The 144,179-nt window shown below is 46.3% G+C and overlaps 1 protein-coding gene and 1 long non-coding RNA gene across 4 annotated transcripts; both read left to right on the forward strand.

Moving 5' to 3' along the window:
• The first annotated feature begins 31,119 nt into the window (after nucleotides 1-31,119).
• On the forward strand, nucleotides 31,120-89,029 carry PRRT4 (proline rich transmembrane protein 4). 3 transcript variants are annotated; one of them, XM_063926693.1, is made up of 3 exons: nucleotides 31,120-31,195; nucleotides 39,603-40,549; nucleotides 86,861-89,029. In XM_063926693.1, the coding sequence occupies exons 2-3, from the start codon at nucleotides 39,664-39,666 to the stop codon at nucleotides 88,777-88,779; spliced, it is 2,805 nt and encodes a 934-aa protein (XP_063782763.1). In that variant the 5' UTR covers nucleotides 31,120-31,195; nucleotides 39,603-39,663; the 3' UTR covers nucleotides 88,780-89,029. The 3 variants fall into 3 exon arrangements, with proteins under 3 accessions (XP_063782763.1, XP_063782762.1, XP_063782764.1); XM_063926692.1 differs by lacking the exon at nucleotides 31,120-31,195 and adding an exon at nucleotides 31,242-31,577; XM_063926694.1 differs by lacking the exon at nucleotides 31,120-31,195 and adding an exon at nucleotides 31,242-31,384.
• LOC134935292 (uncharacterized) lies at nucleotides 44,317-44,800 on the forward strand. The gene is made up of 2 exons (XR_010180035.1): nucleotides 44,317-44,408; nucleotides 44,518-44,800. It is a non-coding gene; the product is annotated as an uncharacterized LOC134935292 (long non-coding RNA).
• Nucleotides 89,030-144,179: the final 55,150 nt, after the last annotated feature.

Consider the following 144,179-nt stretch of genomic DNA (forward strand, 5'->3'; position numbering starts at 1 on the left):
CGTGGTTTTTTTTTCTTTCTTTATACATACATACTAGTTACGAGTATACTATCTCTTTATCAACCAGTCTATATATTAGCAGCAGACACAGTACAGTGCGGTAGTTCACGGCTGTGGCTACCTCTGTGTCGGCACTCGGCAGCCCGTCCATAATTGTATATACCACCTAACCGTGGTTTTTTTTTCTTTCTTTATACATACATACTAGTTACGAGTATACTATCTCTTTATCAACCAGTCTATATTAGCAGCAGACACAGTACAGTGCGGTAGTTCACACCTGTGGCTACCTCTGTGTCGGCACTCGGCAGCCCGTCCATAATTGTATATACCACCTAACCGTGGTTTTTTTTTCTTTCTTTATACATACATACTAGTTACGAGTATACTATCTCTTTATCAACCAGTCTATATATTAGCAGCAGACACAGTACAGTGCGGTAGTTCACGGCTGTGGCTACCTCTGTGTCGGCACTCGGCAGCCCGTCCATAATTGTATATACCACCTAACCGTGGTTTTTTTTTCTTTCTTTATACATACATACTAGTTACGAGTATACTATCTCTTTATCAACCAGTCTATATATTAGCAGCAGACACAGTACAGTGCGGTAGTTCACGGCTGTGGCTACCTCTGTGTCGGCACTCGGCAGCCCGTCCATAATTGTATATACCACCTAACCGTGGTTTTTTTTTCTTTCTTTATACATACATACTAGTTACGAGTATACTATCTCTTTATCAACCAGTCTATATATTAGCAGCAGACACAGTACAGTGCGGTAGTTCACGGCTGTGGCTACCTCTGTGTCGGCACTCGGCAGCCCGTCCATAATTGTATATACCACCTAACCGTGGTTTTTTTTTCTTTCTTTATACATACATACTAGTTACGAGTATACTATCTCTTTATCAACCAGTCTATATATTAGCAGCAGACAGAGTGTTTAGTGCCGCCGCTCACCTTGTCAGCAATCGGCGTACGAGGTTACATCCAGAAAATGTGGAGAAGATGATGTTCATTAAAATGAATTATAATCAATTCCTCCGCGGAGACACTGACCAGCAGCAATTGCCTCCACAAAGTACACAGGGAGCTGAGATGGTGGATTCCAGTGGGGACGAATTGATAATCTGTGAGGAGGGGGATGTACACGGTGATATATCGGAGGGTGAAGATGAGGTGGACATCTTGCCTCTGTAGAGCCAGTTTGTGCAAGGAGAGATTAATTGCTTCTTTTTTGGGGGGGGTCCAAACCAACCCGTCATATCAGTCACAGTCGTGTGGCAGACCCTGTCACTGAAATGATGGGTTGGTTAAAGTGTGCATGTCCTGTTTTGTTTATACAACATAAGGGTGGGTGGGAGGGCCCAAGGACAATTCCATCTTGCACCTCTTTTTTCTTTTCTTTTTCTTTGCATCATGTGCTGATTGGGGAGGGTTTTTTGGAAGGGACATCCTGCGTGACACTGCAGTGCCACTCCTAGATGGGCCCGGTGTTTGTGTCGGCCACTAGGGTCGCTAATCTTACTCACACAGTCAGCTACCTCATTGCGCCTCTTTTTTTCTTTGCGTCATGTGCTGTTTGGGGAGGGTTTTTTGGAAGGGACATCCTGCGTGACACTGCAGTGCCACTCCTAGATGGGCCCGGTGTTTGTGTCGGCCACTAGGGTCGCTAATCTTACTCACACAGTCAGCTACCTCATTGCGCCTCTTTTTTTCTTTGCGTCATGTGCTGTTTGGGGAGGGTTTTTTGGAAGGGCCATCCTGCGTGACACTGCAGTGCCACTCCTAGATGGGCCCGGTGTTTGTGTCGGCCACTAGGGTCGCTAATCTTACTCACACAGCTACCTCATTGCGCCTCTTTTTTTCTTTGCGTCATGTGCTGTTTGGGGAGGGTTTTTTGGAAGGGCCATCCTGCGTGACACTGCAGTGCCACTCCTAGATGGGCCCGGTGTTTGTGTCGGCCACTAGGGTCGCTAATCTTACTCACACAGCTACCTCATTGCGCCTCTTTTTTTCTTTGCGTCATGTGCTGTTTGGGGAGGGTTTTTTGGAAGGGACATCCTGCGTGACACTGCAGTGCCACTCCTAGATGGGCCCGGTGTTTGTGTCGGCCACTAGGGTCGCTTATCTTACTCACACAGCGACCTCGGTGCAAATTTTAGGACTAAAAATAATATTGTGAGGTGTGAGGTATTCAGAATAGACTGAAAATGAGTGTAAATTATGGTTTTTGAGGTTAATAATACTTTGGGATCAAAATGACCCCCAAATTCTATGATTTAAGCTGTTTTTTAGTGTTTTTGGAAAAAAACACCCGAATCCAAAACACACCCGAATCCGACAAAAAAAATTCGGTGAGGTTTTGCCAAAACGCGTTCGAACCCAAAACACGGCCGCGGAACCGAACCCAAAACCAAAACACAAAACCCGAAAAATTTCAGGCGCTCATCTCTAGTATACAATACACGGCTGCTCCAGCTCCCTACACTGTCAGGCGGCTGGCTGCCTGTAGGGGGAGCTGCAGCGATAACGAGCAGCTCCTCACAGGCAGTACACGAACGTGCCTGACTCCTGAGTCGTCTTTGAAACAGAGCCGTCCGGGTGAGAGCAGGTAGCGGCTGCTGCTGTCTTTCAGTCTCCACTGACTCTGCAAGCAGCCAGGTGAAGAAAGGGCCAGTAGGCCATGTGGCATGCTGTCCCATATACTGCAGCAGTGTGTGTGGTGAGTAGCATGTGATTGAATGGGTGGCATGCTTTCTCTTAATGGTGTGTGTCATCACAGTGTGTGTATATATGTATATATGCTGTGTGCATGTAATATAAGTATGTATATATGCTATGTGCATGTAATATAAGTATGTATGTATGTATGTATGCATGCTGTGTGCATGTGTACTATGTGTATGTATCATGCTGTGTGCATGTATAGTGTGTGTGTGTTCATGTACAGTATACTGTGTGTATGTATGCATGTATACTTCCTGTATGTATGTTTACTGTGTGTGCAAGTATACTCTGTGTATGTATGTATGTATGTATGTATGTATGTTTGTATGTATGTATGTATGTATGTATGTATGCTGTGTGTGCTGCGTGTGTTTGTTTAAGTATGATAATGTATGTGCATGTGTTTGTGTGTGTGTACAGTGGTCTGACACTCAGGTGCTTCTGTATTTAATTGTAATCCGGTTAAAAAAGTCAGGAGCCCGTAGCCTCGACACATTGGTATACCGTGACTTTGTACATAGTTTTTTTTTTTAAATAAAATCTGATTGCCCCTGCCTTTTTTTACCAGGGGGAAAAAAATAAAATCTATCTATCATATAGTGGGGGCGGCACTCAACGGACTTCATAAGGCAAATACTAACGTATCAGAACTTTATTCCTTCATCAGAGTTCACTGATGAAGGCTTAATGTTCCGAAACGTTAGTGCTGTACATGTGGTTGGTACAGTGATTTTTGTTTGCCTTATGATGTCCGTTGAGTGCCGCCTCCACTATGTCTGCTATTAAATCCTTATGGGCCATTGTGAATATTGCTGAGAGTGCCGGGCACTGCTACATCTGTATATGTATGTAACCTTATATTTATATATATATATATATATATATATATATATATATATATATGTGTATATATATATATATATATATATATATATATATATATATATATAAAAGCATACAGTACATACATGTACGGAAACCCCCCAACGAAAATCCTGCGTTTGCCACTGCCCCAGCTAGAGCTGTTCTGCCTCTGACACAACCGCACCCTGCTGTCTTGCACACTGAAGTCACGCTGCGTCGCTGAGTGGCAGCACGAAGGGTTATGCAGCTACTGTACAGTGTACAGCAGTAGCAGACCACACCTCCTCCCAGCGTCTCTCTGAGGAGAGACAGACCAAGCGGATTGAAGCAGAGAATGAACAGACCTCTGACTGCAGCTGATAAAAAGTGGCAGAGGTCAAACAAGTAAAGAAATCTGGATTTTGAAAAGGCGAGTGCCAATCCCACACAGTGATACCAGTAGCATGTGTTTCAGTGTGCACTGTGCAGCAGTGGGCTGGGGGGGGAGGACATATCATGAAGGCTATGTCATCTTCTGTGTGAATGTATGCCATGAAGTGTGTATGTCAGTAAGTGTGTTTGTGTCAGTGTGTGCATTTGTGTCAGTAAGTGTGTTTGTGTTAGTGTGTGCATGTCAGTAGGTTTGTGTGTCAGTAAGAGGTATCAGTCAATAAGTGGTGTCTATGTCGGACAGTCAGTCAGTCAGTCAGTCGTATCTGTGTGAATAAGTGTGTTATGTGTGTCAGTAAGGGGTATCTGTGTTAGTAAGTTTTCTCTGTGTCAGTAAGGTGTGCCTGTAAATATGTATGATAATGTGTCAGTAAATAGTGTCAGTAGGGGATATCTGTCAGTAAGTGGACTCTGTGTCAATAAGTGTGTGTTTCAGTAAGTGTTTGTGTCAGTAAGAGGTGTCAGTAAATGTTTGTATCAGTAACTTGTATCTGTATCACTAAGGGGTGGCTCTCAGTATGCATATGCCAGTAAGTGGTGTGTAAGTAAGGTGTGTTTGTCTGTGTCAGTAAGGGTGTCTGTCACTAAGTGTTGCCTGTGTCAGTAAGGGTGTCTGTCAGTAAGTGTGTTTGTATCAGTAAGCGGTGTCTGTGTCAGTAAGTGTATGTGTGTCAGTGTTTGTATCAGTAAGATGTGTCTGTGACATGTCAGTAAGTGGTATCTGTCAGTAAGAGGTGTCCATGTCAGTAAGGCAGTGTGTGTGCAGCTATGGGGGCAGTATGTATGTGTGCAGCTATGGGGGCAGTATGTATGTGTGCAGCTATGGTGGCAGTGTGTGTGTGTGTGTGTGTGTGTGTGTGTGTGTGTGTGTGTGTGTGTGTGTGTGAAACTGCATGCAGTTGAGGGAGGGGGGACCTACACTGATGGTCTAAATCTGGCTCTGGATGTGGGTACAGCGAATTGCTGTAGTGGGAGGAGCAGGCACACACATAATGGACATAACCAGGGGGGTAGTTCTGATAAGAGGGGCCCCCTATCTAAAGTACCCCAGGCCCCCTGAAGGCTTAATCCGGCCCTGGACAGGCTCTTACTGGAGAGTGACAAACCAGAAAAAAGGCGCTAGTGGAAACAATACACCCCTATATTGTAAGGGGGAATTAAATTGGGTGCAAGGTTTAGCCCATAAAAAAACCTTGCGGACATCATACCCAATTTTGGTTTACCAGTTGTATTGAATAAAAAAAAAAAATACATGCAGGGTTTTCCAGTGGTCTCCGTTGATCTCCACACTCCCGGTGGTCTCCCCTCCATCTCCTACTGGGGAGAGGGCTGTTGGGAGGCAAGGGCACTTACTGGGAGGGGAGGTGGCTGCTGGGAGATGTAGTTCTCCCTGCTGCTGCCTCCCAGGGGAGGGAAGCGCGATCACACACATGCACACTCGCACATACTTACACACGCCGCTGCTGCAGGAGACTGGCTCCCAATGCTGGAGGAAGAAGACACCGCTTCAGAAGGTGAGTAATTACTGACTAATTAAGCTAATTGGAAACTTCCAAATGCTTAATTAGTTCTTGGAGGGGGTGGGGGGTGCCAAAGCAAGTCCCGAGTAATGATTTTAGGAAAAATCAGACTTGCACTTGAGGTGCGTGAAAAAAAATGCAGAAAATACTGTGTCTCATTTTCTCTTCTGCAATTGAATAGCAAAACCCTGCAGCTGCAGAGAAAACCCAGCATCACAGGGTTTTTTTTAAATCTCCCACACTTAATTTAATTCCCCTATATGTGGACTTGTCCCTTACTGGAGACTTGTCATGTCAAGAAAATCTTGGAAAAAATGCCCTGGAAAAATTATTTAGTGTTGCAGCAATATGCATGATAAGAAATGATAGTTACTAGGGACCAGAAGGAAATGTATGGGAGTGGGTTTGATAAATAGGCCCCTTACTAGGGATTAACATCGGAAGCCTCTCATTGAATCAGAGCTTAGTGTATGTGCACATCAGCTGTGCTGCAGACACCACTTCTGGCATGAGATGTGCATGGGAAAGCTGCATCCAATGGCTGGCAAAAATTAAAAACCTGAAATTTGATGGAAAAAGTACTTTAATCGGATCAGAAGCATCAATGGTTGCTAATCATCGGCTTCAGTTGTCCATCTTTACCCCTTTAGCAAGGCACATCCTTATTCTGTTCACCTCATCCCCTTAACCTGTGAAAGTTTCTTCCCTTTAAAAGTCAAAATCTTGTTCTATATGCTTTAGGCCATACCCAGGGCTGCCATCAGGGGGGGGCTGGGACTGTGCAAGCAGACAGCAACAGGGATTAATTATAAAATGTGCATTATTTAGCCCAGAGACTACAATGTCTAATAACCCGGACAGGGCTTAAAGTGGTCCTGGAGAGGTGGTAAAACTCATTTACCCCGCCACCTACCCCCATCCTCACATTAAGTGGAGCCAGGGCCAGTGCTAGTGTTTTTGGCACCCCCCCTCCCCCTGCAAACTATAAATTAGTGCCCTACTTTCCATAGTTTATAAAGGGAGATTGATCACAAAGAAGCAGCATGGTCACATAATAGTACCCTCAAATCAAATTATACAACACAGTAGCACAATCTTATTCATATAACACCGCATGCGGCACCCATGATTCACATTACACCACATAGTAATGCCCCTTATTCAGTTTACGTCACTCAGTAGTGCCCTTTATTCACATTGCACTACACAGTGGTACCCTCTGTACATGTTATGCCACACAGTAGTGCCCATTATATACAATGCTCACAGTAGTGCCCCTTATACACAAATTCCACATTGGTAGTGCCCCTTAAGGTGCATACACACGGAGCGATATAACTGAGCGATTTTGATTATATAGTCAAAATCGCTCAGAAAGTTAATGCATATCTCTCAATGTGTACACAGCCAGCGATAGTGATGCGCGTCAGCGCCAGGTCGCTATCGCTGCTAAAAATAGACTGTGCAGGCAAGTCAATTTTGGCTAGGTCGCTGGAAAAGAAAAAGCATCCCCTTGCTTAAATGAGTTAGCCAAAATCGCTCATAGTCAAAATCGCTGGAAAAGTTAGTCAAAATCTCTGGTAAAGTTAGTCAAAATCTCCTACTGCCAGTTCAAGGGAAATCTCTCAGTCAAAATCTCTCATAGTCAAAATCTCTCCGTGTGTATGCACCTTAACACATGATGCCCACAGTTGTAGTGCCCCTTACACATAATGACCACAGTAGTGCCACTTATACAGATTATGCCCACAGAAGTGCTGCTTATACACAAAATGCCCACAGTAGCATACCTCCCAACTTTGGCCGCCTTGAAAGAGGGACACACGCGCGGCGAAGCCGCGCGCGTTCCCGAAAAAGGGGCGTGACCTGTGACAAGGGGGCGTGGCTTCGCTGGAAGACCCGCACTCGCGAGCCACGCCCCCGATTTCGTCACTGAGGGGGCATGCCCAGCGCTCCGTGAGCAGCTGGCATGCCCCCTCTCCCTCTGTCTACAATGAATAGACGCTGTGCGCATGCGCACAGCGTCTATTCACCGCTGCTCTGCGAAGCAGGGCAGCGAGAGACTGAGCCTCCCAACTGCCCCCCCTACCGCGGGACACTACGGCCCGCGGGTGGGACAGCGGGACAGACCCCAAAAAACGGGACTGTCCCGCGAAAATCGGGACAGTTGGGAGGTATGCAGTAGTAGTGCCACTTATATACAGAATGTCCACAGTAGTAGGGCACCTTAAACATAATGGTACAAAATGTAATATGAGGATATGGCACAATTATGGGCGCTAACCACTTAGAGCATATATATCATAAGTGAAATAAATGATGTGAACAAGAAAACGAGTTTTATGGTAAGAACTTACCCTTGTTAAAACTCTTTCTGCGAAGTACACTGGGCTCCACAAGTCTGGACAATGGGGTGTAGAATAGGATCTTGATCCGAGGCACCAACAGGCTCAAAGCTTTGACTGTTCCCAGAATGCACAGCGCCGCCTCCTATATCACCCCGCCTCCCAGCACAGGAGCTCAGTTTAGTTAACCAGCCCAATGCAGTAGCAGGAAATGAGACGACAACGGTTAGTAGCCACATACACCACACTCTCACGACAAGAGAAGTGTCAGCGGCTAATGCCATATCAACCCAAAGAAGCTAAGTGCGTCAGGGTGGGTGCCTTGTGGAGCCCAGTGTACCTCGCAGAAAGAGTTTTAACAAGGGTAAGTTTTCTGCTGCGGGGTACACTGGGCTCCACAAGTCTGGACAATGGGGATGTCCTAAAGCAGTTCCTTATGGGAGGGGACGCACTGTAGCGGGCACAAGAACCCGGCGTCCAAAGGAAGCATTCTGGGAAGCGGCAGTATCGAAGGCATAGAACCTTATGAATGTGTTCCCGGAGGACCACGTAGCCGCCTTGCACAATTGATCAAGGGTCGCACCACGTTGGGCCGCCCAAGAAGGTCCAACAGACCGAGTAGAATGGGCCGTAATGTGAACAGGAGCTGACAGACCAGCCTTCACATAAGCATGCGCAATCACCATTCTAATCCACCTGGCCAGGGTCTGCTTGTGAGAAGGCCAGCCACGTTTGTGAAATCCAAACAAAACAAAGAGAGAATCAGACTTTCGAATAGAAGCAGTTCTCTTCACATAGATACGGAGAGCCCGTACCACATCCAAAGACCGCTCTTTGGGAGACAAATCAGGAGAGACAAAAGCTGGAACCACAATCTCCTGATTAAGGTGGAACGAAGAAACCACCTTAGGTAAATATCCGGGACGAGTCCTAAGAACCGCCCGGTCACGGTGAAAAATCAGATATAGGGAACTACAAGACAAGGCACCCAAATCCGACACTCTTCTAGCAGAGGCAATAGCCAGCAAGAACACCACCTTAAGGGAAAGTCACTTAAGGTCAGCTGAACCAAGAGGTTCAAATGGAGGCTCCTGCAACGCCTCCAAAACCACAGACAAGTCCCAAGGAGCCACAGGCGGGACATAGGGAGGCTGGATACACAACACACCCTGAGTGAAAGTATGAACATCAGGTAAAGTCGCAATTTTTCTCTGAAACCACACCGACAAGGCAGAAATATGAACCTTGAGGGAGGCCAGACGCAGGCCTAAATCTAGGCCCTGCTGTAGAAAAGCCAAAAGTTTGGCTGTACTAAACTTGGAAGCGTCATAATGGTTAGATGCGCACCAAACAAAGTAGGAATGCCAGACCCGATGGTAAATCCGAGCAAAGGCCGGTTTCCGGGCCCGCAACATAGTTTTAATGACCTCTTCAGAAAAACCCTTAGCTCTTAAGACGGAAGCTTCAAGAGCCACACCATCAAAGACAGCCGGGCTAGGTCCTGGTAGACACAGGGGCCCTGAACGAGGAGGTCTGGGCGTTGTGGAAGTAGAAGTGGACGCTCTGACAATAGGCCTTGCAGGTCTGAGAACCAGTGCCGTCTGGGCCACGCCGGAGCTATGAGAAGCAGATTTCCTTTTTCTTGCTTGAACTTCCGAATTACCCTGGGCAGGAGTGACACCGGAGGGAACACGTACAGCAGCCGAAACCTCCACGGCACTGCCAGCGCATCCACGAATGCTGCTTGAGGATCCCTTGTCCTTGCTCCGAAGACTGGAACCTTGTAATTGTGTCGAGACGCCATCAGATCCACATCTGGAAGACCCCACCTTTCCACGAGGAGTTGAAACACTTCTGGATGGAGGCCCCACTCGCCGGCATGCACGTCCTGACGACTGAGAAAGTCCGCTTCCCAATTCAGGACTCCCAGAATGAATATTGCCGATATTGCCGGTAGATGGCGTTCTGCCCAACGTAGAATACGTGAGGCTTCCTTCATTGCCAAACGGCTTCGAGTGCCGCCTTGATGATTTATGTAAGCCACTGTGGTGGCGTTGTCTGACTGTACTTGAACAGGACGGTTCTGAATCAAATGCTGGGCTATGTTCAACGCATTGAAGACCGCCCGCAATTCCAGAATGTTGATCGAGAGGAGAGATTCCTCCTTGGTCCACCGACCCTGCAAGGAGTGCTGCTCCAGCACCGCACCCCAACCTCTTAGACTGGCATCTGTCGTCAACAGGACCCAGTTGGATATCCAGAAGGGACGGCGTCTGCACAGTTGTCGGTCCTGGAGCCATCAGAGCAGCGACAGACGGACCTCCGGAGTCAAAGAGATAATTTGAGACCTGATCCGGTGAGGCAGGCCGTCCCACTTGGCTAGAATCAGCTTCTGGAGGGAGCGAGAATGGAATTGAGCATACTCCACCATGTCGAATGCTGATACCATGAGGACCAGCACCTGCATTGCCGAATGTATCGACACTTGCGTACGAGAAAGGAAGCAATGAATCCTGTCCTTAAGTTTCAGGACTTTCTCCTGAGACAAGAACAACCTCTGGTTGTGAGTGTCCAACAGCGCTCCCAGGTGCACCATGCTCTGAGCAGGGACCAGGGAGGATTTCTTCCAGTTGATGAGCCACCTGTGGGCTTGTAGAAACCGGACCGTCATATCCAGATGACGCAAGAGAAGATCTGGGGAATTTGCCAGGATTAACAAGTCGTCCAGATACGGCAGTATCCTGACCCCTTGACGGCGGAGTACCACCGTCATCACCGCCATAACTTTGGTGAAGACTCGCGAAGCCGTTGTTAAACCAAAAGATAACGCCCGAAACTGGTAATGGAGGTTGCCAATAGCGAACCTCAGGTATTGTTGATGTGACACTGCTATAGGAATATGGGGGTAAGCATCCTGTATGTCCGGGGAGACCATGTAGTCCCCAGGTTCCAAGGCCAGAACTATAGAGCGAAGGGTTTCCATACGGAACTTGGAAACCTTCACAAACTTGTTCAGTGCCTTGAGGTTGAGAATGGGCCGGGAGGACCCATTCGGTTTCGGGACTAGAAACAGCGGAGAATAGTACCCCCGGCCCCTCTGAGCAAGAGGCATCTGTACTACTACTCCTGTATCCAGGTGGGTCTGTACCACCGAATGTAGAGTGTTTGCCTTTGTCTGGTCCGACGGGACATCTGTCTGGCAAAATCGATGAGGGGGTCGGTTTTTGAAGGCTATGGCGTACCCTCGAGTGACGACTTCCCGTACCCAGGCATCTGAAGTGGTCTTCAACCATTCCTGGGTATACCCTAGAAGCCGTCCCCCCACCCTGGGATCCCCCAGAGGGAGGCCCGCCCTGTCATGCGGCAGGCTTATCGGTCTTGGCTGCTGGCTGACGGGCAGCCCAGGCTCTTTTGGGCTTCGGCTTACCAGGTTTGGAAGTGCGGGCCTGCTTATGGTACGCCTGACCTTTTGCTTTACCTGAAGGACGAAAGGGGCGAAAGGACGTGCCTTTGGCCTTCGACACAGAAGGAGCTGTATTAGGCAGACAGGCAGTTTTGGCAGTAGCCAAGTCAGCCACTATCTTATTTAAGTCCTCCCCAAACAGAACATCCCCCTTGAAAGGGAGTACCTCCAGGTGGCTTAACTACTGAGCTGAGCAGACGTGCAATACTGGAGCTCCTGCACACTAACTCCTTAAACCCACCTATATGTCCCCTATTGTCCTACATTCCCACCCTATATATACTCTCAATACTCTCCAGCTTGATTAGGGTCCATTGGGAAGGAGCTGCGGAATCGGGGAGTGACTTTATGCACTCCTGCCGGTTGCGGCCCTATCCCTGGACTGAAGCCGGGGACTAAAGTAGACGCTGGGCTCCCGGAGCCGCGCCGGACTGACCACAACACCCTGAACCACCCTATACTGCTTCTGGGGCCCTGCGGAGATACTCCTGGACTCTTACCTCCGCCTGCTCATACTCGGGGACGCACGAGACCTCTAGCGCTGGCACCCAGAGCTCCGTGAACCGGAGACCCGTGAGAGTGCGGCCGCCATCCTGGAGGTACGTGGCTTGCCGCGGCTTCCCCTGGGGCCTGAGCCGAGCGGAACAGTGCGTCTGTTCGCGGCTCCCTGCATCTGGAGCCGGCTCTCTCCCCCGTAGCTGCGGTGTACGGCTGACGGGGTCTCTACAGCGCATCCTCAAGTGAGGGGACGCAGGAGCTGGCCTTTGGTCCTTGACCTGTGGGGGTAACCCTGTCTTATTACACAACATCACGGCCCACTGACTGCCCTGCGGCTCCCATCTATGTTAAAGCACTTTCCTCACAGCCTCTGTGGCCCTTACTGACCCCAGTAATAGTGGTACAGAAACCCTGGGACATTCTCAGTGACCCCCCCTCCAGGGGATAAGGGTGATTGCTCCGGCCCCCAGCCTGATACCTCACGGAAGGGGCGCAGGAGAAAAGGAGGACTCTCCTCTCCCCCCCTGCTTGCTCTATTACTGCCGCACGGGCACCCGGGTGGGACGCGGACTGTCAGTGCTTGGGGCCTGCCGACGCTGCTGTGAGCCGCTGGCTGGCCCGTGGTGGCCCCTGCTGAAGACCCCCTGCGGCCATTTTGTAACTATCGCATGCTCTCGGACCGCCTGTGCCCCGAATTACCGAGACACCCCACTACGTTTCACTGTGATTCTCTACTAATGATTGCCCGTGCTTTAGAAGGCGCTTTGCGGCGCTCCCGATGCCTGTTTTAGACTAGCCTATCCTGCGGTCACCTGGTGCTAGGGGCTCAGCTGCCGCCCTGGCCGAGGCCTCGCTTGAGATTTCCTACGTGAAGCCGATACTCTTGATCCTTACGTCTTTGCTTTTCCTGCTCTATTATGTCGCAAAAAAAACGCAAATCGAACGCTGCTAATAAACCCAGCATCCTCCGTGCGTGGGAGAAAGCAGGATCTACGTCTCGTAACTCATCAACGGCTGAGCGGATGTCTGACTCGGAGGATGCTCCATCACCAAGAGCTCACCTTACCACCCAAGACGTTGTCTCTATTGTCACCAAAACTATCCAGACCGAGATGAGATCAGCGCTAGCGGAATTCAGAAAAGATCTGACCGACGTGGGCACACGTACTGATTCGTTGGAACGTAAGGTGGATGAGGTTTGCCAGTACCAGGCTGTGCTTGAACAGGAATTACTTGACCTTCGCACTGATGTCGACGTGCACGAGGACCACCTGGAGGATTTGGACAACCGGAATAGGAGAAATAATGTCAGGATCCGCAATATCCCTGAGAGTGTAACCTTAGAAGCCCTCCCAGGTTTCCTAGAGTGCCTGTTTCTGAACTTACTCCCTGATACTCCGAAAGACCTGTTCTTGCTCGATAGAGCACATAGAGCACTCCGTCCTCGACCTCCTCCGTCTCAACCACCCTGATATGTCATTCTCCGATTCCACTATTACAAGTCTAAGGAGAAACTCATGTCGGCCGCGCGGGAACTCCAATCTGTGGATTACTCTGGCATCCAACTTCAAATTTTTCAAGACCTGGCTCCCTCTACACTTAGAAAACGTCGAGACCTTGCTGTAATTACCAGAGTTCTCCGTACTAATTCTATCAAGTATAAATGGGGATTCCCTTTCCAGCTCCAAGTAACCAAAGATGGATCGCATCACACAATTAAAACTCCGGCTCAGGGCTACGATCTCCTCAAGACTCTTGGCATTCTTGATACTCTACCTGGCGAGCGAAGGAATCAGCTCACGCCCGCATCTCCGTTGAGGCCTGCAGCACCGACTCCTGATTGGTCTACTAAATAACAGTGCTCTCTGAGGACTAGAAACACGTAACTATGGCTTGCTGACTCCTTGACAACCTACCCCTTCTCTCCCCCCCCCCCCCCCCTCCCCCCCTTTTTTTTTTACGTTCTTCAGAGACTGCTTGGGTTGCTCTATGAACTGTGTGATTGGTGGGATTCTCTGGGGTAATGGTTATATCTAGACCCATGTGGATGATGATTACTGTGCCTTGAACTGGTAAGGCTAATATTGTACTTATTAACATGGGGATGCCTCAAACTTTCTATTCACTATTGTTGCTCCTCCTAACCCGCTTCCCACGGTAACACACTGCAGTCGTTTTCTGAATGTTATTATGTGACATTGCTTGTTCTCCCACAGATATATATATATATATATATATATGCATACATATGTGTTTTTTTTGTGTTTTTTTCTCCTCTCTCTTCCCTCTCTCCTCTCCATATCTCGTAGTTATCACTAAAGTCATTTAGTTATATATTTGCCAAGTTATGTCAGTATGTCAAAGTTCTCTTGTTATGCCTTGACCTGTTTATATCTCGGCCCCTGCGCTTGACCGCAGGATATTTCTATTTCTATTTCTGTTCTTGTTTTGCACGTTCTGGTTTTCTATTTACTGTTTTCTTATATTATTGCTACCCGCCACACAGAAGGGGCTGCCTGATTGGTACCACCCCTTCCTCTGTTAGGCCCTACCCGCTTTCAGGAATGGGCCTGTTCTTTGAGTTCCCTCTTGCTCATGTTCTTTTCTACTTCTCTTTGTCCTTCCGCTCTTTTTATGTTTGGCCACGTCAATGGTTGTTCACAGTACTGCGCTCTGGTGATTACTACCCTCCATGACCTTGAAATTGATATCCATAAATGTCAATGGTCTTAATTCTCCGACTAAGCGATCCATGGCGTTCTATTTTTTTGCTCGGCACAAGCCGATATAGTATTTCTGCAAGAAACCCATTTTAAAGACTCCCACCCTTCCTTACACAGTAAAAAATACCCTCATACCTTTTACTCTACTATGGCAGCCAAGCGCAGAGGTACTGCTATAATGATCCACCGGGATCTCCCCATAGTCATTCATGATTCTATCCACGACGACAATGGTAGATTTGTAATCCTCTCAGGTACCCTCAATCAACACCCTATCACCTTGGCGTCCATATATGCCCCAAACATGCAGCAGGGTTCTTTCTTTAGGACCTTCTCTGACCAGCTCTCTAAGCTCACGAATTCCAAAATTATAATTGCGGGAGATTGTAATATTACACTAGACCCTCATTTTGATAGATCACACCCGAGCACGGGGACGTCCTCTCACACAAAGCTGTCTAAGCTTTTGCGAACCTGTATCTCCTCTCACAACTTGTATGATAGCTGGAGGACTTTGTATCCTTCCGCTCGAGGCTACACGCATTTTTCTCCCCCACACGACCTTTACACCCGCATCGACTACATCTTTGTTGACCGCGACTCCACTCAAGGCCTCAGAGGGGCGCAAATAATCCCCACTACTTGGTCGGACCATTATGCCCTTATGTTGGATATTGCTATCCCTCATTCACATTCAGCCCCTCGGACATGGCACTTAAAATGAATCTCTTCTCCTTAAACCCTCTAACATTGTTGAAATTAACGCCATGATTCGCACATACTTTACTGATAATAACACTTCTGATGTTTCTCCTGCGGTGTTATGGGAGGCTCACAAAGCCACGTTGCGTGGCCTCCTCATTAATCTTGCTTCAACCCACAAAAAGATTGAAACCAAAACGTATTATTGATTTGGAAACAGAATTAACGTCTCTAACTCTTCTCCATCAGCGCTTCCCGAAAAAACGACTTTACACGAAGATCCTTTCGCTTAAGGGACAGTTGTCGCAAATCCTCACAAAAAAAACGGTTAACTCACTTTTATGGATCCGCCAGAAATTTTATGAAAAAACAGATAAGGCTGACACTATGTTAGCTCGCCGCCTTCGGGCAAAAAGGACACAAAACCGCATACTTGCTCTGAAATGCTCTGACGGATCCGTGACTTGTGACCCCAAGGTTATGGCCTCACAATTTCACGATTATTATGACTCAATCTACAACTTACCCCCACCCGCTAAAGCAGATCCCCTCCACGTCACCAACACCCAACATTACCTCGCCTCTTGTCGCCTGCCAAAACTCTCAGCCTCGGATTTAGAAACACTTAACGCCCCCATCTCCAATGAGGAAATTCTGGTCACGATAGCTCAGTTGCGCCACTCAGCGGACCCGGGTCCTGACGGCTATACTGCTATCTATTACAAAAAATTTGCGCAATCTCTTCTTCCCATGCTTCACTCATTGTTCAACTCTCTACAGGAGCTGGGCTCGCTGGACGCGGCCACCACCAGGGCTAACATTATCGTTATACCCAAACCTGAACGCAACCCGCTTGAAATTAAAAATTATAGACCCATCTCCTTATTAAATACAGACCTTAAGTTGTTCGCTAAAATTCTGGCGAACAGGTTGGCCCCATTCTTGCCGGTTTTGGTCCATCCGGATCAAGTCGGTTTTATTCCTAACCGACAAGCAGCAGACAACACTCGCCGACTTATTAATCTTATCCATCTCTCCCAACGGAAGTCGCTTCCGACTCTGGTGGTGGCTTTGGATGCGGAAAAGGCCTTTGATAGAGTAGCATGGCCCTTTATTCAACAAACCTTGAAAAATATAGGCCTGCACGGTGCTTTTTATAATGCCGTTACTTCACTTTATCACAACCCTTCTGCCTCCATCCTCGTCAATGGCCTCTCCTCACCGTCTCTCTCTATTAGAAACGGCACCCGACAGGGCTGCCCACTCTCCCCACTGCTTTTCGCTCTGGTGATGGAGCCTCTGGCGGCCAAAATCAGACTAAACACTAAAATCTCGGGCATTGCAGTTGGAAACCATGAATTCAAGATAGCGCTGTATGCTGACGACGTCATTTTAACTTTAACTGACCCATTTATATCTCTACGATATCTGTTTGAGGAGATTCAAACTTATAGTCTTCTGTCTAACTACAAACTTAACGCTGATAAAACGGAGATCTTAGATATACATGTGTCTCCCCGGGATTTACGCCTCCTACAGTCTTCCTACCCGTTTAAATGGCAACACTCTAAACTCAAGTACCTCGGTATATACTTAACTAAATCTCACGCGTCATTATATGCAACCAATTTTCCACGTCTCTTTGCATCTATACGTACTGATCTGGTTGGATGGAACAAACTCTTTATCTCTTGGTTTGGGCGTATTGCTGCTACCAAAATGAACATACTTCCGTGTTTACTATATCTTTGGCAGACCCTCCCAATCCACATACCGACTAAAATATTAAAGAATCTTCAAAGGGATTTGTCTATCTTCATCTGGGCTGGAAAGAAACCCAGAGTCAAGATACGATTACTCCAACAACATCGTACCTCAGGGGGCCTTGGTATGCCGGATCTGATTAATTATTACCGAGCTACACACTTAGCATCCTGTGTCCTTTGGCACTCGCCTCCTGAACAGAGACTGTGGACGCTTTTGGAAGCTAATGTAATGAATATGTATTCACCCTCAACCCTGTTATGGTGCGCGCCTCGCTCCCGCCCTGCCTCGTCTCTCTTATTGCCGACGATGCGTTTCACATTATCGATCTGGGATCAGTGCACCCGCTGTTATCATCTTCGTTCCTATACTCCGTTACTGACTCCTCTTTGGGACAATGTTGAGTTCCCTCCAGGTACTAACCATCTAGCGTTTAAACATTGGACCTCGCATAACGTCCTTTTCTTGTTTGATCTGGCCCCTCTTTCTTCATTTCCCCTGTTTACGGACCTACAATCCCGCTTCTCCCTTCCCCATTCGACTTTTTATCAATTTCTACAAATCCGCCACTTCTATTCTACTCTTAGTAAAACTGCTCGTCCCCCAATCAAAACTGCATTTGAATCATTATGTTGTGGTCAACGCTCTACCAAGGGTTTACTATCCACTATTTACCAAATTTTGCTCTCATACAATACCCCTGCGAAAGAGGCCCATGAAATGGCGTGGGAACGAGATATAGGGGAAACATTAACTGTTGAGGAGTGGGCGGACATCAGACAGGAAATTGTTAAGAGCTCCTTGTCAGTTCGTATCAAGGAAAACTCTTATAAAATCTATTACCGATGGTACCTAGTACCGTCTAGACTTCATGCTATCTACCCTTCCTGCTCCGATAGATGTTGGAGACTTTGTGGACAGAGGGGAACCATGCTGCATGTTTGGTGGTCCTGTGGGATCGTCCGCCGCTATTGGCGTCAGATTCACAAACTAATTCTGGAAATCACCAGTGTGGTTGTTCCGAGTTCACCATTTTACTCTCTACTTTTACGCCCTATTCCAGATACTTCGAACCATCTATTAAGACTAATTAAGCACATCTTGAATACGGCCAAATGCCAAATAGCGGCGAATTGGAAATCCTCCTCTCCCCCTACTCTTCCCGCTACTATTAATGCTATATGGACCACATACAAACTGAAACGCATCACCGCTGCCCTTCATGACACATCGGTCACCTTTATACGTACTTGGACGCCATGGACAATGCACTTTAATGCTGAACCGCCATTGGCAACCATCTGAACCGCTACTTATGGAGATGATAGTACTCATGGTTGTGACCAACCTTGACTGGCTGACGTTCTCGCTCCCCTTCCCCCCACTCTTTCTTGTTCTTGCTTCTTCTCTCTTTTCTTGATTCATTCTCTTTATATCTGTATTGCTGTCTCAATACTTTCTCTTTGATGTTTGATGTATAGGATCACTATGGGCCATGCTGTGGCTGTATCTTACCGATACCTCAGTTTTATGCACCTTCTGTATTGACCCATATGTATTATTTTCTGTTTATGCATCTGTTTTTCTTATTACAAAACCCAATAAACCTTATTTTCAACAAAAAAAAAAAGAAAAAAAGAAAGGGAGTACCTCCAGGGTTTTTCTAGAGTCCAGATCCACAGACCAGGATCTCAGCCACAATATCCTGCGAGCCAGGACTGACGTAGTAGAGGCCTTGGCTGCTAGGATACCGGCATCAGAAGCCGCCTCTTTAATATAGCGAGAAGCTGTGACAATATATGACAAGCATTGTCTAGCATGGTCAGAGGAGATTTCAGCTTCTAACTCCAAGGACCATGCTTCAATAGCCTCTGCCGCCCATGTAGCTGCAATAGTGGGCCTTTGTGCAGCACCCGTGAGGGTGTAAATCGCTTTTAGACAACCCTCGACACGTTTATCCAAAGCGTTTCCCAATTCTTAGACAGCTCTGGCGCGAGGGGATAGCGAGCCAGCATTTTCTTTTGAGGCACAAACTTCGTACCCGGGCTTTGCCAGGGTTCCTGACGTATATCCACTAGGTGGTCAGAGTGAGGTAAAACTTGTTTAATCACCTTCTGACGCTTGAACCTATCTGGTTTCTTAGGAGGAACGGATGGCTCGGGATCATCCGTAATCTGCAGAATTAACTTAATAGCCTCCAAAAGATCAGGAACATCCACATGTGAACTACCCTCCCCATCAGCCGTATCTGAGTTAGAACCTGTGGGGTCAGTGTATGTGCTGTCTTCATCAGACGAGGTGTCAGTGACAGCAGTGGATTGTGAGGAGACGAGCGCTCGCTTAGAGGACCTCTTGGACTTAGGCGAGCGATGGTCAGACTTTTTAGTAGTCAGGGACTGGTTCAACTTCTTTAATTGAGCAGATAAATTGTCCGCCCACGGCGGGTTAGCTGCAGGGACCACATACGGTTGTACCGGCATTGGGGGTCCCATAGTGGGTGTTAGTTTATGAACTAGCATATGCAGAAGCATGGAAAAAGCGGCCCACGGAGGGTCAGTATGTGCCTCCGTTGCCACAGTCCCACTGGGGGGCAAGGAGCCCCCAGAACCAGAGCCCACAGCTGCTATATTCTCCTCATATGGGTCTGTGGCTTCAGCAACACCAGCAGTGTGTTCCGCCCCAGAACCGTTACCCTCAGAAGCAGACATGATATAACTTGCAGTATGAGGTAACACAGTACAATTATTAGCAGCACTATGGCCCTCATTCCGAGTTGTTCGCTCGCAAGCTGCTTTTAGCAGCTTTGCACACGCTAAGCCGCCGCCTACTGGGAGTGAATCTTAGCATAGTAGATTTGCGAACGAAAGATTAGCAGATTTGCGAATAGACAGTTCTTAGCAGTTTCTGAGTAGCTCGAGACTTACTCTGCCACTGCGATCAGTTCAGTCAGTTTCGTTCCTGGTTTGACGTCACAAACACACCCAGCGTTCGCCCAGACACTCCCTCGTTTCTTCAGACACTCCCGCGTTTTTCCTAGAAACGGCAGCGTTTTTTCGCACACACCCATAAAACGGGCAGTTTCCGCCCAGAAACACCCACTTCCTGTCAATCACACTCCGATCACCAGAGCGAAGAAAAAACCTTGTAATGCCGTGAGTAAAATACCTAACTTAATAGCAAATTTACTTGGCGCAGTCGCACTGCGGACATTGCGCATGCGCATTAGCGACTACTCGCTCCGTTGCGAAAAAAAAATAACGAGCTATCAACCCGGAATGACCACCAATATCCCTAAACCCAAACCCCTGCGCAGTGTAGTCAGCACTAGCAGAGATAAAGGAGAGATATGGTGACTAAATCACAGAGAAAAATACGTAATACAGTATATCTTTGTGAAAATCCTATATTAAATAACACCTGACACACCAAGCCCCCTCAGGTTATAGAATATAGGGATAGCAGGTTGAGTGAAAGACATGAAATGGACACCACTCAGCTATCAATGCACACACAAATAGTCACAGTTTGTACAATGCAGAGGTTATTACAGACAATAATACTGCACTGGACTAGCTTACACAGCTATATAGTCAATAGATATAACACTACACAGTAAGAAACTGGATGTATATCACAGGGTAATTGTACTATAAACCCCTGACTAAATGCACTCTTTCTTGCTAACACTAACTAAAAAGGCAGGTAGAATACTTAAGTGTCATGTAAAGGCACAGCGCTGACAACCAGGCGGCTTTACATAGGAGGATTTGCCCAAGCAGTCCCAGGAACAGTGAGCTGAGGAGTAATGGCGCCGCAGACACTGACAGGGAGTGAGTAAAAGACAGAGATGCAGCTCCAGGGCGGGAACACTTGCTGGAAATGGCGCCCTGGGGCTGGGGGAGGGGCTTCAGGTCTAAGCCTTATCCCCCTTGCTGGCAAAACCACCGGGTACTGTGGGCGATATTAAAATCGTTTTTAAGAGAAAACCTGACCTGCGCCCATGCCCTGGTGATCTAGTGGGATCGCCTGTATCCACAGTGTCCACCGCCAGCGCGCACGGCCCGCCTCCCACTGACCGCGCCGGATCGTGATAAAGACCGGGTCCCGCGAGCGGGACCCACTTACCACCTCCCGAAGCGCAGCCACGCGATCCTGGAGAGCCCCAGCCATGTGTGTCTAACGTGAAGAAAACCGGAGCCTCTGCTGTAGGTACCCAGCAACCAGGGCTCGGGAGTGTGCAGCGCCGCTGGGGAGAGCTGGAGCTGCAGCAGTGAATGTCACAAGACATTTACCACCGCTGCTGCCCTTGAAGTCTTCACTTTTTACCTCATAAAAAGCTTTTCTTAGGGCTGCTTGGAGCAGCCCCTCTGTTAAGTGACTGCTTACTGCAGCACCAACTTACAAAACTGAGCTCCTGTGCTGGGAGGCGGGGTGATATAGGAGGCGGCGCTGTGCATTCTGGGAACAGTCAAAGCTTTGAGCCTGTTGGTGCCTCGGATCAAGATCCTACTCTACACCCCCTTGTCCAGACTTGTGGAGCCCAGTGTACCCCGCAGCAGAAAAAATAAAAATGAAAAATAAAAACGATCCTTTGATGTCAGTTCTTGTTTTCTGTGTGCTTCTTATATTGTTCTTTCCACTCGTTTCAAATGTCCATACATGGCCATAACTAGGGGGGGGCTAGGGGGGCATGTGACCTGGGTGCAGGATAGGAGGGGGCGCAGAGAGGATAAATTTAATCCCCCTAAAACCCCCTCCCTATGCGCTGCGGTTCCTTAGAGCCGACGGAGCACAAGTTCCAGACTCTACTAGCTGCTGCGGCTGCATTGCTGTGGTGAAACTGAAAATAAACTACAGCTATATATATAAAGAAGTGTAGAGAGTTCTCATTGGAGCTATACCACCTCAAAATTCACAAAACAATATTAAAAGATTTTCTCTAACGTCCTAGTGGTTGCTGGGGACTCCGTAAGGACCATGGGGAATAGACGGGCTCCGCAGGAGACATGGGCACTTTAAGAAAGAATTTAGATTCTGGTGTGCTCTGGCTCCTCCCTCTATGTCCCACCTCCAGACCTCAGTTTGAATCTGTGCCCGGACGAGCTGGGTGCTGTTTAGTGAGCTCTCCTGAGCTTGCTATAAGAAAGTATTTTGTTAGGTTTTTTTATTTTCAGGGAGCTCTGCTGGCAACAGACTCCCTGCATCGTGGGACTGAGGGGAGAGAAGCAGCCCTACTCTCTGCAAATAGGTCCTGCTTCTTAGGCTACTGGACACCATTAGCTCCAGAGTGATCGTACACAGGATCTCACCCTCGTCGTCCGATCCCGGAGCCGCGCCGCCGTCCCCCTCGCAGAGCCGGAAGACAGAAGCCGGGTAAAAGAAGCAAGAAGACTTCGAAATCGGCGGCAGAAGACTCCAGTCTTCACTGAGGTAGCGCACAGCACTGCAGCTGTGCGCCATTGCTCCCACACTACACCCACATACTTCGGTCACTGTAAGGGTGCAGGGCGCAGGGGGGGGGGGGGGGCGCCCTGGGCAGCAATTAGAGACCTCTTTGGCAAAAGTTTGCATATATACAGTTGGGCACTGTATATATGTATGAGCCCCCGCCAAAAAATTGTACATGAAAGCGGGACAGAAGCCCGCCGTCGAGGGGGCGGGGCTTCTTTCTCAGCACTCACCAGCGCCATGTTTTTTCTCCACAGCACCGCTGAGAGGAAGCTCCCCAGCCTCTCCCCTGCAGTTACACGGTAGAAGAGGGTAAAAAGAGAGGGGGGGGGGCACAAAATTAGGCGCAAAAATTAATATAAACAGCAGCTACTGGGTTAACATTAAGTTACTGTGTTATTCCTGGGTTAATAGCGCTGGGGTGTGTGCTGGCATACTCTCTCTCTGTCTCTCCAAAGGGCCTTATGGGGGAATTGTCTTCAGATGAGCATTCCCTGAGTGTGTGGTGTGTCGGTACGTGTGTGTCGACATGTCTGAGGTAAAAGGCTCCCCTAAGGAGGAGATGGAGCAAATATGTGTGTGAGAGGGTGTCTCCGTCGACAACGCCGACACCTGTTTGGAAATATGTAATTAAGTGCTAAGGTGAATTTATTGCACAAAAGATTAGAGAACAGACAGGAAATCTACCCATGTCTGTCCCTATGTCGCAGAGACCTTCAGAGTCTCTCAATGATCACTATCCAAAATAATAGACACTGATATCGACACGGAGTCTGACTCCAGTGTCGACTACGATAATGCAAAGTTACAGCCAAAATGGCAGAAAAGTATTCAATATATGATTATTGTAATAAAAGATGATTTGCATATCACTGATGACTCATCTGTCCCTGACACAAGGGTACACATGTTTAAGGGGAAGAAAGCTGAGGTAAATTTCCCTCCTCTCATGATGAAAAAGAGCGGGAATCTCCAGACAAGAGACTGCAGTTTCCCACAAAGAATTCTCTGGGAGTATCCTTTCCCTACTAGGGCCAGGATACGATGGGAATCTTCCCCTAGGGTGTCACGTTTGCCCAAAAGGTAGCCCTGACGTAACAGCTATCCTCAGGGATCCTGCAGATAGCGTGCACATTCTGGTACACTACTCAGACCGGCGATTGTGTCGGCATGGGTTTATAGCGCTGTGGCAGCGTGGACAGGTACCTTATCAGCAGAGATTGAGACCCCTGACGAAGTCCCTGATTGGACGAAACGCGTAGGGCGTGGCTTGGACGTGGACGTGGTGACGTCAGTGACCGTGACCAGAGCGGACTCTGAGAGAAGTCTACAGTGCGGATGCAGTGGCTGAGTTGCAGTATTCCACACATGCCGTTTGTTTTAAACTGAAATGTATGTAAGCAGTTTTTACAAGTAAAATTTTATACTTTTTATTACTTATTTGCGCTCTCCAATTTGTTCACTAGTTCCTACTTTGCTCCGGTGGCACGGAGGGGATTGAAGCGCAGTTGGACACTAATCTGGATTCCAAGGATTATAAGCGCAAAGGACTGATTTCTGTTTGTATATATATATATATATATATGTATATATAGGTATATATATATTAAAGATGCTGTCTTAAGAGATATATATATAAAAAACATGCCCAAAGAGACATGAGTCTACTGGGTCCTAGAGTCAAAGCTATGTCGATTTCTGCTTGACGTGTCTTGTAGAATATGCAATGGACAGATGATGCCGATTTAAGAGGCATATGGAAGGCTGAGGATTGTGTGGAGAAGGGTTCTCGGACCTGGTCTCCACAGCTATAGCTGGTAATTCTGATATTTTGCTTTATATTCCTGCACAGCCTAGGAAAGCACAATATTATCAAATGCAGCCTTTCGAACAAAGAAACAAGAAAGTCCGAGGTGCGTCCTTTCTTGCCAGAGGCAGGGGCAGAGGAAAGAAGCTGCACAACACAGCTAGTTCCCAGGAACAGAAGTCCTCCCCGGCCTCTACAAAATCCACCGCATGTCGCTGGGGCTCCACAGGCGGAGCTAGGCCCGGTGGGGGCACGCCTTCGTAAGTTCAGTCACAAGTGGGTTCACTCCCTGTTAGATCCCTGGGCAATAGATATTGTGTCTCAGGGATACAAGCTGGACTTTGAGGAGATGCCCCCTCACCGACGGCCTTGCCGGCTTCCCCCCACGAGAGGGAAACAGTATTAACTGCAATTCACAAATTGTATCTTCAACAGGTGGTGGTCAAGGTTCCCCTTCTTCAACAAGGAGGGGGTTATTATTCGACCATGTTGTAGTCCCGAAACCGGACGGTTCGGTCAGACCCATATTGAATTTAAAATCCCTGAACATATACCTGAAAAGGTTCAAGTTCAAGATGGAATCGCTAAGAGCGGTCATTGCAAGCCTGAAAGGGGGAGATTTTATGGTGACTCTGGACATAAAGGATGCATACCTTCATGTCCCCATTTATCCACCTCATCAGGCGTACCTCAGAATTGCGGTACGGGATTGTCATTACCAATTTCAGAAGAATATTCACCAAGGTTATGGCGGAAATGATGGTGCTCCTGCGGAAGCAAGGTGTCACTATTATCCCGTACTTGGACGATCTCCTCATAAAAGCGAGATCAAGAGAGCAGTTGCTGAACAGCGTATCACTTTCTCTGGAAGTGTAACGGCAACACGGCTGGATTCTATATATTCCAAGGTCGCAGTTGGTTCCTACAGCTCATCTGCCTCTCCTAGGCATGATCCTAGACAGACCAGAAAAGGGTTTATCTCCCGATAGAGAGAGCTCAGAAACTCATGACACTGGTCAGGAATCTATTAAAACCAAAACAGGTGTCAGTGCATCACTGCACTAAAGTCCTGGGAAGGATGGTGGCATCATACGAGGCCATTCCCTTCGGCAGGTTCCATGCGAGGACCTTCCAATGGGACTTACTGGACAAGTGGTCCGGATCACATCTTCAGATGCATCGGTTAATCACCCTATCCCCCAGGGCCAGGGTGTCTCTCCTGTGGTGGCTGCAGAGTGCTCACCTTCTCGAAGGTCGCAGATTCGGCAGTCAGGACTGGGTCCTGGTGACCACGGATGCAAGCCTCCGAGGGTGGGGGGCAGTCACACAGGGAGGAAATTTCCAAGGGCTGTGGTCAAGTCAGGAGACTTGCCTTCGCATCAACATCCTGGAACTAAGGGCCATATACAACGCCCTACCTCAAGCGGAGTCCCTGTTTCGCAACCAACCGGTTCTGATTCAGTCAGACAACATCACCGCAGTGGCTCATGTAAACCGCCAAGGCGGCACAAGGAGCAGGGTGGCGATGGTAGAAGCCACCAGAATTCTTCGCTGGGCGGAGAATCACGTAAGCGCACTGTCAGCAGTGTTCATTCCGGGAGTGGACAACTGGGAAGCAGACTTCCTCAGCAGGCACGACCTCCACCCGGGAGAGTGGGGACTTCATCAAGAAGTCTTCACGCAGATTGCAAGTCGGTGGGAACTGCCACAGGTGGACATGATGGCATCCCGCCTCAACAAAAAGCTGCAGAGATATTGCGCCAAGTCAAGAGCCCCTCAGGCGATAGCTGTGGACGCACTGGTGACACCGTGGGTGTTCCAGTCAGTCTATGTATTTCCTCCTCTTCCTCTCATACCCAAGGTGCTGAGAATCAAAAGAAAAAGAGGAGTGAGAACAATACTCATTGTTCCGGATTGGCCAAGAAGGACTTGGTATCCAGATCTGCAAGAAATGCTCACAGAGGACCCGTGGCCTCTGCCTCTAAGACAGGACTTGTGCAACAGGGGCCCTGTCTGTTCCAAGACTTACCGCGGCTGCGTTTGACGGCATGGCGGTTGAACGCCGGATCCTAGCAGAAAAAGGCATTCCGGATGAGGTCATTTCTACGCTGATAGAGGCTAGGAAGGATGTGACGGCTCAACATTATCACCGTATATGACGAAAATATGTGGCTTGGTGTGAGGCCAGGAATGCCCCTACGGAGGAATTCCAGCTGGGCTGTTTCCTTCACTTCCTACAGTCGGGAGTGACTTTGGGCCTTCAATTGGGTTCCATTAAGGTTCAGATTTCGGCCTTATCCATTTTCTTTCAAAAATAACTGGCTTCTCTGCCTGAAGTTCAGACGTTTGTAAAGGGAGTGCTGCATATTCAGCCCCCTTTTGTGCCTCCAGTGGCACCTTGGGATCTTAACGTGGTGTTGAGTTTCCTGAAATCACACTGGTTTGAACCACTCAGAACGGTGGAAGTAAAATATCTCACGTGGAAGGTGGTCATGCTATTAGCCTTGACTTCGGCTAGGCGTGTGTCAGAATTGGCGGCTTTGTCACATAAAAGCCCTTATCTGGTTTTCCATGCGGATAGAGCAGAATTGCGGACCCGCCCACAATTTCTGCCGAAAGTGGTTTCATCCTTTCATATAAACCAACCTATTGTGGTGCCTGTGGCTACTACCGACTTGGAGAATTCCGAGTCACTGGATGTGGTCAGGGCTTTGAAGGTTTATGTAGCCAGAACGGCTAAGGTCAGGAAAACAGAATCTGTGTTTATCCTGTATGCTTCCAACAAGCTTGGGGCGCCTGCTTCAAAGCAAACTATTGCTCGCTGGATCTGTAACACGATTCAGCAGGCTCATTCTGCGACTGGGTTGCCGCTGCCTAAATCAGTTAAGGCCCATTCCACAAGGAAGGTGGGCTCTTCTTGGGCGGCTGCCCGAGGGGTCTCGGCATTACAGCTTTGCCGAGCGGCTACTTGGTCAGGTTCAAACACCTTTGCAAAGTTCTACAAGTTTGATACCCTGGCTGAGGAGGACCTTGTGTTTGCTCATTCGGTGCTGCAGAGTCATCCGCACTCTCCCGCCCGTTTGGGAGCTTTGGTATAATCCCCATGGTCCTTACGGAGTCCCCAGCATCCACTAGGACGTTAGAGAAAATAAGATTTTACTTACCGGTAAATCTATTTCTCGTAGTCCGTAGTGGATGCTGGGCGCCCGTCCCAAGTGCGGACTTCTTCTGCAATGCTTGTATATAGTTATTGCTTAAATAAGGGTTATGTTATAGTTGCATCAGGGTTTATCTGATGCTCTGTGATTGTTCATACTGTTAGCTGGGTAAAGTTATCACAAGTTATACGGTGTGATTGGTGTGGCTGGTATGAGTCTTACCCTGGATTCCAAAATCCTTTCCTTGTACTGTCAGCTCTTCCGGGCACAGTTTCTCTAACTGAGGTCTGGAGGTGGGACATAGAGGGAGGAGCCAGAGCACACCAGAATCTAAATTCTTTCATAAAGTGCCCATGTCTCCTGCGGAGCCCGCCTATTCCCCATGGTCCTTACGGAGTCCCCAGCATCCACTACGGACTATGAGAAATAGATTTACCGGTAAGTAACATCTTATTTTTTTATTTACATAAAATAATCAATTTCATAACATTGTTATATATGTCCATGACGCAGAAATATAAAAACCTTTTTCAGGATTGCATACATCAACAGTGTGTGAATATGTTGTTTTTACAATGGTTTGAAGAATTACAATCTGGTGTTCTCTGCTATTGGTTAGAAAAGATCAATCTTCAACCAGTAAATTCAGATGTATGTTCTAATCAGCCAAATCGTAGAAACTCAACGCGTTTCATCCATTAGGACTTCATCAGGGGTATGAATCAAATTTTCTACAACGGAAATGATTATCACTGGTTGTAATTCTCAATATGTCACATCCAGTAAGTGCAGGAAATATATGCAATATTCGACATAAGATATCAAATTGGCTTCACCAAAAAAAATATGTATACCAATATACAGGCTTGGATAAGATGCTGTGAAAAGTCCTTTTTCCAATGTATCAGGATCACCTTCACAGCTGCGGTTTTAAATCTGTTGAGCAACGCTGTTTAACTCTTGCAGAACTACAGCTTCTTATTCAAAATGAGGTAATCTGGTGCCTGTGCCCGCTTTACCACCATTTTCATGCCCAATTGCATATTGGTCAAGGCGAATTGCAGGTGGGTGATATGTAAGTGACCACCCTGTGTGGGTATAAAGTGTCAAATCTGTTGACCAACGCTGTTAACCCTTGCTGAGCTACAGCTACTTATTCAAAATGACAAAATCTGGTGCCTGTGCCCGCTTTACCACCTTTTTCTTGCCCAAATCCTTCTTGATCAAGTCAAGTTGCAGGTTGGTGACATGTAAGTGACCACCCTGTGTGGGTTTTAAGTGTCAAATCTGTTGACCAATGCTGTTTAACCCTTGCAGAACTACAGCTTCTTATTCAAAATGATGAAATCTGGTGCCTGTGCCCGCTTTACCACCATTTTCATGCCCAATTGCTTGTTGGTCAAGGCAAATTGCAAGTGGTTAATATGCAAGTGTCAAATCTGTTGACCAATGCTGTTTAACCCTTTCTGGTGCCTGTGTCTGCTTTGCCACCATTTTCAAGCCCAAATGTATGTTGGTCAAGGCAAATTGCAAGTGGGTGATATGTAAGTGACCACCCTGTGTGGGTTTTAAGTGTCAAATCTGTTGACCAATGTTGTTTAACCCTTGCAGAACTACAGCTTCTTATTCAAAATGATGAATTCTGGTGCCTGTGCCCGCTTTGCCACCATTTTTCATGCCCAAATGCATGTTGGTCAAGGCAAATTGCAAGTGCAGACGCACTGCGAACATTGCGCATGCGCAGTTTGCGACAAATCGCTCCGTTGCGAAAACCACTAACAAGCGAACAACTCGGAATGAGGGCCCGTGTGTGGGGGGCCACACTTGTGTGTGGGCCCCGGGACGACCGCCCCTTCCGCCCCACCATTAATCCGGCTCTGTGCAGGTGGTTAATATGCAAGTGTCAAATCTGTTGACCAATGTTGTTTAACCCTTGCAGAACTACAGCTTATTTTCAAAATGACAAAATCTGGTGCCTGCTTTGCCACCATTTTCATGCCCAAATGCATGTTGGTCAAGGCAAATTGCAAGGGGGTGATATGTAAGTGACCACCCTGTGTGGGTTTGAAGTGTCAAATCTGTTGACCAACGTTGTTTAACCCTTGCAGAACTACACCTTCTTATTCAAAATGATGAAATCTGGTTTCTGTGCCCGCTTTGACACCATTTTCATGGCCAAAGGCATCAGGGCTGTTTCTAGCCAATTTGGCTCCCAGTGCGAGATTTCAAAATGCGCCCCCCCCTCATTAAAATGGGCGTGGGCTCATTAAAGTGGGCGTGGCCTCATCTGATATCATCACGGCCACCACAGAGAAAAGTAAAAAAAACTAAAGTCCCCATTTTACACAGTACGGCAGGCAGGTGTCCCCATTTTACACAGTATGGCAGGCAAGTGTCCCCATTTTACACAGTATGGCAGGCAGGTGTCCCCATTTTACACATTACGCAGGCAGGTGTCCCCATTTTATACATTACGGCGGGCAGGTGTCCCCTTTTTACACAGTACGCAGGCAGGTGTCCCCATTTTATAAATTACGGCAGGCAGGTATCCCCATTTTACACATTACGCAGGCAGGTGTCCCCATTTTACACAGTGCGGCAGGCACATGTCCCCATTTTACACAGTACGGCAGGCAGGTGTCCCCTTTTTACACAGTATGGCAGGCAGGTGTCCCCATTTTTTACACTACGCAGGCAGGTGTCCCCATTTTATACACTACGAAAGGCAGGTGTCCCCATTTTACACAGTACACAAGCAGATGTCCCCATTAAATACAGTGCGGCAGGCAGGTGTCCCCATTAAATACAGTGCGGCAGGCAGATGTCCCCATTAAATACAGTGCGGCAGGCAGGTGTCCCCATTAAATACAGTGCGGCAGGCAGGTGTCCCCATTAAATACAGTGCGGCAGGCAGGTGTCCCCATTAAATACAGTGCGGCAGGCAGGTGTCCCCATTAAATACAGTGCGGCAGGCAGGTGTCAATTGGGGGGGGGGAGGAAGGGGGGAGAAAGAGAGACTACTTACATATACAGAACCTTCCCGCTCTTCGAAGTCGGGCCGCCTCACCTCCCTCGCGCCGGCCGCCTCCTCCTTCCAGGTAGTCTGCTCCTCCTCCATCATCCGAGTACTCTTGCTCGGGGGGCGTGGTTTCACGGAATTACGCGATTGCGTCGTGACGTCATGACGCAATCGCGTCATTCCACGAAACTCCGCCCCCCCCGAGCAGGAGTGCTCGGGAAGAGGGAGGAGCAGACAAGGACACGAAAAGTGCCGCGGCGGGCGCCCCGTGCGGTTGCACGGCTCGCCCGCCGCAAGAAACGGCACTGAAAGGCATGTTGGTCAAGGCAAATTGTAAGTGGGTGATATGATCACCCTGTGTCGGTTTCCTAGCATCAAATCTGTTGAGCAACGCTGTTTAATCCTCGCAGAACTACAGCTACTTATTCAAAATGATGAAATCTGGGGCCTGTGCCCGCTTTACCACCATTTTCATGCCCAAATCCTTTTTGTTTAAGGCAAAATGTAACGTAAATTGGTGTAAGGGACACAATTTTTTGTTTCTACAATGCTAACTTAGTAACCTATTCTTATTTAAGGGTCTTAATATAACATTTTCTGAATAAGAAGCTGGAGCCGAATAAGAAGTGAATAAGAAGCTGGTAGAATATGAAGCTAACTTCAACCTTGTTGAATCGAGCTCTATGCAGAGAGAGATGGTGTCTGTGGGAAGGGGCTGGAGGTAAGATAGTGCACTGTGAAGGGGAGGGGGAGAAGGGATGACGGAGGGAGAGGTGGTATGGGGGAGGGAGAAGCACAGAGATGGATCTGGTTTAGTAATGGAAATCATTCGTGGGAAGCGGTAAGGTTGCACACAGTGTGGAAAGCAGGATCAGGAGGACACAGGACTCACCACCATGGATGTGGAGGAGTAAGTGATGCAGCTTCGTTCATGACCTGTGGGGAAATGACTGTAATCCCGCCGCTCAGTGCGTATACATGCACTCGCACTGCTGTGCCTGCTACACGTCGCTAGGAATGGGTGATCGCTGTTACCACGACTCATTTATTCTATGCTACATAGACACATGTCTTGCACACATGCATCTCTGCATTTATGACTGGTGAGTATACGAAATGTCCCCAATGCACTGTGTTACTCTTACAGTATTGCAGCTCCCATATGCACACTGCTGTCTGTGCCACAATTGTGTGCATGGCCGATTCCTAGTGCTGCTGGTGTCTCCGGTACAAAGTGTTTCATGTGTACAGAACAGATAGTTAAACGCTGGTAGTCACTATTTATTAATTAAACCTTAATGAATTAATTATTTTATTAAGGTATAGTTTGCCATATTGTCCGAATACATTGATTTGTAGATATGTTAGAGCATAATAAACGCCAATCTATAGCTCATATAATCTAACCAGAAATACCATTCATCTTGTACAGGTCAGACAAATGCATGATATTTGTATGCAGTTTAGTGGTGATTACTAGGGTAGTGTAAAATGCTGAGAATTTCCAGGCTGCAGGCAATATCTCCATTGCATTGGGATGAGACTCATTTACTCATTGGCATTACCATGAAGTGGGGAATTACTGAGCTGGTAAATGTTGGAATGCCATGCATTTTACTGCTTTCTGTTTGGCAGTGGAACCTATTAGGTCCATGCAGTATATGACTGTCATTAGATGTACTCACTTATAGCTGCTGGACACAAATTCCATGCAACATAAGTTTTGGGTCCACCTTACATCACATCCACTCCTAGGCAACATTGTTCCAATTCTGCGTCAATGTTGCCTTAAATTCATAATGGTTGTTGTTGTTTTTTGCTTTTGCCTTAGAGAACATCACATGAAATTATTAGTGTTTGGATATTTAATGGGTGAATGTTAAAGCTAGTTCAGTATGCCATTGGCTATTTATATATTAGATGCACCAACATGATTATTTTTCACATTGGATTGCAAATTTGATCCATTGGCTTGTGGGGTTTTGCTTAAATCATGATATTCTCTGAATACTAAGTAGACCTGTGTGGCATGTGTTGGTGTAGTGGTTAGCATTACTGCCTAACAGCACTAAGTTCATCAGTCCAAATCCTGACCAAGACATTATAGATGTGGAGTTTGTATATTCTCTCCGTGTCTGCATGGGTTTCCTCTAGGTCAGGCATGTCCAAACTGCGGCCCTCCAACTGTTGTGAAACTACATATCCCAGCATGCCCTGACACAGTTTTGCTGTCAGAGAATGCTAAAGCTGTGTCAGGGCATGCTGGGATGTGTAGTTTCACAACAGCTGGGGGGCCGCAGTTTGGACATGCCTGCTCTAGGTGCTCTGGTAATGCATGTGTGTCCACAGGCGGCATGTACTGGTGTGAATAAATGAAATAATATCTGTAATGTGCTGCATGTTATGTGTATAAATAAGGAGTTTGTAGGAGTGTATAAGTAAGGAGTTTGTAGGAGATACATACCACATAGAATACAGACTGAAAATCCTGGAATTTAGCAGAGGATTACAAGCCAATTCCCCTGCAGGATGAGGTAAAAAAAAAAAAAAAAAATCATTAAAGCACTATGGGCGCCCATTTATTAAAGTATATTTGCAGGATATCCCCCCAAAACACCAATAATAATATGGATCTTGGGATTTAAAAAGGAGGGACAGTAGAAGATATCTCCGATATTTGCTGCCTTCTCCCCATTTCCAGCTGCAAAGTAGCCCTCGGCTAAACTGTCAGCCAATAGTAGCCTAAAGAACACATCCTTTCAGAGAGTGATCCTCTCTGTCTGCCCCCACTGAAGCATTCTCGGGCCAACTGCTGAGCATGCGCACTACACACTCTAGATCCAAAACCAGAAGGCATCGTGATTGTCCATGTTCTGGCAAGAGCTTTTTGCTAAATTCCTGTTAAACTTTCAATTTTTCACATTGCATATTTAGGTGTAAATAATTGATCACATCTGCATTAAAAATGTAGATTAGGATAAATAGGGCCCTATAACTTTCATTCTCTACATAGATGAGCATTGAGGTGTTGAAGTGCTTTCAACCTTCGCCTGCCTCCTTTGTAAATGAAATTGATCAAGTACCATATGCTGAGTACCTCACAAGTGGTGGGTGCATCAAACACTAGACCAGTGATTTTCAACCTTTTTTTACTCGCGGCACACCGAACAATATTTTAAAATTGCCAAGGCACACCATAAGTTCCCCAAAGAAAAAAACAAAACACACACATTGGCCCTCACAGTAAAAAAAAATCCACACATACATTGGCCTACACAGAAAAAACAATCACATTGCTCCCCACATAAATCATGTTGCTCACACATAAATCAATCACATTTCTCCCCACATAAATCCTATTGCTCCCCACATGAATTATTCACATTGTTCCCCCCATAAATCCTTATTCTCCCCACATAAATCTTATTGTTCACCACAGGAGAAATAAAATAACAAATATTAGCCCCTACCGGTCAGCTGTCCTCCTTCCTGTCCCTCAGTGGCGGGGGTTGTTCATAGTGGAGTGCTGCGAATACTGAGCAGCGGGCAGTCGGGCAGGTGTAGATGTGGGTGGGCAAGGAAAGCTGTGTATGCAGGCAGGAACTGGAAGCTGTGTATGCAGGCGGGTGGGCTGGCTGGGTGTTGAGATGCAGCGGCCGTGACCTATGATATCACACCGCCGCGTCTTCAAGGCATAGGTCACGGCCGGAGCACGACTGATCCTCTAAGAAGAGCCCTGGCCAACAGTTCACTCTGTAGGTGCAGGAAGCTGCTCTGGCTCCGCGGCACACCTTGGAACTGGTCGCGGCACACTAGTGAGCCACGGCACACTGGTTGAAAAAGCCTGCACTAGACTATTGTATTTCTGTAGGTGGGTTGCGATTTTGGATTGCTAAAGCAAATATCAGTTAAGTTCAATTAAAATTTTTAATTCACAAAAAAAAAAAAAAAATGCTGTTCAGAGCCTGAATATGGCCCCATGGGGAGCTAAGCAAGGTACTGTTTGGGTCCCCTTTCAAATGTCTGTAAAAAAAAACAAAAAAACCCCCAAACCATATGAAAGGTTCTAGTAATCCAAGGCACGCAGTACCCACGGGACTTAAGTGGAAGCTTTCGTTGTTTGGTGAATGATTAGTCTCTGTTACCATAACATATGTGGAAGGTTAGCTGTGTCTGAAAAAAAAAAAGGTATAGCATTTTTCTACTGCATATTCTCTGATTGCCTCTGCATAGAAACCGGACAACCATCAGTCTTGCATATAGCATGTTCTAGTTAAATGTGCAGACAAGACCTTGTACTTAGTCCTTGATTTTAAAAAAGCATTAGAGGCACGTTCATTGACATGTCTCAAAGCATCTCTGCAGTATAGTCTGCTGTGTACTTAATGACTCTTCCCATAGAAATCCATTGTATCTTCATGAGCATTAATGCTTCTGAATGCTGCAGGAACATTCAAATCGAATCTCATCAGAAAATGTTTGAGTACAGATTCATTTTCTTATTATTTTCTTGTACTGAAAATGTGAAAGTAGAAAAGGCACATTCAAGACATAAATTTAACTCCCATGTGTATGAGAGGCTGTAAGCGTGTTTGCTACATTAATATATATACACAATGTGACTTAATTAGATGAAATACAAACATGTAATACATATGTAAACGTTTTAGGTGTTTCCAAAGCCTGAGGATATTTCATATAAAACTTGTGATCTTCAAAGAATAATTGTTTCTTTTGGTCATCCCCAATTAACGTAGTGTAACGGTTTGTGTACAATTGGCCGTGGACATGGCCATAGGATGTTGCAGCATCCAATCAACTTTTCAATATCTCACCGTTACCTTTAATTCTGCATACCCGACATTGAAAGCATAGCCATCAGCGAAACACATCTCCCAATATACAAGCTACCTTTTCCCATTAGATCAACTTGCTTTTCAAGGAAGGTTGATGGTACACATTGGTCCAGTTTGAATTCTTGCAATGAAGGGATATATATATATATATATATATATATATATATATATATATATATATACAAACAAATCTGGAAAACCACAGCACTCACCACCCCAGAAGCGGGGTGCAGTGTCTGCACTCACCACTCACAAGGTGGGGTGCATGCAGCCCATGGCCATCAACCCAAATACATACAGACAGAAAGTTCAGCACTCACCATAGCAAGCTCACTTATCCTCACAACATCAATAAATAAATGATGGGGATTTAGTTAGTGAATTGGCCAATGCACGGAAGCCTGCATACCGCTCCACGGTACCCCACCTTCATGCAGGTCCTACACTATCAAAGTCTCAAAAATTAAAACCTGGCAACTGTTTCACACATAATATAACTGCACACATGCCCACTAGGTTTAACGTGTATCTGCCAAACATCTTATGGCTTTTAAAGGTACACTGGTCACCTGACTCTGGCTGATAAATTACTAAGGAGCAGCTGACACAGGTTTAGAACAAATGAGATTACACAGGGGTGCATGAAAAGGCCTGTGACCATGGTTAATAAGAGTTAACCAAAGATTAACCCCACAATATACAAACCAATCTGGAAAACCACAGCACTCACCACCCCAGAAGCGGGGTGCAGTTATATTATGTGTGAAACAGTTGCCAGGTTTTAATTTTTGAGACTTTGATAGTGTAGGACCTGCATGAAGGTGGGGTACCGTGGAGCGGTATGCAGGCTTCCGTGCATTGGCCAATTCACTAACTAAATCCCCATCATTTATTTATTGATGTTGTGAGGATAAGTGAGCTTGCTATGGTGAGTGCTGAACTTTCTGTCTGTATGTATTTGGGTTGGTGGCCATGGGCTGCATGCACCCCACCTTGTGAGTGGTGAGTGCAGACACTGCACCCCACTTCTGGGGTGGTGAGTGCTGTGGTTTTCCAGATTTGTTTGTATATTGTGGGGTTAATATTTGGTTAACTCTTATTAACCATGGTCACAGGCCTTTTCATGCACCCCTGTGTAATCTCATTTGTTCTAAACCTGTGTCAGCTGCTCCTTAGTAATTTATCAGCCAGAGTCAGGTGACCAGTGTACCTTTAAAAGCCATAAGATGTTTGGCAGATACACGTTAAACCTAGTGGGCATGTGTGCAGTTATATTATGTGTGAAACAGTTGCCAGGTTTTAATTTTTGAGACTTTGATAGTGTAGGACCTGCATGAAGGTGGGGTACCGTGGAGCGGTATGCAGGCTTCCGTGCATTGGCCAATTCACTAACTAAATCCCCATCATTTATTTATTGATGTTGTGAGGATAAGTGAGCTTGCTATGGTGAGTGCTGAACTGTCTATATATATATATATATATATATATATATATATATATATATATATATATATATATATATATATATATGTATGTGTTAGTGCAGTTTTTAACGTAACATGCTACACTCATGATCATTTATTGTCCAGATTTTTAAATATTTAAAAATGTGACTCAGAACCACAATAATTATTTGTTAAAATTGATTCTAAAACCCCCCCACAAATCTAAAATAACTATTCCTAGATTCCCGTAGTCAAACACTATAGTGGAGAAACTGCTTCCAGGCAAATGGTTGCTTAGTAAATATGTTGAATGAAAACCTGGGAAATAACAGTATTTCTTTTATAAGGAAATAGTAGAGCATTACAAATGTTGACATTCACACAAAGCTGCTAAGGACTTCAGTCCTTGATGACCAGCGGCTATATTATTGTGACAAGGGCTATTTACTAACCAGGTGCAGTGCAGAATGAGATCTTACTCATTTAGAAATAACAAACAATTATAAACACTGCTGTAAAAGAACACCTTCCCCCCCCTGCCTACTTCATGCATTTAATATTTCTTTGCCCTTGTGCTTTTCATAAAATGAATTTAAATGAGAATGAATCATAGCAGTGATCGAGATAAACAACCCACACAGCAATTTGTTTTGTGTTATTGCATGTAACAAGTAGGCGGTATGATGCCATACATGAAGTATGCTTTCACCCACAGAGTATGTCATACAGTAGGAGTCACAGAAAACATTAAAGCATTCTGTGTCACCTAACAGGGGTCCTCATTCCATTGTTTATGCTCTAAGAATGTTCCACACAATTATCTTGTACTTGACTGTGATTGGTTTCCATTGATTTGTGTGAATGCTTAACATCTAATCAAATACATGATAAAAAAGCCAAAGGGGGTCCGTGGTGAATATCTGATTTGAAATGGAACTAGATCTCTTGGTGACACGTTCCCTTTAGAAGCTGACATTCACTGGTCTTTTCAGTATATCTGCAAACTGATGCCAGGTTGTGAAAGCAGCAAGATTCTCCAGAAAAGGACGCTTAAAAAGGATTATATCAAAAGCTCAGAGGAAATGGCTGGACAAGATGACAGACAAAACAGAGGGAGTTGGGATAAAAGAATATAATAGAAGCGACAATAAAAATATAAGGACATGAAAGGGGGAGATATAATAATGATAGTGCAAGAGTCAAAATAATCAAAGCATTTGAAAGCCTTCTAAAGAAAAAAAGTAAAAGGTAGGTGATGTCACATAAAGTACAATAGGTTGGAAACAGCCAGGACATAATACATTGACATTGTTACACCCTGCCAAGGATTACCGGGAACATTTATTGTGTACTGGGATTTGATTGTTAATGAACAGTATTTTTATAGCCTACTTCTTTTGACAATTGGAGACCGTATAAGAAAATGCATTGTTCATACTGTACATAGATGTAAAATAGCAGCAAACTTTACACAAAAGTAAACTAGACCATGCAGCATACTATGTGACCATAGTTTACCAAGGGGTAAAGGTATATGGGAGGGTGCGAAGGAGATCAGCTTGGTACCGATCATTTTATAGAATGCACTTGATAATTGCGAGCTAGAAGCTGATAAATTGCTATGGGCAACTATTACTTGTCCACTTCTTCACTCTTTAGAAAGTTTGATACATTTCTAACTAAAAGAGCAGAATTTTTATGGGAGCGTGCCTAGAAATACGGTCTTTACCATTGCTAATAGAGTTGTGAGGCTTGTCGAGAAGTTCCTATGTAATGCTTCATAAACTGTGAAATTCAAGTTCACACAGTGTTGAAGCATAGATTTAATTTAGCAAAACTTGTTTAACACCACTTAACTGGCATGGTCCGATTTCATGCAACTGCGCCGTCCCACCCTGTCCCCCTGTTTTTGACGAGGAGATCCGTTCTGCAGATGTGCATAAGATCATGTTTAAATATTTTAAAAAATACTTTTTCAACATTGTTTTTTAAAATGTATTTTATTTAATAATGTTGTTAACGCTTTTGAAGGGAAAAATCGTCAGTTAAGTGGTTAAGGTACAATGTATAATTTGAACCAAACATGAACATGTGTGTGTACATTTGTTCAGACAAAGCCCTGTCTACCAGAGAGCTGTGACCTGGTCACAGACAGCTGGGAGATAACACTGGAATTCTCTTCTGATCTCTGGAGTGCATAGTAAAAGCACCTGCAGCCCATTGGCTCACTAGGCAAAGTATGCACAGCTAGATAAGGGAAACACTTCCTGAGCTCATTTACAGTTATGTTAGGACAAATGCATTTACAGTTTCTAGATCTCCTCTCTTATGTTTGCAATAAAGTAAACTATTTTTTGTAAGATTTGGTGACCTGATCCATCCACTATCTGTGGCAGCTCATCCTTACATTCCCCTGTGCATCATGGTGGAAAAGTCATTGGGACAGATGTATTAAGCCTGGAGAAGTCATAAAGCGGTGATAACTTACCAGCCAATCAGCTCATAACTGTCAATTTACACATTGGAGCTGATAGACTGGTACTTATCACCGCTTTATCACTTCTTTATGCCTTCTCCAGGCTTAATACAACTGCCCCACTGTCCCCGGTCATGGTCACATTCTCATGGTGTGAATGGTTACAGATTGTTCACTCCACATCCAGTTTCTACACTGTCTTGCAGAATCATACATATTGGTTGGCCAGGATGGCACCTGCCATGGGCACTAATTTTAAAATGTATACTTTAATAACATTTTCCAAAATCGCTCTTAAATTGACCTCCATATTTTTGTTTAGAATATTAAATTGTATTTTCTTGCCTCTAGTTTGTGCTGGCAGAGAAGACTGAGTCCCCGGTGACATTCTGTTGATACAAGACGAAACGTCATGGGTTCAACATACTGGATATCATTAAACTTCATTTTCTTGGCTTGTCTACACATGAACCTCCAGGAGGTAGCACCAACTGAAAATCTTCAATGGGCAGATGCACAACATTCTGTCTCGACAGCAGGTATTGTGCCAGAGAGAGAGTATTCTTCTACACTGCCATCTGCATGGCTTCATAGTAATGAAGCACCATTTTTGGATGAAAGCCAAACAGACCTGCATGTGTTGCTTGATACATCCAATACAGTGTCCACTATAGAATCAGACCAGCTTCAGAATGATATGTTGCTTTTTGACAAAAACTTGGTAGATAATGACCATGTACAGACAACCACTGCCAATTATGAACTAACTGACCAATATCTGACTGAGGTTGCTATTGAAGAACCGCCAACTGTGCCTCTTATGACAGAATCTCAGTTATCAGTATCTGAATGGCCCGAAATATCTTCACCATTCTCTACATATACCTTTACCACTGCCTTCAAGTCTTCACCAGAGCCTACTCATGAGATAGAATCCAACTTGAACAAAACATCTCACCCTTTTTTTGAAGGTGATAGTATACAGCCCATACATACAACGGCTTTGAACCATTTGTCTCTTCAAAATGTTGTGTCTGCGAGCCCATCACTGCCATATAGCTTGGAGCAAACAGTCACTGACCACCAGACACCTGAAGATAATCACACAAAGATATTATCTTTGGAACTGCCCAAAAAGGACCAAAATACCAGTGAAATACTAGCTGCTGCAGACACCACAAGTGTTATATTTCAGATAGTTCCCGAAGAACTTTTGGAAAATTCAGCAGAGGAAGACCAGTATCGGACATATGAGGGAATATCCAGCTTACCATCAGCAGTGGCAGAAAACATCACTGGTAAGATGCGTGACATTGGCAATTGTAGCTCAGGTTTGATTAGGGTGCTGTGACAAAGCCGTATAGCTATTGCAATTGTAGTTTAAATCTGTAGTTTTGCAATTGTAGTTTAAATCTGACTGAAGCTATCAGTTTAGCTGTTCTCTCAATATTTGCTGAAAAAATTGCTACAGAGGACACCCCCTGAGGTTAGAAGAAAAAAAATGTCATACACAACAGAGATAAGAGTTCTTCACAGTAAGAGCTGTAAGGATTTGGAATTCTGCCAGAGAAGGTAGTAATGGTGGATTCAATCAATAAGTTTAAAAATGAATTAGATTCCTAGCTGAAAAAAATATTCAAGGATACAGCATTTAATTATAAAATTATAATACAGGTTGAACTCGATGGACACTTGTCTTTTTTTAACCTCAACAACTGTTACTATGACTATTAAAATATACCCATTTATTATTTATTTAGTTATTTATTTATTATTATTATATTTATTACCTCAATTATTATCCTTTATTGGAAAACTGGAAGGCCCCCCTCAGCTTAATGCCACCATTCAGTATCACAATGATGAGGCCAAGGAGCGATTCTCTAAGAATCACATAATTGTACGAGGTATGTGCACTCGCATGGTCACTGGCCAGAAACACTCATTTCACATATGGATCAATCCATACGCACTAGCGAACTCCGTCTGTGTGACCTGATCTGGTGCTTGTGCAGAAACCTATTTCTTTCTTTGGTGCGTGCACATTGAGACCTGATCGCTAGGCTGCGTTTTCGCACACATGGGTACAAAGCGGATCGCCGCTCAGCGATGAGTTTGTTCGAAGAATCCATTCACACGGGCGATCGCAAAGAGATTGACAGGAGGCGTTTGTGGGTGGTAACTGACCGTTTTCTGGGAGTGTTTGGAAAAATGCAGGCGTGTCCAAGCGTTTGCAGGGCGGGTGTCTGACGTAAATTCCGGACCCGAACAGCCGATCGCAGGGGTTGAGTAAGTCCTAGGCTGCGCAGAGACTGCACAAAATCAGTTTGTACAGCTCTGCTACACATGCGTTCGCACATTTGCACAGCGAAAATACACTCCCCTATAGGCGGCGACTGTCTGATCGCAGCAGTGCAAAAATCGCTTGCTAGCGATCAGGTCTGAATTAGCCCCATTATATTGAAGTCTGCGAGAACGGTGTGCAAAGTGTGTGCACTGCAGAATCAGGCACTGTGTTGCACCAGGGCATTTATTTCTAGTTTTACTGTGCATAAACCCACAACAATGGACTAATGCAATTGAAAATATCTTTACTTTTTAACTTCCTGATGCCCAGTTGACCAATAAACCTAACGGCTCCCCGTGCTTATTGCCTAGCGAGAAATCTTCTCTATGTACACAGCCTACTTGGTCTATATACACAGATGGGTTTTCTGCACAATGTGTGAATAGTGGTGTCTATTGCTGCTATGTTTACATGAGGGAGGTATACGATGTATGAGTGCGGGAGGCCTGCCATGCACTCTTATAGAATGTATACGTTATACATAATCTCTGCAGGTGTATACAAAGGGTCTGGCTGTACAGAATGTATGGGGGGATGATGGTACTAGGTCTGGATTACATTGTCTAGTAGTATATTGAGGGTGTCTCTGACAATAATGAAAATAAGAACAAGTTAATGTTAAGCATTTAGCCCTACTTATTATAAATAAATAAATCTGAACAGTAATACAAAATGGAAAATGCAAAAGCACTTTTCAGAGAAACACAAACACACACAAAGGGGGAGGTAAGCATTAGCACTGGGCATGCCACTAGCAATAAATATTTTGATTAAAAACCCTAGTCTTTTAGTATGGGCTTTTTTTAAGAAGTCACAGTGCCCTGTCAGTAGTCGCAGCATAATAAAAAAAAAAAAACAGTGTGTTTTTTTTTTTTTTAAATATTTGGTTAAAACAAGCCAACCCTGCTAGTGTGCAGTATATTTCAGTTGTAAATAAATTTGATTTTATGTAGTTACTGAACTGTACAATTTACTGTGGAAATCTAGTTGTCAGTATTTGTGTTTCACACAGATAGTATCGCAGTGCAGTCTTGTATATTTGCAGAGAGAGCTGGTTCCCCAGTTGTACTATCCCTGCAGTGATGTAAGCCCCAGCGTTAGCTCTGTATTAGCATTGACACAGCTGTTGCTATGATGCTGTAGAATTCATTTAATATAACTCATACTTAGGAGCAGACAAGTCCTTCTCTCGGCTCATCTGTATTCTGCCCAGGTTGTGACATATTACCCAGCATCCTTCTTGTCTCTAGAGCTATTGCCTCATTGAGAATTCTGCAGACACCTACTGCCAAACACTGCAGAAGTTTGTACTGATACCTCTTTGAAGGAAATTATGTTTAAAAATAATAAAAACTAGGATGCATAACTTAGTGATTGATTTTCTCATTGTATAATGTGTTACATATTTATAATTTTAGAAGACGAAAACATTTCTTGGTGGCAATAGAACATTTTTAGTGTCACTGTGTGTGTGTGTGTGTATATATATATATATATATATATATATATATATATATATATATATATATTACAAAACAAAAAATCAACCCTAATATCTTGCGCTATACCTCTAGTCTCAAACCAACAAGAAATACCCTCTGTCAGATAAGGTATTAAAAGTAGATTACAAATAGAAATGGATTCTCGTGGGAGCCAATATGCCTTTTGTATGACAATAATTAAAAGTTTTTATTGTACAGAAACAAACGATATTTATCCTAAGCGTTCGTTATTGACACAACCTTCTAAAAATTCATATAAAACAATATTACAATCTTATACATAAATTACAGTTGGATGTGAGGATTTTACAGCCAGGTGATCACAGTCAGAACTCGAAATGGATGTATCTCCAACCAGATGTTTGTGATAAGGACTTTGTTAACCAGACGTTGCAAAACCCAACGCGTTTCGTCCGTTAGGACTTCATCAGGGGTTTGGAATCTGGATAGTTACAAATGGAAATATATAAATCATATAGTCTTCATTAATAAGACATATTATTATCCAGGTAAGTATTCCATTGAAATCTATTGTGGATTAACATACATACCAGTTCTTATAGTAGGAGTGATTACCATTGATTAGAAAGGTTTAGAATATCCAATGATTACATCCAATCACATATTCAATTCGATAAATATAATATCTGAAACATTATCGTTATAATAATCAATAAACATTATCCTTATACAAATGATAAAAGGAAGAGGGAGGGAGAGTCAAAAGAAGAGAAAAGGGAGGGAAAGTCGAAAGAATATTATGAATGTCAATATAAATCAAATAGCTCCGTATTTATCCACATAATCAACATCAATTCAGCTGATGGAAATGATACAAAGGGCAGGGTCTACAAGTATCAGAAACCACCAATAGTTATAGAACACTCCAATTAAAGTCCACATAAAACTTCAAATTCACAATATACACACAATTATATCCACATTACAACTCATTGTACAATACATACCTAGATAGACTTCAAAAAAATATATATAAATTTGGTTGAAATTAGATGATGTTACGTTCCCTAAAAGGGATAAAGATAAAATAGTGACAAAAAACTATTTACGGAGCTATTTGATTTATATTGACATTCATAATATTCTTTCGACTTTCCCTCCCTTTTCTCTTCTTTTGACTCTCCCTCCCTCTTCCTTTTATCATTTGTATAAGGATAATGTTTATTGATTATTATAACGATAATGTTTCAGATATTATATTTATCGAATTGAATATGTGATTGGATGTAATCATTGGATATTCTAAACCTTTCTAATCAATGGTAATCACTCCTACTATAAGAACTGGTATGTATGTTAATCCACAATAGATTTCAATGGAATACTTACCTGGATAATAATATGTCTTATTAATGAAGACTATATGATTTATATATTTCCATTTGTAACTATCCAGATTCCAAACCCCTGATGAAGTCCTAACGGACGAAACGCGTTGGGTTTTGCAACGTCTGGTTAACAAAGTCCTTATCACAAACATCTGGTTGGAGATACATCCATTTCGAGTTCTGACTGATCACCTGGCTGTAAAATCCTCACATCCAACTGTAATTTATGTATAAGATTGTAATATTGTTTTATATGAATTTTTAGAAGGTTGTGTCAATAACGAACGCTTAGGATAAATATCGTTTGTTTCTGTACAATAAAAACTTTTAATTATTGTCATACAAAAGGCATATTGGCTCCCACGAGAATCCATTTCTATTTGTAATATATATATATATATATATATTTATATATTAAAGGGTTACCTCTGATGAGATAACCCTGCTGGCAGTAATATTCACATAGGGAAGTCTGATTAATACGTATTGCGGATGTACGTGTACTGTTGCATTACATGTTCTGTTTTTACAATCTCAGGATGGGCATAGCAGATTCAAATCATTTACAGTTTCTTTATAACTTGAATAAAGCATGTTTGTAATACCTAAGGTTGTACCCCATAGTGTTACGCCTTGTTAGAGCTGTCCCTGACATATCTAAGTGCTATCATTCTGAAATAGAAGTATCTAGAAGTAACGGCAATGCTGCTACAAAGCTGTAGGCCACACAAGCCCTGAGAACCTGACTGCCCAATGCTGCAGTGTATGGCACTTAAAAATCATCTGTCCTTAGTTACAACACTCAAAAATGCCTCTGGAAGCAACATCAGCATAAGAACTGTTTGTGGTGAGTTTCATGGAAACCGTGTACAATGCCAGACATCAGCCAGAGCGATGTAAAGCACATGACCATTTCTGGAGTGATGAATCGCGCTGCACAATCTGCCATCTGACAGATGAATATGGCTTGGCAGATGCCAGTAGAATTCCTCCTGCCCAATTGTGTTCAGCCAATTGTAAAGTTTGGTAGAGTTGGAAGATCATTTGAACAGTTAGTTGTTCATGGTTTGGCCCGGGCTCCGGTACTGTAGTAATCTTGGTCTGGAGTTTATGGTTTGGCCCAGGTTCCTTACTTACAGTGAAGGGAGCTGAAGCTATCACATTGTTGGACTTTGTGGCAACAGTCTAGGTAAGCCAGTCTGGTTTGTGGCCTGCAGAGAACCCTGTTCTCAATCCAAATGATCACTTTTGGGATGATTTAAAATGCCAACTAAAAGCCAGGCCTTATCTCCCTTGATCAGTGGAAAACTTTCACAGAAGCATAAAGGCTGTTCTAGCAACTAAATATTAATGCCCGTGGTTTTGGACTGGAATGTTTAAGAAGCGCTTATGGGTGTGATGTTCAGGTAACCACATACTTTTGGTCATGTAAAGTACCTGGATTATACTTCAGCCCTTGGAGTGCAGTGCATTGTATGCATTTCTCCCTAAAGGCTAAGCTATCAACCTACACTCAGAGTATTTAATAGTAATAAATTACACTGTGCAGTGCAGAATACGTACAGACACATTCAACTAAGTGATGAAGGCTAGGTGTATAGGAGACTTTAAAAGACATCACTTATTATATCTATACTGGAGAAAGAGCGGAAGACACTTTCCAAAATATATTTCTGCAGCGTCCAAAATTAGATACACAACCTCAGATGCTTTAAGGCTAATTACAATAATTGTGAATTGGTTATTGAAATAGGCTTACAATTAGATTAGTTTGTCAGCAGATCAAATATTTGTTTATTTTAATTACATTTCTAGAACTTTAATAGAGTTTTGATTCAGGGGGCTAAAGAAAACAAAGGACCTGTTCTCTGTTAATCTGTCACTGCCACAAAGTGACACTCACATAACAGATCTATATGACCCATTGATCTAAGCTTTCCATTGCAACCTGACAATGACATTAGCAGAAGGGGTCTTATGTTTTTATTTGTGTATTTTTTTAACATTTACTTTATATAGCACCAGCAATTTCCATTGTGCTTTACAATTGGTATTAACTATAGAGAAGAGTGTTATCTCCGTGTTATCTGCAAATGGGTGTTCTGTGTTCTGTAAACAGGGATGAAAGAACTGCAATGTTTTACAGTCTTGGGGGAAATGAAGCCCACGGTATGGGGAATGTAGTCCTTGCCTGGGTGAAGGTATACCCTGTAGGTCAAGGAATGGTCTGGCTGGTTTCCTGGGGGAAAGGTGGAAGGAATGGAGATAATTTACATCAGAACAAATGCACATTGCAGACACCTTTACCTCTAGAGATAGTAAATAAACAAAGGAAGGTGGGAGGTGAACCAGATTTGTACAGAATAGGATTATGGGTGTGTGCTAATTATACCTCAAGGTAAACCGGTTTAATTATGGGATTCGCAATAGACCGCATTGTTGATCCTCAGCACTGAAATCAATGTATTTGAAGTAGTGCGCTATTCAGTTTCTACTCTTAACATAATTATGTCTCCAAGCTCTGACCCCACAGTTTTATTTTGTAATGTTTAACCAACCTACTGTAGCTCAGCGTCTAGCTTGCATGATCGAACTGTAATTGGATTTGATGGGGTTAACGTGATGATCACATCTGCATCTACGAGGTCACCAGCTGAGTAAGGTGAATGGGCCTGTGGCATCGGTGACCAATTTTGGTCTTGCTGTACTGTATGTGAGCTAAATAACCAGACAGCCCTGGCTATTCACAAATCACAAGCACCATGGCGCATGTATGGCACTGCAATGAGATCATACCTTTTAGTCATACTCATACAATGCTATGTTTAAAATTGTATTTTTTTTTTTATTCCACCTTCCTCAAAAGTTGTATACCAAGGCCTCCTATTAGCCACGTCCTGGGGTTCAATAAGTCCCGGCATGTTTTCCCAGTAGTAATAGAGTGTTCCTTCTTGATTGCTTCATTGTGTTAAGACTAGTCCTCACTACCTAACCTGATAGGGAGCTATGGAAGCATGAGCAGGACTTTCGGAGAACTGTGTGTCCTTTATAATACTTCATGCCAACATGTACACTGTATGCGTCTCTAGCACATAGCTATCATAAAAGGCTCAACCACTGGGGATAAAGGGACTTACTGTAAAATCAGTTCTGTGTGTGGATCACAGTTTCAAGTCCATACATTCCTTGAAAACATGACCCATTTTATCCGATGCACAATGGCTTGCTCTTATTCCCCACTTGTTTAGTTATATAAAAACCTAGGCTGAATGAAGAGATGATAAACAACAAGTGTATTATCTACTGGCCCAAGTTAGTGTAATAATTGGAAACAGTTGTGGACCAGATGAAGATGGTCCACAACTGTTTGGTGAAGGTCTGGCTATGATGATGGATGGATTTTTCTCTAAAATATGTGTATGTACTATAATTCTATTCCTACATACTGAGCCAGGCAGAGAAGTGTGTTTCATTTCCCTTCTCTCTAGTGATCTCTCTTTGTAGAAAATCTCAGAAATAGCATCTCCTTTCCTGGTCAGCTGTGTACCATTCTCTGCTCCTCATAACCTCTCCTTTTACTGATCAGCTCCCATTCTTCTCTCATCCTCCTTCCCCAGTTTGTGCAGAAGAGTTTTTCTCTAACGTCCTAGAGGATGCTGGGGACTCCGTAAGGACCATGGGGATAGACGGGCTCCGCAGGAGACATGGGCACTTTAAGAAAGACTTTGACTCTGGGTGTGCACTGGCTCCCCCCTCTATGCCCCTCCTCCAGACCTCAGTTTGATACTGTGCCCAGTGGAGACTAGGTGCATTTCAGGAGCTCTCCTGAGTTTCCTGTAAGAAAGCATTTTTGTTAGGTTTTTTATTTTCAGGGAGCCTGCTGGCAACAGACTCCCTGCATCGAGGGACTGAGGAGAGAGAAACAGACCCACTTCTCTGAGTTCAGGGCTCTGTTTCTTAGGCTACTGGACACCATTAGCTCCAGAGGGATCGGTACGCAGGTCTCACCCTCGCCGTCCGTCCCAGAGCAGCGCCGCCGTCGTCCTCGCAGAGCCGGAAGAAAGAAGCCGGGTGAGTATGTGAGGAAAAGACCCATCTGAGGCGGCAGAAGACACTTGGATCTTCACTGAGGTAACGCACAGCACTGCAGCTGTGCGCCATTGCTCCCCTTCACCTCACACACTCCGGACACTGTAAGGGCGCAGGGGGGGGGGGGGGCTTGGGCAGCAATATAAACCTCTCTTATGGCACAGATGTATATATACATGTACAGCTGGGCACTGTACATGTATAAAAAGAGCCCCCGCCATGTATTGAAAAAATTGAGCGGGAGAGAAGCCCGCCGCCGAGGGGGGCGGGGCTTCTCCCTCAGCACTCCCCAGCGCCATTTTTTCTCCACAGCACCGCTGAGAGGAAGCTTTCCGGACTCTCCCCTACTTGACACACGGTGACAGAGTGTTTTAAAGTAGAGGGGGGGGGGGGGCACATAATTGGTGCAGATACATAAAACAGCGCTGCTGGGTAAACATTAATTTACTGTGTTATTCCTGGGTCATATAGCGCTGGGGTGTGTGCTGGCATACTCTCTCTCTGTCTCTCCAAAGGGCCTGGTGGGGAACCTGTCTTCCGAAAAGAGCTTCCCTGTGTATGTGTGGTGTGTCGGTACGTGTGTGTCGACATGTCTGAGGCTGAGGGCTCACCTAAGGAGGAGGGGGAGTTTATGAATGTTAGGTCTCCGTCGGCGGTGCCGACGCCGGACTGGATGGATATGTGGAATGTTTTAAGTGCAAATGTTAATTTATTGTACAAAAGGCTAGACAAAGCCGAAGCTGGGGCACAGTCAGGGAGTCAACCCATGCCTGTCCCTATGTCGCCGGGACCTTCGGGGTCTCAGAAGCGCCCACTATCCCAAATAGTTGACACAGATACCGACACGGATTCAGACTCCAGTGTCGATTACGATGATACAAAATTACAGCCAAAGGTGGCTAAAGGTATTCGATATATGATTATCGCAATAAAAGATGTGTTGCATATCACTGAGGAACCCCCTGTCCCTGACACGAGGGTACACATGTATAAAGGAAAGAAACCTGAGGTCTCCTTTCCCTCCTCACATGAGCTGAACGAAGTATGTGAAAAAGCGTGAGAAACTCCAGACAAAAAACGGCAGATTCCCAAAAGTATCCTAACAGCGTATCCTTTCCCGTCGCAGGACAGGATACGGTGGGAATCCTCCCCTAGGGTGGACAAGGCCTTGACGCGCTTATCAAAAAAGATAGCGCTTCCATCCCAAGATACGGCTACCCTCAAGGATCCTGCTGACCGCAAGCAGGAGGTTACCCTGAAGTCCATTTACACACATTCTGGTACGTTACTCAGACCGGCTATTGCGTCGGCCTGGGTTTGTAGTGCTGTAGCAGCATGGATAGATTCCTTATCAACTGATATTGAGACTCTTGATTAGGATACTATTTTATTGACCCTAGGGCATATAAAAGATGCGGTCTTGTATATGAGGGATGCTCAAAGAGACATTAGTTTACTGGGTTCCAGGATAAACGCTATGTCTATTTCTGCTAGGCGTGTCTTATGGACCCGACAGTGGACTGGTGATGCCGACTCCAAGAGACATATGGAGTTGTTGCCTTACAAGGGTGAGGAATTGTTTGGAGAGGGACTCTCGGACCTCGTTTCCACGGCTACGGCAGGTAAATCAAATTTTTTGCCATATATTCCCTCACAGTCTAAGAAAGCGCCTCATTATCAAATGCAGTCCTTTCGTTCCAATAAAAGCAAGAGAGCACGTGGATCGTCCTTTCTTGCCAGAGGTAAGGGCAGAGGGAAAAAGCTGCATAACACAGCTAGTTCCCAGGAGCAGAAGTCTTCCCTGGCCTCTACAAAATCCACCGCATGACGCTGGGGCTCCCCTGAGGGAGTCAGCACCTGTAAGGGCACGTCTTCGACTGTTCAGCCACGTCTGGGTCCACTCACAGGTGGATCCATGGGCAATAGAAAGTTTCCCAGGGTTACAAGCTGGAATTCGAATAAGTGCCTCCTCGTCGGTTTTTCAAATCGGCCCTACCGAAACAACCCCTAGAAAGGGAGATAGTGTTACATGCGATTCACAAATTGTGTCTTCAACAAGTGGTGGTAGAGGTTCCCCTGCTTCAAAGAGGGCAGGGGTACTACTCAACTCTGTTTGTGGTTCCGAAACCGGACGGTTCGGTCAGACCCATTTTAAATGTAAAATCCCTGAACCTTTACTTAAAACGGTTCAAGTTCAAAATGGAATCGCTCAGGGCGGTCATAGCCAGCCTGGAAGGGGGAGATTTTTTGGTATCTCTGGACATAAAGGATGCATACCTGCATGTCCCCATATATCCTCCTCATCAGGCGTACCTGAGATTTGCGGTACAGGATTGTCATTACCAATTTCAGACGTTGCCGTTTGGGCTTTCCACGGCCCCGAGAATTTTCACCAAGGTAATGGCGGAAATGATGGCGCTCCTGCGCAAGCAGGGTGTCACAATTATCCCGTACTTGGACGATCTCCTCATAAAAGCGAGATCACGGGAGAAGTTGCTGAACAGTGTATCACTTTCACTGAATGTGTTACAGCGACACGGCTGGATTCTCAATATTCCAAAGTCGCAGCTGAATCCTACAACTCGTCTGCCCTTCTTTGGTATGATTCTGGACACAGACCAGAAAAGGGTTTTTCTTCCGACGGAAAAAGCGCAGGAACTCATGACTCTAGTCATGAACCTGTTGAAACCAAAACAAGTGTCAGTACATCATTGCACTCAAGTTCTGAGAAAGATGGTGGCAACATACGAAGCCATTCCATACGGCAGATTCCATGCAAGGACTTTCCAATGGGACCTATTGGACAAATGGTCCGGGTCGCATCTGCAATTGCATCAGCGGATCACCCTGTCACCCAGGGCCAGAGTATCTCTCCTGTGGTGGCTAAACAGTGCTTCTAGAGGGCCGCAGGTTCGGAATTCAGGACTGGATCCTAGTGACCATGGACACAGTCACACAGGGAAGAAATTTCCAAGGACTTTGGTCAAGTCAAGAGACTTGTCTTCACATCAACATCCTGGAACTAAGGGCCATTTACAACGCCCTACGTCAAGCGGAGATCTTACTTCGCAATCGACCAGTTCTGATCCAGTCAGACAACATCACCGCAGTAGCTCATGTAAACCGTCAAGGCTGCACAAGGAGCAGAGTGGCAATGGCGGAAGCCACCAGAATTCTAAGCTGGGCGGAGAATCATGTAAGCGCTCTGTCAGCAGTGTTCATTCCGGGAGTGGACAACTGGGAAGCAGACTTCCTCAGCAGACACGATCTGCATCCGGGAGGGTGGGGACTTCATCAGGAAGTCTTCGCGCAGATTGCAAGTCGGTGGGGACTACCCCAAATAGACATGATGGCATCCCGTCTCAACAAAAAGCTACAAAGGTATTGCGCCAGGTCAAGAGACCCTCAGGCGGTAGCTGTGGACGCCCTAGTGACACCGTGGGTGTTCCAGTCGGTATATGTGTTTCCTCCTCTTCCTCTCATACCCAAGGTGTTGAGGATAATAAGAAAAAGAGGAGTGAGAACAATTCTCATTGTTCCAGATTGGCCACGAAGGACCTGGTATCCGGATCTGCAAGAAATGCTCACAGAAGATCCGTGGCCTCTTCCTCTAAGGCAGGACCTGTTACAACAAGGTCCCTGTCTGTTCCAAGACGTACCGCGGCTGCGTTTGATGGCATGGCGGTTGAACGCCGGATCCTAGCGGAAAAAGGTATTCCGGATGAGGTCATTCCTACGCTAATAAAGGCTAGGAAGGACGTGACGTCTAAACATTATCACCGAATATGGCGAAAATATGTTTCTTGGTGTGAGGCCAGGAATGCTCCTACGGAAGAATTCCATCTAGGCCGTTTTCTTCACTTCCTACAAACTGGAGTGAATTTGGGCCTAAAATTAGGCTCCATTAAAGTTCAGATTTCGGCCTTATCCATTTTCTTTCAAAAGGAATTGGCCTCTTTACCTGAAGTACAGACTTTTGTGATGGGAGTACTGCATATTCAGCCTCCTTTTGTACCTCCGGTGGCGCCTTGGGACCTTAACGTGGTGTTAAGTTTCCTTAAGTCACATTGGTTTGAACCACTTAAAACAGTGGAGTTGAAATATCTCACTTGGAAGGTGGTCATGTTGTTAGCCTTGGCTTCGGCTAGGCGAGTTTCGGAATTGGCGGCTTTATCACATAAAAGCCCCTATCTGGTTTTCCATATGGCTAGAGCGGAGTTGCAGACCCGTCCTCAATTCCTTCCTAAGGTGGTCTCATCCTTTCATATGAACCAACCTATTGTCGTGCCTGTGACTACACGTGACTTGGAGGATTCCGAGTCCCTTGATGTGATCAGGGCTTTGAAAATTTACATGGCCAGAACGGCTAGGATCAGATAAACAGAAGCACTGTTTGTCCTGTATGCAGCCAACAAGGTTTGTGGCCCTGCTTCAAAGCAGACTATTGCTCGCTGGATCTGTAACATGATTCAGCAGGCACATTCTACGGCAGGATTGCCGTTAACGAAATCGGTTAAGGCCCATTCCACTAGGAAGGTGGGCTCGTCTTGGGCGGCTGCCCGAGGGGTCTCGGCACTACAGCTGTGCTGAGCTGCTACTTGGTCGGGGTCAAACACCTTTGCAAAGTTCTATAAGTTTGATACCCTGGCTGAGGAGGACCTCCTGTTTGCTCAATCGGTGCTGCAGAGTCATCCGCACTCTCCCGCCCGTTTGGGAGCTTTGGTATAATCCCCATGGTCCTTACGGAGTCCCAGCATCCTCTAGGACGTTAGAGAAAATAAGATTTTAAACCTACCGGTAAATCTTTTTCTCGTAGTCCGTAGAGGATGCTGGGCGCCCGTCCCAAATGCGGACTACTTCTGCAAGACTTGTATATAGTTATTGCTTACATAAGGGTTATGTTATAGTTTCATCGGTTTTGGGCCGATGATATGTTGTTCTTCATACTGTTAACTAGATAGTTTATTACAAGTTATACGGTGTGATTGGTGTGGCTGGTATGAATCTTGCCCTTGGATTGCAAAAATCCTTTCCTTGTACTGTCCGTCTCCTCTGGGCACAGTTTCTCTAACTGAGGTCTGGAGGAGGGGCATAGAGGGAGGAGCCAGTGCACACCCAGAGTCACAGTCTTTCTTAAAGTGCCCATGTCTCCTGCGGAGCCCGTCTATCCCCATGGTCCTTACGGAGTCCCAGCATCCTCTACGGACTACGAGAAAAAGATTTACCGGTAGGTTTAAAATCTTATTTTTTTTAACATATTTCATGACTAGGGCCAAGAAATAGAACACATTAATAAATTGTACATTGTCCAGCGGTGAAGCAATAGAGCCACATGCAGCATTATACAATGTGCGTGAAATACATATATCATCCTAGCAAAAGTGATCCAGTTTAGATGCCTGTGGCATAACAGTTTGGAATTTGCAGATGACTGGAGATTTGTTTATGAAGTTGAGAGTGAAATGACATAACATAACTGAAGTGCTATGAATGTTAGGGAGCACATACACAGTGCAATATTGCACCAGATACAGGGTAATTGGACTGACAACATAATCTGAAAATTGTGAGGACCTTTATTGCACACCTCCCAACTGTCCTCATTTTGGCAGGACCGTAGCAGTGTCCCGCTGTCCCACCTGCAGGCCTCAGTGTCCTGCAGTGGTGAGGAAAGTTGGGAGGCCCCCTCTCACTCGTTGCACATCATTATTCACGGGAGAGAGGCACTGGGGGCATGTCCAGCTGCTCTGAGAGCGCTGGACAAGCCAACACATTGATGTCAAAAGAAGGCATTGCTCACAGGTAAAGTATTTCCCACCAGAACCCCCCCCCCTCCCCTTCAACCCCCCCCCCCCCCCCCAACTCGTGTTATTTTGGATGTCGCTCTATCTGCAGACTACTTTCCTACACACCCACAAGTTGTTACGATTTTTTAGGAAAACCCCCACATCCATGGAAGAATGGCCGAATCTTCCGACTCCCCTCCACTTCTTAGTGAAGCAGGAAAGAAGAGATTATACATTGGATTCCGGTTCCGTATAGAGGGGGCATGGATAAATTACATGAATTTGCATCACTAAGGGGGATATGTACTAAGCAGTGATAAAAGTGGAGAAGTGAGCCAGTGGAGAAGTTGCCCATGGCAACCAATCACCATTGACATAACATTTATAATTTGCATACTATAAAAGTATACAGAGCAGCTGATTGGTTGCCAGGGGCAACTTCTCCACTGGCACACTTTTGCACTTTTATCACTATTTAGTACATGTCCCCCTTAGTCCCAACTCCTCCCCAGCGGCATTTTGCTGCAACGGGGACAGGGCTTAGCGATGAGACATCCCCCCCCCCCTCCTCCGAAGTGTCCTGCAGTGTCTCCTCTCTGGGCTTTTTCCAGAGAGAGTTACCATAAAAGTAAATAAGTATGGTCTGCAGAGAGAAAGTTTGGAGGTATGATTATTGTGCAGAGTGAAATATGCAGTAGGTAGGTGACCATGATCTGGCAACATTTCCTGCTTTGTTACTCGCCTATGTAGTCCTATTGTTTGATAATACTAGTGTTTGACCCTTGTGGTAAGCAGCATGGTGGAGCAATGTTAGATAAACTTTTGGGAAATGTATCAAGCCTTCGAGAGAGAGAAAGTGGAATAATTACCCACAGCAACCAAACTGGTTCTAACTGACATTTTATAGACTGTGCTAGATAAATGACAGAAGCTGATTGTTTGTTTTGGACAACTTCTCCACTTTATCTCTCTCCATGGGGTCTATTTATAGATATTAAGTGTCAGGCCCATTCATTAATGGTGTAATGCACGAGAAATCACTGTTATCGTCTGGTTACAATTCTCCCCCGATAATTTCCATAGTTTCCATACTTTAGTATGGGGACGTAGAAATTCTGCCATTCTTCAAGTTCCGATTTTTTTTATTTTTTTTAAACTTGTTAGTGTAACTGTATGTCATCCTAAAATGGCGTATGGCACCCAAATCCTGTCAAGAGCTGCCGCTTATACTACAACTTGTGCAGTATAAAAGATCTGCATCTGTGTTCTTCCTGCAATACTCAGTTCAACCTTCGTTCCTCCTCCTCACTCCACTGACCTTCCGCGTATGACCAGTCAGTCTGGTAATCGACTGTGTATTTAGGTTGGAGGGAGAGATGGGCTGCCACCTGGAATCAGGGGAGAAGCAACATCAGGGAGAACTTTGGTAGCAGACTGGCTCATGACTGTCAGTCCAACAGATGCCGGCAGCATGAAGATGGTGAGCCAGCTACTGTAGGGCAGAGCAGGCAGCGGAGTTGGGGGGGATTAGAGACCAGAGAGAGGATACAAGGAGGGAGCATGGACACTGAGCAGAGTATATGATGGGTCGGTCACTGGGCAGAGGATGCGGGGAGGAGTGGGCACTGGGCAGAGGATGCGGGGAAGGAGTGGGCACCTGGCAGAGGTTGCATGGGGCAGAGGATGCAGGGAGGGAGCGGGCACTGGGCAAAGGATGCGGGGAAGGAGTGGGCACCTGGCAGAGGTTGCATGGGGCAGAGGCTGCGGGGAGGGAGTAGGCACTGGGCAGAGGATGCGGGGAGGGAGTGGGTATCGGGCAGAGGATGCGGGGAGGGAGTGGGTACCGGGCAGAGGATGCAGGGAGGGAGTGGGTACCGGGCAGAGGATGCAGGGAGGGAGTGGGTACCGGGCAGAGGATGCGGGGGTAGAGCATGAACACTGGGTAGAGGATGCGTGGAGAAAGCATGGACACTGGGCAGAAGATACTGGGATCGAGCGGGCCCCTGGCAGAGGATGCAGCAATGAGGTGCAGTCAAGGTAGGCAGAGCTTCACCTGTCATACTTCAGAGTTTTGACTATAAAAATGATTAGACTAATACAAAGAAGATTTCTGCAGCGGGGTACACTGGTATTCCACAGGGAATAACATCAGGGTGTAGAGTTGGATCTTGATCCGAGGCACCAACAGGCTAAAGCTTTGACTGTTCCCAGGATGCACTGCACCACCTCTATATAGCCCCGCCTCCAGGCACTGGAGCTCAGCTTGTAAGTTGGTGCCTGTAGTGCAGGCAGCTAACAGGTGGGGCTGCGCTAGGCAGCCCTGAAAAGAGCTTTTTTAGAAGACTTCAAGGGCCGCAGCACTATTTATGTCAGTCTAACATTCTGTGCTGCGGCTCCATCACCTCCCCAGCAGCGCTGCATCCTCCCGCGGCCTGGTTCCCGGGTACTTGCGGCGGAGGTGCACCGGACTTCAGGCACACACCACCGACCCTCTCCTGGATAGCGTGGCTGCACATCAGGGAGGAGGTAAGAGGGTCCCCAAGGTGGGACCTGACGGCTAATCGCGATCCGGTCGCGGTCCCAGGAGACGGACCGCGCCACTGGCGTGGACACTGTACTGCACAGGGACCCCACTATATCCACCAGGGCAAGGGAGCACATGTCGAATTTACTAAAATCCATTTGTTATAGGCTCCACAGTACCCGGTGGTGAGGACCAGCATAGGGAATAAGTCACTGACCTGTAGCCCCTCCCCCAGCTCCGGCCGCCATCTACTGCTTGTGTTCCCGCCCTGGAGCTGCATTTCATTCTCCCTCACTCCCTGACAGAAATTTTGGCTCCATCTTCACTACTAGCTGGGCTGATCTCCGGGACTGCAGGGCATTGTCTCCTCTGTAAAGCCGCCTGTCTCATCTGCGCTGCGCTTTTACAGACACTTAATTATTCTACATGTCATTTTAGACAGTGTTAGTTACTGCTAGCTGAATATTTGGTACACGTATTCTGTGATATACATCCAATTTCTACTGTGCATTGTTATATCTATACTCATACATAGTTATATGTAAATTACTAGTCCAGTGCAGTTTTATTTATATGCAATAAATTCTGCATTGTACATGTGACTGAGTGCGCCTGTAGCTGTTGTGTAGGATTCCATTCTTCTGTATCACATATTGCTATCACTATGTTCTGCACCCTGAGGGGCTAGGTGCGTCAGGGTCATATATATATATATATATATATATATATATATATATATGTATATGTATATATGTGTGTGTAGCGAAAGAAACTGCGGCACTCGGGGGCTGCTGAAAAGTCACTGTATTAAATACAATAAACCATCTGTCGACGTTTCAGGGAATTCAACCCCTTTCTCAAGACGTCTTGAGAAAGGGGTTGAATTCCCCGAAACGTCGACAGATGGTTTATTGTATTTAATACAGTGACTTTTCAGCAGCCCTCGAGTGCCGCAGTTTCTTTCGCTACATGTCCAATTTCTTCTGAGGGCACCGGGGCATTTCATCACTCTAGCGAGTGCCGGGCTGTTTGGCGCCACGGATTTACCTGAGGGGGAAGTTTTAGCTGGTGGTTCAGGCGCTTAGTTTCATACACCTGGTCTACCTGCAGTACCTGTGGCCAATCAGGACCCACCTTGGGCAGCGATCTCAAGTATGCTGAGTACACTTGCGCCCCCTGTGGGACCTCCTGTGCCATTTCAGCCACATATTGTCCCTGTAGTTAGTCCACCCTGGGCGGATACTCTGTCTACCCAGTTACAACAATTAAATCAATCCTTGGTTAGACAAAAGTCTACCCCACGCCCCTCTGGGGCCAAAGAGTCATCTAAAAGGGCCATTTCTTCCTCACAATCCACTAATATTTCGGATAATTCTTCCGATGAGGATGGGGAATATACTGATCCGTCAGTCAGACACTGATACAGTTGCTTCTGATGAGGAATCTACAACCCAGGTTGATGATCTTGACCTGGTGGAGGCTATTAAGTTAATTCTTCAAATAAATGATGACATTGCGCCTACTACTGCGTCAAAGAAACCTGATAAGTTTAAACGTTAGAAGGTTGCTAAGGTAGTGTTACCACATTCTGACCATTTAATTGACATACGTCAGGAATCCTGGTCGTCGCCAGGAAATACATTTTCCCTGTCTAAAAATATACCGTTATCCTATCCCTGCGGAGTTGAGTAACAAGTGGGAAACTCCACCGCCAGTGGACTCTCATGTCACCCGTCTTGTGGTGTCATCTACTCTGCCTGTCACCACTGTCATCTCACTGAAGTAACCGACGGATAAGCTTGTGGAGGGATGCCTGAAGTCTATTAACTCCCTCACTGGCGCTGTAGATAGACCCACTATGGCAGCCTCCTGGGCTGCGAAAGGTATTGAAGCATGGGTTCAGGCAATTGAGGATGAGCTGCCTCAGGATTTTTCTGACACTGCCAGACAATATCGGTCTTCTATTACCACAGCCTCCCACTATATTCAGGAGGCGGCCTCTGATGCAGGTGTAATGGCGGCCAAGGCATCTACTACATCCATCCTGGCTCGTCGAATTATGTGGTTGAGGTCCTGGAAGGTGGGCCTGGACTCCAAAAAGGCCTTGGAGGTGCTTCCTTTTAAGGGAGACCCACTATTTGGGGAGGATCTGAACAAGATTGTAACTGACTTGGCTACTGCCAAGACTGCGTGTCTCCCAAATACTAATCCTTCTGTTACGTAGGTTAAGAGTACCACCTTTCGTTCCTTTCAACCTCCAGGAAAAGCAAAGGGTCAGGCGTATCCGCGACAGGCTCATGCTTCCAAAACCACTAAGCCTAAATCTAAACAATCCTAGGCCGCCCGTCAGCCTGCTTCCAAACAAGACAAGGCTGCTGCATGACTGGGCAGGCCTTCCCCTGGAGGACCCCAAGGTGGCCAACTTCTGCAGTTCGCCCAGGCCTGGTTAATGACCACTTCGGATGCCTGGGTGCGAGAAGTTGTCTCTCACGGGTACGCGATCTCTTTCAAGAGACGTCCCCCTCACCAGTTTTGCGCACCTGCGGATCCGTTAAAAGTGGTTGTACAATCCCTCCTGGATACAGGAGTGGTAGTGCCTGTACCTCTGTCTCAGAGAGGCAGGGGATACTATTCGACCCTGTTTCTAGTTCCAAAGCCAAATGGATCCTTCCGGCCTATACGCAACCTCAAATCCTTGAACGAGTTTGTGAGAGTATCCAATTTCCGTATGGAAACTCTGCGCTCTATAGTGCTGGCCATGGAACCCGAAGAATATATGGTATCCCTGGACATACAGGATGCTTACCTGCACATACCTATTGCCATGTCGCATCAGCAATATCTGCGGTTTGCTATTGGCAACCTGCATTATCAATTCCAGGCACTGCCTTTTGGATTGGCCATGGCCCCTCGGATCTTCACCAAGGTCATGGCCGTGATGACGGCTCTTCTCCGCCGTTGGGGAATCAGGATCCTGCTGTATCTGGACGACTTGCTGATCCTGGCGAACTCCAAAGAGTTTCTCCTCAGTCATCTGGAACTGACGGTCCAATTCCTACAAGCCCACGGGTGGCTCATCAACTGGAAAATGTCCTCGCTGGTCCCAGCTCCGAGCATGGTGCACCTGGGAGCACTATTGGACACACACAACCAACGATTTGTTTTTATTACTGATTGTTTTGGCTACTGCCAAGACTGCGTGTCTCCCAAATACTAATCCTTCTGTTACGAAGGTTAAGAGTACCACCTTTCGTTCCTTTTGACCTCCAGGAAAAGCAAAGGGGCAGGCATATCCGCGACAGGCTCGTGCTTCCAAAACCACTAAGCCTAAATCTAAACAATCCTGGACCGCCCGTCAGCCTGCTTCCAAAAAAGACAAGCCTGCCGAATGATGGGGTGGGCCTCCCCCGGGGGACTCCAGGGTGGGAGGCCGACTTCTGAAGTTTACCCAGGTCTGGTTAAAGACCACTTCAGATGCATGGGTGCGGGAAGTTGTCTCTCACGGGTACGCAGTCTCCTTCAAGAGACGTCCTCCTCGCCAGTTTTGCACCACGGTTATCCCTTCGGGTCCGTTAAAGGCGCAAGCTCTGCAAAAGGTTGTGGGTTCCCTCCTGAATACAGGAGTGGTAGTACCAGTTCCTCTGGCCCAGAGAGGCAGAGGTTACTACTCGACCCTGTTTCTAGTTCCGAAACCCAATGGATCTTTCCGGCCTATACTCAACCTCAAATCACTGAACAAGTTTGTGAGAGTGTCCAAGTTCCGTATGGAAACACTGTGCTCCATTGTACTGGCTATGGAACCCGGAGACTATATGATATCCCTGAATATACAGGATGCGTACCTGCATATACCTATTGCCATGTCGCATCTGCAGTATCTGCGGTTTGCTATTGGCAACCTCCACTATCAGGCTCTGCCATTTGGACTGGCTATGGCTCCTCAGATCTTCACCAAGATCATGGTTGTAATGACGGCCCATCTCTGTCGCCAGGGAGTCAGTATCCTGTCGTATCTGGACGACTTGCTGATTCTGGCAAACTCCCACAATGTCCTCCTCAGTCATCTACAACTGACGGTAAGCTTCCTACAAGCCCACGGGTGGCTAATCAATTGGAAGAAATCCTCGCTGGTCCCAGCTCAGAGTATGGTGCACCTGGGAGCACTGCTGGACACACACAGTCAACGACTGTTTCTGTCTCCAGAAAGTCCTGAGACTTCAAGTAAAGTTAAGATGCTTTCTTTGTCGCCCCAGAGTGTCGATACACTCGGCGATGCAAATACTTGGCCTGATGGTGTCGGCATTCGACATGGTAGAGTATGCTCAATTTCATTCTTTCCCTCTGCAGAGGTTAATCCTTTCCAAGTGGGACGGCCTACCTTATCGGATCAGATCTCACATGATCACTCTGTTTCTGGAGGTTCGTCTGTCGCTGACCTGGTGGTTACAGGACCAGCAATTGAGCAGGGGCCATCCATTCTGGATCCCCGACTAGGTCCTGCTAACAATGGACGCCAGTCTGAGGGGATGGGGTGCGGTGTTGGAGCAACACTCTTTTCAGGGTCGTTGGACCAAGGAGGAGTCACTCCTCCCAGTAAACATTCTGGAGTTACGGGCGATGTTCAGTGCGCTCTCTCGCCCTGCCTCTGGTAAAGAACAGGCCTGTTCAAGTACAGTCAGACAACGCCACCACGGTGGCATACATAAACCATCAAGGCGGCATAGCAATGATGGAAGTGTAAAAAATCCTTTGTTGGGCGGAACGCCATCTGCCAGCAATATCGTCAGTGTTCATTCTGGGCGTCCTCAACTGGGAAGCGGACTTCCTCCGTCGCCAGGACGTGCACGCTGGTGAGCGGAGTCTTCATCCAGAAGTCTTTCAACTCCTATCAGACGTAGATCTGATGGCGTCTCGACACAAGCACAAGGTTCCGGTCTTCGGATCAAGGACCGGGGGTCCTCAAGCAGCATTCGTGGATGCACTGGCAATTCCATGGAACTTTCGGCTGCCTTACGTGTTCTCTCCAGTGTTACTCCTGCCCAGGGTCCTGCGGAAGTTCAAACAAGAAAGAGGATTTCTACTTCTAGTCGCTCCAGCAGGGCCCAGACGGCATTGGTTCTCAGACCTGCAGGGTCTATTGACAGAGCGTCCTCTTCTACTTCCTCAATGCCCAGACCTCCTCATACAGGGCCCTTGTCTTTATCCAGATTTGGCCAGGCTGGCTTTGACGGCGTGGCTCTTGAAGCATCACTCCTGAGAGCCAAGGATTCTCAGAGGCGGTCATCCAAACTATCTTTGTTAAAAGCCCGTAAACCGGCTTCAGCTCGAATTTATTACAGGGTCTGAAATTCTTACTTCACCTGGTGTGCTGATAAGAATTATGATGCATACAGATTCAGAACTTCAAGAATTCTGGCTTTTCTGCAGAGAGGCCTGGACTTAGGCCTTCGTCTGGTCTCCTTCAAGGTTCACATATCTGCCTTGTCAGTATGGTTTCAGAGAAAAATTTCACCTATACCTGACACTAATACATTCAGTCATGGTGCCTTACGGATTCAGCCTCCCTATGTCCATCCTGTGGCTCCATGGGATCTGTTGGTTGTCCTAAATGCCCTGCAAGAGTGTCCATTTGAACCTCTTGAGATGGTGGACCTTAAATTGCTCACAGCAAAGGTCTTGTTTTTACTGGCTATTGCCTCTGCTAGAAGGGTGTCGGACTTATGCTCATTGTGCTGTTGTCCACCCTTTCTAATATTTAATTGTGACCGGGCAGTTCTTAGAACTCGCCCAGGTTATTTACCTAAGGTGGTGTCATCTTTTCACCTTAACCAAGAGATTGTGGTTCCGGTCTTTATCTCTTCTAATTTGTCCTCCAAAGAGCGGCCTTTGGATGTGGTACGGGCTCTCCGTATATATGTGGAGAGGACTTCCTCAATCAGGAGGTCAGACTCCCTTTTTGTCTTGTTTGGTTTTCACAAACGTGGCTGGCCTGCGAATAATCAAACTTTGGCCAGATGGACTAGAATGGTGATTGCACAAACTTATGCGCAGGCTGGTCTCCCAGCTCCTGCTGCTATAAATGCCCATTCTACTCAGACTGTTGGACCTTTTTGGGCGGCTCGCCGTGGTGCATGTGCAAGGCGGCTATGTGCTCCTCTGTGAATACGTTTATTAGGTTCTATGCCTTTGATACTTCCACCTCCCAGGATGCTTCCTTTGGACGCCGGGTTCTCATACCCGCTAAGGCGCGTCCCCTCCCTTGAGGAACTGCTTTAGGACATCCCGATGTTTTACTGTGAAAACCAATGTAACCTGCTGCAGAAAAGTAGAGTTATGGTAGACTTACCATTGTTAATTATTTTTCTGCGAGGTACATTGGGTTCCACAGGGCGCCCACCCTGACGCACCTAGCTTCTATGGGTTTGTATGGCATTAGCCGCTGGTCCCTTATCCTGTCGTGAGAATGTGGTTCTATGTGACTAACATCTACCTTCTCTCTTACCTGCTCCTGCGTTGGACTGGTTAACGAAACTGAGCTCACAGTGCCTGGAGGCGGGCTTATAGAGGAGGCCCCAATGCATCTTGGGACAGCCTAAAGCTTTAGCCTGTTGGTGCCTCTGGATCAAGATCCACTCTACCCCAGATGTTTCCCTGTGGAACCCAATGTACCTCGCAGAAAGAGAGTTATCAATGGTAAGTCTACCATAACTCTCCTTTAAAAAAAACAAAAAAAAAAACATCTACAGCCTGTAGCCATTTGCCATAAGAACTGGCCTTTGTTTGTATGTAGTTACAGTAAATGATTCATCCTTACATGCTGTCTCTTAACTGTGTGTTATTGTGCACGACTCTTCTGTATAAAAAAACATCACATGTCTCAGTATCTCAGTAAATATTATTCACCAAACTTAAAGGTCAGAGAGGCCCAATTATCAAAAATCGCATTTGCAATGCGATCTGGGAGTGATATTACCGCCCAGAATCGCACAGCAGGATGCAATTACAGCGCTTAAATCTATGAAGCGGCACAGACACATTTTGGAGCCTGTTCTTGCGATGTGCTCACTTCAGTGCGAGGACTCCTGCACATTCTTGATCCTGCTGACCACACGTGCACGGTGGCCATTGCTGGGGAGAGAGGTACTCTCTCCTGGCACTTTCTCTGATATGTAGCCCATATGCTACAACAGGCTTCAGATTGCGTAAACTGCTGGGGCCAATCTCCAGAATGCTTGTAAATGTAAATCTGACTGCATTGCATCCCCATAGAAACTTATGGAGTTGCAGCTGCTTTTGGAAGTGTAGGGTTTGCAGCAGATATCTCCAATATCTGCTGTGGTCCCTCTGTCATACATAGGAGTGATCTAAATATTCTGCAGCATACTGCTGAAACAGTTTCCTGGGTACTGGGAGGATGCCTGTCTATAGGGTGGGGGCACTGGCGTATTTATAATGGGTGCAGTGTGACCCTAGTACCCAGAGTCTACCGCGCTGCCGGCTAGAGTGGAAGGGGCTTCTTCCTCTCTTGATGAAAGGGGGGGGGGGGGGGGGGGGGGGGGGAATCCTGCAGGACTGCACAGTGCAGGTAAGCAGGATTATCCAGCAGTAGTGACTGGTAAGTTCATGGGTGGTGGTTTTACTTTTCTACCTTTTGTTAAAGATTTAAAAAGATCTATTGTTCATATTGTCTAGTGTGTATGGATGAATGATGAGCACCCGTGGGTCGTTCTCCTTCGGGCATTATCTACCGTACATGCAGATCAACTTTAACTATATCGTTGAGCTGCATGTTCGGGGAGTGCAGGGGATGACACTCCCCTAATTAGCAATCGGCGATATAACACTGATTGCTAATTAGGGGAGGCCCCCAGTGGCTTAACAGTCTCTAAAAAGCAATATGATTTTTTTGGCGTTCCAAATATCCTTTTATTAACATAAGCCACGACTCCTCTCACAGGGGTATTCCACTGTTTTTGTTCTAAATGCCATGTTCCCAGGATGCTCAGATTAATATTGCTACAGAGGAGAAATGCCATCCTACACTTTTATCAAAATACTATAAGAAAGTCCCTTATTCGTTGAAATTTCACTACTCGCGGTTACGTTTGAAACCATGGACCAACCTCTCCTGCAAATCGTTCACTCCCTTCATCTGAATGACACTGCCCTCTCCTGGCTCTCCACCTACCTCTCTGACCACTTTTTCTCTTTCTCTTTATAATGACTCCACTAGTAGGTGTGCCTCAAAGTTGTGGTGCAAGTAGAAATATTTTCTTAGTGGTACTGAGCTGATCGTCTTCCCACCCTTCCCATATCGTGTCTTAGACCCCTTTTGGACATGCACCAAAGGTGGGTGGAAGGTGGGGGGGCAGAGGCCAGTGCAGTTAGGAGCAGTCTAAAATAGTGCTATGTGAACTTCTGAGCCAGCTTCACCTCTGGAGAGATTGTATTGGGAGTCGGCAGCTGTCTGCAAAATAAATAAAGCAGGTAAAAACTAGTGCACTGGTATTGTACGGTATAGCTCCACCTATGCCGTCATTTGTAGACACTGCCACTGTAAAGCTCTACCCCATCGTACACTGACACTGTTCTGTCCCACCTGTTTCCCCGCTGTGTTTACTCTGACACTGTGCAGCCCCCCTCTGACCCCACCCTGTGTGCACTGGTACTATGCAGCCCCACTTGTGCCTACTGACTCCGTGCATCACCCCTGTGCCCCCACCCTGTGTACACTGGCACTATGCAGCATCACCTGTGCCCACTGACACCGTGCGCAACCCCCCCCACCCCCCGTGCCCCCACACTTTATAACCTGGTAATGTGTGCAGCCCCACCTGTGCCTCTGACACCGTGCATTCCCCCGTTGCCCCCACACTGTGTACACTGGTACTGTGCAGCTCGACTTGTGCTCACTGTCACCGTGCATTACCCCTGTGCCCCCACACTGTGTATACTGGTATTATGCAGCCCCACCTGTGCCCACTGACACTGTGCATCCCCCCCTGTGCCCCTACCCTGTGTACACTAGTACTATGTAACCCCACTTGTGCCCACACTGACACCGTGCATCCTCCCTGTGTACACTGGTACTATGCAGCACCACCTGTGTCCACTGACACCATCCATCCCCCCTGTGCTGCCACACTGTGTACACTGGTACAATGCCATCTGTGTCCACTGACACCATCCATCCCCCCTGTGCCGCCACACTGTGTACACTGGTACAATGCCATCTGTGCCCACTGACACTGTACATCCCCCTTTTCCCCCACCCTGTGTACACTGGTACTATGCAGCACCACCTGTGTCCACTGACACCATCCATCCCCCCTGTGCCGCCACACTGTGTACACTGGTACAATGCCATCTGTGCCCACTGACACTGTACATCCCCCTTTTCCCCCACCCTGTGTACACTGGTACTATGCAGCCCCACCTGTTCCCACTGACACCATGCATGAATGTGTTTGTTTTGTTCTGCTTCTTTGTCTTGATATACATTTTATGTCATTTGGACACTGAAGGAGCTGAGGGAGGTGATGTAAAGTGGTTATTGTACAGTATATTGGACCTCATTTTGGTCCAGTTGATGATGCTACTTATTATCGGTACTTTGCTCATGCGCAGGGGGTCCTGTGATGAAGGAAGAAGGATGGCAGCAAACTGTCTGTGATAAACAGTCTGCTGCCATTTTGGGAGGGGTGGCAACGCCCTCAGTTTCCCATAATGGAGGCATGCCGTTGCTGTTTAGGTGGAGAGAAGATGCCAGGGATCTCCGTAAGCTGCCCGATGAGGAGTTAGTGATATGATGCTTGATCATAGGACGCAGTTCAGATTGCTAATGCAGCAGGAGGTGTCTACCTGTAATAGACGCCTTCTGCTGCATCACCATACAGCGCTATCACTACTGCTTCCAAGGAAGTGACGGCCACTCCATCCACATCTGAATTAGACGCCTTGTTTCCTATGTTTTAGATCAGTCATTAGAATAGACAGGGCTGGTAGGCAATGTATTTGATTATTGTTCTTTGACATAATAATCCTTCAGACATTTTGCTACACATTTAAACTGCATCCCCATTAGATAAACCACGCCTGCAGTTTTTTCTGCCACATCCATTATGCCACTGCCGTGCACTGGTAGAGAAGCCGGGCAACTTTATTGCATTTGCCCCCAAGACTAAAAGTTGCCAGCCAGCCCCTGTAGATTGACCAATCAACAGCACAGAAATTATTCTGGTACAGATATATTCTAATGCAAATTCACAATAATGAATCTCTCTTCTGTTTATCTGGATACAGATTCTAAATAGATTAAATTCAGGCTCAAGCAATTTGGTGGTTGTGGTCACTTTACATAATAATTGCAGATCCCAAATAGTACTCTGGTGTACCAAATAGAAATACAAAGAAATAAAGCTATCACTAGGTATCAGAGAGCGCAGTTTTCATATTTAATCAAATTTAGTAAAATACAAACATATAAAAATCAAACCGTTATATATCCTGACAGAGCGTAGTCCTTTTGGAACTTTAGGACTTTGGCAATGAGCCAAATGAATCAGCAGTATCTTCCCATATGATCCTGTTAGCAGTGCAACTCTGCAGCACAGAATAGCCACCCAAGCTGTGCTAAGCTCGACCTCCCCACACACTGTAATATGATATTGAGCAGTATAGACAAATGCAGATCCTGCATGTATCTATACTGTGTTAACCAGCGCAAACACTGGACCATGTATGTATACTGCTCAATATCATATTACAGTGTATGGGGAGGTTGAGCATAGCACAGCTTGGGAGGCGATTCTGTGCAACACATAAGGTGCATACACACTTGTCGATAAAGTAAACGATGACGCTCATTTTACCCTTCCTGAGCAACTCGTTTGCCATATCGATTAGTGTGTACACTGATGAACGATGAGAGATGCACGGTCCCGTGGGCCATTAACGAGCCTCGCTGTCGGCTGTGCATGCAGCTCAATTTGGACCGTCGTCCAAAAGCTGCATGAAGGGTCCGGCCGCGGCGTGATGTCACTGAGCGATATAATTTGCTTATAGCTCAGTCTGTATGCACTACCGACTAGCATCCCGACAGGGAAGGGAACACACTAGGCGATGTCGCTCATAGAGCACATCGCCTAGTTACTGCCAGACTGTGGAGCTGCAAAGTTGCACTGCTAACAGGAGCATATGGGACTATACTGCTGATTTATTTGGCTTATTGCAAAGTTTTAAAGTTCCAAAAGGACTACGCTCTGTCAGGATATATAACTATTTTTATGAATGTATATTATATAATGTTTGATTTTTATACGTTTGCATTTTACTACATTTTATTACATATATAAACTGCGTTCTCTTTGCCTAGTGATGGGTTTATTTCTATGGATATAGAATTATACCGCTTTACTTTTGAAGTCATTGTATAGCTTATTTGCAGGGTATATCTCTTTTGCAATAATTGTGTTGAATATCTAGTAAAATGAAGCTCACTTTTGGGAAGTAGGTTATTAGGTGGGGGGAGGATCGGTTCATCACCAGGCTCACATTTTGTGTATGGCTGATAGCTCAGCTCTCATGTTAGGGAGGGGATGAATATTTACTGTCACTTGTCATGGGATGCTGTTAGCCGACTGGGTGGTCTGGAAATAAAACCGGCTGTCTGATTAAATCAAGGTTATTTTATTATTTTCTGTATCCAGCCAACTGTGCAGAGTAGCAGGAAAAGCATGCTGGTTTAAGCTTGCGTATATGTATTTTCTATAACCCATAGAATCGCACGTTTCACTATCAAACACACACTAAGCTCATTAGTTTTGAAGGAGAAAAACCTCTCATTATGCTTTTATAGACCAAAAACTATAAAACATTATTAGGAGGTTTATTTGATGTATACAATATTTTACCCCATCATGTTTGTTCAGTGATGTTTTTCATGATCTTTGTTTATCTGTCCCATTGCTCAAAATGTCAAAATCACAATAATTAAGAATATTATTGTGTGAATGGAGACAGCAGGACAGGAGATTACACCTCCTATTCATGTATTTGTATAAATCGCTGAGCTGTAACAATGGGTAATAAGTGTATTAACCATCCCACTATTATATATTAGAATATTTAGTGATCAGTTATAGGAGTAATGCAAAATCTCTCCTTTCTGGTATGATGTACATTGCACACAAATCCCATCCATATAGTAGGCTCAATTTGTATTTTTTACTACATACATATATGAGGCTGCAAATGAAACCGTACGGGGTAGGGGCGATGTAGGGTGCCGTTGCCAGCATTCAAGCTCGGTCAGAACAGCACTGGCATCCCCTGTGTATCACTCTTAGATGAACTGACTTCATAAAGTTCTATTTCTCACTGTGCTACGTAGCATTCACTTAAACAATTTAATAGTTTTTACTGAATGTTGTTCTCCTGCAATAACCTGTGAAATTGAAATTATTATTATTTTTATTAACAGTTTCTTATATAGCGCAGCAAATTCCGTTGCGCATTACAATTGGACAGAGTGATAAAACAAAACTGGGTAATAACAAACAGTCATAGAGGTAAGAAGGTCCTGCTTGCAGGGAAATAGGCATTGATACACTAGGGGAGGCATTTGATATGCCGGCTGTCGGGATCCCGGCGCTCAGCATACCAGCGCCGGCATACTGACAGCTGGCATACCGACAACTATTCTCCCTCTTGTGGGGTCCACGACACTCCTGGAGGTAGATGCTGGAGGTCGGTATGCCAGCGCCGGTATGCTGGGCGCCTGGATCCCGACAGCTGGCATAACGTAGTAGACCCATACACAAGGCTAGACACCATCTATTGCATATTTGTCCACCAGATTGCAAAGGCTCTAGGTGGGCTGCATCAGTGGTTAAAGTGGGCCGGAACGGGACAGAACTGCGTTCCGTCACTTATAATTGGACCGCCTCCGCCGGCCCATCTTGTCCAGGCACTGCAATTATCTACTAAAGGCACTGGCAGAAGCTGCGGCCTCCTGAAGGAGGAGGGCGGCGTCTCTCTGGCAGCTCTGCTGTGCGCCGCCGCTGCTAAAGGACGCCTCCCCCAGTCCCCCTCCGTTGCCTCCAGTGGCTGCGGTGGCGGGCATGAGACAGCGCAGAGCGTCTGCCTACTGAGTTCGGCCACATGAAGCAGAACAAAGAGCAGCCCGAGATACAGTCAGGTAGGCGGACAGCTTCTACCTGTGAGTGAGTTCTGTACGGGTGGTCTTCAGGTTGCCGGCGGCCGGGCTCCCAGCGACCACCATACCGGCGCCGGAATCTCGACCATCTGCATACCAACATCTTTTCTCCCTCTTGGGGGTCCACGACCCCCCTGGAGGGAGAATAGGTAGCGTGGTGCGTGTAGCGTGCCACCGTGCCCGCAGTGTGGCGAGCGCAGCAAGCCCACAAGGGGCTCATTTGCGTTCGCCCAGCTGTCGGTATGCCGGTGGTCGGGATTTCGGCGCCAGTATGCTGGTCGCCGGTAGCCCGACCGCTGGCATACCTTACTACACCTGTTTTGTACTGCAGTGGACTTGCTATACACTAGGTTGTGCAGGCAGTCGGTATGTGTGTGTGTGTGTGTGTGTGCGGCATTCAGTTTGTGTGTGAGATGCAGCATCCAACGTGTGTGTGTGTGTGTGTGTATGTGGCATCCAGTGTGTGTGTGGCACCCAGTATGTGTGCACGGTATTTGGCACCCAGTGTGAGTGTGTGGCACCCAGTGTGCGGCTCCCAGTGTGTTTCTGTGTATATGTGGTATCCAGTGTGTGTGTGTGTGTGTGGCAACCAATGTGTGTATGTGTGTGACAACCAGTGTGTGTATGTGTGTGGCACCTAGTGTGTGTGGCACCTAGTGTGTGTGTGTGTGTGGCACCCAGTGTGTGTGTATGTGGCACCCAGTGTGCATGTGGCACCCAGTGTGTGTGCATGTGGCACGCAGTGTGTGTGTGTGTATGTGGCACGCAGTGTGTGTGTGTGTGTGTGTGTGGCACGCAGTGTGTGTGTGTGTTTGGCACGCAGTGTGTGTGTGTGTGTGTGTGGCACGCAGTGTGTGTATGTGGCACGCAGTGTGTGTATGTGGCACGCAGTGTGTGTGTATGTGGCACGCAGTGTGTGTGTATGTGGCACGCAGTGTGTGTGTATGTGGCACGCAGTGTGTGTGTGTATGTGGCACGCAGTGTGTGTGTGTGTATGTGGCACGCAGTGTGTGTGTGTGTATGTGGCACGCAGTGTGTGTGTGTGTATGTGGCACGCAGTGTGTGTGTGTGTATGTGGCACGCAGTGTGTGTGTATGTGGCACGCAGTGTGTGTGTGTGTGTATGTGGCACGCAGTGTGTGTATGTGGCACGCAGTGTGTGTGTGTGTATGTGGCACGCAGTGTGTGTGTGTGTGTGTGTGTGGGTGTGTATGTGGCACCCAGTGTGTATGTGTCTGTGTATGTGGCACCCAGTGTGTATGTGTCTGTGTATGTGGCACCCAGTGTGTGTGTCTGTGTATGTGGCACCCAGTGTGTATGTGTCTGTGTATGTGTGACCCAGTGTGTGTGTGCCTGTGTATGTGGCACCCAGTGTGTGTGGCATCCACTGTGTGTGTGTGTGTGTGTGTGGGGGGGGGGGGGGGGGGGTCAGTGGCATCCTGTGTGTGTGTGTGATACACAGTGCGTGTTTCACACACTGAGCAAATCATCTTTTCTTATTAAGAATGCCCGCCAGGTGGACATGAAGGGGAGGGTCTAGAGGTGTGTCTTCAATGAGAGCGTGGCTGGGGGTGAGTTCCACCACCTCCCTTGTACCACTTTAAGCAGTGGGCTGCATAATATCACATCACAGCAATGATGAACCATGGTCAGAAGGAAAGGAAAGTGAAGAAAGAGAAAATATGTGGAAGATATGTGCGTACTGTACAGTGGGGATATAATCGAATAGGAAAGCTTATGAAGGTTGAGTGAGCGGTTCTGGAATGTGATAAGCTAGTCTGAAGAGGTGAGTTTTCAGGGAACGCTTGAAGGTTTGGAGACTAGGGGAGAGTCTTATTGTGCGTGGTAGGGCATTCCACAGAGTGGATGCTGCCCAAAGAAAGTCCTGCAATCGTGCATGGGAGCAAGTAATGAGTGTGGATGAGAGACGTAGATCTTGTGAAGAGCGGAGAGGTCGGGTCGGGAGATATTCTGAGATAAGCAAAGAGCTGAACATTGGTGTAGTTTGGTTAATGGCCTTATGTGTGAGTAAAAGTATTTTATATTGAATACAGTAGAATACAGGTAACCAATGGAGGGACTGACAGAGTGGATCTGCAGCTGATTAACGTCTAGCAAATTAGGAGCTGATTCACTCTGAGAGCTTTCTATACAGCCCTTCAATGCAGTGCAGTACCTCTCCGTACCACTTCCATTCAGGAAGTGTGGGTATGGGTGCACTTTGGGAGGGCGTCCTGGAGCATGGTGTGAGCTACTGATTGGACGGCCCCAGCACTTGCAGTCAGGTGCTGGCTATCCTTTCCATCCATATTTTGGATCCTTCAGCTCTTAGAGATCATTTTTGGAGGCCAGCCAACAATGGTCTCTACTAATTAGATTCTGAACCTCTGCTGAATTGAAACAGACTGGCAGCTTTAGCTGCAGGGTTTCCAAGAGAAGGGTACTTCCCAAATGCTAATGTGGAGGGGTGTTTTCCGTGGGGGAAAAAAGTGATTGTGGAATTCTCTACTACTGGAATCAGACTCTTTAGCGCATACTTCAAGTTCATACTTCAAGTTCACTTTTTAGCCACGGTCCGTCACTAGGCGTATAGCTGAAGTAGTGCCAATCTTCAAAAAGGGAAGTAAAGCTGAACCAGGCAATTATAGACCAGTTAGTCTTGCATCTATAGTGGGGAAAGTCCTAGAAAGCATTCTGAGGGATAGTGTACAGAAGATCCTCAAAGCCAAAAAGATTATTATTAGGAACCAACACGGATTTGTGAAGGATAGATCATGTCAAACCTACTTACTAGGCTTTTATGAAACTGTTAGTGCGTACCTTGATCAGGGTAAGGTGGTTGATGTAATCTTTTTAGACTTTGCTAAAGCTTTTGACACAGTGCCACACATGAGACTTATTTACAAGTCACATGAACTAGGGTTAGGAGGCACAATATGCACTTGGGTTTTGGTTAGATAATAGGGAGCATCGAGTTGTGGTAAATGGAACTTTTTCAAATTGGACTAAAGTTCTAAGTGGGGTGCCACAAGGGTCTGTTCTCGAACCGCTATTGTTCAACATTTTCATTAATGATCTAGCGGAAGGTCTAGAGAGCATGGTGTCAATTTTTGCAGACGATACCAAACTATATAAGGTTATAAATTCGGAGGGAGACGCTGAGCCTTTCCAGAACGACCTATTTAAACTGGAATCATGGGCAGCAAAATGGAGAATAAGGTTTACTACAGACAAGTGTAAGGTAATGCACCTTGGTAGCAAGAACACAAATTACACCTACATACTTAATGGGGTGATTTTAGGGGACTCTGTACTGGAAAAAGATTTAGGTGTTCATATAGATAACAAACTTAGCAGCAGCACCCAATGCAGGATAGCGGCAAAAAAAGGCAAACAAAGTACTAGCATGCATAAAGAGGGATATTGATGCAAGGGATGAGAGTGTTATACTCCCATTATATAAAGCCTTAGTGAGGCCCCATCTGGAGTACTGTACACAATTTTGGGCACTCTGCTACAAGAAGGATATCCTGGAACTAGAAAAGGTTCAGAGGTGGGCGACCAAAGTAATTAGGGGGATAGAGGCGCTGGAATACCAGGAAAGACTTGCAAGGCTTGACATGTTCACACTAGAAAAGAGGAGATTAAGAGGGGACGTGATCAACATTTATAAATATTTAAGGGGACAATACACAGAGCTTTCGGTGATCTGTTTTTGTTAAGACCAGCACAGAAAACACGTGGACACCCACTTAGGTTAGAGGAGAGGAGATGCCACACACAGAGGCGGAAAGGTTTTTTCACAATAAGTACAATACGAGTTTGGAGTTCCCTGCCTGAGAAAGTAGTAATGGCAGACTCGGTCTATACTTTTAAGAATGGCCTAGATAAATTCCTAATGGATAAGGATATACAGGGTTACGGTGGATAAATCACGTACCATAGTTATAATAAAATGAGGGAATACAACACAACGGGCGACTTTATCAACAGATAAAATTAATCCTGAAAATAATACAAAGCAGGAGAACACAAATAGGTTGAACTCGATGGACGGATGTCTTTTTTTCAATCTCACAAACTATGTAACTTTTTTGTTTTTTTTTAAACATATGGCTGCTGAATTAAAAGGCAACAAAACCTTTTTTTTAAGCACAAGTAATGTGAGTTTACTGGAGTGTTCCAAGGCTAGAAAACAAGCCAAAGAACAGTAAAGTCAAGACGGGTGTGGTATGCAAGGTCGACCACACTTAAGTCGACACTGTCTAGGTCGATCACTATTGGTCAACACTAAGTAGGTCGACATGATTTCTAAGTCGACAGAGACTCAAGGTTGACATGTACTAGGTCGGCATGACTGAAGGTCGACATGAGTTTTTGCACTTTTTTTTTTTGGTGTCGTTATCTCCGTACAGTGACACGGATCCCCAATTAGGGCACAGTGTCCCCTCGCATGGCGAGCGATCTTCGGGCAAGGTTACCGTTCCCAATTGTAGTCCACGTGGATCCTAAAAGTAGGAAAAAGTCCAAAAAATGGGAAAAAAGTGAAACTCTTTTTGACCTTTTGTCATGTCGACCTAGAGACCGGATACCAGTCAAGACATATACGGTATCCGGACTATAGATGTACTCTAAAAAGTTCTACAGTCAATGGGGGGAATTCAACTGTTTGAAAACTCGGTTGGGTGTCTGTTTTTCCTGTCTATTAGACAGGAAAAAAAGACACCCAACTGACTCACCAAAAATGTAAAAAATTGTCTACCTTTTTTGTGTCAACCTTTTGACCTAACTACCTATTGACCCTGTTGACTTTTCCTATTGTCTACCTATTCCATGTCGACCTTCTGACCCTGTCGACCTAATGCATGTCTACCTTTAGTGGTAGACCTGTTGAATGTAGACCTTTTTTACTGTAGATGTAATAATCCACACCCGACATATACACCCATATGATTTCATAATCACAACATATATGATCATATAAATAATGTTAATAAATAAATTGCTTGTTAGATATTGCTTTTATTAAATCTCTGGCAACAGCAAACATATTCATTACCCTTTACTATACCAAATTATCAGAAATGTAATTATTTGAGGTTAGAATATTTTTAAGCACTTATTTTACATTCTGTCTTCAAGGATTTTAACGTCACAGCCAGACTTCAGTAGCAGAACATTTGTGATGATCGGCGAATGTGAGAAGTAACATATTCAAGTTCAAAGTCTTTTATATATTTATCTTAAACATTCTATCTGTCTGTATGTCTGTCCGTCTTCATAAACCATATAACTAGGTATGATCACAGTGATAGAAGTGCATCCTAATAAGCACCTACTGTAACTCATTTGCACAATACTAGTATAATTCCACCTTAATTCATATAACAGGCTGCTCAGGTATCGTAGACAAACAGACAAGCCTGTAACATGACAGTTAGGAGCTGACTGGTTGGTAGTTTATGTCTTTGTGACTCTGACCTCTCACGGATTATCTCTTACCTCACTGTCCAATCCTTCCTGGCTGCCTGGTTGTCATTTTTGACTCCATTATGTCCTTCACCCTGCACATTTTAATATATATCACTCTTGCTACCTTCACCTCTGCAACTTCTCTAATACCCCTTTTCCATTGTAGCACGGGTCGCAGCCGTGTCGCCTGACACGGCTGCGACCCGTGCCACAGCCCCCTTTCCCACAGCGCTCACCAACCCAGCATATTGCCGGGTTGGTGACGCTGCTAGTGACGCGGCAGGGGCGGCGCTGGGAGATCACATGATCTCCCAGCGCCGCCCTCCCATAAACTGTGAACGGGAGCCATGTTGCCTCGACACGGCTCCCGTTCACACTACACAGCTTACCGGGTTGAACACGTGTTCAACCCGGCAAGCTACCTGGGTAGGATTCCCGGATCACTTGATCCGGGAATCTGCAGATGGGGCCGTTTCCACTAGGGAAAAACATGGGTAAATGCGCGCCCCCGCGCATTTACCCGTGTTTTAAAAGCTAGTGGAAAAGGGGTATAAGATGGGATCCTTTCTTACCCTGGATGCCATAAAAGTATAAAAACCACTACAATCCATCATGAACACTACAGCATGTCTCATTTTTCTTTTAAAATGCTCTGTGCCTACCTCCCCCTCTTCATTGACTCTCCATCCACATCCAGTTCAAAGTCCTGATCCTCAAATACAAGCTCTTTATATCTCACACCCTCCTACATCTCTGACCTCATCTCTGTACAGCCACCCCCTCTGCTCTTCCTCTCCAACCTCTACTTCCCTCTGTTCACGTCATCTCACACATAACACTAAAGGTGGCCATCCACTACTCAGACTTGTCTGAACTGCAGATAGCATCAGATTTCTCTTGAACTCTCCCGGGAGCGTCACGGGAATTGGATCAGACCCTGGCTTTAATTTTAATTACATTCACTTCAGATATATCTGATGCGATATATCATGTGCCAGATCGCATCAGATATATCTGATGCACACATGCTACATGCGATTGATCTGATGCTGCCGCTGTTCCCCCTCTTGGTGGGTGGGAGTGGTCAGGGAGATGCCAGTCAAGTGACGCTTCAGATGAATCTGATCAGATACATCTGAAGTAAAAAAAACAATCCGATGTGCACCTGTTTTCTTCAGATTCAGATAAATAGTTGGGGCAGCCTCAGAGATCTGTAGTTCAGATATATCTGACACGGGAGTGCGCATCTGATCGGAAGAGCCATCCGATGTGACACTTTTCTTCAGATATGACGGTCAGATGTGTCGAAATCTGAAGAAAACTGCCCAAATCGGACTAGTGGATGGGGGCCTTAAGATTTCTCTAAATCTTTTCCCCTCCTCTGGAACTTCGTCCCATACTAAATAAGACTTTCTGCTAGTCTTCCCATCTTCAAACATTCACTCAACATATACCATTTCACCAAAGGCTACCATCCCTCCTAAATCTTCACTCTTCTCTCTTCCCATGACATTTACTTCTCACCAGTTCACCCTACACTTGTTCACCCACCCCTCAGCATGTAAGCTTTCAGGTCCAGAGTCCTCAATCCTCTATCCTCTATTACATTCTCCACACAACTCCTTGCTTTTCAGTGCTCTTTGTCCCCTTTTTCCAATAAGGACATGTACAGCGCATATATAAAATACCAGAACCACAATACTAAGCTTGAATATCAATGGAATGAAACCCTACTGTAGACCCCTTTCTTCTTAATACAAATGTTGTACATTACAAGCTGTGCAAGACATTTGTTTAATGCAGTAGTCTCTAACCTTAATTGGGGTGTGAGCTACTTGATAAAATGAAAGAGCTACTAAAGTTGTTTTTTGTTTGTTTTTAACTTGCTGTACTTGAATGGGTCCTGGGGCTTTCTGTGTTGAGACCGGTCTCGTGGGCATAGCTATATTTTGCTCCCCCATGCCAAAAAAAATTCTGGAACACCATTCCATTGTTATATGAAAAGTAAAGCACGTGCACTCCAAAAAGGGTGTGTGGCATTGCAGGAAATTACTACCTTATTCACTAGTTTTGCAACCTGCACGCCCAGGCATTGGCCACCAGAGGGAAAAAAAAATCCTGTTTTATGCCCCTTTACATTAATTTTTCCTCCTTATAGTAATGCCCCTTACACATTATGCCCCATACCGTAATGCCTGTTACATATTATGCCACACACTGCAATGTCCCTGACACATTGTTCCAGGCACCATAATGCCCTTGACACACTATGCCACACACTGCAATGCCCCTGACACATTATTCCACACACCGCAATACGCCGACACATTATTCCACACACTGTAATGCCTGTGATACATTATGCCACACACCATAATACCCATTACACATTATGCCCTACAGTAAGGCTTCTAATTACTTTTAAATTACCTGCTCATTGGCAGGGGTTCCATGCTCATTGCCAGGGGTTCCATGTTGGGGTGTCATGCTTTTTGCCAAGAGTGTAAAGCTTGTTGCCATGGGTTTCATGCTCTGGGTGTCATGCTCCTTGTCAGTGGTGTAATGCTTGTTGTTAGGGGGTGTAATGGAATAAGATGCAGCTTTGTAGAAAACTGCATCCTCTCTGCTTGGTGCCTCCAGCACCCCCAGGTAGCTATAGCACTGTGCTCCCTGACAGATGCTAAAGTCAAGTATGACCTCTAGTGTCTGTCTCCTCCGAGGTGGAGGAGTGCTACGGACCGACGGGAGGAGTCAATTGTTGACCCCTCCAAAGTCAGGCAGCAGTAGCAGCCAGCAGGGGTTGAGCAACCCAAATTGCGGCTGCGAGCTACCCGTTGCTCGCAAGCGACAGGTTGACGACTGCTGTTTTAATGTGTATCAGTGCTATTTTTTATGTCTCAGTGTATTCTAAAGTAGCGAGAGATTAGCTTAGCTAGCTTTAGCAGGACATTTCCAGGCCTCCTAGATAATTCCACAGGCAATCATTTTGCAGTTATACATTTTTCAAACCTACAATATTCTGCAAGCGCGTGCCATATTACTAGAAATGGCCTCATGGGCTCTGTGATTTGTTTTATGAAACTGCAATGGACAGAATGGAGATAATGTGTCTTTAACATGGCTATTAGGCTTTCATTAAAATATGTATTAACAGGTGCCATTAGGGACTGGCAGGGAAAGTCTCTCACAGTCAGACTATCAACCATGCTCTCACCCTGAAAATAAAGAAATGTAGTACTTGCTTCGGTTTGCCCTAATAAATGCATGTTCTCTCTAAAACTGTCATTAATAGGCATGTCCACTCTTAGGTGTCATTGATGGCCTTGCCCCCTTACACCATATTTGAATGCGATTAACATACAATAGATATGGCTACTTGATGATAGTGGTACTCTCTCTGCTGGTAGTCAATGAACATATGTGGATTGAGTTATTTGTTACATAGTGAACGCAGGTCAGAAGGGAGAATGGCTTGAAGGAGGTCAATCTCATCATCCTGTTTGTTATTATAAAAACATTGCTTCCATAGTAACAAAATGTAGCTTATCCGTGATTCCAGGTCAGTTAAACTAAATTGACTTTAATACCACATTCCCTCAGCCCACAATCATAAAGTGACACCCTGGGGAAAGTATTTAACAGTTTCCACAATAGCGTATTTTAATAATTTGTATAGAAAAGGAGTTTGGGAGGGGGGGTGGGTGTTACACACGTAGAGATGTGTCCCAGAGATGTGTGCTGAGCGAGGAAGGGAGGGGGGACGCTCACTTCAGCGATCTGACTAGATCTGGCGTGCATGCAGGCCAATCTAGAGTCAACGATAGCGACGTGCAGCCCTATCGCTATGGGGTATACACACAGAGTCAGATTGCTTAGAATTTAAGCACACACCTCTACGGGGGAGGGTACACACGGAGAGATCCGTGCTTAAATTCTAAGTAATCTGACTCCTCACTCAGCACACATCGCGCTGAGTACTGAGCGGGGGGAGAGGTGTGTGCTGAGAGGTCTGTGCTAGATCGCTCAGCACACATCTCCCCCGTGTGTACGGGGCTTACGTGTGTAGTCCTTCCCATTATCTATCTGGTTATTAGGAGCAGTTACTATCCACAAGATCTCTACTGAGCCGAAAATGTGAGTTGTGTTGTTTACTTGTTAATAAGGTTTTCTCAGTCTTGCTGGAAAAAACAATTGAATTAGTGCATTTCTCTCTCAGTATGTTGACGAGCTGTGAGTATTCCTGGAGATGAGTAACAGCAATGCCATCTGTTACAATTTAGTGTCTTCGGTTAGAAGAAATGGGGTGCTGGATTCGGGCACAGTGTAAAAATAATCTTCAGTTTACACTGCTATGACAAATCATCCTTCTGGTACCAGTCTCTGTCACAGATGCTACTGCACAGAAATAAGAATTCAGCAGCGCACATTAAAAAAAATTTTTTTCCATTATTTATGTAAAATGATTTCTCTGTTTGATAAATAGATTGTTAACTGGATTCGTGCTGCTTACTTGGGGGGAGGGGGGGGGGGGGACATTTTTATTTTGCTGTGTTAACTAAAATTTAAATGACAAGAACAGACAGAACTTTTAGCAGATAATACAGGTTTTAAAAGTGGGAAATCCAGACAATTCAGCAGAATTCTTGAACACAAACACAGCAGTTTAAAATAAAATGTGTTGGAGAAGGATTGTCAGGAGGCCCCTCCGGGACTTTATTGCTATTTCTTAGAACCTATCCTGAATTAGGAGGTTTTCCCTGTAGTCTTCATTAGTCAGAATGTTTGCTCAGGAAAATGTGTCTATCTCCAGAGCTAAACAACTCAATATTTCATTTATTGAGAGCTGCAGCAGCGATAAGAGATAACAGATGTGAAGAAATTGATGTTTCCGAAGCTAGGAGGTAAAATACAACTTTATAAGGCAGTGTATTTACATTGCAATAAAAAATATTTTACAGTGTTTAGTTTTACACCTTTTAGATATGAATTCTTACAGTGTGATGACTGTACCTTGTCCATCACAGGGCAATTCATCTGTCTGTATTCATTTACAGTGGGACTGTCATGTTCTCATATGGAACGCACAATATTTATCATCCCATTATTCATACCATACAGATTTACAGGTTAAGTAGTAAGAACTTCATAACATATTTTTGTTTTATTACAAGGAAGTATTGGTTGTGAATTGTTTAGATTTGCTTATCCAAGAGAGCGAAACTGGGTTATCAATGGTGTCCTGATTTTACAGAATACATAACGGAAGTTGCCTTAAGTAGAAAAAACAACTAAAGTCAAAATAATTAACTTATTCTGTGCCTCTGTAACTTTTCTTTACTCCATACCATCAAAAAGGCTTAAGGTCCATACACACGGTGAGATTTGGGCTATGTCCGATTCTCACTATGCGACATGGACTGTGGTCGGTATCACAAGCATAGATGACTGTGCTTGTGATACCGATTTTGGCTAAGTGCCAATTTTGACTATCTTTTACACGAGATTGCCTCCACAGTCTATTTTTGCTTGCGATGCCGATCCCGCGGAACTACGCATCAGCATCGCAAGCTGTGTACACACGGTGCAATATGCAACAACTTTCCTTACAATTTTCACTATATAGTCAAAATCGTAAGAAAAGTTAAGTGCATATCGCACCGTGTGTACACCTTTATTTTATGTCTGTAGCTTCAACTCTCCCCATACCGCCTTCCACTAACCCAAAGACAACTTTCATTCAGTTGTAATTCTATATCCTAAGCTTCTTCTCACCTTGCCATGTCTTACTGTATGTCTCCAGCTTTTGCCATGACTCCCTAAGTTCTCTTCAGCCTTGTCCCCTGTGTTTCTGCAGCTACAGCCCCGCTGTGTCTCAGCAGCCAGCGCTCCCTTCTGTCTGAGTGGCCTGACCCCATACCCCCTTATGTCTCTGCAGACAGGTCCCACTTTCTGTCTCAGCAGACAACCTCACTCTTGTTCCAACCGCCCCAGCCAGTCCCCTCTTCAGCATGACCCTTAATGTTACCACCTTCTGTTCTGGCTGCCTCATTCCTCACTTTCAGCAGCGTGATCACGTGTGCTGAGTAAACACCCCCCCACAAAACTGTATTGCACTGTGGTAAGACATGGCTGTAGTAGCTAGCGGGAGGGCAGTAGCAGCAGGTAGGCCCCACCATCTCTGTCCGAGTGTCTGGGCCTGGGACTCCTGTCCCAGCAGTCCTCCCCTGATGGCGATCCTACTATGTAATAATGACCATCTGTGTTGGTATCACTATGCTTAATTGTTTCCATAAATGATAGTATTGCCATCTTTTTATATATTAATTGTATTCATGTATGTCCTATCGGTAAGATTCCTATCCAGCAATACAGAATATGTGGTGAATCTGTGGCAAATATACAGAACCTGATTCACAGCAGCAAACTAGGAAACCTTTATGGATACTCTGATTCCCCATCTCCACAAAAGATATGTATTAATCTTCCATAAAATGCTCAATTTGGAGTATTGCTAAAGGGCCCTACACACACTGGGGAGATTTTCGTTGGTCGATTTATTTAATCAACAATTTCTGCCTACACACTGGACGATATCGATGGCCGATTTTAACGATATGACAGTAGATACAGCTATATCGTCCAAATTGACGTGCATGTATAAACGAGGATAGATCAACGATGAACGACTGTGGGGCTGCACATCGTTCATCGCTGATGCATACACACTGAACGATTTATCGTTCATTTTTTAACTATATCGTTTATATCTATATCCGTTATCGTCAAGTGTGTAGGGCCCTTAAGTTACAGAGAGTAAATCTTATAACACTCTTTACCCACATTACAGTATTTTACACAGATATGGGAAATACTTGGACTTGACACTCCAAATCCAATTTTAAACTCTGATAATCTCAGTTACCTCAAGTGGTGATAAGGAATACATACTATTTACCGGTGGCCGGAATGCTGGCTGTCAAGATACTGACAGCGGCATCCCAGTCGCCAGAATGCCGGCAGTGTGGCGAGCGCTAGAAAGCCCCTTGTGGGCTCGCTGCGCTCACCACGCTGTGGGCATGGTGGCAGGTTATATTCTCCCTCTATGGGTGTCGTGGACACACACAGAGGGAGAAAAGAGCATTTCACCGCCTGTCGGGATTCTGGCGTCTGCATTGTGACCGCTGGGATCCTGATAGGCGGTCTCGTGATTGCCTCCCATGGATACTACTGATTTTCCGCTATCCTATCACCAATTTCAACCCTAGATTCAAGTAAGGATATGGTTTATCTTAGACTTCATGCACATACTGTACATAGGATTCTATGGGGTAGATGTATCAAATCTTGGGGAGAGATATAAAGTACCAACCGAGTAACTCCCAACTGCCATTTTACAGGATGTTTTTTAAAAGTGACAGGTTGGTTGGTACTTTATCTCTCTCCAAGTTTTGATACACCTCCCGCTACGTCTAAATGCCCCACAAGTTAGGTTATTCAGGAAATATGCCCCCTTACAAACAGCTTGCTGTAAGAGGCTGATCTCCCTTTATAAACAGATTTAGTACTAGCTTGTCAAGATAGACATGAAAAAGAATGGGATAAAGGGCTGAGACCCAAACTGGATAACTATTGGGGGGTGATGAGGGGAAAAAATTGCATTGAGCTAAATTATATGATGATAGAGAATGTTTGAAGAATGTACTGTAGATAGTATTATATACCATACATACTTTCTGTAATGTTTAACATGGCCAGTTACCATTGTTGGAAAAAATTGTGGAGACAGAGGCAGTTTTCTCCAAATTTGTTGAACATGTCCTGTCCTATAATAATACCTTTTTGGGATAAGTACAGACAATGAAAGCCTTTGTATTCGGCGCTGCAGCAACTGACATTCCAGTGTATCACCTACTATATAGAAAATGTTACTAAAGTTGTGCATTCTTAAACATACAATATAGCAGGTAAAATAAAAGAATTTGTACTTCGGCCTTGGATGGGACAGACTACAAAGATGTAGAGAGCTATAGGGGACGGGATGTAATGAAGTCCCAGTTCGGCGACCGCGTGGGATGCCAGACGAGCGTAGACTTTTTTTTTTTTTTAAAGTGACAGTCATGTACAAGGCATGGTTTAGCCTTGTACATGATTGCCCTTTAAAAAAAACATCCGAGTTCAGCTAACTTCCAGAACAGCCGCCGAACTCGGACTTCATTACATCCCGCCCATATGTTGGGCAAAGGGTCCACGCTTAATTCTAAACTTCCCAGTATGTGATTGCTTTATGCAAAAGTAGCCAGTATTTTCTCTGCATGCTAAAAACACTAAGAAATAAATGCATTTTCACACCTTGCATTGCAACATGGTTTGCTCAGAGACAGAATAAAATTACACAGGGTCCTATGCACTATAATGGTTTAGGGCCCCCACCTCCAATATAAATATATATATCTGTCTTGATAAAAGGGAGTACGGTCCATGAAACGTCGACCGCAACTTACACTCTTGTTTGTGTGCTGTTTCTTTGACGTCTGGAGTGCCAACTATTGCATTTGTGTCTACATTACACCATGCCAGGTGTTAGTGGGGCACCCGACACGCTGCTAGCTGTGACCCTGAGAGTGGCGGACTGTTACAAACCTATATATATATATATATATATATATATATATATATATATATATATATATATATATATATATATATATAATATCTCAACAGATATATATATTTTGTAACAGGAGACTTGCTAGAATGTGCTCTGCTACAAAAATCCACCAACGACCGACTCCAGGCTTGTACAAAAACATCAAATACCTTTTATTCAGGTATCTCAAAAACAAAGATATACATAAAACAAAGATAACAGTCTTTAGTATAAACAACCAGGGAGGTTAGGCCCTGCCTCACTCCCTATTACTTAATAAATAAGGAACCCTTCAGGTCTCGGCATCCTGACACTAGTGCCCCAGTCTTCCGGATCCCACTGTCCCTAGCAGGCCTATCGCCTGGACACTAATTGCCTACAGGAGCCCTGACTCATGGGAGAGACTCTACTTAACTGGCATGGTCAGATTTCATGCAACTGCGCCGTCCCACCGTTTTTGACGAGGAGATCCGTTCTGCAGATGTGCATAATATAATGTTTAAATATTTAAAAAAAATCCTTTTTCAACTTTATTAAATAAAATAAATTAAAAAAAACAATGTTAACGCTTTTGAAGTAAAAAATCGTCAGTTAAGTGGTTAAACCCAGCACCCAGGTGCTGGCTGATAAAGCAGCTTCTTGGGATAAGAAGCCTATAAGACCTGGTCTGGGCCAAATGGATGGGAACCTGGTCCATCCACACTTCCCATCCACTCCCAGGACCCTGTGTATAGCTTACAGGTGGCAAAGTACCTCTCCTGCCACTATAAATATATATATATATATATATATATATATATATATATATATATATATACACACAACTGGAGGTACGGCTCTCCCGTCAATCGTAGTTATGCGCTGGGTGCCTGAACGAGGAAGCAACAGCAAGTGGATGGTACGGCACTCCAAGCGTCTCAATAAATCAAATTCAAACCAACATAGGGAATGACAACGTTTCAGTGCTTTAATGTAGCTGACCTGACGAAAGTGCTACATTAAAAGCACTGAAACGTTGTCATTCCCTATGTTGGTTTGAATTTGATTTATTGAGACGCTTGGAGTGCCGTACCATCCACTTGCTGTTCCTATATATATATATATATATATATATATATATATATATATATATATAATATAGCAACACCTGAAATACACTGATCACTCTCAGTGACCATAGCTCATCTTTAATATGCTATACATGTGTCTAGCTCACAGGTTCTGTTCAATTTGCCGGCTACCAGAATCCCGCCAGATGCCAATGCCGCCAGCCAGAATCCCAGAAAACAGGACTTTCCCACTCGTGGGTGTCCACGACACCTATAGAGTGTGAATAGATCCTGTTGCGAGCGCAGAGAGTCACTGAGCCCGCAGTGTGACAAACGTAGGAAGCCCGCAAGGGGATTCTTTGCGCTCGGCCTGCTGCCGGCATTCTGGTGGGCAGGATGCCGCTATTGGGATAGGGACAGCTGGCATCCCGCCCGACTGTAAATCAAATGTATTCCTAGTTTACCACTGTCTTCTACACGTGTCAGGCTTCCTGCACAGCTGTCACTATCTCTCCGCATCGGCACCAAGCTGCTGAGCAGGATGGGTCAGACCAGCTTGTGCGGAGTCCTGACTGGAGGTGCCTAGCACATGCACCTGTGACCCCTGTGATTGGCTGAGAGCACAGAGAGTGCTGTGCAAGAAACTCTGCCAATACTATACAGTCATTTTTAGCAGAATTGCCATGCTTGCAGCATGCCTGTGCCCAGGTGCTGGCCCGGCAAAACACTCTAATCGAGGCCCTGCAGCCCACCCCATTCCCGCAATTCAGTCTTTCAGGGCCTTTTTTCTCTAGTAAGATTTTTTCATTTGGGCACTCTGAGGCCCATAGGGCCCTAGGCAGCTGTCTGTGTTGCATTATGGGAAATCCGGTCCTGGGTTTGCTTGTCTGTTGTTCAAACAAGTTGTCTGAAATATATTATTTTAGGCTATTTTCTGGGGTTTAGACCAAATTGTTGATTGTCATTTGCTCCCATACATTACCAAGTTTCCATTCCAACCAAGCAACTAGTTGGATGAAAGTTGGTCTGGTGTATGGCCAGCTGTACTCCTTTTTTAGTCAGTAATTGGATAATGGGTAAAAAAGGTAATGATCAATAATGCTGCCATAGTGCTAGAATTTTTTTTATTTTATTTTTAAACAAGAATTTGTGCAAAATAGGAATACTCTGCACTGTTCTGTATTATGAAATTTTATACTCATTCATTGTTTTATTGTTTGCAGAATGTTTGTATGTGGTTCTCTTCTGCTAAACCAAAAGCTTTTATAACTTTACAGATCACATATAAAGGTGGTGAACTAGCTGTATATCATTTCATTTTTAAGAATGCTAGAAGTACATTCTCTCTTCCTAGTGCTCAATTAATAAGAAATGCAAAAAGCGAAAAGGCTTCTTTATTCCCGAACCTCTTGCTGGAAGGCTTTGTAGGGCATAATTCTTCAGACAAGGAGGGAGTCCATTTACCTTAGGAAAACTGTTCATAAAATACCACCTATGGGCAGTTATATTGGGATCATTGCTGTAAATTTGTTGGCCAGCTTAATGTATGGAAGTTGTAACTTTGGTTTCTTTTCTTTTCATTATAATCTTTTGCATTTACTTAATCTGTTTTCTTTTCTTTTTTTTTAGATCCTGGTTTTATTTCACATGGCTCAACATCACCAACTGATTCCTCTTCATGGGACTGCCACCACTCTACTTTTGAGAAATGTGACTTCAGCATGACACAGAGGCCAACTGCTCTTGAAATAAACCCCACTCTTAATGGATATACGCCTCTTCTTTCTTCTCCTCCAATATTTATTACTCTGCATGCTGATTGGAATACGTCTGTGGCTGACTGGGGTGTGGCCTGGGAAGCCCTCGTATATGGCTCTGTGGGCCTTTATGGATCAGTGGCTCTGCTGGCTTTACTGTCTATTTTTTGTCTTGTGTTTAGATGCCCATCCGGTGGTTTTTATTTCTCAATATTACATCTGCTATTGATATCTTTAGGCAGCAGCCGAGCTTTTACCCTTTTTTATGATGCATATGGCCACCGAGATCGTCTCCCAGTTTTCACTGCTTTGCTACTGCATGACCTGGCCTTCCCTTGTATGACCTCAAGTTTCAGTATTGTCTTCCTATTGCTGTGTTCAAGATGCCGCCTTCAACAATCAACACCAAGCTTCACACGGATCTGCATCTTTACTTCAGCAGCTTTTCTTCACTTTATCACCACTGGAGGAGCAGTTGTAGTTGTTGACCTTTTACATCAGTTCCCCTTCCTTCTTCTGGTGTCCCGGGGAGTCTATGTGGTATTAACTGTACTCCTTTCTCTATGCTTCTTCATTTTTTGTTGCATAGCAAGGACACAAAACACTCAAATCTATGACCTCAAGAGCTCTGCTCCTCCTACAGAATATACCAGTGGCTGCCCTTTCACTAGCGTAAAAGATTGGAGCCGAGCAACTTACATTGTTCTGTTGTCTGCTTGTTTTGGTCTTCTGAATGCCGGGCTTCAAACTTATGCAGTGCTCTATGCCATGGGCTATGGTGGGTCCATTGTTTTTGGGCCCTGGCCCTGGTGGGCTTTCCAGTTAAGCTCAAGTCTTTGTGAAGTGGGCATCTGTCTACCCCTTGCACTCATAGGGGCCTACCCAATTTTTTGTGCCAATGAGATGGGGAGAACCAACTGTTGGACCCAGTTATTCCGGCTTTCCCCCGGCCATGTGACAATGAAGGCACCTATTTTACAGACCAACTCCCAGTGGGCTTCCTCTCAACATGAGAAGTTGCTGATTTGTGACACCATTGCTAGGAGTGACTCAGAGTTCTTTCCACTATACACCCTAGTAGAAAAACGCTTAAGTCATGAAGAAGACCTGAGCCTAATTTACCACAGCAGCAAAAGCCTTGAGGTTCAAGGTTTAAGCCTTCATCCTGTTTCCAAAACACCATCATTTATCAGTGTCCAAATGGACAGTGACTCCACAGTTGACTTTCGGCCTCCATCTCCAATCAACCTGCGCCGCAGCATTGATGAGGCACTCTTCAGTGAAGCTTTGATACCCAAGAGTCTTTTCCATGGCACTACCTTGTCCAGTAGCCTTTCCCTCACCGTCAAAAGTGCCACACTGCTGGAAGACTGTGTCTTTATAGAAAAGGCAGCTGACCGAGGGCTTTACCGGACTTCTTCCTGCATGGAGATTGAAACAGGTCTGCCAACAATTCAACCCATACCGAGTACTAGCAGGCATGACACTCCAGCATCCTCTTCTCCAGGGATATGGAGGGGAGAACAAAGCACAGCTAGTTCTCTGTGTAAAATGTCACTGGATGGATCATCCTTGGTGCTTTGTTCCAGCCCTGAACATATCACATCCTGCCCTGAAGGAAAGCAGGAGCCTGAATGGAAATCAAAGGCGGTATATCACACACTGACTCCACCATCTCAGGAGTCATTGGATGTTACTGCACAACCAGGAAGTAATTTAAGAGAAGATTTGATAGATGTTTTTGGACCAATAGATGCTCTGAGTGTTTGCAGTGACACCATTGACTTGTAAATTAAATTAAGAAATATATTATAGGAGAGGGATAATTCCAACAACAAATAGTTTAATGACCCTGTTGCTGCTTGCTGGAAACTGTCAAAAAGAAATCTCACATATGATGCACATATATTGGGCAGATGTGGTTATTGTTTGTTTAAATATGGGAGTTTTATTGATCCTAGTAAATGATTAGAAAATGTATCTAGATTGCACCCTACATATTTTATATATTTAATCATTAAAAACTTACATCTTTACTTTATATGACATTTTTATGTTTTTATTTTTTTTAATCATATTTTTTTTTATTGACGATAAAGAATTAAAATACATAGGATTATCAACATGGCAATTCAGAGACAAAATAGGGTACAGTAACCTTTGTCGTAACAGGCAAAACAAAACAAAAATGAGGCAGTCTTGCTTAGGAGACCGACCAGAAAAATCAAATGAACTTTAAGGAAAGGTACATTTTTATTTTGCAATAAGGGGGAGGGAAGGGAATAAAAGGGGACACAGGAATGAGAGCGAGATGGAACGGGAGAAGCTATGTATAGATGTGATGAGCAGAAAAAAAAATCCAGGAGATACAGGTAAGAGTTTAGAATATATATATATATATATATATATATATATATATGCATGCTCCTCGCTACAGTCCGGCACTCTCACTCCACCTGGGTATTTGCTCAGGTGCCTTCCTCAAGGAGTGATACTCCTTATACAGCCAAAGAAAGAAGGCGGCACTCAGAGTCTCAAGAGCTTAGTGAAAACCGACCCGTGTTTAATTAAACACGGGTCGGTTTTCACTAAGCTCTTGAGACTCTGAGTGCCGCCTTCTTTCTTTGGAGATATGTATATATATATATATATATATATATATATATATATATATATATATAATAGAGAGAGAGAAAGGGGTGTTGTCTAAGGGAGCTAAACACATAGATATCATCCAGAATTTGACCACAAATCACTTTGAAATAATTTTTATATATTTATATAAAAGTATTCGACAGTAACAGTGAATCTCCTAGACTGCTGACTAGGAGAGGCCACTCTTCCTGCTGAGGATTATCCACGAAAACGAAATTGTGGCTTATACCGAACTCAGCATTATTGTATTATTGTTTGCCTTACTGAGTTGGCATATTCTATTCAAATCTTGCTGTGGAATCAGAGCACGTTTTATTACATCTGTTATTGCAAATCCTGTTTTACTGATGTGGGACTAAAACGATCACTAATTGGTCATCTATTCTTTTATGTTCGTCCGACTTTTTTGATATTGAGCCCCTGATAAAGTCCAGTTGATCGAAACGCGTTGGGTTTCTGGTTCGGATATAAGAACATCGGATATGTACTAATTAAGAAAACCACATTGGACTTACCAATTATCCGCATTATATGGTGTCCATATCTGATGTCTGCATTTTGATCATGTCAGCCATTTTTTATTCACTGTTATTGTCGAATACTTTTATATAAATATCTGAAAAAATTATTTTAAAGTGATTTGTGGTCAAATTCTGGATGATATCTATGTGTTTAGCTCCCTTAGACACCACCCCTTTCTCTGCATTTGTACTATTGTATTCCGTCTAACAGGGAGTACGTTTTGAGGTTGAGCTCTCCATTTAGCGCTATTGTTAGGTCTACCCCACTTTCTATCTATATATATATATATATATATATATATATATATATACACACATATATACAGGTTGAGTATCCCATATCCAAATATTCCGAAATACGGAATATTCCGAAATACGGACTTTTTTGAGTGAGAGTGAGATAGTGAAACCTTTGTTTTTTGATGGCTCAATGTACACAATCTTTGTTTAATACACAAAGTTATTAAAAATATTGTATTAAATGACCTTCAGGCTGTGTGTATAAGGTGTATATGAAACATAAATGAATTGTGTGCTTAAATTTAGGTCCCATCACCATGATATCTCATTATGGTATGCAATTATTCCAAAATACGGAAAAATCCCATATCCAAAATACCTCTGGTCCTAAGCATTTTGGATAAGGGATACTCAACCTGTGTGTATATATGTGTATATATATATATATATATATATATATATATATATATATATTCAGAATGTTCTAGGGAACACAAGGAAAATAGGATTTTAGATGGGGGCAGAGCAGAAATCAAAAATAAAGCTGGACAGGGAAGCAAGTGTGGGAGGGAGGGGAGAGGAAACAAGAAAAAAATTATGTAGAAAGACGTCTAGTTTAAGTAAGGCCAGGAAGAGTCACATTTTGCATATTATACCAAGGAGCCCACACTGCATGTAACTAGGCCACTGTGTTATTTTGGAGACTGGTGTTATAGTCCATTTTAGATACAAAGCAGATCTGGCTCAATAGTTCCTGATGTGATGGAGGGAGGACTATTTCCAAACCATAGCTATCTGGAGTTTGGTCGCAGCACATGTAATGTAAAGAACCAGCTTGTTAGAATGTTTGGATAGCTGGCAGACTGGAGCACATAGAAGCAGTGTGGCCGGAGTAAGAGGGGGCATTCAGACATTAAGAGTAACTGGTCCATCGTTCAGAATGGTGTAATATGTGCATAAGTCCACAAAGTGTGAAAAAAAGAAACCTATCTGGCCACAGTGCCGCCAATACAGGTTTGAGGTAGAAGGGTACATCTTATGCAGGCATGTCGGGACTAGGGGTGTGTGTGACGTAGGCTCCAGACCCGATCAGCCTGTTTGTATCGCACTGTAGGAGTAAGTCCTGGGCTACGTACAGACTGGAAAAATTATTAGATAGTGAGTGAGTTGCGAACGGATTTGCAGTTGTCTGGCGAGGTTTTCGCATGGCGTACGCATGCTATCGCGCACATGCACAGGGGGGGTTTCACTCTATGGGCGGCGACTATCTAATAGCAGACCTCTGCAAATTTGCAGAGGAGCAATCGGGTTTGAATTAGGCCCTAGGTATCACCAAGTGTAGACTTTGTATAAGTGCTCCTTAATGGATACACTAATGGAGCACTTAGAAATTTTTAGGTGTATGGCTTCCCAGGTGTTCTCTCCTAGGGGTACCCCAAGGCAATTTTGTGATTTTTCAAAGGAGGGGCATCCCTTTGCAGAAGGGGTTTTCTGTTCAAATAAGCTTGAAATAAAAGGACTGTAAAGAAGCAAGAACATGGGCAGTAACTGCTATGAGGAGAGTCTGGAACAGATACAACAGTTTTTTATTGCATTTATGCGACCTACCCAAGAAATTAATTATTTTTGCCAATGAGAGATATCCTGTTCAATGGTTCATAAGAGGCGATGATAGTCGGCCTTGTATAAATGGTCAAAGGACAGAAGACTCTCCTTTTTTCTCTAACGTCCTAGTGGATGCTGGGGACTCCGTAAGGACCATGGGGAATAGACGGGCTCCACAGGAGACATGGGCACTTTAAGAAAGAATTTAGATTCTGGGGTGCTCTGGCTCCTCCCTCTATGTCCCTCCTCCAGACCTCAGTTTGAATCTGTGCCCGGACGAGCTGGGTGCTGTTCAGTGAGCTCTCCTGAGCTTGCTGTAAGAAAGTATTTTGTTAGGTTTTTTATTTTCAGGGAGCTCTGCTGGCAACAGACTCCCTGCATCGTGGGACTGAGGGGAGAGAAGCAGCCCTACTCTCTGCAGATAGGTCCTGCTTCTTAGGCTACTGGACACCATTAGCTCCAGAGGGATCGTACACAGGATCTCACCCTCGTCGTCCGATCCCAGAGCCGCGCCGCCGTCCCCCTCGCAGAGCCGGAATACAGAAGCCGGGTGAGCAGAAGACTCCAGTCTTCACTGAGGTAGCGCACAGCACTGCAGCTGTGCGCCATTGCTCCCACACACACACATACTCCGGTCACTGTAAGGGTGCAGGGCGCAGGGGGGGGCGCCCTGGGCAGCAATTAGGACCTCTTTGGCAAAAGTTTCGCATATATACAGTTGGGCACTGTATATATGTATGAGCCCCCACCAAAATATTGTACATTAAAGCGGGACAGAAGCCCGCCGCTGAGGGGGCGGGGCTTCTTCCTCAGCACTCACCAGCGCCATTGTTTCTCCACAGCTCCGCTGAGAGGAAGCTCCCCAGGCTCTCCCCTGCAGATACACGGTAGAAGAGGGTAAAAAGAGAGGGGGGGCACATAATTAGGCGCAAAAATCATTATAACAGCGGCTACTGGGTTAACATTAAGTTACTGTGTTATTCCTGGGTTATATAGCGCTGGGGTGTGTGCTGGCATACTCTCTCTCTGTCTCTCCAAAGGGCCTTGTGGGGGAACTGTCTTCAAAAGGAGCATTCCCTGTGTGTGTGGTGTGTCGGTACGCTTGTGTCGACATGTTTGACGAGGAAGGCTATGTGGAAACACAGCGGGAGCAAATGAATGTGGTGTCTCCGCCGACGGCGCCGACACCTGATTGGATGAATATGTGGAAGGTTTTAAATGATAATGTTACTTCCTTGCATAAAAGGTTGGATAAAGCTGAAGCCTTAGGACAGTCAGGGTCTCAGCCCGTGCCTGATCCTATGTCGCAGAGGCCGTCAGGGTCTCAGAAGCGCCCACTATCCCAAATTGTTGACCCAGATACCGACATGGATTCTGCCTCCATTAAATTGGCTAAATCCATCCGTTATATGATTATAGCAATTAAGGATGTGTTGCACATCACAGAGGAAACCCCAGTCCCTGACAAGAGGGTTCATATGTATGGGGAAAAAAGGCAGGTGGTAACCTTCCCCCCTTCACACGAGCTAAATGAGTTATGTGAAAAGGCTTGGGAATCTCCAGATAAAAAACTGCAGATTTCCAAACGGATGCTTATGGTGTATCCTTTCCCGCCAACGGACAGGTTACGCTGGGAATCCTCCCCTAGGGTGGACAAAGCTTTAACACGCTTATCCAAGCGGGTAGCCCTGCTGTCACAGATACGGCCACCCTAAAAGATGCTGCGGATAGAAAGCAAGAGGGTACCCTGAAGTCCATTTATACACATTCAGGTACCTTACTAAGGCCGGCAATTGCGTCGGCCTGGGTGTGTAGTGCTGTAGCAGCATGGATGGATACCTTATCTGAGGAACTTGATACCTTTAGACAAGGATACTATATTAATGACCCTGGGGCATATAAAAGACGCTGTCCTATATATGAGAGATGCTCAAAGAGACATTAGTCTACTGGGCTCTAGAATAAATGCTATGTCGATTTCTGCCAGAAGGGTCCTGTGGACGCGGCAATGGACAGGTGAGGCCGACTCAAAAAGGCACATGGAGGTTTTACCTTACAAGGGTGAGGAATTGTTTGGGGAGGGTCTCTCGGACCTGGTCTCCACAGGTACTGCTGGAAAGTCAAAATTTTTTGCCATATGTTTCCTCACAACCTAAGAAAGCACCGTATTACCAAATGCAGTCCTTTCGATCACAAAAAGGCAAGAAAGTCCGAGGTGCGTCCTTTCTTGGCAGAGGAAGGAAGCTGCACAACGCAGCTAGTTCCCAGGAACAGAAGTCCTCCCCGGCTTCCACTAAATCCAGCGCGTCTCCGAAATTTCAGCCACAAGTGGGTTCACTCCCAGTTGGATCCCTGGGCAATAGAGATTGTGTCTCAGGGATACAAGCTGGAATTCGAAGAGATGCCCCCTCACCGATACCTCAAATCGGCCCTGCCAGCTTGCCCTTTAGAGAGGGAAATAGTGTTAACTGCAATTCACAAATTGTATCTTCAACAGGTGCTGGTCAAGGTTCCCCTCCTTCAACAAGGAAAGGGTTATTATTTGACCATGTTTGTGGTACCAAAACCGGACGGTTCGGTCAGACCCATATTGAATTTAAAATCCCTGAACATATACCTGAAAAGGTTCAAGTTCAAGATGGAATCGCTCAGAGCGGTCATCGCAAGCCTGGAAGGGGGGGATTTTATGGCGTCTCTGGACATAAAGGATGCATACCTTCATGTCCCCATTTATCCACCTCATCAGGCGTACCTCAGATTTGTGGTACAGGATTGTCATTACCAATTTCAGACGTTGCCGTTTGGTCTCTCCACGGCACTGAGAATATTTACCAAGGTAATGGCGGAAATGATGGTACTCCTGCGGAAGCAAGGGGTCACAATTATCCCATACTTGGACGATCTGATTCAGTCAGACAACATCACCGCAGTGGCTCATGTAAACCGCCAAGGCGGCACAAGGAGCAGGGTGGCGATGGTAGAAGCCACCAGAATTCTTCGCTGGGCGGAGAATCACGTAAGCGCACTGTCAGCAGTGTTCATTCCGGGAGTGGACAACTGGGAAGCAGACTTCCTCAGCAGGCACGACCTCCACCCGGGAGAGTGGGGGCTTCATCAAGAAGTCTTCACGCAGGTTGCAAGTCGGTGGGAACTGCCACAGGTGGACATGATGGCATCCCGCCTCAACAAAAAGCTACAGAGGTATTGCGCCAGGTCAAGAGACCCTCAGGCGATAGCTGTGGACGCACTGGTGACGCCGTGGGTGTTCCAGTCGGTTTATGTATTTCCTCCTCTTCCTCTCATACCCAAGGTGCTGATAATCATAAGAAAAAGAGGAGTGAGAACAATACTCATTGTTCCGGATTGGCCAAGAAGGACTTGGTATCCAGATCTGCAAGAAATGCTCACAGAGGACCCAGGGCCTCTGCCTCTAAGACAGAACTTGTTGCAACAGGGGCCCTGTCTGTTCCAAGACTTACCGCGGCTGCGTTTGACGGCATGGCGGTTGAAAGCCGGATCCTAGTAGAAAAAGGCATTCCGGATGAGGTCATTCCTACGCTGATAAAGGCTAGGAAGGACGTGACGGCTCAACATTATCACCGTATATGGCGAAAATATGTTGCTTGGTGTGAGGCCAGGAATGCCCCTACGGAGGAATTCCAGCTGGGCCGTTTCCTTCACTTCCTACAGTCGGGGGTGACTTTGGGCCTAAAATTGGGTTCCATTAAGGTCCAGATTTTAGCCCTATCCGTTTTCTTTCAAAAAGAACTGGCTTCTCTGCCTGAAGTTCAGACGTTTGTAAAGGGAGTGCTGCATATTCAGCCCCCTTTTGTGCCTCCAGCGGCACCTTGGGATCTTAACGTGGTGTTGAGTTTCCTGAAATCACACTGGTTTGAACCACTCAAAACGGTGGAATTGAAATATCTCACGTGGAAGGTGGTCATGCTACTAGCCTTGGCTTCGGCTAGGCGTGTGTCAGAATTGGCGGCTTTGTCACATAAAAGCCTTTGGGCGGGATGTACTAATGTACATCGCCGCCCTGTGCCACGATGCTGATCGCATATGTACTAACATATGCGATCAGTATTGCTGAGGACAGCTCTTCCGATAAGAGCTGTCCTCCGCGATGCGCAGCGGCAGCCTGACTTCCGGGATTTGGCCCCAGGAGTCAGTCTGCACATGCGCGGGGTGACGGGGGCGGCCGCAGGGCATGCTGGGAGGGATCCGATCGGATCCCTCACACAGCGCCGCGGAGAGAAGCCCATAGGCTTCTATGGACGTAAGCTGGCGTACCCCGCCGCGGCGCTGTCCTGCCGGCCGGGGGTTAGTACATCAGGAAAATGTGGTAAACAGGGAGTTTACCGCATTTTCCGCTTAGTACATCCCGCCCTTTATCTGGTTTTCCATGCGGATAGAGCAGAATTGCGAACCTGCCCACAATTTCTTCCGAAAGTGGTTTCATCCTTTCATATAAACCAACCTATTGTGGTGCCTGTGGCTACTACTGACTTGGAGGATTCCGAGTTACTTGATGTAGTCAGGGCTTTGAAGGTTTATGTAGCCAGAACGGCTAGGGTCAGGAAATCAGAATCTTTGTTTATCCTGTATGCTTCCAACAAGCTTGGGGCGCCTGCTTCAAAGCAAACTATTGCTCGCTGGATCTGTAACACGATTCAGCAGGCTCATTCTGTGGCTGGATTGCCGCTGCCTAAATCAGTTAAGGCCCATTCCACAAGGAAGGTGGGCTCTTCTTGGGCGGCTGCCCGAGGGGTCTCGGCATTACAGCTTTGCCGAGCGGCTACTTGGTCAGGTTCAAACACCTTTGCAAAGTAAGACAAGTTTGATACCCTGGCTGAGGAGGACCTTGTGTTTGCTCAATCGGTGCTGCAGAGTCATCCGCACTCTCCCGTCCGTTTGGGAGCTTTGGTATAATCCCCATGGTCCTTACGGAGTCCCCAGCATCCACTAGGACGTTAGAGAAAATAAGATTTTACTTACCGGTAAATCTATTTCTCGTAGTCCGTAGTGGATGCTGGGCGCCCGTCCCATGTGCGGACTTCTTCTGCAATGCTTGTATATAGTTATTGCTTAAATAAGGGTCATGTTATAGTTGCAACAGGGTTGATCTGATGCTCTGTTGTTGTTCATACTGTTAACTGGGTAAGTTTGTCACAAGTTATACGGTGTGATTGGTGTGGCTGGTATGAGTCTTGCCCTGGATGTCCAAAATCCTTTCCTTGTACTGTCAGCTCTTCCGGGCACAGTTTCTCTAACTGAGGTCTGGAGGAGGGACATAGAGGGAGGAGCCAGAGCACACCAGAATCTAAATTCTTTCTTAAAGTGCCCATGTCTCCTGCGGAGCCCGTCTATTCCCCATGGTCCTTACGGAGTCCCCAGCATCCACTACGGACTACGAGAAATGGATTTACCGGTAAGTAAAATGTTATTATTATTTTTTTAAGATTATAATAAATTGTAAATGTTTCATAATTTCTTACTCTACAAAGTGAAGATTTAAACATATTTGTTTAGTGTCTTTAAAAGTTGATTACATGTAAAAAGGAGATTAAAATGTCCTCTTGAATCTGTCAAACCAAGGATACAAGTGTATATTTAGAGTAAAGAATTATAGGCCTTGTCATCATAATATTTTGACAGAACACAATTTTCAAAAGATTTCCTTTTAACCTTGTATACAACATTTTCTTACAACAACAGAGATATAGCAGTCATGTAATAATTATGCAATTTGTCAAGGTAGATTCCAGTGGCTGGAAATAAGAATTGGCAGGATTTACCGCAGTTAGAGGGAGATGTACTAAGGGGTATATTCAATGCTTGTCGAATCCTTTCTGATGGAATGGATCCGACAATGCACTATTCAATGAGCGCCCAAATCCGACTGTCTGATTTGGCCGTTCCCGACAACTATTACAAGTACCCTGTGCTGAGCGCCGGTGTCCTGTCCGTGCTACTGCTGACCCGCTCCTCCTCTCAGCTCCTCCTCATCCGTTCCCGATCATCTCCTCACATGGTCTTCTTCCCCCTCCTACCTGTACCCGATCTCCCGTCTCGTCTTCCCGGTTCCGACTATGTTAATCCGACTTTAAAAAAAAAGTAGGATTGACATTGTCGGAACCAGGGCCAAAACCTGTCTGATTTGGCCGCGGAACACGTGGATCCACGGCTAATCCGACAATCCACGTGTTTTCTGACAATCTCCAATGCCGGATCCCACCCGGGAATTGGGAACTGGTCCTTCCCAGGTGGGATCCAGCATTGGAGCCTCAGTGCTGGCTTCTCGACCCGGCAATATGCCGGGCTGGTTGCCATAGCAGCGGGGGTGGAGGCGGCGCTGGGAGATGAGCTCATCTCCGCGCCGCCTCTCCCTATGTAGTAAACGGGTCCCGCGTCGCATCGACCTAGGAACCCGTTTACATTGCCACTGACCCGGTATTCAACCCAGGAATATCCCTTCTTATTACCCGGGTTGAATTACCGGGTCAGGCGACCCGGGAATTCTCCAAGTCCCCTTTCACATCGCACACTGACCCGCGTCGACACTGCAATATCCCGGATCGATACCGGGTTATTTTTGCGATGTGAAAGGGGTATTAGTGGAAAAAGAGTAGAACAATAATTGTGATTTAAAAAAAATAAACAAGTCAGTGTTCGATGCACAGGACATCTGTCCCGTGAGGTAAGAGTTAAAGTGATAGCAAAAGTACAGACAAGAAAAATCTGGGATTAAGCACAAAGCCCAGAACACCAGGGAAACAAGAGGGGCTTTCAGAGATTGTGAACACAAAGCAGAAAGACTTGCAATAACCAAGCACAGATGATTGGAATATATCCACCTAAATAGGCTGGATGCCAAGGCACAGAATGATGAGGTCACTGACAGAAGTAAGAGTCCATTGCTGTGCATTTGTATAATGTTGAGGATCAGGTTTGTGGGCAGAGCCTCTGTGCAGAGATTGCTGAAATCTATAATGGTGAGCAAGCTGCTGGTAATAGCTGTATGTATAGGATGCAATGCCGGACTTATAATGCTGTTTGTGGCAACAGCTGCATGTCACACTTTATTTTACTGACACCTGCCACTCTATTAGATAGGGAAAGGAGTCTTCATCTCCTTTATTATATGTTTAGTGTGACGTTCCCTCAATCAGTGTTTTCAGAATGTGTTGTTATATATCATCTCATATTCCACCACAGCTACTTTCTGTTAATGACCAATATGGACAGAATGTAGGCCAAAACCAACAAAAAAAAAAATAGTATTGGTTCAAAATAAATGGGAGAAGAATAAAATACCATGTTATTTTCTTGTGATTCTGCGCTTTCCCCAGTGCTTGCAATCAGTGGCGGATTAGCCTATGGGCTTCGGGACTGCAGCCCCCACTCCCCCAGTAAAATCCATCACTTCAGTGAGACTAGCTGAGCCAGCTGCAGTCTGTGTGACTGCACTGCCTCAGTGGTGACTTCTTATTGTAAGTCCTACCTGCCAGTCACAAACAGGACAGGCAGTCTCATTGGGAGGTGTTTCCTCTGGGTTTGATGACTGGGCTGCAATTAGCAGAAAGCAGGCTTCCTATTGAAAGCCACTCCCTGCCTGATCGTCATCCCAAACCGGCTTCTATAGGCTGCAGCTGATGCAGTCTATAGAAGCCGTGGGTTTGTGCACGGTCCCAGCAATTGCTAGATCTATTGCGCAGGTGTCGGGGCTGGCTCTCTCCTTTGTGGCATGGTTACTGGCAGCCCCCTACACAAAAGAAGTACAGGTTGAGTATCCCTTATCCAAAATCCCAAATTTGTGGGTCCCCTACTGAGATAATAACATAAATATATATATATATATATATGATATATATTATTTATAAATATATATATTTAGAGATAATGTATATAATACATATGTCATTATCTCAGTAGGGGACCCAAAAATGTGGGATTTTTTTTAAATTTTGGATAAGGGATATTCAACCTGTTGTATAAGCCACTGCTGCTTCTAATAGTCACAAGCAGTATATCCTCTCTTTTTACAAACACCAGGGCTGTTGAGGCTTTTCACTTAGAACTTTTTGTGACTAAGACATTCACTGGGGGTCCAGTGGGGCCAGGGAGGCATGTGACAAGTGATGTTGCTGACAGTCAGGGGTTTGCTTTCAGGGTTGGAGCTTGCTAGCCATCCACATAATGGTGGGGCCCCTCTGTGTGTCTCACATACCCCTAGCAAGGTGTGGATCGCCGTTGTCTCAGCTGAACTTCGCCTTCTTAAATAGGTGCAGATGTCCTCGTATAACCTGGCAGGCAGCAGCGGGGACTTCCTGTAGTATTGTGCATATGCTGCAATGAGGACGTGACATTGCCGGGAGAAGAAGGCAGGCAGAAGAGAAGACGGCCTTTCTATGAGTAAATATTACTTGGGGAAGCACAATGCAGGACATGGATGGGAGAAAAGAGAACATAATGCTAACTAGATTAGAGATGTGTGTGGCGAGGTGGGGGGGTCAATAAATAACATACTGCAAGGGGTTTGGGGGAGTGACACAATAAAATGAGGGATAGTGTAAGAACATTCAGATGCAGCAATATACATGAAATAGATATCTGGAGTGGGGTCATCTTAATATATGGGCTTACTGGGCAGCTAGCCACGTCCTCATGATTCTAGGGGACTTTGAGCAGGGGCGTGCTGGTGCCTCCGGAGCTGCCCAGCCACTCTGATTGTGAATTAAACACAATGACAGCAGCCAGGCAGCATTCTCTATTTGCCTCTCAGTCTGCAGCCAGTGAATGGCTGTCAGAATGCTGATTGGTGGATGGTTGGATACGTGGAGAGATGATGCGGGACCGTAGGAGGGGTAATTTTTGGGAAGTAATGAAAATAAGGGCATAGGGGACAGTGTAAAGAAAATGGAGACAGTATAAAGAAAATACAGATTGGGGGGAGGGGGCAGTATAAAGAAAGTATTGTGGCCCAGATTTATCATGCCTTGGAGAGTGATAAATTGCATGGTGATAAATATGGTGGCCAATCCCCGGATCGGCGGGCTCCCAGCCTAAACTTGTCCGGGATTCAATCCCGGGATTGGAGCTCCAATCACGGGAATTTCGGGAATGGCCACCACCTTACTTTTCTCTATGCCGGGCAGCGTTGAGCGTCCTCAGGAGGCTGACGCTGCCTGGCTCCCCTTGCTCAGCTCCCCCTGCCTCCAGCTGTGCGTACTGCGCAGCGTGACGTGAAGTCAGAGGTCATGTTGCACAGCCAGCCACCCTCCGGACTTCACCGTCTGCACTTTCCCGCATCTCGCCTCCGCTCATTAAGTAACCCACCCTCCTACCCGTCCAGATTAGGGTTAGTTATGTGGGTTGGTCAGGACAGGGGTGGGACACATTGACAAGAAACAAATCCCAGGGAATCCCAGGATTGATAATTTTTCCCAGGATTAGTGATAAAATACCAAACAATCATCTCCTGTCATTTTTCACAGCCTGAAACATGGCAGTTAGGAGTTGGTTGGTACTTTATCACCATGTAATTTAACACTCTATAAGGCTTGATAAATCTGGGCCTAAATATTACCAGTGGTTTAGGATACATACTGTACCTACAGTATAAATTAACATTTGGACCAATTCACTGTTTTGAATACCCATCCTACAGCTTAACAACATTCCGCAAGTCCTTATTAATCCTAATTACAACATAGACAAGAGCGTGGGATACTGCGGTCAGCAGATTGGGGTAACACTAATGGCTCATTTATAAGCCAGCATAATTAAATGTTCAACAACCATATTTTGAAACTGTTTATATGGTCGATACAATCCAAGATTTTATTCTAACTCCTACAGTCATAATATATAGTCTATTTAGGTGTGTCTGTGTATGTATGTATGTATATATATATATATATATATATATATATATATATATATATAAAACAAGATTTATGGTAAGAATTTACTGTTGTTAAATTTCTTTCTGCGAGGTACACTGTGCTCCACAAGGATTAACATTGGGGGTGTAGAGGAGGATCTTGATCCGAGGCACTTGCAGGCTCAAAGCTTTGACTGTTCCCAAGATGCACAGCGCCGCCTCCCTGCACAGGAGCTCAGTTTCGTTAACCAGTCCAATGCAGTAGCAGGTACCAGAGACGACAATCGTTAGTAGCCACATACACCACACACTCACTACAGGAGAGGGTGTCAGCGGCTAATGCCATACCAACCCAAAGAAGCCAAGTGCGTCAAGTGGGCGCCTTGTGGAGCCCAGTGTACCTCGCAGAAAGAGATTTAACAACGGTAAGTTCTTACCATAAATCTCGTTTTCTGCTGCAGGGTACACTGGGCTCCACAAGGATTAACATCGGGGATGTCCTAAAGCAGTTCCTTATGGGAGGGGATGCACTGTAGCGGGCACAAGAACCCGGCGTCCAAAGGAAGCATCCTGGGTGGCGTAAGTATCGAAGGCATAGAACCTAATGAACGTTTTCAGTGAGGACCACGTAGCCGCCTTGCACAATTGTTCAAGGGTCGCACCACGGTGGGCCGCCCAAGAAGGTCCGACAGACCGAGTAGAATGGGCTTCAATGGTAGCAGGAGCTGGAAGGCCAGCCTGTACATAAGCATGTGCAATCACCATTCTAATCCATCTGGCCAAGGTCTGCTTGTTAGCAGGCCAGCTACGTTTGTGAAAACCAAACAGTACAAAAATAGAATCAGATTTCCGAATGGAGGAGGTTCTCTTCACATAGATACAGAGAGCCCGTACCACATCCAAAGACCGCTCTTTAGAGGACAACTCAGGAGAATTAAAGGAAGGAACCACAATCTCCTGGTTAAGGTGGAAGGAAGACACCACCTTGGGCAAATAACCCGGACCCGTTCTAAGAAGCGTCCGGTCACGGTGAAAAATCAGATAGGGGGACTTACAGGATAAGGCACCCAAGTCCGAGACCCTTCTAGCTGAAGCGATAGCCAGGAAAAACAAAACCTTAAGGGAAAGCCACTTAAGGTCTGCAGACGAAAGAGGTTCAAACGGAGACTCTTGCAAGGCCCCCAGAACCACCGACGGATCCCAAGGGGTCACAGGTGGTACATAAGGAGGCTGAATCCGCAACACGCCCTGAGTGAAGGTATGAACATCAGGTAGGGTAGCAATCTTTCTCTGAAACCAAACCGACAAGGCAGAAATGTGAACCTTGAGGGAGGCCAGACGAAGGCCTAAGTCCAGGCCCTGTTGTAGGAAGGCAAACAGTTTGGCCGTACTAAACTTGAAAACGTCATGATTATGAGACATGCCCCAAGTAAAGTAAGAATTCCAGACCATATGGTAAATCCGAGCAGATGTCGGCTTACGGGCCTTCAACACAGTTTGAATGTCCGCCTCAGAAAAACCCTTGGCCCTCAAGACGGAAGCTTCAAGAGCCATGCCATCAAAGCCAGATGAGCCAAGCCCTGGTAAACACAAGGGCCCTGAACGAGGAGGTCTGGTTGTTGTGGAAGTAGAAGGGGACGATCTAGCAAGAGGCCCTGGAGATCGGAGAACCAGTGCCATCTGGGCCACGCTGGAGCAATCAGAAGTAGGTTTCCTCCTTCTTGCTTGAACTTCCGTATTACTCTGGGCAGGAGTGACACTGAAGGGAACACGTACGGCAGCCGAAAGTTCCATGGAATTGCCAGAGAATCCACGAACGCTGCTTGAGGATCCCTTGTCCTTGCTCCGAAGTCCGGAACCTTGGGATTGTGTCGAGATACCATCAGGTCCACGTCTGGAAGGCCCCACTTGTCCACGAGTAGTTGAAACACCTCTGGATGGAGGCTCCACTCTCCAGCATGTACGTCCTGATGACTGAAAAAGTCCGCTTCCTAGTTTAGGACCCCCGGAATGAACACTGTGGATATGGCCGGCAGATGGCGTTCATCCCACTGAAGAATCCGTGATACTTCCCTCCATTGTCATGCGGCTACGAGTGCCGCCTTGATGATTGATGTAGGCCACCGTAGTGGCGTTGTCCGACTGTACTTGAACAGGTCTGTTCTGTATCAAATGCTGGGCCAGGTTCAGTGCATTGAACACTGCCCGCAGTTCCAGAATGTTTATCGGGAGTAGAGACTCCTCCTTAGTCCACCAACCCTGAAGGGAGTGTTGTTCCAACACCGCACCCCAACCTCTCAGACTGGCATCCATGGTCAGCAGGACCCAGTTGGATATCCAAAAGGGACGACCCCTGCTCAATCGATGGTCCTGAAGCCACCAGCTCAGTGACAGGCAGACCTCCGGAGACAAGGAGATCATTTGAGATCTTATCCGGTGAGGCAGGCCGTCTCACTTGGCATGAATTAACTTCTGCAGAGGGCGAGAATGGAATTGAGCATACTCCACCATGTCGAAAACCGACACCATGAGACCTAGCACTTGCATTGCCGAAAGTATTGACACTTGCGGACGAGGTAGGAAGCATCGAATCCTGTTCTGAAGCTTCAGGACTTTCTTCTGAGACTAGAACAACCGCTGGTTGGGAGTGTCCAATAACGCTCCCAGGTTCACCATGCTCCGAGCAGGAACCAGGGAAGATTTCTTCCAGTTGACTAGCCACCCGTGGGTTTTCATAAACTGGACAGTCAGATCTAGATGACGCAGGAGAATTTCTGGGGAATTTGCCAGGATCAACAAATCGTCCCGGTACGGCAGGATCCTGACCCCTTGACGGTGGAGTACAGCCGTCATTACCGCCATCACTTAGGTGAAAACTCGCGGAGCTGTTGTCAAACCAAAAGGTAACACCCAAAATTGGTAATGATGGTTGCCCACCACAAACCTCAGGTACTGCTGATGTGCAATAGGAATATGCAGGTAGGCATCCTGTATGTCCAGGGAGACCATATAGTCCCCAGGCTCCAAGGCCAGAACAATAGAGCGTAGAGTTTCCATACGAAACTTGGAGGCCCTCACATACTTGTTCCAGGACTTGAGAGTGAGTATGGGCCGCGAGGACCCGTTCGGTTTCGGGACTAGAAACAGCAGTGAATAGTGACCCCTGCCTCTCTGAGCCAGAGGCACCTGTGCTACAACTCGTGTGGTCAGGAGGGATTGTACTACTGAATGAAGTGTTTGCCTTCACCAGGTCCAAAGGGAAGGCTGTCAGGCAAAATCTATGAGGGGGACGTTTCTTGAAGGATACGGCGTAACATCGATTGACGACTTCCCTTACCCAGGCATCTGAAGTGGTCTTCAACCATTCCTGGGAAAAACCTAGAAGCCGGCCCCCCAACCTGGGATCCCCCAGGGGGAGGCCCGCCCCGTCATGCGGCAGGCTTGTCGGTTTTAGAAGCAGGCTGACGAGCAGCCCATGCCCGCTTCGGTCTGGGCTTGGCAGGTTTGGAAGTACGAGCTTGTTTCGGGTACGCCTGACCTTTTGCTTCTCCTGGAGGACGAAAGGGCCGAGAGAAAGTACTTTTAGCCTTCGGCACAGAAGGAGCCGTACTTGGTAGGCAAGCTGTTTTAGCCGAAGCCAGGTCAGCCACAATCTTATTGAGGTCTTCTCCAAAAAGAATGTCTCCCTTAAAAGGAAGCACCTCCAGGGTCTTCTTAGAATCCATATCCACCGACCAGGATCTCAACCAAAGGATACGTCGGGGCATGATGGACGTAGTGGCAGCCTTGGCTGCCAGCACCCCGGCATCGGAAGCCGCCTCCTTAAGGTAAACAGAAGCTGTGGCAATAAATGAGAGACATTGTCTAGCATGATCAGAAGCGTTGGAAGGTAGTACGGCCTCCAGCTCCTGAGCCCATGCTTCAGCAGCCCATGTTGCTGCAATGGTTGGTCTATGCACAGCCCCCGTTAGGGTGTAAATCGCTTTCAAACAACCCTCCACACGTCTATCCGTCGGTTCCTTCAGAGAGGTGACGGTAGTCACAGGTAGAGCTGAAGAAACTACCAGTCTTGCCACCTGAGAATCTACAGGTGGAGGAGTTTCCTAATTTTTACTCAGCTCCGCAGAGAGAGGATAGCGAGCCAACAGTCTCATATGCGGTGTGAATTTAGTTCCCGGATTTCCCCAGGATTCCTGACATATGTCAGCCAGGTGTTGAGAGTGAGGTAAAACTTGTTTAACCACCTTCTTATGTTTAAATCTATCCGGATTTTTAGAGACAGGCTCAGGTTCATCAGAGACTTGAAGAATGAGCCTGATAGCCTCAATCAAATCAGGGACATCCACCAGTGACTTACCTTCCCCATCAGAAGCATCAGAGTCAGTGTCTGTGGGGTCAGTTTATACGCCATCCTCCTCAGAGGATATGTCCAGAACAGCGGTGGACTGTGAGGACGTAGCAGCCCATTTAGAAGACTTCTTAGTCTTAGGCTGGCGAGAGTGAGACTTATTTTTAGTCAGCGATCGGTTCAAGTGCTGTAACTGAGATGAGATTTGATCTGCCCATGGCGGATTGACTGCAGGGACCATAAACTGCTGCACAGGCATAGGAAGTCCCACAGGGGGTGTAAGTTTTGTTACCAGCGTATTTAATAATGTGGAGAAGGTAGCCCAAGGTGGGTCATTAGTGGCCCGGTTACAGACCCACTGGGGGGTAAGAAACCCCCTGAACCTGAACTCGCCACTGCCATGTTTTCCTCAAAAGTGTCTGCAGCATCACCACAACGTAATGTGGGAGAAGCCCCAGTTCCGTTGCCCCGTGTAGCTGACATAATGATAAGCTCAATATCAGGCAACCTAGTACAATATTAGCAGCGATATACCTAGCAAGAACTCCCATTGTAGTGTGTCAGCACAAACCGGGAATCCAAGATATATACAGTATGGTGACTATAAATCACAGAGAAAAATACACAATAAGTATATCTTGTTGGGTGTAGTAGGGTATGCCGGCGGCCGAGCTCCCGGCGACCAGCATACCGGAATACTGACCGCCGGCATACCGTCAGCTGGGCGAGCGCAAATGAGCCCCTTGCGGGCTCGCTGCCCTCACCGCGCTGCGGGCACGGCGGCGCTAACACGCTATCTATTCTTCCTCCAGGGGGGTTGTGGACCCCCAAGAGGGAGAAAAAGTGTCGGTATGCCGGCTGTCGGGATTCCGGCACCGGTATACTGGGCGCCAAGATCCAGGCAGCCGGCAAACTGAAGACTACCCTATCTTGTGAAATACCTATTTCAGTTTAAAAACCTGACGCACTTAGCCCCCTCAGGTTACAGAATATAGGAGTAGCAAGCTAAGTGAAATACACGAGATGGAAGCCACGCAGCAGCTACATGCACACGCACATATAGTCACAAATGTACAATGCAGAAGTTATACCAAACAATAAAACTACACTGGACTAGCAATACAAAGTGATACTCAGTCTAGCTATATACTGTAGATATATATGTAAACAGTAGATATAACAAAACACAGTAAGACCTGGATGTATTTCACAGGGTGTTTGTACCACACAACCCTGACTGTATGCACTCTTTCTTAACTAACACTGTCCACTGACAGGTAGAATACCTAAGTTTCCTGTAAAATGCACAGCGCTGACGAGCAGGCGGCTTTACAGAGGAGGATTTGCCCCAGCAGTCCCAGGAACAGCGCAGCTCCGTGTAATGGCGGCTGACAGGGAGTGAGGGAGATATACAGGGCGGGAACATGTACCTAAATGGTGCCCTGGGGGAGGGTCTACAGGTCAGGCCTTATCCCCCTGCTGGCTTCCCCGCCGGGCGCTGCGGGCCGTAATAAAATGGGTTTTACAGAGACAAAACCCCACCTGTACCGTGTCTCGGAGGCTAGTGGAGCGGCTGCCCCCGACAGTGTCCACGCCAGCGCACGCGCCCTGCCTCCCACGGCCGCGCTGGATAGCGATTACAGCGGGCCAAAGAGACCCCTTACCTACCCTTAGAATGCGGCAAAGTGATCCAGGAGACCGCGGTGAGTGTGTAACTAACGTACATAAGAACACCGGACCCTCCACTGTAGTGACGCGGCAACCAGGGCGCGGGAGTATACAGCGCCGCTGGGGGAGTGATGGAGCTGCAGCAGGGGATGTCTGACTGATGTCTGACTGACATCTAACACTGCTGCAGCCCTTGAAGTCTTCAATTATTCTTCTAAAAATTGCTTTTTCTTAGTGCTGCAGGAGCAGCCCCCCTGTTGTATGCCTGCTTACTGCATGGCACCAACTTACAAACTGAGCTCCTTAGCACAGAGGCGGCGCTGTGCATCTTGGGAACCGTCAAAGCTTTGAGCCTGTTGGTGCCTCGGATCAAGATCCTACTCTACAGCCCCGATGTTAATCCTTGTGTAACCCAGTGTACCCCGCAGCAGAAATATATATATATATATATATATATATGTATGGTTTCAGTATGAAATGCCGGCGGTCAGGAGACCGACGCCGTGATGCTGACAACCATAATACCGGTGGTGAGTGCAGCGTGTCCCCTCACTGGAACGCTGCGCTCGGCATGCTTCGGGCCCGGTGACCACCACCCAAGTTGGGATTTCTACCACCGATATTTCATGCCTCCCATAAGAATGTATTATATTACACCATTTTTATTGTTATTTATTTAAAATCCTATCCTCTCCCGAACAGTTTATACAGGCCAATGCTGCAATATAACTGCAATTTTTAACATTTTTTTTTATTTCCCTGATTCTCCGACAGAGCTCCTATTATTACTGGCCGCGGATCAGCGGTGCCTGGTGTTGTGGGAATCTTGGCCGCTTATGTATGGGGGCCTTTAGTCTCAGCAAAATAAAGCCAGCAGAAAGAGTAATAAATAGCAATGTGTGCTACAGATAGGTAGGACAATTAAATAAAAAAAAAGTAAACATATACAATTATCTTTGTCAGATTTGTTTGTGTATGAAGTATGGTTCCAGGAAGTGTTGAATTCGGAGATGGGTGTTGGATTTTAGAAATGCTGACTTTGCAAAAATGGGGAGGTGTTTAAGTGAGTCATTGGTGGACTGGAGGAACTTGGAAGGAGTGCAGGAGAGGTGGGAAAAACTGAAAAGTGCAATACTAAGTGCAAGAGACCTTTGTCTCAAAAGGGTTAGGAAAAGCACCAGGAAAAGAAAGCCAGTGTGGTTCACAAAAGTAGTATCAACTAGTGTGAAAGCAAAAAAGATGGCTTTTAGGAAATACAAACAGACTAAAAATAATAACGACAAAGAGGTGTATCTTGACAGACGGAAGGATGCTAAGAAAGTGATCAGACGTGCAAACGCAGAAGCTGAGGAGAAAATGGCCCAGTCAGTAGATAAAGGGGGCAAAACTTTTTTTAAATATATAAGTGAAAGGAGAAAATCGAATGGAGGAATAATAAGACTTAAGACAGAGAGTGAGCATTTGGTGGAGGGAGACAAGGCAATAGCAGATCATCTAAATAATTATTTTTGCTCAGTATTTACTACAGAAGAAGGGATGGGGCCACAGTTAAGTTGCAAGGACATTCATAAAAATAAAGCAGATGAAAGTACATTTACAGAGGAGAAGGTCCTAACAGAACTTTCAAAACTAAAAGTGGATAAATCAATGGGACCAGATGGGATAGACCCAAGGATACTCAAAGAGCTAAAAGATGTGTTGGTTACACCTTTAACAGAATTCTTTAACCAGTCACTAAACACAGGTGCTATTCCAGAGGACTAGAAAAGAGCAAATGTAGTTCCACTGCACAAAAGTGGAAGCAAGGAAGAAGCAAGTAACTACAGACCAGTAAGCCTTACATCAGTAGTAGGGAAAGTAATGGAAAAAACTATTAAAAGAAAGAGTTGTGGAATATCTTAAATCAAACAACTTACAGGATCCAAAACAGCATGGATTTACTGGTAGGAGATCATGCCAAACAAATCTTATTGACTTTTTTGACTCTGTGACAAAAAATAATAGATCAAGGGGGAGCTGTAGATGTAGCATATCTAGACTTTAGTAAGGCATTTGACACTGTCCCACATCGCGGACTGCTAAATAAACTTGAAAGCGTGGGGGTAGATTGTAAAACAGTTAAATGGACAAGAACCTGGTGGCAGGATAGGCAACAGACAGTTGTAGTTAATGGAGTACAATCTATGGAGGGAAATGTTACCAGTGGAGTACCCCAGAGATCTGTACTTGGCCCAGTTCTCTTTAATATCTTTGTTGGTGACATTGCAGATGGTATTGAAGGGAAGGTATGCCTTTTTGCAGATGATACAAAGATATGCAACAGGGTAGACACACCGGGAGGGGTAAAACAAATGATTGATGACCTAGGTAGGCTTGAGAAATGGTCAAGAACGTGGCAACTACAGTTTAATGCTAAAAAATGCAAAATCGGGCACTTGGGTCTCAAAAACCCAAAGGCTAAATAATATACACACTGCTCAAAAAAATAAAGGGAACACTAAAATAACACATCCTAGATCTGAATGAATGAAATATTCTTATTAAATACTTTGTTCTTTACATAGTTGAATGTGCTGACAACAAAATCACACAAAAAATGATCATGGAAATCAAATTTATTAACCCATGGAGGTCTAGATTTGGAGTCACACTCAAAATTGAAGTGGAAAAACACACTACAGGCTGATCCAACTTTGATGTAATGTCCTTAAAACAAGTCAAAATGAGGCTCAGTAGTGTGTGTGGCCTCCACGTGCCTGTATGACCTCCCTACAATGCCTGGGCATGCTCCTTATGAGGTGGCGGATGGTCTCCTGAGGGATCTCCTCCCAGACCTGGACTAAAGCATCCGCCAACTCCTGGACAGTCTGTGGTGCAACGTGGCGTTGGTGGATGGAGCGAGACATGATGTCCCAGATGTGCTCAATTGGATTCAGGTCTGGGGAACGGGCGGGCCAGTCCATAGCATCAATGCCTTCGTCTTGCAGGAACTGCTGACACACTCAAGCCACATGAGGTCTAGCATTTATTGTCTTGCATTAGGAGGAACCCAGGGCCAACCGCACCAGCATATGGTCTCACAAGGGGTCTGAGGATCTCATCTCGTTACTAATGGCAGTCAGGTTACCTCTGGCGAGCACATGGAGGGCTGTGCGGCCCCCCCAAAGAAATGCCACCCCACACCATTACTGACCCACTGCCAAACCGGTCATGCTGGAGGATGTTGCAGGCAGCAGAACGTTCTCCTTGGCGTCTTCAGACTCTGTCATGTCTGTCACGTGCTCAGTGAGAACCTGCTTTCATCTGTGAAGAGCACAGGGCGCCAGTGGCAAATTTGCCAATCTTGGTGTTCTCTGGCAAATGCCAAACGTCCTGCACGGTGTTGGGCTGTAAGCACAACCCCCACCTGTGGACGTCGGGCCCTCATACCACCCTCATGGAGTCTGATTCTGATCGTTTTTGGTTAGATCAACACAGAGGACTCGTGGACACTCGCTCAGGTTAGAGGAGAGGAGATTCCACACAATACGGCGTAAAGGCTTTTTCACGATAAGGACAATACGTGTTTGGAATTCCCTGCCCGAGGGAGTTGTAATGGCGGAATCTGTCAACACCTTTAAGAATGGGTTAGATAAATTCCTAATGGATAAGGATATCCAGGGGTATGGTGCATAGTCATGCATTATAGTTACTATAAATAGGGATAAAATGCAACGGCTGACAGCAGCATCAGTCAGAAATTTTAGTCAAATCATCATGCATAGGAGACCACAAATAGGTTGAACTCGATGGACAATTGTCTTTTTTCAACCTCAGATATTATGTTACTATGTTACTATGTTTGAGTAGACACATGCACATTTGTGGCTTGCTGGAGGTCATTTTGCAGGGCTCTGGCAGTGCTCCTCCTGTTCCTCCTTGCACAAGGCGGAGGTAGCGGTCCTGCTGCTGGGTTGTTTCCCTCCTACGGCCTCCTCCACGTCTCCTGATGTACTGGCCTGTCTCCTGGTAGCGCCTCCATGCTCTGGACACTACGCTGACAGACACAGCAAACCTTCTTGCCACAGCTCGCATTGATGTGCCATCCTGGATGAGCTGCACTACCTGAGCCACTTGTGTGGGTTGTAGACTCTGTCTCATGCTACCACTAGAGTGAAAGCACCGCCAGCTTTCAAAAGTGACCAAAACATCAGCCAGAAAGCATAGGAGCTGAGAAGTGGTCTGTGGTCACCACCTGCAGAACAACTCCTTTATTGGGGGTGTCTTGCTAATTGCCTATAATTTCCACCTGTTGTCTATTCCATTTGCACAACAGCATGTGAAATTGATTGTCAATCAATGTTGCTTCCTAAGTGGACAGTTTGATTTCACAGAAGTGTGATTGACTTGGAGTTACATTGTGTTGTTTAAGTGTTCCCTTTATTTTTTTGAGCAGTGTAGTATCAAGGGTACTATAATGGAAACTATTGAGGAGGAAAGGGATTTAGGAGTCACTATTTCAAGTGACTTGAAGGCAGGAAAGCAATGCAACAAAGCAATGAGAAAGGCAAGTCAGATGCTTGGTTGCATAGGGAGAGGCATCAGTAGCAGGAAAAAAATAAGTGATAATGCCACTGTATAGGTCATTGGTGCGGCCCCATCTGGAATACTGTGTCCAGTTCTGGAGACCATATCTCCAGAAGGATATAAATACATTAGAGAGTGTACAAAGAAGGGCAACTAAAATGGTGCATGGCCTACATCACAAAACTTACCCGGAAAGGCTAAAAGATCTTAACATGTATAGCAGAGCCGGCCATAGGCATAGGCAAACTAGGCAATTGCCTAGGGCATTTGATATGCCTAGGGGCATCAGCAGCTTCTGCTGATTAAAATGATATGCGGCATGCCTATATTCTGTATGTAGCATTTCATATGCAGATACAGCCACAGTCTCACACAGTATATAGGCATGCTGCCTATCAGTTTAATCAGCAGAAGCTGAGTGTGAATCCTAGCCACATAGCAATGCAAATAAGATGCATTTTCATTAAAAAAAAAAGTGCCCGACGTTAGCATTGATGCAAGATTTGTGAGGACGGGTTCACTACGATATGCCGGCGGTCGGGCTCCCGGCGACCAGCATACCGGCGCCGGGAGCCCGACCGCCGGCTTACCGACAATGTGGCGAGCGCAAATGAGCCCCTTGCGGGCTCGCTGCGCTCGCCACGCTACGGGCACGGTGGCGCGCTACGCGCGCCACACTATTTTATTCTCCCTCCAGGGGGGTCGTGGACCCCCACGAGGGAGAATAAGTGTCGGTATGCCGGCTGTCGGGATCCCGGTGCCGGTATACTCTGCGCCGGGATCCCGTCAGTCGGCATACTGAAGACCACCCGTGAGGACACATCTGTATCCAAGCAGAGGCAGAGGTCACAGTGTTAGTGGAAGTGTGAGTGCTGTGTGCATGTGAGTGGGTTGGTTGTGCAGTAGTGTTCGGAATATGTGTAAGGAGTATTATGTGTGTCATGTAAAAATGCATTAATAATGTGCAACATATTTGTAAAGGGCCACTATGTCTGTCATTATGTGTATAAGGGCATTAATAATGTGCGGCATATGTGTAACGGTACTACTGTATGTGTGTCATTATGTGTCTAGGGGCACTAATATTGTGCAGCAAATGTGTAGGGGGCACTATGTGTGTCATGTGTATAAGGGCATTAATAAAGGTTGTCATAATGTGTAAGGTGCATTATGTTTATAAGGACATTAATGTGTCTCATATGTGTAAGGGGCATTACTGTGTGGAATTGTGTATAAATGCATTACTAATGTGTGGTATTATGTTTATAAGGTGCTCTACTATGTGGCGTTGCATATAGAAAGGGCACTACTGTATCATCTAATGTGAATAAAGAGCAATAAGGTGTGATGTAATGTGAATAAGGGGCTCTACTGTGAGGAGTAACGTTTATAAAGTAAAGTGGTACTACTGTGTGATGTAATATGAATTATGGACACTATTGCAAGATAAAATGTGAATAAAGTTGCAGTACTGTGTGGCGTAATTGGAATTGGGGTTACTATTGTGTGGCCATGCCCCTTCCCAGCAAGAAGATGCCCCTTTTTGGGCTGTGCGTCAAATGTGCGAACTGTTCCTATTTCAAATATAGGGGGTACAAGAACTGCTATGGGTGAGGGGTGATGGTGCTGGGAAAGAGGTGCAAGGTCAGAGGCAGAACCAGCGGTGGTGCTAGGGGGCACCAGCCAAAATCTTGCCTAGGGCATCATATTGGTTAGGGCCGGCTCTGATGTATAGTTTGGAGGAGAGAAGGGAAAATAAGAATTTACTTACCGATAATTCTATTTCTCGGAGTCCGTAGTGGATGCTGGGGTTCCTGAAAGGACCATGGGGAACAGCGGCTCCGCAGGAGACAGGGCACAAAAAGTAAAGCTTTCCGATCAGGTGGTGTGCACTGGCTCCTCCCCCTATGACCCTCCTCCAAGCCTCAGTTAGGTACTGTGCCCGGACGAGCGTACACAATAAGGGAGGAATTTTGAATCCCGGGTAAGACTCATACCAGCCACACCAATCACACCGTACAACTTGTGATCAAACCCAGTTAACAGTATGATAACAGAGGAGCCTCCGAAAGATGGCTTCCTAAACAATAACCCGAATTAGTTAACAATAACTATGTACAATTATTGCAGATAATCCGCACTTGGGATGGGCGCCCAGCATCCACTACGGACTCCGAGAAATAGAATTATCGGTAAGTAAATTCTTATTTTCTCTATCGTCCTAGTGGATGCTGGGGTTCCTGAAAGGACCATGGGGATTATACCAAAGCTCCCAAACGGGCGGGAGAGTGCGGATGACTCTGCAGCACCGAATGAGAGAACTCCAGGTCCTCCTTAGCCAGAGTATCAAATTTGTAAAATTTTACAAACGTGTTCTCCCCTGACCACGTAGCTGCTCGGCAAAGTTGTAATGCCGAGACCCCTCGGGCAGCCGCCCAAGATGAGCCCACCTTCCTTGTGGAGTGGGCCTTTACAGATTTAGGCTGTGGCAGGCCTGCCACAGAATGTGCAAGTTGGATTGTGCTACAGATCCAACGAGCAATCGTCTGCTTAGACGCAGGAGCACCCATCTTGTTGGGTGCATACAATATAAACAACGAGTCAGATTTTCTGACTCCAGCTGTCCTTGCAATATATATTTTTAATGCTCTGACAACGTCCAGTAACTTGGAGTCCTCCAAGTCACTTGTAGCCGCAGGCACTACAATAGGCTGGTTCAGATGAAATGCTGACACCACCTTAGGGAGAAAATGCGGACGAGTCCGCAGTTCTGCCCTGTCCGAATGGAAAATCAGATATGGGCTTTTGTAAGATAAAGCTGCCAGTTCTGACACTCTCCTGGCCGAAGCCAGGGCTAGTAACATGGTCACTTTCCATGTGAGATATTTTAAATCCACCTTATTTAGTGGTTCAAACCAATGAGATTTTAGAAATTCCAAAACCACATTGAGATCCCACGGTGCCACTGGAGGCACCACAGGAGGCTGTATATGCAGCACTCCCTTAACAAAAGTCTGGACTTCAGGAACTGAAGCCAATTCTTTTTGAAAGAAAATTGACAGGGCCGAAATTTGAACCTTAATAGATCCCAATTTGAGACCCATAGACAATCCTGATTGCAGGAAATGTAGGAATCGACCCAGTTGAAATTCCTCCGTCGGAGCACTCCGATCCTCGCACCACGCAACATATCTTCGCCAAATGCGGTGATAGTGTTGCACGGTTACTTCCTTCCTTGCTTTGATCAAAGTAGGAATGACTTCTTCCGGCATGCCTTTTTCCTTTAGGATCCGGCGTTCAACCGCCATGCCGTCAAACGCAGCCGCGGTAAGTCTTGAAACAGACAGGGACCCTGCTGAAGCAAGTCCCTCCTTAGAGGTAGAGGCCACGGATCTTCCGTGATCATCTCTTGAAGTTCCGGGTACCAAGTCCTTCTTGGCCAATCCGGAACCACTAGTATCGTTCTTACGCCTCTTTGCCGTATAATTCTCAATACTTTTGGTATGAGAGGCAGAGGAGGAAACACATACACCGACTGGTACACCCAAGGCGTTACCAGCGCGTCCACAGCTATTGCCTGCGGATCTCTTGACCTGGCGCAATACCTGTCCAGTTTTTTGTTGAGGCGAGACGCCATCATGTCCACCATTGGTCTTTCCCAACGGGTTACCAGCATGTGGAAGACTTCCGGATGAAGTCCCCACTCTCCCGGGTGAAGGTCGTGTCTGCTGAGGAAGTCTGCTTCCCAGTTGTCCACTCCCGGGATGAACACTGCTGACAGTGCTATCACATGATTCTCTGCCCAGCGAAGAATCCTTGCAGCTTCTGCCATTGCACTCCTGCTTCTTGTGCCGCCCTGTCTGTTTACATGGGCGACTGCCGTGATGTTGTCCGACTGGATCAACACCGATTTTCCTTGAAGCAGAGGTTCTGCCTGGCTTAGAGCATTGTAGATTGCTCTTAGTTCCAGAATGTTTATGTGAAGAGACGTTTCCAGGCTCGTCCACACTCCCTGGAAGTTTCTTCCTTGTGTGACTGCTCCCCAGCCTCTCAGGCTGGCGTCCGTGGTCACCAGGATCCAATCCTGTATGCCGAATCTGCGGCCCTCCAATAGATGAGCACTCTGCAACCACCACAGAAGAGATACCCTTGTCCTTGGAGACAGGGTTATCCGCTGGTGCATCTGAAGATGCGACCCTGACCATTTGTCCAACAGATCCCTCTGGAAAATTCGTGCATGGAATCTGCCGAATGGAATTGCTTCGTAAGAAGCCACCATTTTTCCCAGGACTCTTGTGCATTGATGTACAGACACCTTTCCTGGTTTTAGGAGGTTCCTGACAAGCTCGGATAACTCCTTGGCTTTTTCCTCCGGGAGAAAAACCTTTTTCTGAACCGTGTCCAGAATCATCCCTAGGAACAGCAGACGAGTTGTCGGCATTAACTGGGATTTTGGAATATTCAGAATCCAGCCGTGCTGTTTTAGCACTTCTTGAGACAGTGCTAATCCCCTCTCTAGCTGTTCTCTGGACCTTGCCCTTATTAGGAGATCGTCCAAGTATGGGATAATTAATACGCCTTTTCTTCGAAGAAGAATCATCATCTCGGCCATTACCTTTGTAAAGACTCGAGGTGCCGTGGACAATCCGAACGGCAGCGTCTGAAACTGATAGTGACAGTTTTGTACAACGAACCTGAGGTACCCCTGGTGTGAGGGGTAAATTGGAACGTGGAGGTACGCATCCTTGATGTCCAAGGACACCATAAAGTCCCCTTCTTCCAGGTTCGCTATCACTGCTCTGAGTGACTCCATTTTGAACTTGAACTTCTTTATGTATAGGTTCAAGGACTTCAGATTTAGAATAGGTCTTACCGAGCCGTCCGGCTTCGGTACCACAAATAGAGTGGAATAATACCCCTTTCCCTGTTGTAGAAGAGGTACCTTGACTATCACCTGCTGAGAGTACAGCTTGTGAATGGCTTCCAAAACCGTCTCCCTTTCGGAGGGGGACGTTGGTAAAGCAGACTTCAGGAAACGGCGAGGCGGATCTGTCTCTAGTTCCAACCTGTACCCCTGAGATATTATCTGCAGGATCCAGGGATCTACCTGCGAGTGAGCCCACTGCGCGCTGAAATTCTTGAGACGACCGCCCACCGCCCCCGAGTCCGCTTGAGAAGCCCCAGCGTCATGCTGAGGCTTTTGTAGAAGCGGGGGAGGGCTTCTGTTCCTGGGAAGGAGCTGCCTGTTGGTGTCTCTTCCCCTTTCCTCTGCCTCGTGGCAGATATGAATATCCCTTTGCTCTCTTGTTTTTAAAGGAACGAAAGGGCTGCGGTTGAAAAGTCGGTGTCTTTTTCTGTTGGGGAGTAGCTTGAGGTAAAAAAGTGGATTTCCCGGCTGTAGCCGTGGCCACCAAATCTGATAGACCGACTCCAAATAACTCCTCCCCTTTATACGGCAAAACTTCCATATGTCGTTTTGAGTCCGCATCGCCTGACCACTGTCGAGTCCATAAACTTCTTCTGGCCGAAATGGACATAGCACTTACCCGTGATGCCAGTGTGCAGATATCCCTCTGTGCATCACGCATATAAAGAAATGCATCCTTTATTTGCTCTAAAGACAGTAAAACATTGTCCCTATCCAGGGTATCAATATTTTCAATCAGGGACTCTGACCAAGCTACTCCAGCACTGCACATCCAGGCTGTCGCTATAGCTGGTCGTAGTATAACACCTGTATGTGTGTATATACTTTTTTGGATATTTTCCATCCTCCTATCTGCTGGATCTTTAAGTGCGGCCGTCTCAGGAGAGGGTAACGCCACTTGTTTAGATAAGCGTGTGAGCGCCTTGTCCACCCTAGGAGGTGTTTCCCAGCGCGCCCTAACCTCTGACGGGAAAGGGTATAAAGCTAATAACTTCTTTGAAATTAGCATCTTTTTATCGGGGGCAACCCACGCTTCATCACATACATCATTTAGTTCTTCTGATTCGGGAAAAACTATAGGTAGTTTTTTCACACCCCACATAATACCCTGTTTAGTGGTACCTGTAGTATCAGCTAAATGTAACGCCTCCTTCATTGCCAAAATCATATAACGTGTGGCCCTACTGGAAAATACGGTTGATTCGTCACCGTCGCCACTGGAATCAGTGCCTGTGTCTGGGTCTGTGTCGACCGACTGAGGCAAAGGGCGTTTTACCGCCCCTGACGGTGTTTGAGGCGCCTGGACAGGCACTAACTGATTGTCCGGCCGTCTCATGTCGTCAAACGACTGCTTTAGCGTGTTGACACTATCCCGTAATTCCATAAATAAAGGCATCCATTCTGGTGTCGACCCCCTAGGAGGTGACATCCCCATATTTGGCAATTGCTCCGCCTCCACACCAATATCGTCCTCATACATGTCGACACACACGTACCGACACACAGCAGACACACAGGGAATGCTCTTAACGAAGACAGGACCCCACTAGCCCTTTGGGGAGACAGAGGGAGAGTTTGCCAGCACACATCAAAAGCGCTATATATGACAGGGATAGCCTTATAATAAGTGCTCCCTGTATAGCTGCTTTTATAATATAATTTTTGCCACTATTTTGCCCCCCCTCTCTTGTTTTACCCTGTTTCTGTAGTGCAGTGCAGGGGAGAGACCTGGGAGCCGTCCTGACCAGCGGAGCTGTGTAAGGAAAATGGCGCTGTGTGCTGAGGAGATAGGCCCCGCCCCTTTTCCGGCGGGCTCGTCTCCCGCTCTTTAGTGTATTCTGGCAGGGGTTAAATATCTCCATATAGCCCCCGGAGGCTATATGTGAGGTATTTTTTAGCCAAATAGGTTTTCATTTGCCTCCCAGGGCGCTCCCCTCCCAGCGCCCTGCACCCTCAGTGACTGCCGTGTGAAGTGTGCTGAGAGGAAAATGGCGCACAGCTGCAGTGCTGTGCGCTACCTTTAGAAGACTGAGGAGTCTTCTGCCGCCGATTCTGGACCTCTTCATGTTTCAGCATCTGCAAGGGGGCCGGCGGCGAGGCTCCGGTGACCATCCAGGCTGTACCTGTGATCGTCCCTCTGGAGCTGATGTCCAGTAGCCAAGAAGCCAATCCATCCTGCACGCAGGTGAGTTCACTTCTTCTCCCCTAAGTCCCTCGTTGCAGTGATCCTGTTGCCAGCAGGACTCACTGTAAAATAAAAAACCTAGCTAAACTTTCTCTAAGCAGCTCTTTAGGAGAGCCACCTAGATTGCACCCTTCTCGGCCGGGCACAAAAATCTAACTGAGGCTTGGAGGAGGGTCATAGGGGGAGGAGCCAGTGCACACCACCTGATCGGAAAGCTTTACTTTTTGTGCCCTGTCTCCTGCGGAGCCGCTGTTCCCCATGGTCCTTTCAGGAACCCCAGCATCCACTAGGACGATAGAGAAAGGGGGGACATGATAGAAACTTTCAAATATATCAAGCAGACATGTCCAAACTGCGGCCCTCCAGCTGTTGAGAAACTACACATCCCAGCATGCCCTGACACAGCTTTAGCATTCTCTGACAGCAAAACTGTGTCAGGGCATGCTGGGATATGTAGTTTCACAACAGTTGGCCGCAGTTTCGACATGCCTGGCCTAAAGGATAAAAAAAAGTGGCAGACTAGATGGGCCAAGTGGTTCTTATCTGCCGTCAAATTCTATGTTTCTATGGTTCTTCAATGTGTGAGGTATAGGGGTTTCCAAAGTGCTGAGCTCAAAATTTAAAGCAGCACTGCTATTAAATGCAAAACATACCAGGCTTTGCATTTAACATAAGTGCTGCTTTAAATGTCCAGTTTTAGGCTGCCGCTTTGTAAATATACCCTATGGTGTCAAGAAGTAATGATAGTAAGATAAATTGCAATGTAAGTCATGGGGACAAGGAGGGGTGAGATGTATTTCAATGGGTGAGGTATGGTGCCAGGGAACGGTATTGGGTGAGGTATGGGGCCAGGGATTGATGGTAAGTACAATTACAGTGAGTGAGGTATAAGGTCAGGGAGTGATGGCAAGTGGGTGTGTTATGAGGTTAAGGGGTGATGGTAAGTAAAGGGAATTAGAGTGGGTGAGGTATGGCACCAGGCAGGGGTGTGAGGAGTATTTCTGTGGTGAGATACTGGGTGGCTTCAGGGAGTGGTGGTGAGTTAGGAAAATGACAGTGGATGAGGTATGGGGCATTGTTTTATGGGGCCCCCTTTCATTTTTTGTCTAGGGACCCATATAATCTACAGTAGTGGCGCCTTTGCAATCACTAACACACACATACCATAGTCTCTAAGAGACGCTGTGAGTGACAGACCTTCTTTATAGAGAGGCATACTGGTATATACTGCTCCTGATACTGCACTGATTACAGGGGCAAATGCAACTTTTTCCGGGGGGTGGGGCACTTCTATACACACACACACACACACAGAGGCGGAACTACCGGCAGTGCACTGCACTGGGGCCCGCCTCTGTCCAGGGGCCCAAGCATAATGAGTCAAACTGACTCATTACATGCCGCTGTGCGCTGCAGGCAACCGCTGCCCGCAGCGCACAGCCGCCCGGAGATAGGAGCTGAGCAGCGGTACAGACGGGGGAAGGAGGAGGGAGCCGGAGGACGGAGCCGCAGCAGCGCTTTGTTACTGGTGGAGGCGCTGCTGCTGCTGCTCCTCTGCTTCCCTATAGGCTGTCTTCCGAGAACAGCCTATAGGGAAGCAGAGGGGCAGCAGCAGCAGCGCCTCCACCAGTAACAAAGCGCTGCTGCGGCTCCGTCCTCCGGCTCCCTCCTCCTCATTCTCTACTGCCCGGGAATCGTCGTCTGACGCAGCTGCACCGAGGAGCCTGAGGGTAAGTATAATTCTTCTTTCTTTCTTTCTTTCTTTCTTTCTTTCTTTCTTTCTTTCTTTCTTTCTTTCTTTTTCTTTCCTTCTTTCTTTCTTGTGCCTGCCTGCCGCAATGTGTAAAAAGGGGGGACTACCTGCCGCAATGTGTAAAAAGGGGGGACTGCCTGCCGCACTGTGTAAAAAGGGGGGACTGCCTGCCGCAATGTGTAAAAAGGGGGGACTACCTGCCGCAATGTGTAAAAAGGGGGGACTGCCTGCCGCAATGTGTAAAAAGGGGGGACTACCTGCCGCAATGTGTAAAAAGGGGGGACTGCCTGCCGCAATGTGTAAAAAGGGGGGACTGCCTGCCGCACTGTGTAAAAAGGGGGGACTGCCTGCCGCAATGTGTAAAAAGGGGGGACTACCTGCCGCAATGTGTAAAAAGGGGGGACTGCCTGCCACTATGTGTAAAAAGGGGAATCTGCCTGCCGTAATGTGTAAAAATGGGGACGCTGTCTGCCGTAATGTGTAACAAGGGCACGCTGTCTGCCGTAATGTGTAAAAAGGGCACGCTGTCTGCCGTAATGTGTAACAAGGGCACGCGGTCTGCCGTTATGTGTAAAAAGGGGTAATCTGCCCGACGCTATGTGTAAAAATGGGGAATCTGCCTGCCGTAATGTGTAAAAAAGGGGGGCTGCCTGACGCTATGTGTAAAAATGGGGAATCTGCCTGCTGCTATGTGTAAAAAGGAGGAATCTGCCTGCCGTAATGTGTAAAAATGGGGACGCTGTCTGCCGTAATGTGTAACAAGGGCACGCTGTCTGCCGTAATGTGTAACAAGGGCACGCTGTCTACCGTAATGTGTAAAAAGGGCACGCTGTCTGCCGTAATGTGTAACAAGGGCACGCGGTCTGCCGTTATGTGTAAAAAGGGCACGCTGTCTGCCGTTATGTGTAAAAAGGGCACACTGTCTGCTGTAATGTGTAAAAAGAGGAATCTGTTCGCTGTAAGGTGTAAAAGGGTCTCTACCTGGTGTAGTGGTGCTACTGTGCGGCGTAATTTGAATAATGGAGACTACTGTGTTGGTATTATTTTGTGGCCACACCCCTTCCCCACGAAGCCACGCCACTATGTATTTTTGCGCGCGCCTACGGCGCGCACTGCCCCCGGGGTGGACTTGGATGGGGGGGGGGGGGGGCCCAAAGCATTTTGTCGCACCTGGGCCCACCGCCTGCTTGTTCCGCCACTGCACACACATATGTATATGTGACACATACATTACACAAACACACACACACACACACAAACAAACAAACAAACAAACAAACATACATACAAACATGCTGTGGACACCTACATCATGCACACACATGTATATGTTATAGTAACATCATCTGTCAGGCGGGTTTCTGGGTACTCAAAAAACCCCCTTGCATGCACCACTGGATTGGTGGATACAGTAGGTCAGTTCATCCACTTGTTGAACAGGCAGCGAATTCTTAGATAGCTGCTCAATGCATTGGCAGGTTCTGTCACCAGGCAAACTGTCAATTCATAGCTCCATATGAGAATGGATGGCTCTTTTTTGTATTTATTTCTCTGACGTCCTAAGTGGATGCTGGGACTCCGTAAGGACCATGGGGAATAGCGGCTCCGCAGGAGACTGGGCACAACTAAAAGAAAGCTTTAGACTACTGGTGTGCACTGGCTCCTCCCACTATGACCCTCCTCCAGACTTCAGTTAGAATCTTGTGCCCGGCTGAGCTGGATGCACACTAGGGGCTCTCCTGAGCTCCTAGAAAGAAAGTATATTTTAGGTTTTTTATTTTACAGTGAGATCTGCTGGCAACAGGCTCACTACATCGAGGGACTAAGGGGAGAAGAAGCGAACCTACCTAACTGGTGGTAGCTTGGGCTTCTTAGGCTACAGGACACCATTAGCTCCAGAGGGATCGACCACAGGACCCGACCTCGCTGTTCGGTCCCGAAGCCGCGCCGCCGGCCCCCTTACAGAGCCAGAAGCAAGAAGTGTTCCTGAAAATCAGCGGCAGAAGACTTCTGTCTTCAACAAGGTAGCGCACAGCACTGCAGCTGTGCGCCATTGCTCCTCATGCACACCTCACACTCCGGTCACTGATGGGTGCAGGGCGCTGGGGGGGGGGGGGGGGGGGGGGGGGGGGGGGGGGGGCGCCCTGAGGGCAATATAAGACACCTTGGCTGGCAAATCTACACCATATATAGTCAGGAAGGCTATATAGGTGTAAAAATACCCCTGCCAGAATTCCAGAAAAAGTGGGAGAAGTCCGCCTGAAAAGGGGCGGGGCCATCTCCCTCAGCACACTGGCGCCATTTTTCCCTCACAGCTCCGCTGGAAGGACGCTCCCTGGCTCTCCCCTGCAGTGTCAAGCTACATAAGGGTAAAAAAGAGAGGGGGGGCACTAAATTTAGGCGCAGTATATATATTATAAGCCGCTATAAGGGAAAAACACTCATTTATAGTGGGATCCCTGTGTTATATAGCGCTCTGGTGTGTGCTGGCATACTCTCTCTCTCTGTCTCCCCAAAGGGCTTTGTGGGGTCCTGTCCTCTGTCAGAGCATTCCCTGTGTGTATGCGGTGTGTCGGTACGGCTGTGTCGACATGTTTGATGAGGAGGCTTATGTGGAGGCGGAGCAGATGCCGATAAATGTGATGTCACCCCCTGCGGGGTTGACACCTGAGTGGATGGTGCTGTGGAAGGAATTACGCGACAGTGTCGACTCCTTGCATAAAAGGTTTGACGATATACCAAATGTGGGACAGCCGGCTTCTCAGCCTGTGCCTGCCCAGGCGTCTCAAAAGCCATCAGGGGCTCTAAAACGCCCGCTACCTCAGATGGCAGACACAGATGTCGACACGGATACTGACTCCAGTGTCGACGACGATGAGACTAATGTAACTTCCAATAGGGCCACACGTTACATGATTGAGGCAATGAAAAATGTGTTACACATTTCTGATGTTACCCCGGGTACCACAAAAAAGGGTATTATGTTTGGAGAGAAAAAACTACCAGTGGTTTTTCCTCCATCTGAGGAATTAAATGAAGTGTGTGAAGAAGCGTGGGCTTCCCCTGATAAGAAACTGGTAATTTCTAAGAGGTTACTAATGGCGTACCCTTTCCCGCCAGAGGATAGGTCACGTTGGGAAACATCCCCTAGGGTGGATAAAGCGCTCACACGCTTGTCAAAGAAGGTGGCACTACCGTCTCCGGATACGGCCGCCCTGAAGGAATCTGCTGATAGAAAGCAGGAGGCTATCCTGAAGTCTATATATACACACACAGGTGTTATACTGAGACCTGCTATTGCTTCAGCATGGATGTGCAGTGCTGCAGCTGCGTGGTCAGATTCCCTGTCGGAAAATATTGATACCCTAGACAGGGACACTAAATTGCTAACCGTAGAGCATATTAAAGACACACTCTTCTACATGAGGGATGCACAGAGAAATATTTGCCGGCTGGCATCTAAAATAAGTGCAATGTCCATTTCTGCCAGGAGAGGGTTATAGACTCGGCAGTGGACAGGAGATGCAGATTCTAAAAGGCACATGGAAGTTTTGCCTTATAAGGGTGAGGAGTTGTTCGGGGTTGGTCTCTCGGACCTCGTATCCACAGCAACGGCTGGGAAGTCTACATTTTTACCCCATGTTCCCTCACAGCCAAAGAAAGCACCGTATTATCAGGTACAGTCCTTTCGGCCCAATAAGGGCAAGCGGGTTAGGGGCGCGTCCTTTCTGCCCAGAGGCAGAGGTAGAGGGGAAAAGCTGCAGCATACAGCCAGTTCCCAGGAGCAAAAGTCCTCCCCCGCTTCCTCTAAGTCCACAGCATGACGCTGGGGCTCCACAGGCGGAGCCAGGTACGGTGGGGGCCCGTCTCAAAAATTTCAGCAATCAGTGGGCTCGCTCACGAGTGGATCCCTGGATCTTTCAAGTAGTATCTCAGGGGTACAAGCTGGAATTCGAGACGTCTCCCCCCGCCGTTTCCTAAAATCTGCCTTACCAACAACTCCCTCAGACAGGGAGGCAGTGTTACAGGCAATTCACAAGCTGTATTCACAACAGGTGATAGTAAAGGTGCCCCTACTTCAACAAGGACGGGGTTACTATTCCACAATGTTTGTGGTACCGAAACCGGACGGTTCGGTGAGACCCATTTTAAATTTGAAATCCTTGAACACGTATATAAAAAAATTCATGTTCAAGATGGAATCGCTCAGGGCGGTTATTGCAAGCCTGGACGAGGGGGATTACATGGTATCACTGGACATCAAGGATGCTTACCTGCATGTCCCCATTTACCATCCTCACCAGGAGTACCTCAGATTTGTGGTACAGGATTGTCATTACCAATTCCAGACGTTGCCGTTCGGTCTATCCACGGCTCCGAGGGTCTTTACCAAGGTAATGGCCGAAATGATGATACTCCTTCGAAAGAAGGGAGTTTTAATTATCCCGTACTTGGGACGATCTCCTGATAAAGGCGAGGTCCAGGGAGCAGTTGTTGGTCGGGGTAGCACTAGCTCGAGAGGTGCTACAACAGCACGGCTGGATTCTAAATATTCCAAAGTCACAGCTGATCCCTACGACACGTCTACTGTTCCTGGGGATGGTTCTGGACACAGAACAGAAAAAAGTGTTTCTCCCGGAGGAGAAGGCCAAGGAGCTGTCATCTCTAGTCAGAGGCCTCCTAAAACCAAAACAGGTGTCGGTGCATCACTGCACGCGGATCCTGGGAAAGATGGTAGCTTCCTACGAAGCAATTCCATTCGGCAGGTTCCATACAAGAACCTTTCAGTGGGACCTGTTGGACAAGTGGTCCGGATCGCATCTTCAGATGCATCGGCTGATAACCCTGTCTCCAAGGACCAGGGTGTCTCTGCTGTGGTGGCTGCAGATTGCTCATCTTCAAGAGGGCCGCAGATTCGGCATACAGGACTGGGTCATGGTGACCACGGATGCCAGCCTTCGAGGCTGGGGGGCAGTCACACAGGGAAGAAACTTCCAAGGACTATGGTCAAGTCAGGAGACTTCCCTGCACATAAATATTCTGGAACTGAGGGCCATTTACAATGCCCTAAGTCAGGCAAAACCCCTGCTTCAAAACCAGCCGGTACTGATCCAGTCAGACAACATCACGGCGGTCGCCCATGTAAACCGACAGGGCGGCACGAGAAGCAGGACGGCGATGGCAGAAGCCACAAGGATTCTCCGATGGGCGGAAAATCACGTGTTAGCACTGTCAGCAGTGTTCATTCCGGGAGTGGACAACTGGGAAGCAGACTTCCTCAGCAGGCACGACCTCCACCCGGGAGAGTGGGGACTTCATCCAGAAGTCTTCCAAATGATTGTAAACCGTTGGGAAAAGCCACAGGTGGACATGATGGCGTCCCGCCTAAACAAAAAGCTAGAAAAGTATTGCGCCAGGTCAAGAGACCCGCAGGCGATAGCTGTGGACGCTCTAGTGACACCGTGGGTGTACCGGTCGGTTTATGTGTTCCCTCCTCTTCCTCTCATACCAAAGGTACTGAGGATAATAAGGAGAAGAGGAGTAAGAACTATACTCATTGTTCCGGACTGGCCAAGAAGAGCTTGGTACCCGGAACTTCAAGAAATGATCTCAGAGGAACCATGGCCTCTGCCGCTCAGACAGGACCTGCTGCAGCAGGGGCCCTGTCTGTTCCAAGACTTACCGCGGCTGCGTTTGACGGCATGGCGGTTGAACACCGGATCCTGAAGGAAAAGGGCATTCCGGAGGAAGTCATTCCTACGCTGATTAAAGCTAGGAAAGAAGTAACTGCAAACCATTATCACCGCATATGGCGAAAATATGTTGCGTGGTGTGAGGCCAGAAAGGCCCCAACGGAAGAATTTCAGCTGGGCCGTTTCCTGCACTTTCTACAGTCAGGGGTGACTATGGGCCTAAAATTGGGTTCCATTAAGGTCCAGATTTCGGCTCTTTCGATTTTCTTCCAAAGAGAACTGGCTTCACTACCTGAAGTTCAAACTTTTGTTAAGGGAGTGCTGCATATTCAGCCCCCTTTTGTGCCTCCAGTGGCACCTTGGGATCTCAACGTGGTGTTGGATTTCCTAAAGTCAATTGGTTTGAGCCACTTAAAACCGTGGAATTGAAATATCTCACGTGGAAAGTGGTCATGTTGTTGGCCTTGGCTTCGGCCAGGCGTGTATCAGAATTGGCGGCTTTGTCATGTAAAAGCCCTTATCTGATTTTCCATATGGATAGGGCAGAATTGAGGACTCGTCCCCAATTTCTCCCTAAGGTGGTGTCAGCCTTTCATCTGAACCAACCTATCGTGGTGCCTGCGGCTACTAAAGACTTGGAGGCTTCCAAGTCGTTGGATGTAGTCAGGGCCCTGAAAATTTATGTTTCCAGGACAGCTGGAGTCAGAAAGACTGACTCGCTATTTATCCTGTATGCGCCCAACAAGTTGGGTGCACCTGCTTCAAAGCAGACTATTGCTCGCTGGATCTGTAGTACGATTCAGCTTGCACATTCTGCGGCTGGACTGCCGCATCCTAAATCAGTGAAAGCCCATTCCACGAGGAAGGTGGGCTCTTCTTGGGCGGCTGCCCGAGGGGTCTCGGCTCTACAACTTTGCCGAGCAGCTACTTGGTCGGGGTCAAACACATTTGCTAAATTCTACAAGTTTGACACCCTGGCTGAGGAGGACCTAGAGTTTGCCCATTCGGTGCTGCAGAGTCATCCGCGCTCTCCCGCCCGTTTGGGAGCTTTGGTATAATCCCCATGGTCCTTACGGAGTCCCAGCATCCACTTAGGACGTCAGAGAAAATAAGAATTTACTCACCGGTAATTCTATTTCTCGTAGTCCGTAGTGGATGCTGGGCGCCCATCCCAAGTGCGGATTGTCTGCAATACTTGTATATAGTTATTGTTTAACTAAAGGGTTATTGTTGAGCCATCTGTTGAGAGGCTCAGTTGTTATCATACTGTTAACTGGGTATTGTATCACGAGTTATACGGTGTGATTGGTGTGGCTGGTATGAGTCTTACCCGGGATTCAAAATCCTTCCTTATTGTGTCAGCTCTTCCGGGCACAGTATCCTAACTGAAGTCTGGAGGAGGGTCATAGTGGGAGGAGCCAGTGCACACCAGTAGTCTAAAGCTTTCTTTTAGTTGTGCCCAGTCTCCTGCGGAGCCGCTATTTCCCATGGTCCTTACGGAGTCCCAGCATCCACTACGGACTACGAGAAATAGAATTACCGGTGAGTAAATTCTTATTTTTTTTTATAATTCTTTATTTTATATGGTCAGACAAAATGGAAACAATACAAAAAGGAGAAACAGTTGGGCAACCAAACCCCAAGAATGACCATGTTATTTTTATGAAAAAATATAAACAAAAGAACAACATCAGTAGTGTATTAAATGGAGATAGAGGAGGGAGGTGGGAGAGCACGATACAGTCTCATGACAACAAATAGACAGTAAGCTTTCAAATGCGGAAGAAGAGAGAAGATAGAAAGAAAAAGGAGGAAATAATAGTATGGGAAGCAGAGACAAGAAGGAGCAACCGGTGTCGTCTACTGGTCCGCGGAGAAAATTAACAGCAGGGGGCGGGGGAGGGTTGATGACCCACGCTCTGCAAGCAGCCGAGGGGACCAAACCTGATCAAAAGCGTATCCACGGTCATGGAGATAATGTGCCAGATTCTGGTCTTGAGAGGAGGGGGAGAAGTTTTCCAGTTTTTTTAGAAAATGTATCAAGGTCGGGGGGGAACACAGCAGAAAAATCCAGGGATCTTTCAGCACAGGGGTTTCCAAAAGGGAATTCAGGAGGGCATGGACCGAATCCCAAATGGGGATAATGATCTGATATGTCCACCATATATGGACCATAGTACCTCTGCAACCACAACCCCTCCAACGGTTCGGATAAGAAGATGGGAAGAGTTTATTGAGTCTGTCAGGAGTATAATAGCATCGATAATAGATCTTGTATGCTGTCTCTTTGATATTTGATATTGGCAGAGCCGGCTCTAGCCAATATGATGCCCTAGGCAAGATTTTGACTGGTGCCCCCTAGCACCACCGCTGGTTCCGCCTCTTACCTTGCACCTCTTTCCCAGCACCATCACCCCTCATCCATAGCAGTCCTTATTTTGGTGTTTGTACCCCCTATACTTTAAATAGGAACACAACCCAAAAAGGGGTGTGTTTTTGCTGGCAAGGGGCATGGCCACACAATAGTAACCCCAATTCCAATTGCGCCACACAGTACTGCAACTTTATTCACATTTGAACATGCGATAGTGTCCATAATTCATATTACATCCCACAGTAGTATCACTTTACCTTATAAACGTTACTCCTCACAGTAGAGCCCCTTATTCACATTACATCACACTGGATTGCTCCTTATTCACATTACACCACACCCTATTGCTCTTTATTCACATTAGACGACACAGTAGTGCCCTTTCTATACGCAATGCCACATAGTAAAGCACCTTATACACATAATTCCACACAGTAATGCCGCTTACACATATGAGACACATTATTAATGTCCTTATAAACATAATGCGTCTTACACATTATGACAACCTTTATTAATGCCCTTTTACACATAATGTCCCTTACACATATGCTGCACATTATTAATGCCCTTATACACATAATGACATACATAGTGCCCCCTACACATTTGCTGCACATTATTTGTGCCCCTATACACATAATGACACATACAGTAGTACCCTGTTACACATATGCCACACATTATTAATGCCCTTATACACATGACACACATAGTGCCCCTTACACATATGTTGCACATTATTAATGCATTTTTACATGACACACATAATGCTCCTTACACATATTCCGAACACTACTGCACAACCAACCCAGTCACATGCACACAGCACTCACACTGCCACTAACACTGTGACCTCTGCCTCTGCTTGGATACAGATGTGTCCTCATAAATCTTGCCTCAATGCTAAAGTCTGGCACATTATTTTAATGAAAATGCATCTTATTTGCATTGCTATGTGGCTAGAATTCACAAGCACCTTCTACTGATTAAAATGATATGCAGCATGCCTATATACTGTGTGAGACTGTGGCTGTATCTGCATATGAAATGCTACACACAGAATATAGGCATGCCGCATATCATTTTAATCAGCAGAAGCTGCTGATGCCCCTAGGCATATCAAATGCCCTAAGCAATTGCCTAGTTTGCCTATGCCTATGGCCGGCTCTGGATATTGGTTGCAATAGAACTCTTAGCTATCCCCAGTCTCATGTCATCCCAATCCTCATGTTCCGGGGGAGGTCCTGGATGGCTCTTTTTATAACAAGGTTAATTTTTTTGTATATCTTACCTCATCATGTATGTTTCTCCTATACAGGCTAATAGTGGCTGTAGCTACATAGGATTTTCCATTTAATGTTGCATTAGGCATGTAGAGCTTCATACCATGTGCATCTACCGTTTCAGTACCAATACAAGAATTCAGCCAGGATTTTAAAGAACCATTTTCAATGGCTCCAATTTTTACATTTGCACTGGACTTCATCAACCCAAGTTATGCCTCTGCTGGGAGGTGCTTTGGGGGTCATTCCGAGTTGTTCGCTCGGTATTTTTTTCTCGCAACGGAGCGATTAGTCGCGAATGCGCATGCGCAATGTCCGCAGTGCGACTGCGCCAAGTAAATTTGCTATGCAGTTAGGTATTTTACTCACGGCATTACAAGGTTTTTTCTTCGTTCTGGTGATCGTAATGTGATTGACAGGAAGTGGGTGTTTCTGGGCGGAAACTGGGAGTGTGTTAAAAAACACTACCGTTTCTGGGAAAAACGCGGGAGTGGCTGGAGAAACGGAGGAGTGTCTGGGCGAACGCTGGGTGTGTTTGTGACGTCAAACCAGGAACGACAAGCACTGAACTGATCGCACTGGCAGAGTAAGTCTCGAGCTACTCAGAAACAACACAGAGAAGTATTTTCGCAATATTGCAAATCTTTCGTTCGCAATTTTGATAAGCTAAGATTCACTCCCAGTAGGCGGCGGCTTAGCGTGTGCAAAGCTGCTAAAAGCAGCTTGCGAGCGAACAACTCGGAATGACCCCCCTTGACAACTCCAAACAAGCCCATCCAAACAAGAGAGGCCATTCAATGAATAAAGAGTCCTGTCAAATCTACGGAACAAAGTACTTGTTGGTATTTTATCTATGCTAATTACTCACTATACTAAATTTGGAGCAGACTTAGCCGTTCAAAGTCTATAACACTGACAACCATTAAAATTAAAAATTAAAAAAGGTCCTCTATACCTGATATTTTAAGGAAGCTTAGATGCTTCTGATATTATTAAATCAATATACACAGGCATAGGAGCCATGGTTGGGAGTGCTCAAGTTCTCTCTTCCCTGCCTCCCCGTACTACAAGTGCACAGGGAACTGATATCAGAGAAGGTAGGGCTTATTGTCAAATCAGTATTACAGAGATTGGGTATTGGATACGCAGGGGACATTTATACAGCACATCTCTATTAAAAGCTTAAAAAAAAAAAAAAAAAAAGCCAGTTTGCGTACACAAGCCTATAACCTGCATCTGGTCTGTTATAGAATATTCTGTGCCATGGTAAGCCTCACCCTAATGCGCCCTACAAAGTGGGCGATGTTGCATGGTGATATGAATGTTCTCGTTCATATCGCTCAGTGTGTATGCACCAACGATGAATGATGCGCGGCCCCGCGGTCGTTCATCGTTGGTTTTCCGTCGCTTTGCAATGCAAGTAAATTTGGACGATATCAAGATCGATCATTGTCCAAATTGCTGCCGTCGACCAGTGTGTAGGGCCCTTAAGGGATGCTCTGCACATAGGATTGCCAGATCTGACCATTAATTCCTTAGGAAGGATGGCTTTTAATTATATGATCTGTTTAGTGTTAAAACTTTGGTGGCCTCAATATGACCAGCAGCTCTATTGCAGGAAAGTGAATACTATTTTCCAAGGTCACCCATTCTAATAGTCCATGGAGATGCTCAATACTGATGTGTCACATGTAATGTCCTACACCAGTGATCTGGTAAATAGATTTATATTTAGAAGAAAAAGAAAAATAGGATGGGGCTTCTCACAGCACAACTAATAATATAGTGCAGGATAGGTGGAGGAGGTTTTAATACGGAAGAAGTCAACACATCTTTAAAAGCTGGTGCAACATTTCTATTGATTTTGTGAAAGAAAAAATAGGATTTTAATACCTACCGGTAAATCCTTTTCTCTTAGTCCGTAGAGGATGCTGGGGATGCTTCAAGAACCATGGGGTATAGACGGGATACGCAGGAGACATGGGCAAACTATAAGACTTTGAATGGGTGTGAACTGGCTCCTCCCTCTATGCCCCTCCTCCAGACTCCAGTTATAGGAACTGTGCCCAGGGAGACGGACATTTTGAGGAAAAGGATTTATTTAATTAATTTTAAACTAAGGTGAGATACATACCAGCTCACACCTCCAACACGCCATACAACATGGCATTCAACAAACAACGCATGCAACGGCATGACCAACAACAGTCACAGATTGATTGACTGAACTCAACGCAACATGAGCGTAATTATAACCAAACTGCAGATACAGCCCGCACTGGGACGGGCGCTCAGCATCCTCTACGGACTAAGAGAAAAGGATTTACCGGTAGGTATTAAAATCCTATTTTCTCATACGTCCTAGAGGATGCTGGGGATGCTTCAAGAACCATGGGGTTCATACCAATGCTCTAGAACGGGCGGGAGAGTGCGGATGACTCTGCAGCACCGATTGACCAAACAAGAGGTCCTCCTCAGCCAGGGTATCAAACTTGTAAAACTTCGCAAAGGTGTTTGATCCCGACCATGTAGCAGCTCGGCAAAGTTGTAACGCCGAGACTCTCTCTGGTAGAATGGGCCTTCACCGATTTCGGTAACGGCAATCCTGCCGTAGAATGAGCCCGCTGAATCGTCTTACAAATCCAGCGCGCAATAGTCTGTTTAGAAGCAGGAGCCCCAATCTTGTTGGGAGCCCACAGGACAAACAGAGCCTCTGTTTTCCTAATCTGAGCCGTTCTGGCGACATAGATTTTCAAAGCTCTGATCACATCAAGAGACTTCGACTCCGCCAAGGCGTCAGTAGCTACTGGCACCACAATAGGCTGGTTTACGTGAAACGATGAAACCACTTTTGGCAGAAATTGCTGACGAGTTCTCAACTCCGCTCTATCTGCATGGAAGATTAAATAGGGGCTTTTGTGAGACAAAGCCGCCAACTCAGACACCCGCCTTGCGGATGCCAAGGCCAACAGCATGACCACTTTCCAAGTAAGGAATTTTAACTCAACCTTGCGCAAAGGTTCAAACCAATCGATTACATGAATTGCAACACCACATTAAGATCCCACGGTGCCACAGGAGGCACAAATGGAGGTGGGATGTGCAGCACGCCTTTTACGAAGGTCTGAACTTCTGGAAAAGAAGCCAATTCTTTCTGAAAAAAGATCGACAAGGCCGAAATCTGTACTTTAATAGAGCCTAACTTTAGGCCCGCATCCACACCTGCTTGTAGGAAATGGAGCAAACGCCCCAGGTGAAATTCTTCCTGTCGAAGTCGAAAAATATTGCAATACACACATCACGTACAAACTACACACAGATGGTCTCCGTGCGTGTACTTGTTCTGCCACGCGTGCGCATATTCGCAATTTGCGTATGGTCACTCCCGCGGTCTTGCGCATTAGCGCATGGTATGAGTATTTACGGTAGTGTTTGTAGTCGCATGGAAAAGCCGTAAAAACACATTACATATTTAATCCAAATAGTGCACAATGTACACATAGTCTCCCTGCATCACACCAGCAAGTTACAACAGTTTAAATGGTATCAGAACAAAGGGATTCACCTTTACAGGATAGGAGGGGACAGAACTAGGTTATAAGGTGGTGTTTGGTATCCAGCTGTAGGGTATTTTAAGGGCAATATTCCGGTGTTGGTTTGCAGAAGATCGCACGCTCCTGCGAATAGTTATGCGCAGGAGCAGAATATAAATATAAACTGTATTTACTGTACATTTGTTAGGCGGCGGGAACCCAGAGGAGACCACCTGCAAGTGCACCTGGAACAGACATCGCCCACCTATTCAAACCAACCTATGACCTCTCCTGTACTGTAAATGACCATCCCTGTGTCCAATGGACAAAGAGATTACAGTATCCATTGTGTTAGGTTTTGGAAGATTGTATAAAAGAGCCAGCTGCATGCCTGGTCACACACAGACTCTTAAGGTCATCTACCCTGATGACTGAGGACCAGACTGGGAAGCACAGGCGAAACTAAACAAGTATGTACCATTGACTGTAGCCATTATTCTATTGTATTGTATTGTTTATATAGTTACCCCCTGCAAGTAAAGAACCGTTGGTGGGTTAGACCCCAGCCTAGTTTTGATTTACAATTGGTGTTGTGTTTCCTTTCCCTGATAAGGTTTAAAGTGTATTTACAGCCACTCGGGCTGCTGTATTGTGCTAACAGCGTATAGGCCGGTGTACGCAAACTGTGTAGTCACTACGCCCTTTAGGCGTACGTACGCAGAGTGCGTACACTGTGCGACCTTTGTGTGAAATCGGATACATTTGTTGCTATATAGTTAAAACTGAAATAACAGTGTTTAAGTAAGTAAATATAAAGCACAACACGCAGGTCTGGCGCTGTCGTTAAAGGTTACACAGAACAAGCGGTTGTGCTTGTGAGCGATTATAGTTAGCATTGATCACATTTATAGAGTTGTGGGATTTGTTTTATTGCGGACGCACGGTTTTGTACACGTGTCTCGGACAAAGTACAGGACTACGCACGTAGCGTAAAAGACACGCACGGTCGCGTGTTTACGCTAAGTGCGTAAGAGTGCAGACAATAAGTACAAATTACACGATAGTTTCGTTCAGTTAAAAGGTGGGACAGTAGCCATGCTACAATAGCACATAACTATCCGGTTTCTAAAGCAGATTAGTATAAAACTTTTGTTTAAACTGTATTGCCTCTGGGGGTAAAGCTGCCAATCAGAATGCGTGAAAATTTTTCTGTGCAGAAAAACAAAGCATATCTGAGTGAGTGAACTTATTGAACCCCGGGAATTCGGGAACCCGTCGTGTGGTACACCAAGTGAGTGGAGGCTTGGCGGCGTGAGGCGGCTGACTCACGTTAGTATAGATTGGAATACGTAAGTCGTGAGGAGACTTACACAGGAGCTTGGTAGGGAATTGTGAACTTTGTGACCCATATAGTTTTTTTTTATACGCTCCGGCTGAGATTTCGCAGCTTGGGATTCGATTCCAGTGGTCGTAGGGCGGATAGGTAACAAGTACCTATACGCTGTGCGATTGGACCGCGTGTTTGTGGGTGCGATATATAGCGCAACTTGATACCCTTTTTACGAGCTTTTGTGTAAAATCGCGGTATCATTAGCGCCATGTAGAGCATACACAAGCGTGATTTGTGAATAAATGCATAGGGAGTTTTCGCTGGTCTCTCTCAGGAAATCTCCAACGACAGATATTTTACTGGAAAGGGTAAGTTACTCCTAAAAAACTTCCAGTAAATATAGGTCAATTAGGGGCCCTAAGTTGGGTACATCGCCTTCGCTTTCGACAGTGTATGGTAGTACCGGCCAACGTTGCGATAGTGGGTGGAAGCGCTTGGGGAACTTTTACCGTCACCTTATATTGAGTATTTTGGTATTTGTGGCAATAGCCGAGAAGGCAAGACCCACAAATTATGGGAGCCAGTTGCTCAACTAAGGGACGTATGGTAGCCAGGGTTCAGGCAGAAGAGTTGGGATCGAGAAGGTCAGAATTGCGGCCGAGAGGGTCAGCAAGGTTTATTATGTGTGGAAAATATGGTCCACACGCTGAAGTTTACCGTGACGAATGGGTACGTATGACTGACAACGATAGGGTATCATTCCCTAGGGTGGGCAGCTTTGAGCCAGAGGTATTGCAGAAATTAAGAATAAGGATATGTCTCATAAAATCCAGAAAACTAAGGAATAGACATACAGATTGCTTAAATTTATGGCAGCAAGAGGGGGATGTGCAAAGGGAATTAGCTCGCACAGCAGGTTCCAAACCTAGCGGGAAAACAATGGCGACTGCACCATCACCACCATATATTGATGGGGAGAAAGTGGCTACAAGCAATGGTGCATTGGTACAGGATAGGAATGTGATTGATAAATGTACTAACGCTAACCCTTGCCAGCTGTATCCCGTTTTAAATTTTCCCCAGGATTGTGAGCAGGAAGATGAGCCCAGCACGATATCGGCACTCTCTCTAGCAGCCACCATACAGGACACCCAGGTGGGCACGACCCAGCCACCAAGAGTTGTAGCAAGGCCCCTAGTGGAGGGATAAGTGAGGTCGTGTCCACAGGTAAGTACGGTACCACACACTATGCAGAAACAATAGCTCCTCACATTATAGAGTCAAACCAGAATGATGTAATTGAATTAAATCCTGTCAGGGTGATTGCAGTCCCCAATGGGAAGACTAACGCTCAGGGAGTAACTCCCATCAGGAACACTGCCATGCATTGCCCTTGGTCCCGAGCAGAATTAAGGTCAATTATGTCAGAATTTCCCGATCCCAGAAAAGATCTAGTCGGATGCCAGAAGTTTGTTAAAGAGTTAGGTAACGCCCATGAGCCCACAAATAAGGATTGGCGAACAGTGCTACGAGTGTGTTTACCCACAAATATTGACACCATGAAATTCATAACAGATTGTAAGTTAGATGCAGAAGTACCTCTCACTGATGAGTACAATCAGGAGAACGTAAAGCAAATAAATCTGCAATTAGGAGTATATTTCCCTACTGTTGTCAAATGGAATAAAATCTTCTCCATAAGGCAAAAGGAAGGTGAAACGGCATCCGAATATTTCCATCGGGCACTGCAGGAAATGTCTAGATACACTGGGATCGAGGACATTAAAGATAATGCACACCATAGGGAGGTAGCTGTTTCTGTATTAATGGACGGGTTAAAGGAGGCACTGAGAACAAGAGTACAAACCTCTCTACCTAACTGAAGCGGTATCTCGGTGGCTGCATTGAGAGAGTCCGCCATCGAGCTCGACCGGAACATCAGTAAGCACAGGGAGTCTCAGGGGGATAAGCTGATGACAGTAAGTATACATGCTCTTACAACAAAACAACATCAGCCAAAACCCCAGACCCCTGATGGTAAGTCACGTGTAGTAGTATGCTATAAGTGTCAGAAGGAAGGACATTACGCAAGGGAATGTAGGAATTAAGGTACACATAATGTATACCGACCCCCTAGACCAGGATATGAACCACACTACAATTCACATAATTGGGATCAGGGACCACATCGGAGAAATTACGAGCCACATGCAGGGGAAACAAGGAGGTACCCACCAAGAAGAGACTGGCAGGCCTCCGAAAACTCACAGCTACCCCCCTCACATATCGTAGCTGCCAATGCGCAGTGGGAGGGTCCAAATACACAATAGGGGTTGGGCCACACCTGTGGTCTGCAGCCAGTGAAGTTGATTGCTAGCCTTGGTAGTGAACCTGAGGTCACGGTTGATGTAGCTGGTGTACCATTACCTTTTCTTGTAGATACAGGGGCGGCCAGGTCAGTGTTGAATTCCACATCAGGTGTAAAGACCACGGGAAAAATGATTTCGGCAATGGGAGTAACAGGAACAGTGCAACAATACCCTTTGAGTAGACCTGCAGAGATTACGATAGGGCCCTTGCAAACCAAACATTCTTTTCTGCTGGCTGCATCGGCTCCGACTAACCTACTCGGCAGGGACTTATTGTGTAAAATGCGGTGTGTCATATATTGTATCACTGACCTGATTTGGGAGTGTTGTGGACTCGGGGCTTCTTCCGATGACCGGGAAGAGGAACCGCTACTGGGTCGCAGTAGAGATGGCCGGATGTAGGTCTTCCTCATGCAGGATTAAGACGGCAGGCAGGAAGCACGGAAGAATACTTGAAGGTTTCCTGAAAGACAAGACTTGTAGAGATACTGAATGCTGAGGCACAGAGGTGCTGGAGGACCAGGTATTGAGGCACAGTAATGCTGAGTGCTGAGGCACTGTGGTGTTGGAGGCACCGAGGTGCGTGGGGGCGCGTGAGCGCTTGGAACCACGTAGGTCCTTGGAGGCACGGAAATACTCGGAGACGCTTGGAGGCACGGAGATGCTTGGAGGCACGGAGATGCTTGGAGGCACGGAGATGCTTGGAGGCTCGGAAGTGCTTGGAGGCACGGAGGTGCTTGGAGGCACGGAGATGCAGACACAGAGACCGCAGGAACGTGGGAGCTCTGGAAATCACAGCTTCTATGGCAGAATCAATGATACTCAGGCACCGGATCTCTGCCCGGCGTCTGGTTTTGAATTCCCCGCCCTTGCCTGATTGGCGGAGCAGGCAGGTGACGTCAGTCCTACTCCGCCCCCCTGACCCCACTCACGATGGCGGCGCCCTCGCTCCGGGAAGCCGCCGGAGGAACGCGCCGACCCGCCGCCGGGACCGGAGACCGCCGGGGGAAGAGAGGCGCCGGGCAGACCAGGTCACCCGCAGGGACAAGCGCGGCCGCCGTTGCCTGCGGTGAGTGACAGTACCCCCTCCTCCAGGAGTGGCCCCTGGACACTTTCCGGGCTTAGTTGGATGTCTGGAGTGGAAGATCCGAACCAGTCGGGGAGCCGTTACTTCAGTAGCATTAATCCAACTTCTCTCCTCAGGACCATAACCTTTCCAGTCTACCAAGTACTGTAATTTTTTATGAAGATAACGAGAGTCAAGAATAGCTTTGATTTCAAACTCCGTTCCAGCTTCAGTCACTACAGACGTTGGCCTAGGGGATGCTGAGTGGAACCGATTCAGAATGAGGGGACGGAGGAGAGAAACATGAAAGGCGTTAGGTATTCGAAGGTGGGAAGGCAAACCCAGTTTACAGACCACAGGATTTAAGACTTGTAGCACAGGGTAAGGACCGATGAACCTTGGAGCAAACTTCATGGTGGGCACTTTCAACCGGAGATTACGTGTGGACAGCCATACCCTGTCACCAACTTTGTATTGAGGAGCGGCTCGCCGTTTCTTATCTGCGAAGAACTTGTACCGGACTGAAGCCTTCTTAAGATTAGCATGAACCTTACTCCAAATATGTCCGAAGTGTCGTAGAGTGGACGTTACAGCTGGAACCTCTTCTATCGGAAGGCTTGGAAATTCTGGAACACGTGGATGGAACCCGTAGTTGACGAAGAATGGAGATTCCCCAGTGGAAGAATGAAACGAATGGTTATGGGCAAACTCTGCCCAAGGCAACAACTCCACCCAGATGTCCTGTGAAGGGGAGAGATACAAACGAAGGAAAGTCTCTAGATCTTGATTGACTCGTTCCGTTCGAACATTCGTTTGGGGATGATAAGCGGACGAAAACTTAAGTTTAATCTGTAGAGTTGAACAGAGGGCTTTCCAAAACCTGGCGGTGAACTGTACCCCACGGTCAGAAACTATTTCTTGTGGCAACCCATGCAACCGAAAATGTTCTTGGATGAACAGTAGAGCCAGTTTCGGAGCTGTCGGAAGACCAGTCAAAGGCACGAAGTGTGCCATCTTTGAAAAACGGTTAACGATTACCCAAACGGTGTTGCAACCCTTGGAACAGGGCAAGTCAGTGATGAAGTCCATGGAAATGTGAGTCCAGGGTCTCACAGGAATAGGTAAAGGACGAAGTAACCCTGCAGGAGGCAGACGAGGAGATTTATGTTGTGTACACTGTGGACAAGAATTAACGTAATCTTGTACATCCTTCCTCATGGTGTTCCACCAGTAAGCCCTTTGCAGAAACTTGTACATCTTCTGGGCACCGGGATGACCGGAAAACTTGGAGTTATGGACCCACTGTAGTATTCTTGGCCGGAATCTAGCTGGTACGGACATTCTTCCAGGAGGAGGAGCTGGAGTAGTTAAAGCAGCAGAGACAGAAACTGGATTTAGAATTAAACCCCGCTCAGGAGATTCATCCTCGTCTGTGGAAACTTGTGAACGGGATAGCGCATCTGCTTTAATATTGAGAGTCCCGGCCCGGTACTTGATAACAAAAGAAAATCGAGAAAAGAAAAGTGCCCATCTCGCTTGGCGAGGATTCAAGCATTGTGCGGATTTGATGTACAGCAAATTTTTGTGATCCGTGTAAATGGTAAACACATGTTTAGCCCCTTCCAAAAGGTATCTCCACTCTTCCAAGGCGGATTTAATTGCCAAAAGTTCCTGGTCTCCAATAGTGTAATTTCGATCGGCCGGAGAGAATTTACGAGAGTGGAAGCCACACGGATGTAATTTCTTATCAGAGGAGTACTGAGAGAGAACGGCCCCAACCCCGACTGAAGATGCATCAACCTCTAGGAAGAAAGGTTCATCGAAATTTGGTTGTTGGAGAACTGGAGCCGTCATGAAAGCTAACTTTAAGTGGGAAAATGCCTCAATGGCTTCGGGAGGCCACAAACTTGGATTAGAACCCTTTCTTGTCAGGGCAGTAATGGGCGCAACAATGGTGGAGAAACCTCTAATGAATTTCCTGTAGTAATTCGCAAAGCCCAGGAACCTTTGTATTGCTTTCAAAGAAAGAGGCTGAGTCCAGTCACGAATGGCAGAAAGCTTTTCCGGATCCATGCGAAGCTCCGTCCCCGAGATGATATAACCGAGGAACGGAATTGATGTTACTTCAAAGGTACATTTGGAAAGCTTAGCATAGAGGTGATTCTCTCGTAAACGGTGGAGCACTTCTTTGACTTGAGTCCTGTGTTCATCAAGATTCTTGGAAAAGATCAGTATGTCGTCCAAATATACCACAACACTCTGATATAACATGTCACGAAAGATTTCGTTGACGAATCCCTGGAAAACAGCAGGAGCATTACTGAGACCGAACGGCATCACCAAGTATTCGTAATGCCCATCTCGGGTATTGAAGGCAGTCTTCCATTCATCCCCTTCTCGGATGCGTATAAGATTATAAGCTCCCCTCAAGTCGAGTTTGGAGAAAACGCGGGCACCACGAACCCTATCAAATAACTCTGTGATTAGTGGCAAGGGGTATTTATTCTTGATAGTAATATCGTTTAAGCCGCGGTATTCGATGCATGGTCTCAACCCCCCGTCCTTCTTCTTCACGAAAAAGAAGCCCGCTCCAGCAGGGGAGGAAGAGAGGCGAATAAATCCCTTGAGCAGATTGGACTTAATATACTCCGACATAGCTTGAGTCTTGGGAAGTGACAGAGAATATGTGCGACCACGAGGTGGCGTCTTCCCTGGGACAAGGTCAATAGGGCAGTCCCAAGGCCTATGAGGTGGTAACAGATCAGCTGCTTGTTCCGAAAATACATCCTTGTACCCTTGATACGCCTCCGGAATATGCTCTACATCCGTCTTGGAGGAGACACGGAGCGGACAAACAGGAGTGAGACAATTAGCGTGACAAAAGGAACTCCAGGACAGAATTTGTGAAGACTTCCAGTCAATGTGGGGATTATGAATTTTTAGCCAAGGCATTCCAAGGACCAGATCATGGTGCATTTCTGGGATTACCAAGAGTTCCAGACCTTCCTGATGTAGAGCCCCGACCTGCAGCTTAACTGGCCCCGTGCGCCACATTATGAGACCCTTGGAAATTCTAGTCCCGTTGATAGCCGTCAATGAAATTGGCCGCTCGATAGGCCGTAACTTTAAACCCATGCTTTGGGCACAGGAGGAAGAAACGAAGTTCCCGCAGCCCCGGAATCCAACAGGGCTTCACAAGACTTGGAGGCTGAATCGGTGACTAGAGTCACAGGAAGCAAACAGTCCGAAATTGGAGAAGCTTTTGTCGTAACCCCCAGCTTGACTCCTCCGGAACAAGCTAGGCCTGCCCGTTTCCCGGACGGGATTTACAAAATTTAAGAAAGTGATCTGCGGCTCCACAGTAAAGGCAGAGTTTACCCTCATGACGACGCTGTCATTCTTCCGGAGACAGTCGGGATCGGTTAATTTGCATGGGCTCGTCCGAGCTAGGCAAGGCCACCGGTCTAGGAGTAGGATTCCGGAACCTGGACCGATCTGAACGGCTACGTTCTCTTCCACGCTCCTGCATCCGAAGATCCACCTTGACGCAAAGGGAAATCAACTCTTCTAATGGATCCGGCAGATCCCTTGTAACCAGCTCATCTTTCAGCCGGTTGGAGAGACCGTTCCAGAAGGCAGCTCTCAGGGCATCATTATTCCAGCGTAGTTCAGAGGCAATGGTCTGGAAATGAACCACGTACTGACCCACGGAACGGGAGCCCTGACGAACACGGAGCAAGTCGGAAGAAGCAGTGGTCATCCTGCCGGGTTCGTCGAAGATTCTTCGAAAGGACGTGATGAAGTTGGTATAGTTGGAAACCACGGATCAGATCGTTCCCATAATGGAGACACCCAATCCAAGGCAGACCCTTCCAGCAGAGAAATAATATATGCTACCTTGGACCGGTCTGTAGGAAAGTTGTGTGCAAGTAGCTCGAAATGTACCTCGCATTGGTTTAAGAAACCGCGACAATTTTTAGGATTCCCATTATAGCGGGACGGAGTAGGCAGCTGAAGGGGCGGGGTGATACCGGCTGATGGTTGGACATTGCTGGCAACGGCAACTGGTGCAACTACTGGAACAGGTGCCGGAATTACAGAGGCTAGAGACGCTTGAATCTGATCTAGACGCCCGGACAACTGCTGGAGGTACTGCATCACCTGACCTTGTGCCGCTTCCTGACTTTGTACTCAGGAAGCCAGGTTCTGGATGGCACTTGAGTCCGTGTTCCGATTCCCCGGGTCCATGGGGCCTGAGTATACTATCACTGACCTGATTTGGGAGTGTTGTGGACTCGGGGCTTCTTCCGATGACCGGGAAGAGGAACCGCTACTGGGTCGCAGTAGAGATGGCCGGATGTAGGTCTTCCTCATGCAGGATTAAGACGGCAGGCAGGAAGCACGGAAGAATACTTGAAGGTTTCCTGAAAGACAAGACTTGTAGAGATACTGAATGCTGAGGCACAGAGGTGCTGGAGGCACAGTAATGCTGAGTGCTGAGGCACTGTGGTGTTGGAGGCACTGAGGTGCGTGGGGGCGCGTGAGCGCTTGGAAGCACGTAGGTCCTTGGAGGCACGGAAATACTCGGAGACGCTTGGAGGCACGGAGATGCTTGGAGGCATGGAAGTGCTTGGAGGCACGGAAGTGCTTGGATGCACGGAGGTGCTTGGAGGCACAGAAGTGCTTGGAGGCACGGAGATGCTTGGAGGCACGGAAGTGCTTGGAGGCACGGAGGTGCTTGGAGGCACGGAGATGCTTGGAGGCACGGAAGTTCTTGGAGGCACGGAGGTGCTTGGAGGCACGGAAGTGCTTGGAGGCACGGAGATGCAGACACAGAGACCGCAGGAACGTGGGAGCTCTGGAAATCACAGCTTCTATGGCAGAATCGATGATACTCAGGCACCGGATCTCTGCCCGGCGTCTGGTTTTGAATTCCCCGCCCTTGCCTGATTGGCGGAGCAGGCAGGTGACGTCAGTCCTACTCCGCCCCCCTGACCCCACTCACGATGGCGGCGCCCTCGCTCCGGGTAGCCGCCGGAGGAACGCGCCGACCCGCCGCCGGGACCGGAGACCGCCGGGGGAAGAGAGGCGCCGGGCAGACCAGGTCACCCGCAGGGACAAGCGCGGCCGCCGTTGCCTGCGGTGAGTGACATATTGTACTCCTGAGGGTGTCTTCTTGGATATAC

The sequence above is a fragment of the Pseudophryne corroboree genome, chromosome 6 (assembly GCF_028390025.1).
Source record: "Pseudophryne corroboree isolate aPseCor3 chromosome 6, aPseCor3.hap2, whole genome shotgun sequence".
Classification (NCBI taxonomy): Eukaryota; Metazoa; Chordata; class Amphibia; order Anura; family Myobatrachidae; genus Pseudophryne; species Pseudophryne corroboree.

Coding starts and splice junctions, on each gene's coding strand:
- PRRT4 (XM_063926693.1), top strand. CDS start 39,664: ATGGGTTCAACATACTGGATATCATTAAACTTCATTTTCTTGGCTTGT. Junction 40,550..86,860: donor AGTGGCAGAAAACATCACTG/GTAAGATGCGTG, acceptor CTTTTTTTTTAG/ATCCTGGTTTTATTTCACAT.